This window comes from Brienomyrus brachyistius, chromosome 9, assembly GCF_023856365.1.
Source record: "Brienomyrus brachyistius isolate T26 chromosome 9, BBRACH_0.4, whole genome shotgun sequence".
Lineage (NCBI taxonomy): Eukaryota > Metazoa > Chordata > Actinopteri > Osteoglossiformes > Mormyridae > Brienomyrus > Brienomyrus brachyistius.
Window position 1 is genome coordinate 2465558 of NC_064541.1, and position 124443 is coordinate 2590000.

The 124443-nt window shown below is 44.2% G+C and overlaps 3 protein-coding genes across 8 annotated transcripts in view; 1 reads left to right on the plus strand and 2 right to left on the minus strand.

Annotated features, from left to right (window-relative positions):
- The first annotated feature begins 3149 nt into the window (after nt 1-3149).
- On the plus strand, nt 3150-108191 carry LOC125748965 (salivary glue protein Sgs-3-like). Its single transcript, XM_049025750.1, has 19 exons — nt 3150-3195; nt 5764-5841; nt 5983-6009; nt 12124-12168; nt 12336-12425; nt 13204-13293; nt 66726-66770; nt 89703-89792; nt 93049-93093; nt 93227-93316; nt 93911-93952; nt 94082-94171; nt 97071-97160; nt 97265-97283; nt 97414-97445; nt 104312-104355; nt 106595-106661; nt 106989-107020; nt 107145-108191. Exons 1-19 carry the CDS (start codon nt 3153-3155, stop codon nt 107235-107237), a joined length of 1152 nt encoding a protein of 383 aa, XP_048881707.1. The 5' UTR covers nt 3150-3152; the 3' UTR covers nt 107238-108191.
- A 3278-nt stretch (nt 108192-111469) lies between these two features.
- On the minus strand, nt 111470-119217 carry ccdc106a (coiled-coil domain containing 106a). 3 transcript variants are annotated; one of them, XM_049025779.1, is made up of 8 exons: nt 119035-119217; nt 118499-118565; nt 118195-118293; nt 117203-117397; nt 114365-114415; nt 114095-114280; nt 113809-113991; nt 111470-113434 (listed from the first exon to the last, which is right to left on the minus strand). In XM_049025779.1, the coding sequence occupies exons 1-8, from the start codon at nt 119068-119070 to the stop codon at nt 113118-113120; spliced, it is 1134 nt and encodes a 377-aa protein (XP_048881736.1). In that variant the 5' UTR covers nt 119071-119217; the 3' UTR covers nt 111470-113117. The 3 variants fall into 3 exon arrangements, with proteins under 3 accessions (XP_048881736.1, XP_048881737.1, XP_048881735.1); XM_049025780.1 differs by having other exon boundaries at nt 113809-113994; nt 118828-119216; XM_049025778.1 differs by having other exon boundaries at nt 113809-113994; nt 119035-119214.
- A 2180-nt stretch (nt 119218-121397) lies between these two features.
- The window catches only part of si:dkey-17m8.1 (C-Jun-amino-terminal kinase-interacting protein 4), a 14575-nt gene continuing 11529 nt past the window's right edge, over nt 121398-124443 (minus strand). For 3 of the 4 annotated variants that reach the window (XM_049025668.1, XM_049025670.1, XM_049025667.1), the window contains exons 23-28: nt 124370-124443; nt 124089-124260; nt 123888-124001; nt 123703-123798; nt 122988-123080; nt 121398-122835 (exon numbers count right to left, since the gene is read on the minus strand). The exon at nt 124370-124443 is cut by the window's right edge and continues 75 nt beyond it. In XM_049025668.1, the coding sequence (XP_048881625.1) occupies nt 122726-122835; nt 122988-123080; nt 123703-123798; nt 123888-124001; nt 124089-124260; nt 124370-124443 (659 nt within the window). In that variant the 3' untranslated portion in view covers nt 121398-122725. Of the gene's footprint in view, nt 122836-122987; nt 123537-123702; nt 123799-123887; nt 124002-124088; nt 124261-124369 lie in introns of all 4 variants that reach the window. The other variant, XR_007399715.1, reaches the window with a different exon arrangement.

Genomic DNA, 124443 nt, shown 5'->3' on the forward strand with positions numbered 1-124443 from the left:
CACTCACCGCCTTTCAAGGGCTGATGGACATCATCTAGTAACCTCACTGGGCTTATATAGTCCCTGGTTTACAAATTTCTGCCGTCAAGTGCTCCTGTCGAACGTCTCTTTAGCCACGGAGTACTTGTTATAATTTTCTGGAAACACCCTGCTGTCAGGGTCAGTCGTGGCTATGATATTTAATGTGTGTGCAGCACATCGATGGTGTTGGGGGCAAAAAGAGGTTTAACTCCTCGTGCTCTTGCTCCTCAACTACTGTAGTGACATCAGCAAACTGTACGCCATCTGTGTCTCCCAGATCATCTTCTGTTTCCAAATCTCCATATTCATTGAAAGCATTTACAAAATTGCTCCCACTGTCTGTGACTATAGCACTAACCTTGCCTTAGATTTGGAATTCAGCATGAACCTGACTGGCAGCGATAACATCATAGGTGTGACGGCCCCTTATCCTCTCACATGCCAGTGCAGTAGACTTGCAATCCAATGTGTCATCGATCCAGTGACACCTGATGCCAATGAAACTTCTGTGATGTGCTGTCCATATATCTGCTGTTGTACACGCATTTTAAGTATGTTGAAAATTCCTTCATTTTTGGAAAGGTTTTCTCAATGTGCGTCATCAATGTTTTTCTGCACTCAAGAGTCCTGCCCCCACTTAGTCCTTCAACCATCTTACGGGATGAGGTTTTCTCAACAGTAGAAAAGGGCTGCACTTCGTTGACTATGAAGTCAAATATCAAGGAATTTACTCTCCTTTGGGTGATGGCTGGAATGCTAAGGATGGCTTGTTTGAGAGGAGGAGGGGTTGTGTCTTTGCCACTTTGTTCATCACCATGATCCGATGTGTTTGCTTTGGGTAAACTGTGCATGACCCTGGGATGCGTCCTCTGAATAAAAGAAAGACAGACAAAGAAAACAGAAATAGTTTTCTATATGAGATCACTGCCAGAAGTGCAGCCTTACCTAATGTCCACCCTACTGTTACTCATTTTATATTAAGATTTAAAAATCTAGTTGGTATTACTTTCAAAACTACACATGATTATTTGCAGCTAGCTGGTTGTTAATGCTATCCATCAAGTCTAACAGTCTGCAGTCTATGAACTAACCTCAGCTAACGCCAGTTAACAATGTTAGGCTACCAAGTAGCCTTCAGTAAAAGTAATAAAGCATACAGCAATAGTACATCGAAGATACTGAAGTGGCACATAACCCATGTAACTACCACAAGGTAGTTGCAGTAGGCTAACGTTTTTAAAAAAGAACTTATTTCCAGATGTTTCTTTAGTTTGAAGGTGGAGTCTTTTGACGCTGAGAGCAGCTTGGTTGCTAGCAAACAGAGTTTGCATTGCACGGTCATATTTCGCCGATCCCTTTCTTCTTTAAATGTGAAGTGATACTGGAATTTCCAAGTAAGAAATGCATTTCTGCCCAGGCACTGTTGGCTGATGCCACCAACATTAACAGTTCACAGTTCCTTCAGTTGATGAGGAAAAGATGCCCACGTGAGGCGAAGGATGGTTGTAAGTCAGCTCTCTTTATTTGTTGTACAGATCAATCCGGGAGCCTCGCTCAGATGCACAAACAGTACATACCGAAGGAAGCTCAGCTCTCTGTTGTATGTGTCTAGCTTTTATACCCCGTTTAGGGCGTCTACTGTTCTTGTTGGTATCTTTCCACTCTCGTGACATACAACTCTTGTTTTGACAGTGCTGTGCGTTAGTACCCACCCCCTTTTCCTTGTATCTTATCCTGTTATGTTGCAAAGTGGCAGCGTCAGTGACCCTCAGCGAATCCCCTCCATTATTAGGCCCCACAGCCAAGCCAGTCAAGCGTACGCATAATGTCACCATGACTCTGATAATGCACCTTCTGCTTTTCTAATTTTACTTACATTATGAGAAGGGCCGAAGCCCCCCTTTTCTTCCTGTCTGTGTTCCAGTTTGTTCCCATTGTTAAGGATCTGGGAGGGTTTGGAGCTGGAATGAGATATAATGCCGGTCAGAACAGAAATGGACGACCCACTGGCAGCTTACGGGACGAGTGGGGATTTATTAAAGAAAACAGAAAACACTAAGAACACTACAAGAAAAGGGTCAAAAACAGAAGGGGATAAACAAAGACTAAGTTTAGAAAAGGGTCAAGGCAGGCAGGCTACAAACAGAATGTTCAAAACTTTACTGACAATACAACTATCACAAATCCATCACAAACAATAACAAGCAGGAGTAAAACAGACAATTAACCAATAGTGGAAGGTGCAGGACAACAATGAGCAATCAGGAAAACAAACAAGGGAAGGCACAAGAATGGGCAAAAGAATGGGCAACAGGTGAAACTAATTAACTCGGGGAACTGAACAGGGAAACTAAGAACTAACCAAGGAAACAGGGAAACAGAAACTAACACTGGGGAATAACAGACAGGCAGAAACACAAGCATGGGCACAAAGGATTTAAGCAAAACCAAATACAAATCAGAAGACACAGGAACTAGAAAAACTCTGTAGGGAATCCACTTGCAGAGTCTTCGCAGTTTCAGCAAAATGGTGGTTTATTGAACAGTAAAAATAATATAATGTAATACAGTGTAGAGACACACTGGGTACTGAAAGGCAGTTCAGATACAAATTGAAGACAGTTCTTCACCCCCCTTTATACCCCAAAAAGCCCTCCCCACCAAGGTGTTGTGTGTAGGTGTTGTGAGTGAATTTACGTATAAAGAGTGACCCCCTGGAGTGTGAGGATCCTGAGACAGGGACGGGACAGGACAGGGTGGAGACATTTATGATCATTGTAATTAAATTCTTATCACCTTATCTTATCCTTATCACCCTAGTGCTGCCAAATGGAAGCCCCATTCTCTCCCTAGCTTCCCCCATGATCATAGATTCCTAACATTGTCTGCATTCAAATGATCAACCAAGAACCTTGGGGCATTTTTACCACTTTTCCTCACAAACTCATACAATGAAACACTAGGGAATAAAATCTATAAAAACAGAGGAGGTGGGATTCAATCGTAAGACAGAGGGAATTACAAGCAGCTGCATGTTCAATGCTTTGAGCTATACAGCTGACAGAGGAGAGGAAAAGACACAAAGACTGACAACACAAGGGACAGGATGACCAGCAACACCTACTGGCCAAATGGGGAAGGGACACACAGTGGAACAGGAGCTGACCCTGACAGGTACATATTTGCTTATTCCTTTTCAACCATTTGTCCTAAGTTTGAGATCTTGTTTACTTGATTTGTTGGGTCTCTCTGATTCGAATGCATCCTTTGGTTTTAATGTCCACCATACTGGACTTTGTACAATTTTAATTTTTCAAAAAGCCTACTTTTACACATTCGTTTGAGGGTGTTGATTGTATCACCACCAAATTTCGTATGTATCACCTACAGATGGTTTGGACCAAAAGTTGTTCAAATCATTATGCTAAGGAAAATTAATTTTAATTTGTTCAGTAACTTTGATGACAATGCCACCAAACAGGAAGTGAGTTTGCAACTCGGCAATGCTTTGATATATCAAAACCAAATGTGGAAGATTCTAAAGGACTTGGGACTCAGAAACATCATTCCACCAGTAGGGGGCACTGCAATAAGCAAAAATGTGTTTTGGCTAATAACTGTTGACCGGTTTGCCTTAGAAAAATACATTTTATGTCTCCATGGGAATTTTCATGTCCACCTAATTAATATGGCTGCCATATTGGATTTTATTGAAAAAATCTTCTCCAAATATGTCAAAGATGCCTCATAAAAGGTATCAGAGGGACTTTTGATTCTCATAGCTGTTTGCCTATCATCGCCAAACAAATTTGGCAGCAATGCCACACTGCCTTTGTTATGGATGAAATCAGCGTCCTAAAACTATACGCTGGCAATGTTAAAGTGCAAAAAATTCATTCCAATGCTCTGTCTATCAAAAACATTGTGACATATCATTTTACATTATTGGTTTTCTGGTTAATCCTACTAAATATGTCTGCAACTTTATGACTTCTGACTCCTGGTTTGGCTCTAAGGGAATCTCCATGACATATACAGTACAAACTCCCTCTGATGACTTTCAGGCCGTACATGGTCATGCTCCCCAGGACCCCACAGAGCTCCTCCTCCCTTGTGCACCCGGCCATTCCCTCAGGTCTGCAGCTACTGCTCTCCTAATGCTGTCTCGGCTTTGCTTGTCTTCGGTTTGGGGGAGGGTCTTTAATGTTTTAGCTCCAAAACGTAGCAACTCGCCACCATAAAGTATCCTTCATCTCCCATTTAAGGCAGAATTTAAAAACATATCTTTTTACTCAGCGATGTGCTTCCTGTACTTGTAGTGTTGCAGTTTTTCTTGAATGCATCATTCAGTGTGTTAGCTTATGTTCCTGTGTTCACGTATTTCCGCTTTCTCACTGTTTTGGGACTGTTACAGTGGTGCAGTGGTTAGCACTGTCACTTCACACCTCTTCACCCTGGGTTTGAGTCCCTACCATGGCTCCCTATCTGTGGAGTTTGCATGGGAACACCAAAAAGGACAAGCTCCACCCTGTCAGGTGGGCCAATGCAGGGGAGCCTACTATCCATTATGAAAAAGCCCGTCTACAATGCCCTTCTGGGTCTATGCTAATACATCTTAAACCAAGACCTCAGGGGCGAGGAACATCTTGTAGAAGCTCATCCCTATTGAGCATGAGGTCTTGTCTAAGAAATGGATCATCAGAGAGTTGAGGTACTACCTCCCCTGCTGGTTTGTTACTCTGGTCATAGACCACACTCCCCTGAAATGGATCACCCAGGTTATGAATACCAACATCTAAGTGACCCACCGGTTCCTCACCATCACAGCCTCCCATTTCGATGTCCATCACTGCACTGGGGTCTCCCATAGAACTACAGATGGCCTGCCCCACTAGCACAGCCGCTAGCCTGCCCCCAAAGTGTTCTCTGCCTCTGAAATGGTCCTTTAAGAATCTCTTTGCTGCACTCTCACATTTCCAGAGTTTTTGGTTCAGGTATATTCATCTAGTATGGAAGCATAGGCGCATGACAAAGCATCTCCTCTCCTAAACATCTAAGGTCATCTAGCTGATGCAACCTCTCATCAGTTGACTCCCTCTACACCAGCCTACATCACGAGGATGGCTAAAATCATTTCAAGACCGAGAAAAGTTATCGGCCTCCAACCTCCACACCTCAAGCATTAAGAGTGTTTTTCCTTCTATGGCCACCGTTTTTTAACCCATTTCTTTTTTACATTTCCGCTCATGAACACTACTGCAAAAATAAACACTCAGCATTGCAATTTGAATAATTGGTGACCTCTTTGGTGACCTCATTGATGTTTGTTTTGTTTATATACTTGCATCAGGTCCACCTTTAGTCACCATTGCTCAGCACCCAGAGACTCTTTGGCAACCTTTCACAACCCATCTCTGTTGGACATCCACCTTAAAAGTGACACGGCCAAAACTGTGCACCAATTCACACTATATGAAGTAATCAATCTGTTGAGAGACATTTAATCTACTTCAGAATAACCTTTACATTTTGCAAAATGAGTTTTGAGGAAAGCATGTAGTTGCATTTTACATAATGAGACAAAGTAAAAGGCTTAGAGCTGCACCCTGCCGAGTACCATGACGTCTTGTGCTCTGTATGTCTGTGGTGAGCCCAGCTCCACCCACCCGCACTTCCTAATTCACACCCTACATGCTGCGTAACCAGAATCACACACATGCAGCTCCCTCTTTGTTCGCTCAGACTTCATTGTATCCGATTCAGAAATGAAGTTGTGCTTCTCCTCCAGTGCGTCTCTCTTTCTTGTCATCATCATCAGTAGTGAGTTATCCTTTCATTAGTTGTGTTTGTCTTGTTTGGCTTTGTCATTTTTCATTACTTTACCTTTGTGTTTAAAATGTGCCATTTCTTGTTACATTTCTTTCCTTTTTTCAGTAATTTTAATTCTCTTTTTGTTTTTAGATTTCATTCAGTTCAGTGAAGCACAAGGTTAGTATATAAGCAAACTAGAACGTGTTCTTATATTATACAAAGATAATTGTCTGTGTCTGCTGTGTATTTGACCTTTAGTGGGGGCTCAGGTGTAACACAGGGCAGGATAATTACTCGTTACTAGACACAGTACAGTAACACAAAGGCAGAGGTGGAGAGTTCAGTTCAAAGAATATAAATACAGACCAAAATTTTGTTTAAACCAAACCATATAAAGAGTCACAGACTAAGTCAAAGACTACTCAACTGGTTGGTTGAAACAAAATCTTGGTCTGGATTTATACTCTCTGGACCTGAAATCTCCACCTCTGCACAAGAGGCAAACACAATAGCTACGTGATAGGCTAACACTTCAAATCCCTCTTTTTCAATGGGTTCCCCAGCATAACAGAGCCACTTTTCAGATGTTTTTCATATATCTGTGTACAGTATTGTTTTACTCTGACTCTTACAGTTTGTGGATGTTATTGCTTGATTCAGCTCCACATTAAAACTAAACTAAGGTGTTATTTATTAAACATGTGAAATTTAGATTTTTATTATCCAAGTGATCTAGGTCAGTAGTTCTCAAATTTCTTTGCACCACAACCCAATTCTTAAAATGCCAGCTCAGTCACGACCCGTTATGAAGTACAGGTCTAAATGAACAATATGATCACGCATGTAATGTACTGTGCAATTTATGCCATTCAACACCTATCGCACAAATTGTGATTGGTTGTGCCCATGAATTTTAAATTAGGCGTCTGTGATTTGGCATCTTGGATTGGATGAGTGTTCACAATTTTTATGCTAAGCATTTACAACCCCAAGACCTGTTTATATAGGTTAATTCCAGGATTGGGGCTCTTAAATCTGATCGTGGATCAGTATAGGAGCTTGCTGGTTTTAAAATGCTTACATTTCCATCTCTTCCTCAAACCAAATTTTAGTTGTGACCCATGGGTTGAGATTTGCTGATATTGGATGGTATGGAGAGCAAAGTTTTCCTGTATGGAACTGCTGTGCTCTTATGAAAACTGGAGATGGTCTTGTATGATGTTCTTAATGCATCACCAACAGACACAAAGCAGTACCAATAAATCGCTTTCATTAGCTCAGTGTAAATATTTCTATACAGTGGAAGACGAATGTCCTTGTGTAGCCAGTAATTGTTTGCATTTCTCCATTTCACTAATTGCTGTTTAAAAGCGCACTACATGGTCTATGTGTTGCACCGTAAGGACGAGAATGATTATGATTGTCTATTACAGTGCCTGCAGATTTCATGTAAAAGAAGTGGCAGTAAACTGTTAGACTAATTTTTTTCAAACTTTATTTAGTATATGTTGAAAAGGGACCGTTATTAAAATTGCAAAGCTTGCTAAATTCAGTTTTCTTTGACAGAGTAAAAAGGTTATAGGGCAAGTATGGTCTCAGCACAGCAGAATACCGCAGTCCTTGTGATGTGACAATTGCATGTGTATAAAATACAACATGCCGACACGCCTTCCAATATGTAAGGGCAGTTCAGTCCCTGTATGACCGGTGCCAGAGCCTGGTCCGCATGGGCGGCAATAAGTCGGACTCGTTTCTGGTGAGGGTTGGACTCCGTCAGGGCTGCGCTTTGTCACCGATTCTGTTCATGGTTTTTATAGACAGAATTTCTAGGTGCAGCCAGGGCGTTGAGGGTGTCCGGTTTGGTGACCTCAGGATTAGGTCTCTGCTTTTTGCAGATGATGTGGTTCTGTTGGCTTCTTCGGACCATGACCTTCGGCTCTCACTGGGACAGTTCGCAGCCGAGTGTGAAACGGCTGGGAAGAGAATCAGCACCTCCAATGGTCCTTAGCCGGAAAAGGGTAGAATGCTCTCTCCGTGGAGGAGTTTAAGTATCTCAGGGTCTTGTTCAAGAGTAAGGGAAGGATGGAGCAGGAGATCGACAGGCGGATCGGTGCGGCGTCAGCAGTGATGCGGGCGCTGCATCGGTCTGTCATGGTGAAGAAGGAGCTGAGCCAAAAGGCAAAGCTCTCGATTTACCAGTCGATCTACGTTCCTACCCTCACCTATGGTCATGAGCTATGGGTAGTGACCGAAAGAACAAGATCGCGGGTGCAAGTGGCCGAAATGAGTTTCCTCTGCAGGGTGGCTGGGCTCCCCCTTAGAGATAGAGTGAGTAGCTCAGTCATTCGGGAGGGACTCAGAGTAGAGCCGCTGCACCTCCGCATTGAGAGGAGCCAGATGAGGTGGCTTGAGCATCTAATTAGGATGCCTCCAGGACGCCTCCCTGGTGAGGTGTTCTGGGCATGTCCCACTGGGAGGAGGCCCTGGGGAAGACCCAGGACACACTGGAGGGACTGTGTCTCTCAGCTGGCCTGGAAACGCCTCGGGATCCCCTCTAAGGAGCTGGAAGAAGTAGCTGGGGAGAGGAAAGTCTGGGCCTCCCTGCTGAGACTGCTGTCCCCGCGACCCGACCTCGGATTAAGCGGGAGATGATGGATGGAAGGATGGATGGATGGATTATGCCAGCTGGGGGCAGAACGGTGACACACTGGGAATCGACGTGGCTGTGCACGACTGGTTCGTGTGTGTGGAGTTTGTATGTCCCCCCAGTGTGTGCATAGCTTTTCAGCAGATCCTCTGGTTTCCTTCTACTGTCCAAAAGCATGCAGCAAAAACATGCACCCTGCAATGTGTACTTCATTCCTGCCTCGCACCATTTGCGATGATTATAATATAATATAATATAATAATATAATACGGAGCGGCATGGTGGTGCAGTGGTTAGCACTGTTGCCTCACACCTCTGGGACCCGGGTTCGAGTCTCCGCCTGGGTTACATGTGTGTGGAGTTTGCATGTTCTCCCCATGTCGTCGTGGGGTTTCCTCTGGGTACTCCAGTTTCCCCCCACAGTCCAAAGACATGCTGAGGCTAATTCCACTTGCTACATTGCCCGTAGGAATGCATGTGTGTGTGAATGGTGTGTGAGTGTGCCCTGCAATGGGCTGGCCCCCCATTCTGGGTTGTTCCCTGCCTCATGCCCATTGCTTCTGGGATAGGCTCCGGACCTCCTGCGACCCAGTAGGATAAGCGGTTTGGAAAATTGATGGATTGGAGTTATTATAGGCTGCAGTCACAGGTTTTCTTTCTTTAACTCCTCATGAATTAACGTGGCCAATGACGTACGAGATTTTATGTCCATTTTGCAATTTGCAAGTTAATGGCGTGAGCGAGCTGTATTTATGCTTGTGTTTGGTTATTTTTAGGAAAATGCCTGTTTTTATTGATTCATTTTATGATTTATCTGCTTTATTTTATCTAGTTCTCATGGCATTCTCGATTGATATGCAAATAAATCGCCGCGGTGGCCTCGTAGGAAAGTTATGTATTATTATTACTACTATTACTTAATAAGCTTTGCTAAGCAGGTAAATTCATGTGGGCTTGTTCTTTTCATATTAAGACTCATTAATACCAACCAGCTTTAAGAATAGTGGAATGTTACACTTTTTTTCTTCCTCCGTTGGTGGCGCCCCCTGGATGTATGTCGCCCTTAGCATTTGCCTATATTGCCTATGCCACAGGCTGGCCCTGCTCCTGATTCCTATATCCTGCATTAATGTGCCTGGGGTCTGGGCTGGACTGGCCATCTGGCATCATTCCAGGCATTTTCCTGATGGGCTGATGGGTATGGGGGCCGGCAAAAGTCAATAGAGGCCTCCTGGTGGCCAGCTCACCCATGTAACCCTGCAGGGATCAGTGCAAAAGGCCTATGTTCAGTGATCCTGTGACCCATTACCCATACGGGGAATCTCATTTTAGCAAAGGACACTGGCTTTGGGAGAGTGGAAGGTGTCCTCTGTCGTGGAAGAGAAGCCTGAGGTCGTGCAGGAAAGTGAAAAATTGAGATATAGTTAAGCGGTAAAAAGAAATTTCTGAAGGACTCCCTAACCAGTGCTGGAAACTTCAGGAGAATCATAAACTATGCTGACGGTAAAAGTTGTAAAAATTTGCATTAAAGTGCCTAATTTAGGGTTGGATAAATCTTGCCTCCACTCCAGTTTGTGATTCTTACGGAAAGGATGTGAACACACAGCCATGGCCATAAAGGTGTCCTGTAGGGGACGCTAGAGCTGACATCCCTCTTATTTGCAGCTGATGGTTTTAAATACAGGGCCTCTGCAGGGTTGTGATTTATGCCCAATCATCTTCTCTGTTTACACACCCAATTTTACTGGTGAGAGAGAAGGAGTGACTCTTAAAATATGCAGATGACACAGTGCTGGTGGCTCATCTGACCGATAGAAGCTCAGTGAGAGAATCATGGGTGTGTGAAGGACCTGGCCAGATGGCTGCCTGTGGCTTAACATCTCCAAGACTAAGGAGCTGTGTTGGGGGGGCAGGAGGGGGACTAATTCCCCCACTTTCTCTGTGCTCCCCGCAGTCTGGACAGCCAGCTGGTAGAGCAGGTTGAGCCATTTAAGTACCTTGGCACAGCAAAAGACACCTCAATGTCCTTCTAACATCATCTGGGCTTTATGTTTACCTTCTAAGAAAGCTCAAGATTTTAATGTTAGTAAAAGTGTTTGAGTCTATAGATCACTTATTGCTGTAAGCTGTTCTCACCTTTAATATCATATCTTGGTGTAACTCTTTTACTGTTAAACTGAAACCAAAACTTTCTCAGGTTGATAATCAGGCAGTAAGATAACAGGGTCAGCTCGGCTTTCACTGTCTGAGTTGTACTCTTGGTCAGGCTGTAGGACATCCACTCTTATAACAGAGGACCCGGTGGTACTTAAATCATCATAATAAAGATCTCTGAGAGGATAGTGCTTCAGAGTCTCTGACCACAGGTGAAGCAGTTTCTCAGTCCCCTTCAGTTTGCATATCAGACTCACATCCAAGTGGATAATGTCATGGTTCATTTGCTGCACAGAGCTCACTCACTTCAGGACGACACAAGAAGAAGAGTGAGAATGCTGTTTGTTGACTTTTCAAGTGCATTCTACACTCTAGCCACACCTACTTGCTGGGAAACTCAGTGGGATGTTAGTGGACAGATCCCTGATCACCTGGTTGACTGACTGTCTCACCTGCAGACAGCAGTTTGTCCACCTCAGCACCTGCTCTTCTGACGTTTTGTGGAGTAGAACAGGAGCCCCCAGGGTACAGGACTGTCAGCATTTATATTCACACTCTGCACCACAGACTTCCAGCATAATTCCAGCTCATGCAATCTTCAGATGACTCTGCGATGGCTGGATGCATCAGTGAGGGGAAGGAAGAGGATTACAGGAGTCAGGTGGAGAGATTCACTGCATAGTGCAAGCAGAACCACCTACAGCTAAATGTTGGCCAAACAAAGGACCTGGTGGTGGACATCAGGCGAACCAAGTGGCCAATGAACCCTGTGACCTTTCAGGGTGAAAGTGTGGAAATGGTGCAGAACAAGCTGGACTGGAAGGACAATACAGTACGAATAGACTCTAAAAGAAAGGGCAGAGGAGAATGTTCTTTCTTATAAGACTGAAGTCCTTCGGTCTCTGTAGCAAACTACTGCACATGTTCTACCAGTTTGTGGTGGCCAGCATCCTGACATGTGCTGTCTTGCTGGGGGGGCGACAGGAAAAAGGAGGAGGAAGCTCAGCTGAACAGAACCTTTAAGGGGCAGCGCCATCACTGTCTGAGGTCATGTTATGTATGAGCCATGTTCTGTTACTTTGTAATAGACAATAAAGTTGTCTTAAATCTAAAATCTTTTTCTTTTGACCTCTCCTGTCAAAATGTAAGACTGTGGTGCTCTCTCAGAATAGAGAGGATTTCATGTGAGGGGGAGAATCTGCCTTTAGTGAAGGGGTTTAACCTCTGGATGTTGCCCATGAGTGATGGTGAGAGGGAACCTGAGACTGACACTGGGATTGGTTTGGCGGCTGCAGTTTATGTGAAAAAGTTAAGCATTCAAAGATGTATATTTTTATTTTAGTTTTAGTGTTTTACTTCATTTCTCATTGTATTTGAGTTTCTTGTTTGCTTGGAACAAAAATAGTAATAAACATTGACAAGCAACAAATGTAAAAGAATTGGATTTTATTTTTGTTGCAAATATTTTAAATATAAACCTTTATTTACAGACAATGTACTGAAACTTCCTAGTGCTACAAGAAGTCCAACAAATGGTAAGTTTCAGTCATTACAGTATATAGCATCTTTCTAACCCAAAATCCTTTCATAAATTGGGAAAATGACAGTAAATACTTAATATCATTCTTTTCTAATCATTCTTTTCTAATTCTTTTTAATATCTAGTCATTTTCTAAAACAAACAAATATTTTTCTCTATTAGCTTCAAAGCAACTAAAACCAACCTGGAACAGCGAGGGAATCACCCACAGGACAAGAACCGCACCAACTACTATGAAGCCAGAAACCACAGGTAAAGAAAAAATAATCATCGGTTGTCCATAAATACATTGTTTCTCTATTTTTATTATAAATTATTACTTACTACAGAAAATACAAGTAAGACATGAAAACAATCATGGCCTCATCAAAGTCTGAAAGTCTGAAAGTACTTCCTAATAGACAATAAAGTCTTCTTAAATATTTTTCTGTTGGCCGCCCTTGTCAAAATGTAAGACCATAGTGCTCTTTCAGAAAGGAGTGGATTTTATGTAAGGGGGAGAACATGCCAGGGGCGACCTGGTGGTGCAGTGGTTAGCACTGTTACCTCACATATCTGCGACCAGGATTCAGGATTCCACCATGGCTCTGTCAGTTTGTCTGTCCTCCCTGTATCATCATGGGGTTTCATAAAAATTTTTCAGTCACCACCACAGTCTAAAAACATACTGAGGTGAATTGGAGTTACCAAATTGCCATTGGTGTGCTATGTGATGTGTTGGTGCTCCATCCTGGGTTGTTCCCTGCCTTGCACCTGTAGCCCCTTGGATAGGCTCCAGACCTCCTGCAGCTCTGAATAGGACAAGCAGTTAGAGATGGACAGGAGGATATGCCTTTAGTGAAAGGGATTAAGTACCTCAGGATGTTTTCTGTGAGTTTTTAATGTATTTTGATGTATTTGAAGTTTCAGTCATTATAAATCATCATTCTAATCTAAAGTCCTTTAATAGGGAAAATGATAATAAATATTTAATTCCATTCTTTTTGTTTAGTCAATTTCTAAAAAAAACAAATATTTTTCGATGTCTTAGCTTCAAACCAACCAAAACCAACCAGGAACAGCGAGGGATTCACCCCCAGGACAACAACCACACCAACTACTATGATGCCAGAGACCACAGGTAAAGAAAAAGATAATCATTTGTTGTCCATAAATACATTGTTTCTCTATTTTTATTATAAATTATTACTTACTACAGGGAATACAAGTACGACATGTAAAAAAAATCATGGTTCATCTAAGTCTGAAAGTGCAGATTGACTTCCTTTTTTCATGTTTATACAGATGTTTTTAGATGTTTGCCGGAATTGGAGTATAACAGAGTAATGCAATGGCCGTCAGTTACTTTACGTATTACTCATTTAAATCTATTTGTATGCAAACTGATTTAAGAGTCAGTATGTCCAAGGAGGGTTATATGTGTGATTTTAGAATATTTCAGATTTTTTCTTTTAGATATTAGAATATTTTTCTACCCATGTCTATGGGTCTATGGGTATGAGATTAAATTCTGAACAGATACTCCAATTAAATTCCGAAATGTTCCGAAACTCGGGAACCCAGAAATGCTCTATGCTGGACTTTTTTATAATGCACAAGCAGACAGAATTGGAATCCCGAGACTTGAGCGTAGGGGTGGTCACAGTGCAGGGAAGGTCAGAAGTCAGTCAAAGAAGGAGCACATGGGACAGGGGACAGACACATGCGGAGGGTCTGAGGAGAATGGGTTCAGAAGGGGATTGGAGCAACGGAGGCAGGCAAGGTGGGTGAGGGCTAGACAGAGGACAGAAGTCAGAGGACACACATTCTGTAGCCCTCCCAATCATCCAAGTACTGTAGTTGTTCCCACTGACGTCTGGAGTTCAGCAGGGCCTGAACAAGGGAAAGCTTCACCATTCTCCAGGGGGAGAGGCGCAGTGGTCCTGCAGTGTCCATAGAAGGACGCACTGGGCTGTAGTGAATGGCTTTGAGTAAGTGCACAAGGAAGGAAGGTGAGATATGGTATACTTGGGGCAGTTGCAGGTAATAGGTCACTGGGCAAATCTGTTTCACAGTGCAAAATAGGCTGATGCATTTTGGAGACAGGCAGGGAGGCAGAGATTGTGGGTAGAGAGCCAGACCAGTTGACCATGTAATATCCTGGACAGACTCAATAATCAAGCACAGGCAGGTGAACACACGCAGCACTCTTTACTGGTGGCTGAGTATGGTAATATGACTTCATTACGCCAACTGTAAAGTAATGTAGCCACAACAATTTCACATTACAGCCACAAGATGGCATTTCAACCAATCATTACACTCCTCCCCCTTTAGCTTTATACCAGCCTTGTTCAAACTGGTCTTTACAACCTCAAATTTAGCTGCTACACCAGACTGAAATTCTTGAACAGGAAGCAATCTTAATTTGTAGTGCGACTAATATGCCTCTTAACAGTATGACTCACACCAGGAGTGTCCAACTCCGGTACTGGAGAGCTACCGTCCAGTAGGTTTTCTATCCTTCCTGGCTTATGATGAGCCACACCTGTTCTCAGCTAAACACTAGGAGCAGGTATGGCTCATCAGAAGTTAAGTGGGACAGAAAACCTACTGGATAGTAGCTCTCCAGGACTGGAGTTGGAGACCCCTGACTTACACAGTATATTATTACTATACTGCGTTTTATTTAAAGATTCAGTCTTTGTGGTTTCACTCTAGCCCTTTGTGGGTACCTGTGTTTCACAGGTGAGCATACGGTTGGTGTGGGTGTAGCAGGTGCTAGTGGCACTGCCACAGTCTGTTCTGCTTGTTCCTTTGGATTAGCAGGTGATGTCAGGTTCACTTTTACTGGGTGGAAGAGTCTGACCAGCCCTGCCCACTGGTACTGATGGCATGGTTTCTGTAGCTGGCTGGCACAGTCTAACTGGAGGTCTAGCCCCAAATTCTCACCATAGTAACATGTGGTAGACGTGTCCAGTACGCTGTCTCTGGACATCCTGTAACAGATAAGTGACCATTCCCAGTCTTTTCAGAGCCATTGCCTGAAGTCATTTCTCCTCCCCTCCCCTGAAATTACAGACACGGATGGGCTCTCCTTCCAGAAAAACACAAACAGCCGAGCCCCCATGATTATGATGGCGCTCCCGTGTGGCTTGCTTCTCCTCAGCAAACTGAAGCAGATTGTGATGTGCCATTCCAGAAAGAGCTCCACCGGTGTCTGACCAGTCACGGTGTGACCTGTACTGCGGTACCTGGGAAGGAAATTAGCAAGTCAATGGCTGACTGACAAGGGGGCCTTACCACCTGCTTCCAGCACAACTTTCATCAAAGTTTCAGGACTTGCACTGATCTCTCTGCTGCCCCATTTGATGCAGGGTGGTATGCAGGCACAGCAGTGTGTTTGATTTCGTTTCCTCGGAGGGAACTGTGAAAACTCCTTAACAGAATTTGCAGACCTGATACCAGCCCCTCTGGCAGTCTATATGAAGCAAACAGGCCCCGCAGCACCACAATAGTGTTGTAAGAGGTGATGGACCACATTGGAAAAACTAACCATTTTGAATGGCTATCAATGACCACTAAAAAGTACTGACTGTTTTTTTCAGCAAAGTCAATGTGAATTCTTAGCCACGCTCATTCTGGCCAGGTCCAAGGGTGCAGGGGAGCCACCTTTTTGCAGAAAATGGAACAATTCTTGAATTTCTTGAAGTTCTTGAATTTTCCGATCACAGCCCCTCAATCAGTGATAACTGTGGGCAAGAGCCCCCATGCGGCAAATCCCTGGCTGCTTGTGATGAAGGTCCTCCAGTAACATCCATCAATAAGATGAGGGTTTAAATCTCGCAGGCCCCAGACACCGCAGCCAAAAAAAAATCAATTAGACAGCTGCAGCTCATCCAGAATGTAGCTGCCAGAGTCCTCACTAACACCAAGAAAGTCGAGCATATCACACCAGTCTTTAAATCACTGCATTGGCTTCCTCTGCATTATAGGATTGATTTTAAAATGTTACTTGTGTAAAAAACACTACCTGGTCTCGTACCTAAATACATTTCTGATTTATTTGAGCACTATGAAGCATCCAAACCCCTGAGGTAATTTGGGAAAGGTTTACTCAGTGTTCCCAGAATCAAAACCAAGCAGGGTGAAGCAGCTTTTAGTTTCCGTACTCCTTATCCGTGCGACAGGCCTCCTGAAGACCTGAGGTCTGCTAAACTGTCAGCTCGTTTAAATCAGGGCTAAAAACATTACTGTTTGCTGCACATTGTCAATAAATTAAATCAGTTAAGTCATACACTACCACTACAAGACAACTTCTCAGTTTATTGTTTTTATGCTTTTTAAATGTAATTTTATTTATTTATCTATTATTTTGATGTCATATTATAATGTGTTATTCTGCCTTTGTAAAGCACTTCGAGTTGCCTTGTGTCTGAAATGTGCTATATAAATAGACTTGCTTTGCCTTGGCTTCATTCGTTTAGCTGACCTTAGGTACTCCAGATTCTGGTGGTCTGTCGACACTTGAAAGAGTGCGCTTCTCCCTGTGGCCAGTGACTCCGCTCTTCCAAGGCCAGCTTGATATAGCTGTGCAGCTCTCAGTTTGTTGTCATTCCATTCTGCAGGGATGAGCTGCTTCTGGTGCACATGCTTTACTTGGTGTTCAGGGTTAATGGAGTAGATTAGGATTTCAGCAGTGTAGCCAACGTCAAAGTGGCTCAGCATATCGGCCAACACCTCATTCATGAAAGGACTGTTGGCAAGAGTATACAGCATATCTAAATTTTTGTAGCGACAAGTTGAAGTTATGACAATGTCTTCCACTCATTCCCAGCTTTGATGCAGATGAGATTGTAGGCGCTACGAATGTCAAGTTTCACCAATATTCGGGCTTTCCAAAGCTGTTCCAATACCAAGGAGATGAGGGACGGTCGATCACAGTGTTTCTTGGTGACAACATTCAGGAACTGACAGTCGATGAAGGGGAGAAGTCCACCATCCATCTTTGTCACAAAGAATGGGTAGTGTAGCTCTTTCCTCCAGCTTGATTGCACAGTTGTAATTCCGATGTAGGGGTAGCCCAAAAGCCTTTGTCTTACTGAACACATCCTGAAAGTCCCGGTACTCCTCAGGTATCTGGATGTTCTCTTTGGGCTGTGCACTCTCCACAGAGGACACTCTGCAAGGCAGTGTTAGGCGGTTCACAAAATTTCCACCTGACCAGGACCTAATCTCACCAGAAACCCAATCTATATGAGTACTGTGTAGTTGCCACCAGGGATGCACTGTGCAAATTTGGAATCAATAAGACTTCTTGTAGCCCCGCAGTCCAGCAGGTCTTCCTCTTCCATCTGTCCCTCTTCCAAAAACCAAGTTGTCTTAAAATTGGAGGAGAGAGGGATATAGGGCTCTCGAAGGAACAAACAGGCACGCTTAGGTTCACTCAAAAACGCTTTAATACAAGTAATACAAGATAACCTCGCATTAAAATCAATATCAATATATCAATTGTATCAATGCAAATAACCTTGTACCACAACAGATATGGAATAGCATGAATCATACGTATAGATATATATAGAAGCAACAATAAAAATAAGTAAGGCAAATTATTATCACAAGCGGTGATAATTAATCCCCCTTAATCAATCGAACGCAAAAGCAGCTGCTAAACTATTTACACTCGGGCGTGCCATCATCACCCACCTTCACACACGGACTGGGGAGCCCTTTTCAGTCCTGGCAGGAGACCAACACGTGAGTCCCGAGAAATGCCGGGCGATGCGCGCTCTATCCCACGGCTGAGCTCCGGTCAGTACTGAGTTTTCCCCGTCCTTTATACTAAATTGGGTGCTGCCTGTGGGCAGGGGGTGATCTGGCCAGACTCACCCCTTCCCCCCAGGGCAAGGTGTTATCCAATTCTCCCTTTTGTCCGAGTGTTGCTGCTTGTGATAATAAAATACAATAGGCGTCTTGGTGCCGGGTGTTTGCGCAACGCCTCCCCGTCCCCCCTACCGACAACATAGGGTGCTAGATAACGACCCCCCTCTGTCTCCCAAAACCAAGATAAGCATTCTGCATGCCGATCTAATGGCTCAGATAAGCATCCTGGTTTCTTTCATGAGCCGAAGTTCTTTATGGCAGGACAGGGTTTGCAGGGGATCAGCAAAGAATTACATGTTCAATGACATTCTGGGTGAATCATGGACGATTGATCTTCAGGACGATCAGTCTCCACACGATCAGAATTACTCCACAATTACGACCTCCCAGAATATTACAGTAAAAGGATTAATTCCATATACGTGGGTGACGTAATCGTCCGTGAATTCATTCTAATACACAAGTTACTGTCACCACGACTTGCTGCTGAGTAACAGTACTTTGGGAGAGTGCTTCTACCTGAGAGGGAGCCGCAAGCTCCAGGTATAATCGAACAGAGCAGCAATGAATATTGTGGCTGTACTCGCTGTAATTAAGGTGGAGCTGAAGCTGAATTTGACACTGACACCTGACATCTGACGATGTTGTCCAGCATGCTGGAAAGCTGAACATAGTCTCCGAATATGCAAGCTTCACCAGGACAGGTGATTTCAGCTTGAAGTTCTGCAATAAGTGCCAGCCAGGTACAGACAGTCCTCAACTTATCAACTTACCCTTCCAAATGGCCGTTCATAACTTGAAATGTTCGTAAGTCATTATTCAACATCAGTTTAAAGGTATATGCAAGTAGAAAGAACTAGGATGCTGTGAGTACGCACGCTACGCTGCTGTACGGTGTGAGTAGCGGCCAGAAGTCGAACTAGATGGAATTGGCACGCAGAAAAAAAAATTGATGTCGCGAACAGGAAACGGGAGCCCAATGAACACAATTTGGACTTACAGTCCTCTTCGTTCGTATGTCTGAAAGTTGAAAGTTCGTAAGTAGAGAAGTGTCTGTATACCGTTGTGAACAGAAACTGGGAAACACAGGACTGCTGTACATGGGGCTTCATTATAAATTTCAGGCAGACAGACCTGGAATCATGAGACTTGATCATAGTTGGAGTCACAGTGCAGGGAAGGTCAGAAGTCAGAAAAAGTCAGTCTTATAAGGAGCACATGGGACAGGGCACAGACACATGAAGAGGATCCGAGGGGAGCAGGTTCAGGAAAGGATCGGAGTAATGGAGACAGACAGGGCTAGACAGTGGACAGAAGGCGGAACGCTCAGTCACATATGGAGTCGGCTACCACACACCGAGTTTGAGGTCGACCGGGGTTAAACAGTGAGTGGAGCAGGTGTTTCCACTTAGGTAAGGCTGATGAGGTGGCATTCTCACAGGAAGGAGGTGACAGTAATTATGCAGGTTGTACACATATTCACACTTAAGCAGTATCTAAGGAAATAATTTTGCAACATCAATCAATTTCTTTTTTTCTTCATGTTTGAATAGTGCTTGGGGAATTAAGTTACTTCCAGTTTTACTATCTATTTCAAAAAACAATTCTTTTTTATACTTTAGCTTCCAAACAACCAGGCACATCTCAGAAAAATAAGAGATTGTCTATTCCTACAACATCTACATCAACTACTGAAGGTCGAGAGACTAGAGGTAAAGAAAAATACACAATTACATTATTTCTGTACATTTCTTCCTAATTAATACTCACTAAAGGAAATACAAGTAACACATATGAACAGTCCTGAGAGGTCTGACAGTTTTGTGGTATAACAAGAAGCACAATTTTAAATGCAATTATATGGGCTGCACAAATACTCACACCTCTGCAATATCAGTCAATGTGATGTGTTTTTCTAAACATGTAAACAGTTATGAGAGGTCTGAAAGTTTTATGCGTATGACAGTAAGCACATTTTCACATGTAATTATGCACTTTTATAGACATTGTATGTTATCCATGCAGACAAAACTGCTTATATGGGTTCTATTATTTATGCACATTAAATTAATTGTAAGTTAATTGTAATAAAACTGGCTGACATTTCTTATTTTATGTACCGACATAAAATTTCTTTGCATGATCAGGTAACAAACATAAAATGACTCCTTAAATTTCTAGTATTGTTAGTGTTAATTTTAATACGAATGTAATGGACTAAGTTTTCTTGTAGGATCTGTATGTTTCAAAATGATTTTCCTTTATAAATATATATAGGTCAGTCCATAATCCCAGTAGTGTTACGGATAGGAATCACAGTTGCTGTGCTGTTGTTGGGGGCCCCGGCTTTCATCCTGTTCTGGAAACACAGTGAGTTGTCTGCAGCTATAATTCATTTGGTGTCACTTAAAGGTTCAGCTCATGCATTGTCTCTGTATGGACTATGGACACCACCCTTAAAGGCTTTTGTTAGCCACACATTATACTTCTATTATCTTTACCATTAACGCTGCTACTACTCGGAAAATAATAACAATAGTCCTACATATGCATACTGTGCATGTGTACTGCTATGGATTGGCACCCTGTCCTGCCTGTTTAATATATCAGATCTCTGTGTGTTTTCCTAAGCGAATGCAGCTTCCCAGCAGAGAGGGACTCAGCCCAAACAGCTCCACGCTCCGAGCGCCCAGAGCGGCTTTGAGCTCACAGCCCGGGTGATAGAAGGTGACGACTGAAGCCAGTGTCTCACTGCTCCGGATTTGTTCTGCTTTCCTCATTCTTCATGCATTTCCTTTATCAGCAGCTAATGTGTTAAAATATAAAATTGCATAAATATAAAAATGTCCTATAAAACTACTACTGAAACTGCTACAAGCCGTCATATGTTGTCCTGTTTTAGTTTTTGTGCAAAACTTGACGTGGCTCTGAGCCCAAGAATGTCATTACTGGTTATGATGATGGTTATGCCCTCTTACTGGTCTGTAGTGCTGGTGGGGTGCCTGTCCCAGCATGCCCTGTGTCCAATTGTAAATAGCCCTTGTTGTACTGTTGTTGTTGGTAATGGTTGCATTTCCCTATTGTCCCGCGTGTGTTTGCCCTTGTCTAGTGTACCCTGTCCGATCCACACGTGTTCTTAGCCTGTATATCTCTCCCACTGTGTTTGCACCTTACAGTTCGGCGTCTGACACCCTTGTGTTTCGGCTCTGTGTATTTGGTTCGGTGCTCTTTGGGTGCCTGTTATAGTCCGGTTAAGGGCTGCTATTAATGAGCGTGTTTTCCCCAGCAAGCAAGTCTCCTTTTCCTTCTCTGCTCTCGCGATACCTCGGTCCTCCCGGCAAGATAGTATATGGCAATAAAGCTTGAAACTTGAACCTTACTTTTGCAGTTCTCAGCTTTATTTCAAGTTATTTATAGGTATTACATTAGCTCAATAGGTTGCACTTTTACCTCACACCTCCGGAGACCAGAATTTGAGTCTTTGCCCCGTCTCTGCATGTGAGAAGTTCATCCAGGTTGTCATAGAGTTTTCTATGGCTTCTCCAGTCCCCCCCCCCCCCCCCCAACCATTACACTCGTCATAATTCAGCTCTGAAGCTGTAACAAATCACTGGGCTACCAAGGAGACATGGCAGAAACTGGAATAAAGTATTTAAATCTATAAAGAACAGAACACAAACTGTAAAATAAAATAATTAAACACAACAAATAAAGAGAGTGAGAAGGCTCATCTGTCCAGCACCAAGTGCTTCTCATCTCCAGCAGGTATAGAGCTTAACTAGGCTCCACCACATACTTGCAGAGCCTGGGCCCAGGGGTGTCAGAGGGGCATGGATACCCTGGCTGATTCAGGGGGCCCAGCACTTGACGGGGGCCATTGAATACGTAACACTATAGGTAAAATTGAAAATACAGAGAATCAAAGATTGGATGTCTGTAGCAGAACATTTGCCGAAGCTGTCCGAGTTCTTCATCACAAACGATGAAACACCTGACGAGGATCCAGCAACTTCACAAACAAGGACAACGAAGTTTAGACCGAGTCCACAAAGTGACTTTTTCAGTGCAGCCGCAGAACCAACAAACGCGCCCCTGCTCAGCGGCACCCATGTTCTGCTGTCTTTCAGGCTGCGCTTTCTTATCCTCAATATATTTACTTATCAAAATGCCCCAGGGTTCGCGGTCCAGCAGAGACCAAAGGGGATCCCAGAGGGGCATGTTAGAAAGGGAGATCGAGAAGATGTGGCAGCTAGGGGTGTCCCTAACAGCTGCTAGATGGTACAGCCCTCAGCTGGGCTGCCAAGGAGAAGACGGCCTTCAGCACACCCCGTGTCCGCTAGCAGTAGCATGTCCTGCCCTTTGGGGTTAACAGAGCACTCACCGCCTTTCAAGGGCTGATGGACATCGTCTAGTAACCTCACTGGGCATATAAAGTCCCTGGTTTATGAATTTCCTGCTTATAGACAACATGTATTTATGAACGGACTACCATAAAGCCTGTTATATTAAAAATGTGAGTTAAATACACTGGTTCATAATAACAAATGTATGGACAGTGTTGAGAAGGTTACTATTAAAATGTAATCCACTACAGATTACAGAATACATGCCCCAAAATGTAGTTTGCATTCCAGTAAGTTACTCAATGCGAATAACGTATTCTGAATACTTTGGATTACTTAATATATTGTCATGCTTTTTACAACTACATGAATGTAGCAATCACATCCTGCAAATTCTTGTTTGTTTTCCTCTACCAATTGGCTGTTAAGCCCAAATCTCCCTGAATAGACAATATACTTACTGTAGAGGAGCAAAGACCAGGGATGTTAAGATAAGATGTTTTGTCTGCTTAAAGATAATAAAAATTCCTGTCTTTCCTTAACCATTTCTTTATTTACTTACGAGTGGCGGCCTTTTACAGTAGCTCCAGCTCCTTGTTGAGCTTTTTCTTTTCTCAATTCTTAATTGTATTGTATATATTGTATTTTATATTTCTTATTTTCTATTGTTTGACACTACTGTTATTGCTTAAGGACTTTCTGCATTCTGCTTATTTCTGCTGCACTGTCCACTTTGCTGCTGTATATTTATACTTTGCACATTTCCCACCCGTGGGACTAATAAAGGCTCTTATCTTATCTTATCTTATATGCAAAGCTGCAAAAGTGGAAGAGTATTAGACAAACATAAAATATGCCATTGAAAAGTATTTACTGTTATGGTCACCAACATATTCCATCACTTAGTTAAAATAAAAAGTAGCCTTGCACAAAGGAAAAAAATCTGCATTTTCAATGACCCTTTTCCTGATTAGGACAAAAAAAGCAATATATTAAAACAATTCTCAAAAATGAAAAATATATTATTTTGGAATTTACTGTCAATATTAATCTTCCACCAATAATTTCAAATTACTAAAGATCCTTCAATACAATTCAGATATTCAAACTTGATGTGACAATGACAAAATGCACTTTAAACCTCACCACCAGATCTAATTTTAAACACAAGACAATATAGGTTTTAAGACATTGGCCTCATTAAAGGCATATCCAGTGATCAGAGCCCGCTTCTTAAGATACAATACGACTCTGCCATCAAGTGCTCCTGTCGAACGTCTCTTTAGCCACAGAGGACTTGTTATAATTTTCTGGAAACTGCCTGCTGTGAAGCAGCTTTATCAAGGTCAGTTGTGGCTATGATATTTAACGTGTGCGCAGCACATCGATGGTGATGGTGGAAAAAAGAAGTTTAGCTCCTCTTGCTCCTCCTCAAGTACTGTAGTGACATGAGCAAACTGTACACCGTCTGTATCTTCCAGATCATCTTCTGTTTCCGAATCTCCATATTCATGGAAAGCTTTTACAAAATTGCTCCCATTGTCTGTGACTATAGCACTAACCTTGCCTTGGATTTGGAATTCAGCATGAACCTGACTGGCAGCAATAACATCATAGGTGTGACAGCCCCTTATTCTCTCACATGCCAGTGCATCAGACTTGCGAAACAATATGTGTCTGACTCCATCCAGTGACATGTGATGCCAATGAAACTTCTGTGATGTAGGGGTTTGCTGGTCATGATGCTGTCCATATATCTGCTCTTGTACACTCATTTTAAGTATGTTGAAGAATTTCAGTTCCTTCTTCCTTCATTTTTTGAAAGGTTTTCTCAGTGTGCATCATCAATGCTTTTTGCAAGAGTCCTGCCCCCACTTAGTCCTTCAACCATCTTACGGGATGAGGTTTTCTCGACAGTAGAAAAGGGCTGCACTTCGTTGACTATGAAGTCAAATATCATGGAATTTACTCTCCTTTGGGTGATGGCTGGAGTACTAAGGATGGTTTGTTTGAGAGGAGGAGGGGTTGTGTCTTTGCCACTTTGTTCATCACCATGATCCGATGTGTTTGCTTTGGGTAAACTGTGCATGACCCTGGGATGCATCCTCTGAAAAAAAGAAAGACAGACAAAGAAAACAGAAATAGTTTTCTATATGAGATCACTGCAAAAAGTGCAGCCTTACCTAATGTCCACCCTACTGTTACTCATTTTATATTAAGATTTAAAAATCTAGTTGGTATTACTTTCAAAACTACACATGATTATTTGCAGCTAGCTGGTTGTTAATGCTATACATCAAGTCTAACAGTCTGCAGTCTATGAACTAACCTCAGCTAACGCCAGCTAACAATGTTAGGCTACCAAGTACCCTTCAGTAAAAGTAATAAATCATACAGCAATAGTACATCAAAGATACTGAAGTGGCACATAATCCATGTAGCTACCACAACTAAAACAAGGTAGTTGCAGTAGTCTAATGTTTTTAAAAAAGAACTTACTTCCAGATGTTTCTTTAGGTTGTAGGTGGAGTCTTTTGATAGCCTAATATATGAAACAGGAAAAGACTACCATGTAATACATTTATTTCAACAAAGTAACTATATTCTAATTATTACCTATTTAAACGGTAACTGTAGCGGAATACAGTTACTCATATTTTCTACTCTAAATACATAATGCCGGTACATGTATTCTGTTACTCCCCAACACTATGTATGGAGGACTTTGTGATGCTCATGAAAACATTGCGAGGCCTCAAGCCTTCCTGTTTAGAGCAATAGAGCTGAGAGAGAAACTGCTCTGCAAATCTGGAGAGGAAGACGAGGGGGAACAGTTCAGCTCAAATCTGGACCAACGTAAATTCCTGCGGTCACTCGAGACTGGTTTGTTAAATGAAGCAGTGAAGTTCCAGTTGAGCAACTTAAATGTACCGGATGAGGTGTTAATTGAAAAAATAAACAAGGCTGCTAGCCTTGAAATAGAGCGACAAAACAAACTTAAGAGACATGTATCAGCCAAACCACCCAGAGTAAACGAGATACAAGCAGAGGTGCAGTTCATTCACAATCATCAACCACAAGACATCGACAACGACACACTGGATGAAAGACGAAGTAAAGAAGGTGACAAAAGCAGTAAGAAGAAACCAGTGCAACATAGAGGACCAGATTCAGAGACTATAAGGTTGATTGAGGGCCTAAGAGCAGATGTGCAAGAGATTAAGAAACTGTATACGGAGTCTGGGGCTGTGACACCAAAGCGCACATCCACTAGGGCAAAAGGATGCCAAACATGCAGAGAAGCGGGGACGGGCAACACCTGTCGACACTGCTTCAGGTGTGGACAAGAAGGTCATCTCTCCCGTGGCTGCAGACAGAGGAACTTGAAGGGAAACGGAAAGGGGTTGCTGGAGGGGGACCAGCAGTAGCTCAGTCACGTTTCAGGTCCCACATTGACATTGCATCCCTACAGGCCAACTCTGGAGGCTCATTAAAGCCGTCAGGCGAGCCCGAAGAGAGAAAGACTCCCCCACATTCTGACGGTTACATGCCCTCTCAGCGCCAAACCAAGCTCATCAGCCTCATCGGAAGAAGATGTGTTGTCCAGTGCCGACTTGATAAAGTACCAGTGGACACTCTATGGGACACCGGGGCCCAGGCAAGCTTAATAAACAATGACTGGAGGAAGAAACACCTCCCTCGCAGCACACTAAGGTCCCTTTCAGAACTCCTATCCGAACCACTGGTAGCCTTAGCAGCAAATGGTACTGAAATACCCTACCTGGGCTGGATAGAGGTGGAATTTCACTTGGATTGTGACACTTCCCCCACTAGGGCATTACTCGTTCCCATTTTAGTCTCTGGTGATCCTAATGTTGCAGAACAGACTATTATAGGGTTCAATGTAATAGAAGAAATAGTGGGCAAGTGGGACAAAGGACACGGGGAAAGAAAGCGCATATAGAAGATCAGTCAGACATTCTCAGTGTCTGTCAGAACAGCCAAGTCCATGCTGAAGATTATGCAGACTCGCAAAGACAATCAAAATGTTGGGACAGTCCACACAGGAAAGAAGGAGATTCTCCTGCCTACAGCCCAAATAAGCACCACATACATCCGTGCACACGTGGGGGCCCAGTATGCAGGCCGAAGTCTACTGTTCATCCCAGATGAGCTGTCACGGCTACCTGGGGGCCTGGTGATCCAAGAAGGACTGGTTTCTGTCCTGCAGGAAAGGCCAGTATATTTTCCGATCTCCATTGTAAATACGGACAAGCAAGACTTCACATTGTCCTATAGAGGAGATAAAAGCGGTGTCTCCAGTCACAACCCAAACCCCTGGGAACACAGTCAAGAGACGGGATAACAACTGTGGTGTCCGGGTCCAGGTAACTGAGGTCACCAGCAACTCCCAACCCCACAGTAAGCCGCCTCAGTGGTATCCCCCAGTTGAACTGGACCATCTCAGTCCTGACCATCGTGAAATCGTGAAGCAGCTGCTACGAGAGGAGTGTCACGCGTTTGCGTATGACGACAAAGATGTAGGCTGTATCCCCTCTTTAAATATGCACATCACACTCCATGACACCACTCCTGTGAAAAAGACATATATTTCAACCCCAAAGCCCATGCACCAGGAAGTTAAAGACTACCTCCAAGACTTGTTAAATAGGGGTTGGATTTCCGAGTCAAGGTCATCCTACTCATCTCTGATCGTTTGTGTCAGGAAAAAGTCAGGTGAACTGAGGCTGTGCTGCGATTACAGAGAACTCAACAGGAAATCGGTACCAGACAGGTACCCTATCCCGAGAATTCAGGACATGTTGGACTCTCTGCATGGCAGCTCCTGGTTCTCAGTGCTTGATCAGGACAAAGCATACCATCAGGGCTTCTTGGATCCGGGGAGCCGCCCCCTGACAGCTTTCATTACTCCATGGGGTCTATACCAATGGAATCGCATACCTTTTGGTCTCAGTTCAGCCCCAGCAGAGTTCCAACGGAGTATGGAGGACTGTTTGAAGGGATTGCGTGATGTTGTCTGTCAGCCCTACCTGGACGACAACTTAGTGCATTCACCATCATTCGAAACTCCATCCATCCATCCATCATCTTCCGCTTATCCAGGGTCAGGTCGCGGGGGCAGCAGTCTCAGCAGGGAAGCCCAGACTTCCCTCTCCCCGGCCACTTCATCTAGCTCCTCTGGGGGGATCCCGAGACGTTCCCAGGCCAGCCGGGAGACATAGTCTCTCCAGCGTTTCCTGGGTCTTCTCCAGGGTCTCCTCCCAGTGGTACATGCCTGGAACACCTCCCCAGGGAGGCATCCCGGAGGCATCCTAATCAGATGCCCGAGCCACCTCATCTGGCTCCTCTCGATGCGGAGGAGCAGCGGCTCTACTCTGAGTCCCTCCCGAATGACTGAACTCCTCACCCTATCTCTAAGGGAGAGCCCAGCCACCCTGCAGAGGAAACTCATTTCGGCCGCTTGCACCCGCGATCTCGTTCTTTCGGTCACTACCCATAGCTCATGACCATAGGTGAGGGTAGGAACGTAGATCGACCGTTAAATCGAGAGCTTCGCCTTTTGGCTCAGCTCTCTCTTCACCATGACAGACCGATGCAGCGCCCGCATGACTGCTGACGCTGCACCGATCCACCTGTCGACCTCCCGTTCCATCATTCCCCCACTCGTGAACAAGATCCCGAGATACTTAAACTCCTCCACTTGGGGGAGGCCCCCATCCCCAACACAGAGAGAGCATTCTACCCTTTTCCGGCTGAGAACCATGGTCTCGGATTTGGAGGTGCTGATTCTCATCCCAGCCGCTTCACACTCGGCTGTGAACTGCTTCAGTGAGAGCTGAAGGTCATGGTCCGATGAAGCCAACAGAACCACATCATCTGCAAAAAGCAGAGACCTAATCCTGAGGTCACCGAACCGGACACCCTCAATGCCCTGGCTGTGCCTAGAAATTCTGTCCATCAAAGCTATGAACAGAATCGGTGACAAAGGGCAGCCCTGATGGAGTCCAACCCTCACCGGAAACAAGTCCGACATATTGCCGCCCATGCAGACCAGGCTCTGGCACCAGTCATACATGGACCGAACCGCCCTTAACCGCTTCGAAACTCATGTCCAACATATCCGTGATGTGCTACAGAGGTACCAAACACATGGCTCACTCCTCATAAATGTAGTGTTTTTAAGAGGCAGGTCCGGTTCCTGGGATGGATGGTGTCAGGGCAGGGGTACACGATGGATCCAGCGGATATAGCCCCTTTTCAGGCACTGAAAGACAAGCCCCCAGCCACTGTAGGTGAGCTGAGACGAGTCCTGGGTTTCCTGTCATACTACCGGTCATATATCCCAAACTTTTCCAAGCTGGCCAAACCACTGTACCAGCTCCTGACGCTGCCCGCAGACAAGCCGCCACCACTGAAGACAAAAAAAAGAGGGGTCAATAAAAAATACAGAGGACGGCCACCTCCTAGCACACCCGTAACATGGACAGGATGTCACCAAGAGACTCTGAACAAGCTCACAGACTGTTTAACAGAGCCACCCATTTTAGGGTATCCTGATTTCACGCAGTCCTTCATACTGCACTGTGACGCCTCCCAAGAGGGTCTAGGGGTAGTACTGTATCAGCATCAAGCAGGCAAACTGAGGGTAATAGCCTATGGTTCGCGCACAGTGACACCCCCAGAAAAGAACTATCATATGCATTCTGGGAAGTTCGAATTCTTAGCCTTAAAGTGGGCGATATGTGAGCGTTTTCGCGACTACCTCTTCTACGTTCCACATTTTGTTGTGTATACAGACAATAACCCCTTAACATACATTCTCACTACGGCAAAACTGAGTGCAACTGGTCACCGCTGGATAGGGGAATTGGCCGATTTCAACTTTACAATCCGATATAGGCCTGGAAAAAGAAACGCTGATGCAGATGGCCTGTCCAGGTTACCTCTGGATATAAATCAGTACATGGCACAATGTACAGCTGAAGTGGAACAGGATGACATCAAAGCAGCCACTGATAGTGTTTACTTGCAGAAAAGGAGCACAGGCCCAGAGAACTACATCATCAGTGAAAACGCCATCGGGTTAGTCCAAGATGCGGCGGCACCACGAGACAAGACCCTCTCAACAGCTGAAATCAGGGCCAGTCAAGAACAGTACTCTGTTATCGGGCCTGTCCTGCACTACAAAAACAGTGAATACCTGCCCAAAGGCCAAGCCCTTAAGAAAGAGTCACCTGATGTTAGACTTCTCCTGAGACAGTGGAACAAACTGTATGTGAATGAGGATGGCGTCCTCTACATGCGAGTTAAGGGTAGAGGCCAGCTCCTACTTCCAAAAGTACACCATAGTCTTGTCTTTAGAGAATTGCACAAGGAGATGGGACACCTGGGGGCGGAAAGAACTTTGGGACTGATAAGGGAAAGATTTTACTGGCCAAGAATGCAAAAAGATGTAGAGCATTTTGTGATGCATGCCTGTGAGTGCATAAAAAGAAAACGACCCCATAGAACTCACAGAGCTCCACTAACCTCTATTACCACAATGTACCCCTTTGAACTGGTGTCAATCGATTTTTTGCATTTAGAGACATGCAAACACGGGTACGAATACATCCTGGTGGTAATGGACCATTTCACGCGCTTCGCTGAAGCATATGCAACAAAGAACAAGTCGGCTAAGACAGTGGTGGACAAAATCTTTAACCATTTCTCTTTGAAGTATGGTTTTCCTGCGAGAATTCACCACGACATGAGCCGAGAATTTGAAAACCAACTGTTTGCCCAGCTCCAGAAAGTCTGTGGTCTTCGTGGCTCCCACACAACGCCGTCTCATCCACAGGGGAACGGGTAGGTGGAACGGTTTAATCGGACCCTGCTCTCCATGCTGAGAACCCTCACAGACAGTGAAAAAGCGGACTGGAAGGAATCGCTGGCAAAGGTAGTGTACGCCTATAATTGCACTAAGAGTGAAGCCACTGGGTTCTTGCCATATTATCTGCTTTTCGGCCGCACTCCCAGACTCCCAGTGGACATCCTGTTCAACTTGTCCAACCGAGAACAACAAGTCAGCTATGAGGAGTATGTGGAAAAATGGCAATCACAAATGAAAGCGGCCTACCAGATTGCGTCAAAAACAGCACAGAAAGAAGCTGCGAGGGGAAAACACTACTATGACCAAAAAACACATAGTGTTCAGCTGTACCCAGGGAATCAAGTCCTCCTTCGCAACCTCAAAGAGAGGGGGGGGGCCTGGTAAGCTCCATTCATATTGGGAAGATATGGTGTATGTAATAGTTGCCCAAAAGAGCCCGGACATGCCTGTTTATGATATAAAGTCGGAACAAGGGGGTAAAAGCCGTACAGTACACCGAAACCTGCTCCTTCCATGTGACAGCTTACCGGTGGAAAGACAGGACATCAAACAGCAAAACCAACAGCAGAAGAAGACACAAACAAAAGTATGGAGACAAAGAGAGACATTACAAGAGACTATAGACACGGACAGTGATGAGGAAGGTGCTCTTGTCTGGAGGTCTCCTCGTCGACAAATTCATAAGGACAGCAGAACTCAGAGGCACATATCTCAGCCAGAGCTGGAGCAGCAGCTGGAGCAAACTCAAGCAGAGAACACTCATCACCTTGATGGCCGGACCCCGGAGGCAGAAGAGGATGGCCTGCCGACAGCAGAGGACGGAGCAGATCCGGAGCAGCCCAGCGACCATCCTTCAGATGAGGATGCGCCCCAGCAGAGAGGCAGAGAAGCACCTTCATCCCACATCCACCCACAGAGGGAGCGGCGGCAGCCCCAGGTCTTCTCCTATGATCAGCTCGGACACCCTACCAGGAGACCAGTGGGTATGGACTGCATCGAGGTGAGTGTCCCACCCCCATGCTCACAGAACCTCTGGAGACTGTGGACATCAAACACCATGCGAGCAGCGTATGGAAGACTGAATTGATATGAACTCTGCTGAACATCTTCTATCACCATCACCATCTTCTATTTCGGCAATTGTGATTTCCACCATCTTCATCAGGGCGCGGCAGGTTTGTCCGTTGAACCCTTCACCTGCCAGTTCACTGCACTTGAGATGCTGGCACACTTTGACGAGCTCTGGTTTCCCCAAAGTCCACAACGTCGCAATGGTCTCATCCAGTACTTGCTCCATGCTTGTTCTTGTGTGACGTCTAGGTTCGGCTCACGGGTAGGTTGTTTCAGGATGATAATTTTTTTTTGTTAACCCTCCTGGCTGGCTCGCCAAAATTATGTTACACATGTTACGACAAAAGCATTGGGCTGGCGTGTAGCAGGTTGGCTTTTATTCTGTAATAACAGAAAATAATAATCAAACATAAAGGCTGCGCCGTGCTGACTGCTGAACGTAGCTCGCGCTCGAACTGAGCTGCTTCTACGGTTCGCAGTCAGTCTCTCTGTCTCCCATGCGCCATTACTGCCCCCTCTGGCACAAAAGGGTATAGCACCAGAGGTTACTGTTAATGCAAGGCAGTGTGAGGGAGTGCCACACAGCAAAAACAATGAAAACACAAAACACAACAAAATAATTAACTGAACCGTTGTTGCGGGGGCTGCCTTTCTATAAACAAATACTCCTGGGTGCCACACTAAGGAAAATAAATTTAAATTTGTTCAGTAACTTTGATGACAACGCCACCAAACAGGAAGTGAGGTTGCAACTCGGCAATGATTTGATATATCAAAACCAAATGTGGAAGATTCCAAAGGACTTGGGGCTCAAAAACATCATTCCACCAGTAGGGGGCACTGCAATAAGCAAAAATGTCTTTTGGCTAATAACTGTTGACCAGTTTGCCTTCGAAAAATACATTTTATGTCTCCATGGGAATTTTCATGTCCACCTAATTAATGTGGCTGCTATATTGGATTTTATTGAAAATTCTTCTCCAAATATGTCAGAGATGGTCTTCGTACCAAGCCTCTTAAGAGGTATCAGAGGGACTTTTGATTCTCAAAGCTGTTTGCCCACCATCGGCAAACAAATTTGGCAGCAATGCCACACTGCCTTTGTTATGGATGAAATTAGCGTCCTAAAACTATATGCTGGCAATGTTAAAGTGCTAAAAATTCACTCCAATGCCCTGTCTATCACAAATTGTGACATATCATTTTACGTTATTGGTATTCTGGTTAATCCTACTAAATATGTCTGCAACTTTTTGACTTCTGACTCCTGGTTTGGCTCTAAGGGAATATTCATAGTCTCCCATGTCAAAGTCTAATAACAGTGAAAAATTCTAACGATTGTAATAAGTGCCTCGTACCTATGGTGCTTAGCCCCTAAATTTAGTTCAGTAATTATAATACAGTAGCAATAAAAGCAACTACATACGGCTGTCGCGTAACAGAAGGACGATGCAAATGTAGGCTTTCTGTAAGTAAACCCCTCGCAGGGGTGTTTATTACAGAAAACTGGCAGGGTAGCACATGCAGAAAGAGAACAATGACGGAACAGGGATCACAGGACTAAGAAACACTAATATGCAAGACTAACAAAGGGCCAAACACAAGGCAGCTGTGGCTGGTTAACAAGAGGGCAAGCACAAGGGGTAAGACTAACAAGCTTCAGGCGTGGCTGATTAGAAGCCACACTTCAGGAAAATGCTCAGAACAGACAAGAAGGGCAGGGCTGGACGTGACAATGGTACTGTACTGTATCTCCAGCTGGCTAACTTCTGAAGCCTCGCAATGTTTTCATGAGCATCACAAAGTCCTCCATACATAGTGTTGGGGAGTAACAGAATACATGTACCGGCATTATGTATTTAGAGTAGAAAATATGAGTAACTGTATTCCGCTACAGTTACCGTTTAAATAGGTAATAATTAGAATATAGTTACTTTGTTGAAATAAATGTATTACATGGCAGTCTTTTCCTGTTTCATATATTAGGCTATCAAAAGACTCCACCTTCAACCTAAAGAAACATCTGGAAGTAAGTTCTTTTTTAAAAACATTAGACTACTGCAACTACCTTGTTTTAGTTGTGGTAGCTACATGGATTATGTGCCACTTCAGTATCTTCGATGTACTATTGCTGTATGATTTATTACTTTTACTGAAGGGTACTTGGTAGCCTAACATTGTTAGCTGGCGTTAGCTGAGGTTAGTTCATAGACTGCAGACTGTTAGACTTGATGTATAGCATTAACAACCAGCTAGCTGCAAATAATCATGTGTAGTTTTGAAAGTAATACCAACTAGATTTTTAAATCTTAATATAAAATGAGTAACAGTAGGGTGGACATTAGGTAAGGCTGCACTTTTTGCAGTGATCTCATATAGAAAACTATTTCTGTTTTCTTTGTCTGTGTTAGGTTGAAGAAGTTATTAATCATTTATTATCATTTCTGTATAATCAGCAATGAGTGTAAATATGTATATACATTATTTTGTTTTCCTTTACCTTCATAATTTAGATTATATTAGTTTACATGTATCCCGAGCACGTGTTTAAATAGTTGTCCACCTGAGGAAAACCAGAACTTCTTCTTACTCTCACAGTCCTTTCTTTGTTCTCATTCCAAGACCCCTGCCCCCACTGACTATAAATAAAGGTGCCAAGGGGAACCACCCTTTGTAACACATTCCTTTGTAGCGCAGCATGCAGAGAGTGTGGTTACCCTTGTGCAAGTAAAACTTTAGAGTGTGTTGTCTCGTAATTAATGGTGTGTGCAGAGTTGGAGTGGAAAGCCTGACTGTCACGGGTCGTGGGCAACAATCGCGAGCCGAGCGGCGATCGTGCGGAAGGAGCAGGCAAGCAAGTGGGATACGGGGAAAACGGGGGTTTATTTCCAGGAACAGGACGGGTAACAGGCATTGACTCACAAACATCAATGACAGACAAAGCAAACTGGGGAGACCAGGACTTAAATACACGGAACAAGGCAGCAGGAAACAAGACACGACTGGGCAGGATCAGGAAATCACACGTGGGTAATTAGGGGGCGTGGCACACAGGAGGAGCGGACGAGCCGGGCATGACAGAACCCCCCCCCAAAGGCGCGCTACACCGGGCGCGCCAAGGAAGGGGGCGACGGACGGGACGAGGCAGAACAGGACCTGGAAAACAAGAACAGAATTAACGCAGGACAGGGAACAGGACCGAGGTACAAAACAGAGCGAGGGACAAGACAAAAGACAAAACCTGACAGAGGGTCGGGAAGGCAGACAGGCAAACCAGGAAGGGAGACACAGAAGGAACGGGCGGAACAAAGGGGCCAGGAGTGCAAGGCGGGTACACCGGGGCACAAGGAACAGAGACGGGAGGAACAAAGGAACGAGGAACGGAGAAAGGAGGAAAGACAGGAGGAGGAGCAAACAAAGGAGGGACCAGGGCAGGAGAGAAGGGAGAGAAGGCGGGGGAACAAAGGGGAGCCCGTGGGAGCCCCAGCGGGCGACGGGCGGCAGCCGGAGGGGCCGCAGGCGGCCGGGAGGCCGGAGCTGGAGGGGACCGAGAAGGGGCAGAGGAGACAGGGCGAGGGACCCGCGGAGGGGCCAGGGAGGGAGCAGGAGGGAGCACCAGGGAAGGGGACGAGGGAGCTGGAAGGGGCCAGGGCGAAGGCACGGAGGAGGGGGGAGCCGCAGCAGGCGGCGATGTCCGGGGGAGGGCCGGAGGTAGGGGCCCCGCAGGCGACCGAGGAGCCGCCGTCGGAGAACCCCCAGGCGACCGACCAGGACCCGGAGAGGGGAGCGAGGCAGGGCGACGAGGCACCGGAGAGGGACCCGCAGGCGACAGCCGACCCGGAGGGCCAGGACCCGCAGGCGCCAACCGAGCCCCAGCGCAGGCGAGGCAGGGCGAGCCAGGGGGCAGGGCGGGCGGGACCCCAGCCCTGCGTCTGTGTCCCCTCCCTTTACGGGACACAGACATGACCCCAGGTTGGGGTCGAGTTCGCCGGGGCGAGGGAGAAACTGTCACAGGGGGCGCCTCGGGAGCTGCTGCAGCGCGGTCAGGAACTGGAGCGCTGACAGGAGCTGCAGGTGACTGCAGTGGGGGCGCCTGCCCGGGAGCTGCAGCAGGTGGCTGCAGTGGGGGCGCCTGCCCGGGAGCTGCAGCAGGTGGCTGCAGTAGGGGCGCCTGCCCGGGAGCTGCAGCAGGCGGCTGCAGAGGGGGCGCCTCTGCAGGAACTGGAGCGCGGTCAGGAACAGGAGCGCTGACGGGAGCTGCAGCAGGCGGCTGCAATGGGGGCGCCTGCCCGGGAGCTGCAGCAGGCGGCTGCAGAGGGGGCGCCTGCCCGGGAGCTGCAGCAGGCGGCTGCAGAGGGGGCGCCTGCCCGGGAGCTGCAGCAGGCGGCTGCAGAGGGGGCGCCTGCCCGGGAACTGCAGCAGGCAGCGAAGGCGGCTGCGCAGGCGGCGGCTGCGCAGGCGGCGGCAGCGGCGAAGGCGGCAATGGCGGCTGCACGGGAGCGGGGTCCGCCGGCAATGGCGGCTGCACGGGCGCGGGGTCCGCCGGCAATGGCGGCTGCACGGGAGCGGAGTCTGCAGCCCTCTGGAGCAGTAGGAGCTGCCGCACGTCCTCTGTCATACTCTCCAGCTGCTCGGGGTCGGAAGCGGGAGTAAACGCTGCAAAGCTCCTCTGGAGTCGCTCCGTTAGCTCCACTACCTCCGGACTTACTGGAGGGACCAGTTCCCCCCAGATCCTCCAGAACAACCCCTGAAGGGCAAAGAACTGGGAGGCGCAGTTCACCGGCTTCCCTGGGTGAGGCGCGGGTAGCGCCTCCGGGGTGGTTACTGCAGGGGGAGAGAGCTGTGTGTCCGTGGGCGTTAACGGAGGAAGCCCCTCTGACCAGGCGGCCGCAGCGAGCAGCGGAGGCGGCTGCTCAAGCTGTTCCGCAGGGAGGAGCTCTGGGTCCGGGAAGACGAAGGGCTCGTCCTCGTCGTCCTCGCTCGGAGCCCAGAGCCTCGCCAGGGAGCAGGGTCCCAGACCGTACGGCCCCAGGTCGGGACCCAGGACGAGCTCCTCCTCCTGTGGGAGCCAGGGGCTGAAGAGCGAGCAGGCGCCCAGACGGATCGGCTCTTCAGGGAGCTTCTTCCGCCTTCTCCGCTTCTTCTTGTGGTCTGTCATTCTGTCACGGGTCGTGGGCAACAATCGCGAGCCGAGCGGCGATCGTGCGGAAGGAGCAGGCAAGCAAGTGGGATACGGGGAAAACGGGGGTTTATTTCCAGGAACAGGACGGGTAACAGGCATTGACTCACAAACATCAATGACAGACAAAGCAAACTGGGGAGACCAGGACTTAAATACACGGAACAAGGCAGCAGGAAACAAGACACGACTGGGCAGGATCAGGAAATCACACGTGGGTAATTAGGGGGCGTGGCACACAGGAGGAGCGGACGAGCCGGGCATGACACTGACACTTTCTCCAACATATAATTTGGTCCTTCGAGCCGGATCCGAGGACACCTGACGACATCGCCAGCACGCCGAGAGGAGCGACACCGAAGTCTGTCGACAGCCACTCGGAGACGGGTGCAAGAAAGACCTGAGACGTGAATTCGTCATCAGGCCGGTGGTTAGAACTGCACTCGACGTCTGGTGATGTCTGACGGACCTCGGTGACGGAAAACACGCACATGGGACAGGTGAGACAGCAAGGTTATTCAGCGAAATAACCGGGTCAATTGACGTGGGTTAGGCTTAGCCGTAATTAAGCGAAGTATGAACATGCATGTATTGTGTGAATGACTGGACTAAGAATATTATAGAGGCTTAGAGTTGCTTCTGTCAGTCCATTTTTTTATTTTGCCTGATGGGAAACAAGTACTGGTGATTGAGGGATCAAGGACGGGTTTCATCCCTGAAAACCAATACCGCTGCACGAACAGAGTGCAGTAGAAGGCCGTATTGGTGTCCTCCCACATATCTCGTACCAGTGAAATTCCACCCAGGACCTGTGTAATGCGCAGAAGGTAATAAAAAAAAAAAAAGGGGTAAAAATGGGAAAGAATCAAAGTAAGCAGATTGAACTAGAGGGAGGTGAGAAGTTAATGGAAGGATATAAACTAGGTTCAGGACAAATAAGTAATCGGAGGTGGAGAAAAAAACATGGGTTTGAAGGGAAACTTCACACTCCTGATATCTTAAAATTACAAGGAAATTTAAAACTAGAAATGTTACGAACCTCAAAGAAAGGGAAGGTGGAGAAAAGGAAAAAAGAATATGAGTATTCAGATAATTGGTTGGAACAAAGTAAGTTAAGAGATGTACGTAGAAAGCAGAAAAAGGATGATAGAAAGGATAAATTGACTGCAGCCGCTCTAGTTACTTTAGATGATGAGACGGTAGCCAAAACAAAAAGTAGAGAAAATAGTCCACAAACACCGCACCCATTGCCTGCCCCCGTGCAACCCGTAGATAGAAGGGAAATTAAACAACCATCAGCTATGGGCACAATACCAAAGAAGCCATCAGCTCCTCCTTCTTCCCCCATTATAACTAGGAGTAGAGATCCTACGTTATACCCTGTGCGAGATCTAGCTACTGCTAAGATTCGATGGCATCCGCGAAATGAAGGTATTGATATTGATAGCGAAGAGGAAGAAATAGAATTACAATGCCCCCTAGTGGAGGTGGCTAACCCTAATAGAGAGCCAGATGGAGGACCTGAAACTATGTTAGTCTATAGACCATGGACAGCTGAAGATAGGACGGCAGCATTAAAGGGAATACCTCCTGTTGATGAGGGGGTACCAGAATTTTGGACAGCAATATTGGAACTACAGAGCAGTTTCCACCTGAATGGTAGAGAAATGTTCCAATGTTTAAGACAGCTGTTCAACCATAAGTGGGGAAGAGTAGCAGGAGACTTTACTGGTCATGGACCAGACAATCAACCACTTGTACATAATTCACAAGCTCTGCAGCAGAGTATACAGCAATTACATGGAAGGATAGAGACAGTGTTTATGAGACGAGCAGATTATGGCAGAATTGCGCAATGTAAGGAAAAAGATGGAGAAGAGCCAGATGATTTTATGGATAGGATGAGAGTGGTGTTTAGAGGGAATTCAGGAATTCCTCATAACGAGGAAAATGGAGGAGTTTATCAACAACAGTTAAAACGTGCGTTCATCACAGGGCTAAAACCTGAACTGAAGAGATACATAGATAAACATTGGGTACATCAGAATACTGGTTCAGTACAGCAAGCCCTAGAATATGCCCAACACGCCCATAAAACACAAAAACAGAAATCAGACGCAGTGTTCGCTGCTAATGACACTGTTGCAATAGTACATATGAATCCTCCGGGGAGGGGAGGGGTCAGAGGAAGGTCATGAGGCCGAGGAAGGGGGAGAGGTGCTTTTAGGAGCAATCAGCGAAATTTATTACAGCAAGATAACACTTGCTGGACATGTGGAAAACTTGGGCACTTAGCTAGACAATGTAGAACCAAGGCTATAAACAACCCAAATTCCACAGAGAATCAATGACAATTAGCCTGTGAACTATCAAAGGAGCCAGATAAGCTGCAAAAACAGGAGACAGAAGAGATAGATTTGCAAGCAGTTTGCCAACTGCTAGCACTAAAACAATTTGAAGAACTACCAAAACGAAGGCTTATTATAAATGGGAAAATATATGAATGCCTATGTGATACCGGAGCCTGTAGAACAGTGTTAACCACTAGCCCTCCAAGGGTTACCTTTTCTTCGTCCTCCATAAATATACGAACTGCAGGAGGCCAAGCCGAAAGTCATCAATTGACAAATCCAGTTAGCATAAACGATGAGGAAACAGAGTTAGAATGTCACGCCCAAGTGCTAATAAGCCCTTCATGTCCAGTCAATCTGTTAGGAAGAGATCTGATGATACAAATGGGTATTAGTGTGATTGTAACACCCACTGGCATGAAGGCAATAGTAGAAAAACAAACTCTCGTGATAAATGGCAAGTCAGCTCCGCAATATTATTGGTCCCTAGATTTGGGAGGGACAGCACAGACACGTGAATTATTGCGGAAGACTAGAGAAAAGCAAGGCAGAGACAAAATTAATTACATGCCAGAGGGAGCCCTCCATGTCACTATGTGGTATAAATCCACCCCTGGCCCAGATTATCAATATGATCAACAGTTCCATGCGTTAGGACCCTTTTGCATAACATTGCAACATTTATATGTGAGTTCTGAGACAGGCTATTCAGCAACTTCTGTGTTGTTAGGTCCCAAGCAAAAGGAATTGTTCCGAGAGAGAGAGCACCCCATGTGTCACTCTCAAAACCTGCACAAGGCAAATGGCAGGATTTAGGGACCTTTATTGAAAATGCATCTTATGGTTCTAGAGTAAACCATTATAAATCAGTGCCAGGGTCAGAGTGGAAATATGATGAAGAAGCAGGGATTTGGAGATTCCCACTAGGGTGGAGAGTTCAAGTCACTCCCACCACACACTTAGAGGATCAGACATGACAAGATCTCTTAGTGACACAAGAGGTAGATGAGCCAGATTTAAGTGATCTCCCAGAAGGATTATGGTCTACCTCCCCAACTGACGTAGGATTAGTAAAGGGATTCCCACCTTACAAGGTAATCCTGAAATCAGAACACCGTCCAGTGGTGAGACAATACCCATTAAAACCAGAAGCAGAAAAAGGCATAGCCCCAGTCGTGCAGGACATGTTAGCATCAGGGATATTGCGAAAGGCCCCTGAGGCCACTTGCAATACCCCTATCTTTCCTGTGCAGAAGGGAAACACTGGAAAATGGAGAATGGTGCAGGACTTAAGGCCAGTAAATGACATAGTACAACATGCTGCACCAGATGTGCCTAATCCACACCTTTTGTTAAATTCCTTGTCCCCAGACAAGAAGTTTTTTTCAGTAGTGGATCTGAGTAATGCCTTTTTCTCAGTACCACTACATCCTGGTTCACAACATTTATTTGGTTTTACTTACAAAGGACATAAACTCTCCCAACAAGGTCGATCGTTATTAGAAACTAGAAAACAGGCAATACAAGAGGCACCAAAGCCAAAAACTAAGCAGCAAATGATGTCCTTCTTAGGACTTTGCAATTATTGCAGGGAATGGTTACCTGATTATGCCGCACTCATACAACCTCTACAAACCCTGATTTATGGGAAGGATATGTCACTGAAAGAAAATTCAGTGGACAAAGGAAGGAGAATTGGCATTCACAAACTTAAAAATGATGTTACAAACTAATGTGACACTTGCTCTGCCAGATTATCAATAACCATTTACCCTATGTGTTGATGCAAATCAAGGGTATATGAAGGCAGTATTAACACAGCCATTCAGAGCAAAAGAGAGACCATTAGCGTTCTATTCTAAACGATTAGATGCAGTGGCAGCTGGTTTTCCGCAGTGTTTACAGGCATGTGCAGCTGCTGCAGAAGCAGTGAAATTATCAGCAGAACTAGTGTTGTGTCACCCACTCACCTTGAAGGTGCCACATTCAGTTTCATTAGTTTTACTGCAGACGCCGCTGCCATTCCTCACACATGCTAGACATCTGACCTTAGTCTCACTTCTGCTTTCACAGTCGAACATTACTATACAGCGCTGTGGTCCTCTCAACCCTAGCACCCTTCTTCCGACAACGGAAGATGGAGAACCACATTCGTGCAAAGCAGTTGTGGAAGAACAAACCAAACCAAGAGCACATATTTTACAGACCCCAATACCAGACTCAACGGTTGTTTTTGTAGACGGATCAGCATCAAAAAATGACATGGGGAAGAACAAGGTCGGATATGCTGTAGTTACATCTACTGAAGTGTTAGAGGCCAATACACTTCTCCCTGCTTGTTCAGCACAAGCGGCTGAACTCTATGCTGTAATTAGGGCATGCGAGCTCTTCAAAAACAAGCCACTTACTATATATACTGATAGTCAATATGTGTTTGGAGCTGTTCATCACCATGCAAGAGTGTGGAAAAATAGAGGATTCAAGACATCGCAAGGAACATCTTTAACTCATACGAACTTATTACTCAGGTTGTTAGATGTTGTGCAATTACCAAATTGCCTTGCGATATGCAAATGTAAGGCACACCAAACTGATGCTTCCGCAATAGCTAAAGGAAATAGTTTCGTGGACGTGACGGCAAAAAGTGCTGCACAAAAACAACCTGCCTTAAATGTTACAGATGTCTTGTTGATAGATAGTGATGTACTATGTGATGCACAGACTCATGCACCTAAAACAGAAATACAGAGCTGGATTAAGAAAGGAGCAATACAACAAGGGAAAGTTTATTATATGAATGACAAGCCCATCCTACCAAAAAATTTATACAAGACAGCTGCCTTAGTGAGCCATGGAAACACCCATGTCTCAACAGGAGGGATGGTACATATTATTCAACAATACTTTTATACTATAAATTTTTCTGATTATGCAAAACAATTTTGTCGAGCGTGCTTAATTTGCTGTAAACATAATGCACAAGGCAACATAAGGCCAAAACGTGGCCAGTTTCCCGCAGCTGAGTATCCATTTCAAATTGTACATATGGATTTCATTGAATTATCTTGGTCACAAGGAAAGAAGTATTGTATAGTTATTATAGACACCTTTTCTAAGTGGGTAGAAATATACCCTGTAAAACACTGTGATGCAATGACCGTTGCAAAATGTTTAGTAGGCCATTATTTCCCTACCTATGGCATACCTCATATTATAAGGTCGGACAATGGGACTCATTTTGTGAATCAAACCATGTCCCTCTGCTCACAAGCACTCGGGTTTACGATAAAAAATCATTGCGCTTATCACCCTCAGAGCGCAGGCTTGGTAGAAAGAACTAATGGCACCATTAAAACAAGGCTCAGAAAGACGATGGAAGAGACAAAAAGGCCGTGGCCAGAATGTTTGTCTTTAGTAAAATTATGGATGAGAATAACTCCCACTCCTGCAGGATTGACACCATTTGAAGTAGTGTATGGTAGACCGTTTCCCTTAGCAACCAAAATGAGTGATATAGGAAAAGCAGACAGAGAAAATATGTTAGCCGATTGGATGCGTAAGCTATTATCATCACAACAAAAACATAACCCCAGTAGTCTGCCAGTAAGTTCTGTTTCTGTTCAACAGGATAACTTGCAGCCAGGGGATTGGATCCTGGTCAAGATCCTGTTGCGAAAGGATTGGAGCACGCCTCGGTGGGACGGACCTTATCAAGTCCTCCTCACAACACCAACAGCGGTGAAAATAGCAGAGCGACCTTCCTGGATACATAAGAGTCACTGTAAGCCCATCAAGCCCGTATCAGAGACCTCTGTACCTTCGGAGTAGCAGTGGAAGTCCACTACAAAGGCGCAGCAATCAATAGGATACTGACGTCTCAACCCGGTGAAGAAAACAGCTGATCTGCACTCCATTTAGAATGACTCTGATTGGGTGGGGATGTGGTAAGGTGACTCTCGGTGTAATTCTCTTTATGGGAATTGTTGGTCTGCTTCTGCACTCAGCAGAGCAGAATCAGAATCAGAATGGACTTTATTGCCAAATGTTGAGCAGGTTTACAACATCAGGAAATTGCTGCGGTGTTCAGTGCGATATTATGCAATACTTAAATAGAGGGAGACAGTCAGTTAGATAAATAAATAAACTCAAGTGCAATATTATGGGCAGTACTTAAATAAACATAGAGTAAAAAAGTTCCTTTGCTGAGCAGATTGATATATTTACAAGAGTGCAGGTGAAGTGGAACCGGAGCGACGAACACGAAACAGGGTCATGTGTTTGGCTTAGAGAGAGTGGTGGCAACAGACTTGTGCATATTGTTCATGAGACCAACAGCAGAGGGGAAGAAACTGTTCCTATGGCGAGAGGTTCTGGTCCGAATGGACCGGAGCCTCCTGCCTGAGGGGAGCAGGTCAAACAGCTTGTGTCCAGGGTGAGAAGGGTCGGCTGTGATGCGAGCTGCACGCCCCAGTGTCCTGGAGGTGTACAGGTCCTGCAGAGATGTGAGTTTGCAGCCAATCACCTTCTCAGCAGAGCGCACAACACGCTGCAGTCTCTGTTTGTCCTTGGTGGTGGCCCCAGCGTACCACACAGTGATGGAGGAGGTGAGGATGGACTCAATGATTGCAGTGTAGAACTGCACCATCGTCCGTGTTGGCAGGTTGAATTTCTTCAGCTGCCTCAGGAAGTACATCCTCTGCTGGGCCTTCTTCATGACGGAGGTGATGGTGGGCTCCCACTTGAGGTCCTGGGTGATGGTGGTCCCCAGGAAGCGGAATGAGTCCACAGTGGTGATGGGGGTGTCAGACAGGATGATGGGGGGGGGAGAGGGGCTGTGTGCTTCCTAAAGTCCGCAATAATCTCCACTGTCATCTGGGCGTTCAGCACCAGGTTGTTGCGGCTGCACCAGGACACCAGACGTTCAACCTCCGTCCTGTAGGCAGACTCATCACCGTCCGAGATGAGACCGATTACAGTGGTGTCGTCTGCAAACTTAATTAGCTTGACAGACTGGTGGTTGGAGGTGCAGCAGTTCGTGTACAGGGAGAAGAGCAGAGGAGAAAGAACATAGCCCTGAGGGGTGCCAGTGCTGAAGGCCCTGGAAGGATGGTATTGAAGGCAGAGCTGAAGTCCACAAACAGGATCCTGGCGTAGGTTCCCGGGGAGTCCAGGTGCTGCAGGATGAGGTGTAGGGCCATGTTGATTGCATCATCTACAGACCTGTTGGCTCTGTAAGCAAACTGCAGGGGGTCCAGGAGGGGGGCCGGGATTTGAGGTAGGAGAGGACAAGACGCTCAAAAGACTTCATGACCACAGATGTCAGAGCCATAGGTCTGTAGTCATTTAGTCCAGTGATCCTTGGCTTCTTGGGGACAGGGACTATGGTGGAGGACTTGAAGCAGGCAGGCACGTGACATGCCTGCAGTGAGGAGTTGAAAATGTCAGAAAACACTGGGGCCAGCTCGTTTGCACAGTGTCTGAGAGTGGCAGGAGACACACCGTCTGGGCCAGGAGCTTTCTGAGCATTCAGTCTCTTAAACTGCCTCCTCACATCTGCTTCATGAATATGAAGGGTTGTGGTGGGAGAAGGTGGTGTGAGGTCCTCACAGGTGTGGGGTGAGGAGGGAGGTGCTGTGGGTGATGTCTTTGATGGAGGTGATAGCTCTGTGGTGGGGGGAGCGGGGAAGGTGGGGTGATGGGTGACCATAGTGTCTCTATTGTTGGGGCTGGTGGAGGTGTGAAGGCTGCTTGATGGCTCATCAAAACGACAGTAGAAGTCGTTGAGTGTGTTGGCCAAGAGCAAGTCGTCAGTGGAGTGGGGGGTTCTAGGTTTGTTTAAAATTTTTCTAAACCCTTTCCACACAGAGGCCGAGTCGTTCTCTGATATCTGCTGCTGCATCTTCTCAGAGTGCTGATGTTTAGCTAGGTCCACTTCTTTTTTAAACCTGTACTTGGCCTCTCTGTATAAGTCCCTGTCTTCGCTACTGAACACCTTTCTCTTTTGTAGCCACAGCTGTTTGAGTTTAGGAGTGAACCAGGGTTTGTCATTGTTGTAACTCACCCTGGTGCGTGATGGCACAATGCTGTCCTCACAGAAGTGGATGTACGAGGTGACAGTGTCCGTAAACTCATCCAAGCTGTTAGAAGCAGCCCTCAATGTGTCCCAGTTTGTGGAATCCAAACACGCCCGAAGCTCCTCCACAGCCTCGTTGCTCCACAGTTTTTTGGTTCTCGCCACAGGTTTAGAGAGCTTCAGCCTCTGCCTGTACGCGGGGATCAGATGGAGCATGACGTGATCGGAAAGTCCGAGTGCAGCGCGGGGTATCGCGCGATAGGCCCCGCTAATCGTGCTGTAACAATGGTCCAATGTTCTCTCCTCTCTGGTCGGGCATTTGACATATTGTTTGTATTTGGGAAGTTCCTGACTCAGGTTGGCTTTATTAAAGTCCCCAAGAGCAATGATGAGAGTGTCCGGGTATGTCCGCTCCATGTGCAGTATCTGCTCCGCGAGAGCGCACTGAGCTGCGTTCACGTCTGCGTCCGGCGGGATGTAAACAGCGGCCAAGATGTAGGAGGCAAACTCCCGTGGAGAATAAAACGGTTTGCAGTGGATGAAAAAGTATTCCAGAGAGGGAGAACAGTGCTGAGCGATCACTGTCACGTCTGTGCACCAGCCACTGTTGATATAGAAACAGACACCTCCGCCTGTGTTCTTTCCGGAGAGAGCGGCTTACCGGTCCGCGCGGAGCAGCTGAAAACCTTCCAGCTGGAGTGCGCAGTCCGGGATGTCCTCACAGAGCCACGACTCCGTAAAACATAAGACGCAGGAAGATGCAAGGTCTCTGTTCATACTTCTCATCAGGGCCAGCTCGTCCATTTTGTTCCGGAGTGATCGCACGTTGGAGAGAAAAATCCCAGGAAGAGCAGTCCGTAGTCCGCGTCTTCTCAGACGCACGAGTGCGCCGGCTCGTTTTCCCCTTCTCCGGCGTCTCACTTTCTTGACCAGATTGTGTAGTAAATCTGCTGCCGATGCAGAAAAAACTGGAAATAAATCCACCGGTGCTGTAGTCCTGAGCTTTAGAAGCACTTCTCTGGTGTAAGAATACCCAGAAGAGTGCCCAGACACACAAATTATGCACAAAAAAAGGATGAAAGTCACGCACTGAAGTACCAGGGCAGCCATCCGCGGCGCCATCTTGAACATCTTGAGCAGGTGTTTCATCCACCTAGATGGACACATGATGGTTCCTACCTGAGACCTATCTCCACAAATGAGACCCATCCTTTCCTACAAAATTACTGGTATCGTTATGTTTATGATTCAGCAAAGAAAGACAATTTAACTAACTGTTATGTCTGTACACATATGTCCCTGGATCCCCATGCCGGTCCCTCATGGTTGGACTGGTTTCTCACTGGGTCCTGCTGGCAGTTACTGCTAAAGTTCTCACTCCCCATTCTTGTTACATTATTATTTGTATGTTGTTTCATTTGTATTTTACCCTGCCTCCGTTCCATGATACAACATACTTTTAGTTCTGTTTTTCTGCTATACACTGCAGAAGAACGAATGGATTTACTAACCTTGTCTAGCCATCTTAATAATGATGATGATGTGATCTGAATGACAGTTGTGCTGAAAGTGTTTTTGCAATTTGTACAATACTGATGCTTCTGATTATACTGTCATGATAAACAGGAGGGACTGTTAGGTTGAAGAAACTGTTATTAATCATTTGTTATCATTTCTGTATAATCAGCAATGAGTGTAAATATGTATATACATTATTTTGTTTTCCTTTATCTTCATACTTTAGATTATATTAGTGTAATCATAGTTATTGTGCACATGATTTTGGATTATTTCAATTAAGTGTATGTCACTGATTTATATTATATATCATTATTATGCTTTACAGTAATTTTATTTAATGTTAATATTTATTTACAATGTTGTGTTGAATGATTAGATTTAATTATTATCTTCTTATTTATTCTCAGTTACAGTACTGTATTATTTCATGTATTACATTATCGTTCAGTATGTTCCCTTAGTTAATTGTAATATTAGTTCCTACTTGCCCTGGTACACGGGGGACAGTTTAGAGTGTAGCGCGGAGTGGAGACGGAGAGTGGAGCGCGGCTGGAAGGTTGTCAGTACTGTATAGCCGAGTGGTGCTTATTAAAGAGAATTGTAATCAGGAACTGTAGCCTACTCATTACCCCCAGCCCACAGAAGAGACTGGCACACGCTACCCAGTGTCGAGAAATAAGGGTTACATTAGTTTACACGTATCCTGAGCACGTGTTTAAATAGTTGTCCACCTGAGGAAAACCAGAACTTCTTACTCTCACAGTCCTTTCTTTGTTCTCACTCCAAGACCCCTGCCCCCCACTGACTATAAATAAAGGTGCCAAGGGGAACCGCCCTTTGTAACACATTCCTTTGTAGCGCAGAATGCAGAGAGTGTGGTTACCCTTGTGCAAGTAAAACTTTAGAGTGAGTTGTCTCGTAATTAATGGTGTGTACAGAGTTGGAGTGGAAAGCCTGTCGCTTTCTCCAACATATACTGTACTGTAGTTTGGTCCTGTGTGCAGAGTTGGAGTGGAAAGCCTGACACTTTGTCCAACATATACTGTACTGTAGTTTGGTCCTGTGTGCAGAGTTGGAGTGGAAAGCCTGACACTTTCTCCAACAGTCTGTCTTTTTTTCAGAGGATGCACCCCAGGGTCATGCACAGTTTACCCAAAGCAAACACATCGGATCATGGTGATGAACAAAGTGGCAAAAACACAACCCCTCCTCCTCTCAAACAAACCATCCTTAGTACTCCAGCCATCACCCAAAGGAGAGTAAATTCCTTGGTATTTGACTTCATAGTCAACGAAGTGCAGCCCTTTTCTACTGTCGAGAAAGTCCTTCAACCATCTTACGGGATGAGGTTAAGTGGGGGCAGGACTCTTGCAAAAAGCACACTGAGAAAACCTTTCAAAAAATGAAGGAAGCAGGAACTGAAATTCTTCAACATACTTAAAATGTGTGTACAAGAGCAGATATATGGACCACACCTATGATGTTATTGCTGCTAGTCAGTGTGGCGTTACTGAGGGAGGAAGTAGCGAGGGAATACGGAAATGGACAACCCGACTACGCCACTCTGGGAATTGCACCCAGAGAATTAGAATACCGGAGTTCAAAACCCACTCCAATATAGAAGGACACAGATTCGTGATCACCATAGGGGAGACGCAAAGACCATAAACACTCCCTTTATTAGGCTACTGTTAATTAACACTCCAAATAAAACACAAAGAAACCAAACAGCAAATTACTAAACCAAAATCACAGCACAAATAATACAAATCAAATCATGTTTAAAACACTCCAATCACACGACAAAAGAGGAAACCCAAACCAGGCAGCTGTTATTGGGAGGGGAATGGGAGGCGTACAGTCAGACAACACTCTAAGGGGTCCCGCAGTACATGACGCCGGTACATCCACCCAAGGGGTGGGCTAAAAGAACGCCAAGCGACCACGCAGCGCGGTATCGCACGACACGGATCCTCACCGCCCAGCACCAAGCCTTCCCAACGACACCCCCCAATTTACATCCAATCAATAAAACACATTAATACTTAAAACCAATTAAAACATGAAACATAAAACATCCGGGCAAAACAGCAGCAATTGTAGTGACTTAGTATCCTGTTGATGGTCTGGCTCACGTCGGTCCGGGACACTCCAAGTCGCGATCCACTACAAATACAAACACAGTATTAGGTATGCCCCTACTACCCAAACGTTGGTAAAAGGAGACGAGACATACCTGGCAGATTACACGCGGTAAAAAAGTTGGAAAACCTTAAAAGCGGAAGCAACCGCAAGCTGCTAGATTTACCAAGCCCTTGCAACTGTAAGGAAGATACCAAAGCACATTACAACCACCCATACAGCAAGCAAACGACCCCGTCCACTGATGCCCTACCTGCAGCGTTGGATATAGCCACAACTTCCGGAAAAGGAGATACTGGCACACGGAGAGTCACGTCACCACTTACAAATGAGTCACACACGCAACCAAAACCGGGTCCTATATATGTGTGTTGGCTGCAACAATTAAGCAATCAGGTTAATGAAATTACCGTGCCCCAACCAGATTGCACCCTCCAGCTCCACCTCATTACAATCTACCCCAGGATTTTGCATCGTCGTCCCGACGATGGACAGCTAAAACCAAACCCAGAGTTACTGCCAAGGTCTAAACATAGCCCTTACCGCACAAGACACAGGTCCGGAAGAACTCACAGCCCCTAAGGCCACGCCCCCTACCGACCTAGGAAGATGATAAAGATTAGTATGTCGGCCTGCAGTGGTCCTGGCGGTTCTTCGTATCCCTACCCCACTGGTACTTGGCTGTTCCATCACTTGAGTGGTGACTACAGAGGGTCTTGAAGGAGTACCCGTATGCCAAGAGGCATATTCCTCCCCGCCTACCCCAGAGTGAATTGGCATGTCTGGAGGCAACGCTGCAGCTAACGACTGGGGGCACTGGGAAAGACCTGTACAGGCAGCCCCAGGGGCAGATGACGCTGTATTCCCCTCCACTGCAGGGATCCGAACCCAGAGCTCCTGCTCAAACGAGTCCTCGGAGGTAGCCACCTCTTCAGCTGGAAAAGGCTGAGGATCAGCTTCGACTTCACAACCAACACAGGGCTTAAGCATGGTCCGATGAACATGCTTGACCTTCTCTAGAGCATCAACTGGTGCGACAGTATAAACCACACCCCCCAACCTAGGGGTTTTCAATACCTTATGCACCACTGAACTCCAGAGGTCTTGGATTTTATGTCGGCCCCGGACTCCAAGATCACGTACATACACTAACTGGTTCTCCTGTAACGGTGCAGCCTTCACCCGGTAATCATGGCGCTCCTTACGCCGCCCTGCGGCCATAGCAAGACGCTCCCTGGCACCCTCAAAAGCTAACTGAAGTCGGGTTTGATGCTCCACTATCCAGTCGTTCACTGTACCAGGCACTGGTTCTTGAACCCTGCCCAACAAAAAATCCACAGGCAGTTTGGGATCTTGTCCAAACATAAGAAAGTATGGTGTCTCACCAGTAGATTGATGCGGTGTAGTATTGTAACTAAATGTCACCTGGGGTAAATATGCTGACCAATCCCTCTTCTGGGACGCAGGGAGTGTCCGCAAAAGATTGTGCAAAGTACGATTGAAACGCTCACACTGACCGTTACCCGCTGGATGATAAGGGGTAGTACGTGACTTACTAACACCATACAAAATGCAGAGTTGATGCATCAACGCACTCTCAAAATTACGGCCCTGGTCGGAATGAATACGACACGGGACTCCCAATTTGTAAAACCACTCGGTCACCAAAACATGCGCCACTGTTGAGGCGCGTTGGTCCCGTGTTGGTATAGCCAAAGTATACTTACTGAAGACATCAGTCATCACCAACACATTCTCCACCCCATTACGTGCTGGCTCCAAAATGGTGAAATCCAAGGCCACGATTTCATTGGGTCGTGAGGCCAATAAGTGTCCCATGTAGCTGTGGGGAACAGGCTGAGAGTCTTTACTGACCTGGCAACGTTCACACTCCTGGCACCAGCGTGTAATATCAGATGCCATTCCTGGCCAATAACACCGCTGCCGCACTAGCTGACTCGTTCTCTCGATACCTTGATGACCATGATCTTGATGAAGCTGTTTCAACACCACCACCTGCAAAGACCTGGGCAAGACCAGCTGGAACACCTCTTCACCCCCATCAGGACGGAGAATCCTCCGATACAGCACCCCATCCTTTTCCACCAGACGGTCCCACTGACGTAACAACAAGGCTGAAGATGATAGCTGACCCCGTTCCACAGCAGTAGGACGCTCCCTCCTATTCCAAAAGGTCAGGATGCTACAAATATCAGGGTCAGCTTCTTGCTGAACTCGCAAGTCGACCGAAGAACACTGCGGAAAGACCGAAACAACCGCCTGTGACGCAAAGATGCAATTACTGGGTACCGGGGTCTGCTGCACGACAACTGGGACAGCCGTCCCAGGACGATCTGAGGCAGAACTAGGCGGTAGATGTTGCCGAGACAAAGCATCGGCATTTCTATTACTAGTACCCGACCGATACTTCAGTTCATAATCAAACACCGCAAGTTGAGCCGCCCACCGCTGTTCGGTAGCACCCAGCTTGGCGGTAGAAAGATGGGCGAGGGGGTTATTATCAGTAAACACAATGCACTTAGCGCCCAACAGGTACTCACGAAATTTCTCCGTCATGGCCCACTTCAGCGCAAGAAACTCGAGTTTCATGGAGCTGTAGTTCGACATGTTCCGCTCCGCGGGCCTCAAGCCCCGACTAGCATATGCAATAGGCCGAATTAGGCCACCCTGTTCTTGAGAAAGAACAGCACCCAGGCCCCCATGGCTTGCATCTATTTCCAATCGAAAAGGCAAAGAAAAAGCGGCATAGGCCAACACTGGTGACCCCACCAATCTACTCTTTAAGCCCTCAAAGCTAAGCTCACACTGTGCAGTCCATGCAGAAGCCAGAGAACGACCTGAAGCGCCTCGCGACTTTGTCCCGACTAGCTCTGCCACTAACTTATGCAAAGGGGCTGCCAGCTGTGCAAATCCCTCCACAAAACGGCGATAGTAGCTAGTGAACCCCAAAAAGGAGCGGAGCTCAGAAACATTAGAAGGCCTCTTCCACATAGCCACAGCCTCAACCTTTTTAGGGTCTGTCGAGACACCCTGGCTTGAAATCACATGACCCAAGTAACCAACTTCCTTCTGAAAGAAAGCACATTTCTCCAACTTAGCTTTAAGGCCCTCCCGCTGTAGCCGTCCAAGAACCAACTCCAATCGTTCCAGATGCTGTACAACAGAGGAGGAAAAGACCACCACATCATCCAAGTAGAGCAACAATGCTGATCCCCAAAGATTCGCTGCATCAACCGTTGAAAGGTACTAGGCGCGTTACAAAGCCCAAATGGCATTCGGTTCCACTCAAAAAGCCCAAAAGGCGTGCAAAAGGCAGTCTTGGTCCTATCCGATTCCGCAACGGGCACTTGATTATAACCACTGGCTAGATCGAGGGTAGAAAACCAGCATGCACCTGAAAGGGCATCCAAAGATTCCTCGATGCGAGGCAATGGAAAAGCATCCTTATGGGTCTTACTATTTAGCTGCCGATAATCCACACACAACCGAGGGCTACCATCCTTTTTCCTAACCAGAACGATGGGGGATGCATAGGGACTGCAACTCTCCCGAATGACCTGTGCCTCAAGCAGCTGTTGGATATGGGCCTTCACTACCTCATACTCGGAGGGAGGTAATCGCCGATAACGCTGACGAACCGGAATGTCATCCAATAATGGAATCTCGTGTGAGATGAGGTTACTGCAACCCAAATCCCCATCATGTGCAGCAAACACCGAGCTAAACTTCAGCAAGACGGCCCTTACCTGATCCTGCTCTGAACTAGGCAATGCTGACAAATCAAGTTCCTGGATCCGGGTTTCGACGGAAGCATGGGCAACTTGATCTGTAACCGAACCAGCCACCGCCCTTACTTCAGCAACTCCAGGAGGTAAACTGGTTATAAGAACATCACTCAGCCTCCCCAGAATGGTACGGGGATACAACACCACTGCCTCCGTACACACATTAACCACTGGAATATAAGCAGTTCCCCGGTCCACTTGAACCAAAGCTGAAGGGGCCAAAAGCCCTCCGGGCAACCCAGCCGCATGCGGCTCAAACAAGACAGAGCCGTGCGCAACGTGACCAGAACAGGTAGTAGGAACAAATGCAAGGACACCCCCAGGGACACGAGACGCCCTGCCTCCCCATACACGCACAGTCCTACAGGACTCAGTAGGGATCGCATCAACCTGATGACACTGCTGCAAAGCCTGCCGGACTGACCTCGGGGCCTGCACCACAGGCGGATGTTCAACCCAAAGCGGCCCATGCTGACCAAACAGGTCACGATAACACTTACTAATGATGTTCATCCCTAAAACACCAGGTGCTTGGGGAACTACACCCCCGGGTGGATCCTTGACCACTAATACACCACAACCTAGTATCTCCCTACCACAAAGGGTCACATCCATTTCCAGATACCCAACATACGGAATGGCCAGGCCATTGGCAGCACGAAGCTGCAGCCACTGACACAGCTTCAATCGATCAGGCCCCCATGGTTCAAAATGGCTCCTAAAACAGCTTTCCGTAATCGTGGACACCATCGATCCAGTATCCACCAAGCAGGATACCTCCACCCCACCCATATTAACGCTAATGTGAGGACAAGATGACATTAACTGAGACACCATCCCCACATTCTCCACTACAGAGCCAGTAGAAACCCCCTCCGCGCTGTGGCTCAACAACGCGGCGGGTACTCGTTTCCCGGCTGCTGACCAGACTGGGCAAGGCTTGACACTGAGCCGGAAGAGGGTGGGTCCCTAGGACCAGAAACCCTTGGTCCCTCACAATTTCGTGCAGTGACCAGGTTGCTGACACCGGCGACAAATGACAGGGCCGTGAGGGTGGCGAACTTGCTTAGAGGCCTGCAAAAGTGATACAGACCGAGTGAGCAAATTAATCTGCTCTTGTTGCTGTGTCAGAAGGTCCTTTAATTCTAGAAACTCCCTATTTGAGGCTACCACCCTAGGGGCAGAGTATGACTGACCTTGCAACCCATAGGAGATACCATAGGCAGCGGGAACGGACAAGCTGCGACCGCGCCCACCAAAGGGGGTACCCTCACGGTCCCATCTAAGAGCCTCCCTCCGTACATCTAACAACCTCATGGAGGGTTGACACCGAACCAGTCGTTTCAACTCTACGGAGTGCACAATCAGCAACATGCTCCATAAATTGGTCTCTTAACATTACCTCGGCATTAGGTACCGCATGTGGCGCAGCCTGTTGAATCTTACCCATCAAACTCATTAGGGCCAATGAAAACTCAAGCAGACCCTCCCCATCCTGTTGCTTCCTAGAAAAGAAAGCTTCCTGCAACAATACATGAGAATAAGAACACCCATACAGCTCACGCAATATTGCCAGTATCCTTTCCGGGTCACCCCGTTCAACCGCCGAGCGATGTTTAATCTCCTCCTTGGCTCCTGCCTCTAAGTGGTCAAACAGAAAAAATGCTTGATCAGCAGATGACAAATGCCGAGCCCGCATACACGCTTGCACCTCGTCCTCCCATTCCTCGAAGCTCACCCCAGACCTGCCCCCAAACATGGGACACTTCCGGTCCCTAGAAATAAAAGCAAACCGGTCGGTAAAAACACGATGCTCGGCTGAAACAGGTGGCGGTGCAGGGGCGGTTTGGGTGACAGAGGGATCTGGAGCCTCTGCTCGCTCCTGGCGCAAACGATCAATATCAGCCTGGAGCTGCCCCACCAAATCCCGAAGCTGTTGCACTTCGTCATCCATGATAATAAAAAGTAGGTGGACTACGAGACTCAGCAAATTTACGTAAAATACCGGCTCAACGGACACAAATGCTGCCGTTTTGCCTCTCGGTTACATACACATTCAAAACCAAATCATAAAACAAAAAAATAAAAATTCTCACCTATCCTTCCAAGGGAGTGATCAGGAAATCACGGCTCCACCATATGCTGGTGAAGATCCTGCCGACTACGCCAAATCTGTGGCGTTACTGAGGGAGGAAGTAGCGAGGGAATACAGAAATGGACAACCCGACTACGCCACTCTGGGAATTGCACCCAGAGAATTAGAATACCGGAGTTCAAAACCCACTCCAATATAGAAGGACACAGATTCGTGATCACCATAGGGGAGACGCAAAGACCATAAACACTCCCTTTATTAGGCTGCTGTTAATTAACACTCCAAATAAAACACAAAGAAACCAAACAGCAAATTACTAAACCAAAATCACAGCACAAATAATACAAATCAAATCATGTTTAAAACACTCCAATCACACGACAAAAGAGGAAACCCAAACCAGGCAGCTGTTATTGGGAGGGGAATGGGAGGCGTACAGTCAGACAACACTCCCGCAGTACATGACGCCGGTACATCCACCCAAGGGGTGGGCTAAAAGAACGCCAAGCGACCACGCAGCGCGGTATCGCACGACACGGATCCTCACCGCCCAGCACCAAGCCTTCCCAACGACACCCCCCAATTTACATCCAATCAATAAAACACATTAATACTTAAAACCAATTAAAACATGAAACATAAAACATCCGGGCAAAACAGCAGCAATTGTAGTGACTTAGTATCCCGTTGATGGTCTGGCTCACGTCGGTCCGGGACACTCCAAGTCGCGATCCACTACAAATACAAACACAGTATTAGGTATGCCCCTACTACCCAAACGTTGGTAAAAGGAGACGAGACATACCTGGCAGATTACACGCGGTAAAAAAGTTGGAAAACCTTAAAAGCGGAAGCAACCGCAAGCTGCTAGATTTACCAAGCCCTTGCAACTGTAAGGAAGATACCAAAGCACATTACAACCACCCATACAGCAAGCAAACGACCCCGTCCACTGATGCCCTACCTGCAGCGTTGGATATAGCCACAACTTCCGGAAAAGGAGATACTGGCACACGGAGAGTCACGTCACCGCTTACAAATCAGTCACACACGCAACCAAAACCGGGTCCTATATACGTGTGCTGGCTGCAACAATTAAGCAATCAGGTTAATGAAATTACCGTGCCCCAACCAGATCGCACCCTCCAGCTCCACCTCATTACATCAGGTTCATGCTGAATTCCAAATCCAAGGCAAGGTTAGTGCTATAGTCACAGACAATAGCAGCAATTTTGTAAAATCTTTCCATGAATATGGAGATTCGGAAACAGAAGATGATCTGGAAGATACAGATGGTGTACAGTTTACTCATGTCACTACAGTACTTGAGGAGCAAGAGGAGCTAAACTTCTTTTTTCCACCATCACCATCAATGTGCTGCACAAATCACACATTAAATATCATAGCCACAACTGACCTTGATAAAGCTGCTTCACAGCAGGCAGTTTCCAGAAAATTATAACAAGTCCTCTGTGGCTAAAGAGACGTTCGACAGGAGCACTTGATGGCAGAGTCGTATTGTATCTTAAGAAGCGGGCTCTGATCACTGGATATGCCTTTAATGAGGCCAATGTCTTAAAACCTATAATTGTCTTGTTTAAAATTGTTTAAAATTAGATCTGGTGGTGAGGTTTAAAGTGCATTTTGTCATTGTCACATCAAGTTTGAATATCTGAATTGTATTGAAGGATCTTTAGTAATTTGAAATTATTGGTGGAAGATTAATATTGACAGTAAATTCCAAAATAATATATTTTTCATTTTTGAGAATTGTTTTAATATATTGCTTTTTTTGTCCTAATCAGGAAAAGGGTCATTGAAAATGCAGATTTTTTTCCTTTGTGCAAGGTGTCACGGTAGCTCGCGATCGCTCGGTGAGCGTGCAGGCGGGCGAGCGAGCAGGAACAGGCAAGCAGGCTGAAGACGGGGTAAACGGGGTTTTAATAAAGAAATCCGGGGCAGGGAACACAGGACGGCAACAGACGACAATGACAGACAAGGGGTTAATGCAAAACAGGGACTTAAATACACGGAACAAGGCAGCAGAAAACCAGACTCGACTGGGCACGATCAGGAAATCACACGTGGGTAATTAGGGGGCGTGGCACACACGAGGAGCGGACGGGCCGGGCGTCACACAAGGCTACTTTTTATTTTAACTAAGTGATGGAATATGTTGGTGACCATAACAGTAAATACTTTTCAATGGCATATTTTATGTTTGTCTAATACTCTTCCACTTTTGCAGCTTTGCACATAAGATAAGATAACATAAGATAAGATAAGATAAGATAAGATAAGAGCCTTTATTAGTCCCACGGGTGGGAAATGTGCAAAGTATAAATAAACAGCAGCAAAGTGGACAGTGCAGCAGAAATAAGCAGAATGCAGAAAGTCCTTAAGCAGTAACAGTAGTGTCAAACAATAGAAAATAAGAAATATAAAATACAATATATACAATACAATTAAGAACTGAGAAAAGAAAAAGCTCAACAAGGAGCTGGAGCTACTGTAAAAGGCCGCCACTCGTAAGTAAATAAAGAAATGGTTAAGGAAAGACAGGACTTTTTATTATCTTTAAGCAGATAAAACATCTTATCTTAACATCCCTGGTCTTTGCTCCTCTACAGTAAGTATATTGTCTATTCAGGGAGATTTGGGCTTAACAGCCAATTGGTAGAGGAAAACAAACAAGAATTTGCAGGATGTGATTGCTACATTCATGTAGTTGTAAAAAGCATGACAATATATTAAGTAATCCAAAGTATTCAGAATACGTTATTCGCATTGAGTAACTTAATGGAATACAAACTACATTTGGGGCATGTATTCTGTAATCTGTAGTGGAATACATTTTTAAAGTAACCTTCCCAACACTGTCCATACATTTGTTATTATGAACCAGTGTATTTAACTCACATTTTTTATATAACAGGCTTTATGGTAGTCCATTCATAAATACATGTTGTCTATAAGCAGGAAATTCGTAAACCAGAGACTATATAAGCCCAGTGAGGTTACTAGACGATGTCCATCAGCCCTTGAAAGGCGGTGAGTGCTCTGTCAGAGATGGTCTTCGTACCAAGCCTCATAAGAGGTATCAGAGGGACTTTTGATTCTCAAAGCTTTTTGCCCACCATCCGCAAACAAATTTGGCAGCAATGCCACACTGCCTTTGTTATGGATGAAATTAGCGTCCTAAAACTATATGCTGGCAATGTTAAAGTGCTAAAAATTCACTCCAATGCCCTGTCTATCACAAATTGTGACATATCATTTTACGTTATTGGTATTCTGGTTAGGGGGCGGCATGGTGGTGCAGTGGTTAGCACTGTCACTTCACACCTCTGCAACCTGGGTTTGAGTCCCTACCATGGCTCCCTGTGTGTGGAGGTTGCATGGGAACACCAAAAAGGACAAGCTCCACCCTGTCAGGTGGGCCAATGCAGGGGAGCCTACTATCCATTATGAAACGGCCAGTCTACAATGTCCTTCTGGGTCTAATGCTAATACATCTTAAACCAGGACCTCAGGGGCGAGGAACATCTTGTAGATGCTCATCCCTATTGAGCATGAGGTCTTGTCTATGAAATGGATCATCAGAGAGTTGAGGTACTACCTCCCTTGCTGGTTTGTTACTCTGGTTATAGACCACACTCCCCTGAAATGGATCACCCAGGTTATGAATACCAACATCTATGTGACCCACCGGTTCCTCACTATCACAGCCTCCCATTTCGATGTCCATCACTGCACTGGGGGCTCCCATGGAGCTGCAGATGGCCTGCCCCACTAGCACAGTCTGTAGGCCCCCCCAAAGTGTTCTCTGCCTCTGCGATGGTCCTTTAAGAATCTCTTTGCTGCACTCTAACATTTCCAGACTTTTTAGTTCAGGTATATTCATCTACCATGGAAGCATAGGCGCATGACAAAGCATCTCCTCTCCAAAACATATAAGGTCATCTAACTGATGCAACCTCTACACCACCCTATATCACAAGGATGGCTAAAATCATCTCCAGACTGACAAAAGGTATCGGCCTCTAACCTCCAAACCTCAAGCATTAAGAAGAGTGTTTTTCCTTCTATGGCCACAGTTTTTTAATCCCAGTTTTTTTTTTCAACATTTCTACCCATAAACACTACTGCAAAAATAAACACTCAGCATTGCAATTTTAACATTGGTGACCTTTTTGGTGACCTCATTTATGTTTGTTTTGTTTATATACTTACATCAGGTCCAGCTTTAGCCACCATTGCTCAACACTTAAAGACTCTTTGGCAACCTTAGACAGTCCATCTCCGGTGTACTTTCACCTTAAAAGTGACGGCCAAAACTGCACAGCAATTCATACTATATGAAATAAGCAACCTGTTAAATGACATTTAATCTGTCAGAATAACATTTGTGTCACGCTCGGCGTCTGCGGGTGAGGCGCACGGACAGGATGAGCGGGCAGGAAGCAGGCGAAAGCAGGGTGAACGGGGATTTACTAGGATAACGCGGACTGGGGAACATGGCACGCCGAACTAACATCAATGACGGATGAAGGACTCAGGTAAGACACGGACTGAAATACACAGGACTGATTGAAAATAATCAGACACAGCTGGGTACAATCGGGAAAGAACACGTGGGTAATCCGGGGACGTGGCACACACGAGGAGCCGACGAGCAGGGCATGACAATTTGCATTTTGCAAAAATGAGTTTTGAGGAAAGCATTTAGTTGAGTTTCACATAACAAGACAAAGTAAAAGGCTTAGAGCTGCACCCTGCTGAGTACCGTGACGTCTTGTGCTCTGTATGTCTGTGGTGAGCCCAGCTACACCCACCCGCACTTCCTAATTCACATCCTACATGCTGCGTAACCAGAATCACACACATGCAGCTCCCTCTTTGTTCGCTCAGACTTCATTGTATCCGATTCAGAAATGAAGTTGTCCTTCTCCTCCAGTGCTTCTCTCTTCCTTGTCATCCTCATCAGTGGTGAGTTATCCTTTCATTAGTTGTGTTTGTCTTGTTTGGCTTTGTCATTTTTCATTACTTTACCTTTGTGTTTAAAATGTGCCATTTCATGTTACATTTCTTTCCTTTCTTCAGTAATTTTACTTCTCTTTTTGTTTTTAGATTTCATTCAGTTCAGTGAAGCACAAGGTTAGTATCTATGCAAACTAGGCCATGTTCTTATATTATACAAAGATAATTGCCTGCGTCTGCTGTTTATTTGAACTTTACTGTGGGCTTCCTTATGGGTAGAGGTGCCTGAGTGTCTAAATATGTCATGGTGTTAAACAGAACATGTTAGTTATTGGAATGATTGAGTTTCCTCCTGCACTGACAGGCATGTAGCCCAGACTACATGCTACACTCTGGTTAAGCACATGTAAGAATTAAACAGTTTCCAATTCACTTAAATCTTTTTTAAATTTGGAATCACATTTATTTTGATAGTAGCATTAAGGTTTTTTCAGGAGTATGACTCAGATACTGCAACCATCATGTATTTTCTTACATGTAAAGTGTTTCCTTTCCACACAGTGCAGCCAGAAAAACCTCAAATTATGGTCAATAAGGCTGCTGGAGATGGGACAGTCTATATCACCTGCACGTTTAGCCAGGAAACAAATAAAAATATCAGCTGTTATCTCTACACTGGAGACACACCTGAGCCCTTCACTTCAACATGGACTACAGGGGGAAAGGCCTGTAATTTTTACATACGTAATACTGACCTACAGAAGAATTTAGTGTCTGCGTCCAGCAGGGAGCTGAGCTGTGATTACACTGTAAACACAGAGCCACAGACTCGCTCTCCACGAAGTGAAAAATGTCAAGTAGTAGGTGAGTGAGTTTAATTCCATATTCATTTTATATGGAGGCCTGTGCATGAGCAGCTTGTTAAGGTTCCCCACATTTCATTATTTTCATATGAACTTAGTGCCAGTGTTCGGTGGTTAAACCTCTAAACCTACAGGCAGGTTTCTGTCTATGTCACAAGTGGCCTGGAGCAGGTGAGAGGACAGAAGGATGCAAATGAGAGTATAGGAAGTTTATTAAGTGATAGAGCAGGTAGACAACTGAAGAAACATGGAGGACACAGACACTGTCACCAGCAATGACAGCATTAGCGACCAATGACAGCACCTACAGCTACAAACAAACAACTCGCCAGCCAGGTCCTCAGCCCTTACATATAAAGGGGACACACAGGTGCAACACAGGAGGGCAATCATCCATCCATTTTCCAAACCGCTTATCCTACTGGGTCGCGGGGGGTTCGGAGCCTACCCCGGAAGCAATGGGCACAAGGCAGGGAACAACCCAGGATGGGGGGGCAGCCCATCGCAGGGCACACTCACACACCATGCACTCACACATGCACACCTATGGGCAATTTGGCAATCAGGGAAGGATAATTGCTCATTACTACACACAGAACAATAACACAAAGGCATAGATGGAGATTTCAGTCCAAAGAATATAAATCCAGACCAAAATTTTGTTTCGACCAAACCGTATAGACTACTCAACTGGTTGGTTGAAACAAAATCTTGGTCTGGATTTGTACTCTCTGGACCTGAAATCTCCACCTCTGCACAAGGGGCAAACACAATAGCTAAGTGACAGGCTAACACCTCAAATCCCTCTTTTTCAATGGGTTGTCCAGCATAACAGAACCACTTTTCAGATGTTTTTCATATATCTGTGTACAGTATTGTTTTACTCTCACCCTTACAGTTTATAGATGTTATTACTTGATTCAGCTCCACATTAAAACTAAACTAAGGTGAAATTTATTAAACATGTGAAATTTAGATTTTTATTATCCAAGTGATCTAGGATAGTGGTTCTTAATATTTTTTTGCACCACAACCCAATTCTTAAAATGCCAGCTCAGTCACAACCCTATAGGAAGTACTGGTCTAAATTAACATTATGATCATGCATGTAGTGCACCCTACAATTTATGCCATTCACCATCTACCGCACAAATCTGATTGGTTGTGTGAATTTTAAATTAGGCATCTTTGATTTGGCATCTTGGATTGGATGAGTGTTCACAACTTTTATGCTAAGCATTTACAACCCCAAGACCTGTTTATACTGTATAGGTTAATTCCAGGATTGGGGCTCATAAATCTGATCGTGGATCAGTATAGGAGCTTGCTGGTTTTAAAATGCTTACATTTCCATCTCTGCCTTAACGCAAATTTTTGTTGTAACCCATGGGTTGAGATTTGCTGATCTTGGATGGTATGGAGAGCAAAGTTTTCCTGTATGGAACTGCTGTGCTCTTATGAAAACTGAAGATGGTCTTGGATGATGTTCTTAATGTGTCACCAACAGACACAAAGCAGTGCCAATGAATCGCTTTCATTCGCTCAGTGTAAATATTTCCATACAGTGGAAAACGAATGTCCTTGTGTAACCAGAAATTGTTCGCATTTCTCCATTTCACTAATTGTTGTTTAATTTCTCACAAACGCACTACATGGTCTATGTGTTGCACAGTAAGGACGAGAATGATTATGATTGTCTATTATAGTGCCTGCAGATTTCATGTACAACAAGTGGCAGTAAAGTGGTAGACTAATTTTTTTCAAACTTCTACTAAATTATGTTGAAATGGAATCATCATTAAAATTGCAAAGCTTGCTAAATTCAGTTTTCTTTGACTGAGTAAAAAGGTTATAGGGCAACTATGGTCTCAGCACAGCAGAATACTGCAGTCCTTGTGATGTGACAATTGCATGTGTACAAAATGCAATGGCATTATTAACATCACGCATTGTGCCAGTTGAGGGCAGAATGGTGACACACTGGGAATCGACGTGGCTGTACATGACTGGTTCGTGTGTGTGGAGTATGTATGTCCCCCCTGTGTGTACGTAGCTTTTCAGCAGATCCTCTGGTTCCCTTCCACTGTCCAAAAGCATGCAGCAAAAACATGCACCCTGCAATGTGTGGTTCATTCCTGCCTCGTACCATTTGCAATGATTATAATATAATATACTGTAAACAATTACTTTACGAATCATCACATTAATTGGTACATTGCTTGAGTGACAGGCATATTATGGCATACAGTTGTATGTGCAAACTAGGAAGGAAACCCTAATGTGTCGTCACCCCCCAGCAGGTGTCCCAATATTTTTGGCAATATAGGGTATGTTGGCATTTGTAATTTATGATTAAAAAGTGTCTTGATTGCTTAAGAAATTCACATATCTGAGATCGAAATTTTGCAGAGGCACCAGTCAGCAGTATCTACAGCAACAGTGGTTTTTGTGGTAACTGCTGTTCCTGCCTGCCTGTTCAGACCTTTTTCTGCCCCTGTTCTTAGAGACTCACTCAAGCCTCCCACACTGGAACTTAGTACCTGCCACTAATGATTTATCTTTATCTCATTCTACAGCAGCACCAGTGTGGTTTTGGCCTTGTGTACTGTGTCATTTCCTCACGTGTCGCTCTGTCTCTGGTGCAGTATGATGAGCAGTCAGTCGGCGCTGACTCAGTGACTAGTTTGGTTTTTCTTCGTGCTGATTTTCTCCTACATGCACACAACTTTCTCTTAGGGACCAAATGAAAACAGGCCAGAGCTCGGGGTCCCACCCTGAATGTGTGAGTAAATAAGGACCGGGGGGGGGGGGGGGGGGGAGTAGTTCTGATACCTCTTTTTCCAGGGGTGGAGTTCCACCTTGAATATCTTTGGTTATGACCAGGCATTAGTATTTTACTGTTACGTTAATCCGATGGTAAAAACATCACTATACTGAATTCTTCTGTATACCACAATGAAAACTATAACATTTTTAAAATGCAAAAACCGATTTCTCTTTTCTACAAACTTCACACTTTCCCAGTGATTTATCCAAAGCAAATTAAATAAGTAATTAATTCTCCTGATCGGTAACGGTCCGAGCCGATGAGGCTCCCTAATTAAATAATTTTATGATTTATGTGCTTTATTTTATCTAGTTCTCGATTGATATGCGAATAGATGCCTGTGATCAGAGATCAACTTCTGTTCATGTTCGTTGTAACTTTAGGGGAGTTACAAGGGGGGGGCGGCGTGGACGGGGGTGGGGGGGGGGGGTGCCGAAGTGTCCTCATAGGAAAGTTGCGTATTATTACTACTACTACTTAATAGGCTTTGCTAAGCAGGTAAATTCATGTGGGCTTGTTCTTTTCATATTAAGACACATTAATACCAACTAGCTTTAAGAATAGTGGAATGTTACACTTTTTTTCTTCCTCTGTTGGTGGTGCCCCCCGCATGGTGTCTCCCTTAGCATTTGCCTATATTGCCTATGCCACAGGCTGGCCCTGCTCCTGATTCCTATATCCTGCATTAATGTGCCTGGGGTCCAGGCTGGACTGGCCATCCGGCATCATTCCAGGCATTTTCCTGATGGGCTGATGGGTATGGGGGCCGGCAAAAGTCAATAGAGGCCTCCTGGTGGCCAGCTCACCCATGTAACCCTGCAGGGATCAGTGCAAAAGGCCTATGTTCAGTGATCCTGTGACCCATTACCCATACGGGTAATCTCATTTTAGCAAAGGACACTGGCTTTGGGAGAGTGGAAGGTGTCCTCTGTCGTGGAAGAGAAGCCTGAGGTCGTGCAGGAAAGTGAAAAATGGAGATATAGTTAAGCGGTAAAAAGAAATTTCTGAAGGACTCCCTAACCAGTGCTGGAAACTTCAGGAGAATCAGAGACTATGGTGATGGTAAAAGTTGTAAAAACTTGCATTAAAGTGCCTAATTTAAGGTTGGGTAAATCTTGCCTCCACTCCAGTTTGTGATTCTTACTGTATGGGAAGGATGTGAACACACAGCCATGGCCGGAAAGGTGTCCTGTAGGGGACGCTAGAGCTGACATCCCTCTTATTTGCAGCTGATGGTTTTAAATACAGGGCCTCTGCAGGGTTGTGATTTATCCCCAATCATCTTCTCTGTTTACACACCCAATTTTACTGGTGAGAGAGAAGGAGTGACTCTTAAAATATGCAGATGACACAGTACTGGTGGCTCATCTGACCGATAGAAGCTCAGTGAAAGAATCATGGGTGTGTGAAGGACCTGGCCAGATGGCTGCCTGTGGCTTAACATCTCCAAGACTAAGGAGCTGTGTTGGGGGGGCAGGAGGGGGACTAATTCCCCCACTTTCTCTGTGCTCCCCGCAGTCTGGACAGCCAGCTGGTAGAGCAGGTTGAGCCATTTAAGTACCTTGGCACAGCAAAAGACACCTCAATGTCCTTCTAACATCATCTGGGCTTTATGTTTACCTTCTAAGAAAACTCAAGATTTTAATGTTAGTAAAAGTGTTTGAGTCTATAGATCACTTATTGCTGTAAGCTGTTCTCACCTTTAATATCATATCTTGTTGTAACTCTTTTACTGTTAAACTGAAACCAAAACTTTCTCAGGTTGATAATCAGGCAGTAAGATAACAGGGTCAGCTCGGCTTTCACTGTCTGAGTTGTACTCTTGGTCAGGCTGTAGGACATCCACTCTTATAACAGAGGACCCGGTGGTACTTAAATCATCATAATAAAGATCTCTGAGAGGATAGTGCTACGGAGTCTGCGATCACACGTGAAGCAGTTTCTCAGTCCCCTTCAGTTTGCATATCAGACTCACATCCAAGTGGATAATGTCATGGTTCATTTGCTGCACAGAGCTCACTCACTTCTGGATGACACAAGAAGCAGAGTGAGAATGCTATTTGTTGACTTTTCAAGTACATTCAACACTATAGCCACACCTAGGATGTTAGTGGACAGATCCCTGATCACCTGGCTGACTGACTATCTCACCTGCAGACAGCAGTTTGTCCACCTCAGCACCTGCTCTTCTGACGTTTTGTGGAGTAGAACAGGAGCCCCAAGGGTACAGGACAGTCAGCATTTATATTCACACTCTGCACCACAGACTTCCAGCATAATTCCAGCTCATGCCATCTCCAGATGTTCTCTGATGACTCTGCGATGGCTGGATGCATCAGTGAAGGGAAGGAAGAGGATTACAGGTGTCTTAAAATGGATGAGAGAGGGATATAGGGCTCTCGAAGGAACAAACAGGCACGCTTAGGTTCACTCAAAAACACTTTAATACAAGTGATACAAGATAACGTCGCATTAAAATCAATATCAATTAAAAACAATGCAAGACAACCTTATACCACCAGAGATATAGAATAGTATAAATCATACGAATATATATATATATATATATATATATATAGGAAGCAACAATAAAAATATAGGTAAGGCGAACTATTATCAGAAGCGGTGATAATTAATCCCCTTAATCAATCGAACGCAAAAGCAGCTGCTAAACTATTTACACTCGGGCGTGCCATCATCACCCACCTTCACACACGGACTGGGGAGCCCTTTTCAGTCCTGGCAGGAGACCAACACGTGAGTCCCGAGAAATTCCGGGCGATGCGCGCTCTATCCCACGGCTGAGCTCCGGTCAGTAATCATGGACGATTGATCTTCAGGACGATCAGTCTTCGCACGATCAGAATCAATCCACAATTACGATCTCCCAGAATATTACCGTAAGAGGATTAATTCCATATTCGTGGGTGACGTAATCGTCCGTGAATTCATTCTAATACAACAGGAGTCAGGTGGAGAGATTCACTGCATGGTGCCAGCAGACCCACCTACAGCTAAATGTTGGCCAAACAAAGGACCTGGTGGTGGACATCAGGCGAACCAAGTGGCCAATGAACCCTGTGACCTTTCAGGGTGAAAGTGTGGAAATGGTGCACAACAAGCTGGACTGGAAGGACAATACGAATAGACTCTAAAAGAAAGGGCAGAGGAGAATATTGACCTTCCCTGTCAAAATGTAAGACTGTGGTGCTCTCTCAGAATAGAGAGGATTTCATGTGAGGGGGAGAATGTGCCTTTAGTGAAGGGGTTTAACCTCTGGATGTTGCCCATGAGTGATGGTGAGAGGGAACCTGAGACTGACGCTGGGATTTGTTTGGCGGCTGCAGTTTATGTGAAAAAGTTAAGCATTCAAAGATGTATATTTTTATTTTAGTTTTAGTGTTTTACTTCATTTCTCATTGTATTTGAGTTTCTTGTTTGCTTGGAACAAAAATAGTAATAAACATTGACAAGCAACAAATGTAAAAGTCTTGGATTTTATTTTTGTTGCAAATATTTTAAATATAAACCTTTATTTACAGACAATGTACTGAAACTTCCTAGTGCTACAAGAAGTCCAACAAATGGTAAGTTTCAGTCATTACAGTATATAGCATCTTTCTAACCCAAAATCCTTTCATAAATTGAGAAAATAACAGTAAATACTTAATATCATTCTTTTCTAATCATTGTTTTCTAATTCTTTTTAATATCTAGTCATTTTCTAAAGCAAACAAATATTTTTCTCTATTAGCTTCAAAGCAACCAAAACCAACCAGGAACAGCGAGGGAATCACCCCCAGGACAAGAACCGCACCAGCTACTATGATGCCAGAAACCACAGGTAAAGAAAAAATAATCATCTGTTGTCCATAAATACATTGTTTCTCTATTTTTATTACAAATTATTACTTACTGCAAAAAATACAAGTAAGACATGAAAACAATCATGGCCTCATCAAAGTCTGAAAGTGCAGATAAACTTCCTAATAGACAATAAAGTCTTCTTAAATATTTTTCTGTTGGCCGCCCTTGTCAAAATGTAAGACCATAGTACTCTTTCAGAAAGGAGTGGATTTTATGTGAGGGGGAGAACATGCCAGGGGCGACCTGGTGGTGCAGTGGTTAGCACTGTTACCTCACACACCTGCGACCAGGGTTCAGGATTCCACCATGGCTCTGTCAGTTTGTCTGTCCTCCCTGTATATTCATGGGGTCTCATCTAAATATTTCAGTCCCCACCCACAGTCTAAAAACATACTGAGGTGAATTGGAGTTACCAAATTGCCATTGGTGTGCTATGTGATGTGTTGGTGCCCCATCCTGGGTTGTTCCCTGCCTTGTACCTGTAGCCCCTTGGATAGGCTCCAGACCTCCTGCAGCTCTGAATAGTACAAGCAGTTAGAGATGATGGACAGGAGGATATGACTTTAGTGAAAGGGATTAAGTACCTCAGGATGTTTTCTGTGAGTTTTTATGTATTTTTGATGTATTTGAAGTTTCAGTCATTATATAGCATCATTCTAATATAAAATCCTTTAATAGGGAAAATGATAGTAAATATTTAATTCCATTCTTTTTGTTTAGTCAATTTCTAAAACAAACAAATACTTTTCAATGTCTTAGCTTCAAACCAACCAAAACCAACCTGGAACAGCGAGGGATTCACCCCCAGGACAACAACCACACCAACTACTATGATGCCAGAGACCACAGGTAAAAAAAAAATAATTATCTGTTGTCCATAAATACATTTTTTCTCAATTTTTATTATAAATTATTACTTACTACAGGGAATACAAGTACGACATGTAAAAAAATCATGGTTCATCTAAGTCTGAAAGTGCAGATTGACTTCCTTTTTTCATGTTTATACAGATGTTTTTAGATGTTTGCCGGAATTGGAGTATAACAGAGTAATGCAATGGTCGTCAGTTACTTTACTTATTACTCATTTAAATCTATTTGTATGCAAACTGATTCAAGAGTCAGTATGTCCAAGGAGGGTTATATGTGTGATTTTAGAATATTTCAGATTTTTTCTTTTAGATATTAGAATATTTTTCTACCCATGTCTATGGGTCTATGGGTATGAGATTAAATTCTGAACAGATACTCCAATTAAATTCCGAATTGTTCCGAACAGATACTCGGGAACCCAGAAATGCTCTATGCTGGACTTTATTATAATGCACAAGCAGACAGAATTGGAATCCAAGACTTGAGCGTAGGGGTGGTCACAGTGCAGGGAAGGTCAGAAGTCAGTCAAAGAAGGAGCACATGGGACAGGGGACAGACACATGCGGAGGGTCTGAGGAGAATGGGTTCAGGAAGGTATTGGAGCAACGGAGGCAGGCAAGGTGGGTGAGGGCTAGACAGAGGACAGAAGTCAGAGGACAAACATTCTGTAGCCCTCCCAATCAACCAAGTACTGTAGTTGTTCCCACTGACGTCTGGAGTTCAGCAGGGCCTGAACAAGGGAAAGCTTCACCAATCTCCAGGGGGAGAGGCGCAGTGGTCCTCCAGTGTCCATAAAAGGACGCACTGGGCTGTAGTGGATGGCTTTGAGCAAGTGCACAAGGAAGGAAGGTGAGATATGGTATACTTGGGGCAGTTGCAGGTGATAGGTCACTGGGCAAATCTGTTTCACAGTGCAAAATAGGCTGATGCATTTGGGAGACAAGCAGGGAGGCAGAGATTGTGGGTAGAGAGCCAGACCCGTTGACCATGTAATATCCTGGACAGAATCAATAATCAAACACAGGCAGGTGAACACACGCAGCACTCTTTACTGGTGGCTGAGTATGGTAATATGACTTCATTACGCCAACTGTAAAGTAATGTAGCCACAACAATTTCACATTACAGCCACAAGATGGCATTTCAACCAATCATTATACTCTTCCCCCTTTAGCTTTAGGCCAACCTTGTTCAAACTGGTCTTTACAACCTCAAATTTAGCTACTACACCAGACTGAAATTCTTGAACAGGAAGCAATCTTAATTTGTAGTGCGACTAATATGCCTCTTAACAGTATGACTCACACCAGGAGTGTCTAACTCCGGTCCTGGAGAGCTACCGTCCAGTAGGTTTTCTATCCTTCCTGGCTTATGATGAGCCACACCTGTTCTCAGCTAAACACTAGGAGCAGGTATGGCTCATCAGAAGTTAAGTGGGACAGAAAACCTACTGGATAGTAGCTCTCCAGGACTGGAGTTGGAGACCCCTGACTTACACAGTATATTTTTACTATACTGCGTTTTATTTAAAGATTCAGTCTTTGTGGTTTCACTCTAACCCTTTGTTGGTACCTGTGTTTCACAGGTGAGCATACGGTTGGTGTGGGTGTAGCAGGTGCCAGTGGCACTGCCACAGTCTGTTCTGCTTGTTCCTTTGGATTAGCAGGTGATGTCAGGTTCACTTTTACTGGGTGGAAGAGTCTGACCAGCCCTGCCCACTGGTACTGATGGCATGGTTTCTGTAGCTGGCTGGCACAGTCTAACTGGAGGTCTAGCCCCAAATTCTCACCATAGTAACATGTGGTAGGCATGTCCAGTACGCTGTCTCTGGACATCCTGTAACAGATAAGTGACCATTCCCAGTCTTTTCAGAGCCATTGCCTGAAGTCATTTCTCCACCCCTCCCCTGAAATTACGGACATGGATGGGCTCTCCTTCCAGAAAAACACAAACAGCCGAGCCCCCACGATTATCGAATCAATAAGGCTTCTTGTAGCCCCTCAGTCCAGCAGGACTTCCTCTTCCATCTGTCCCTCTTCCAAAAACCAAGTTACTGTCACCACGACTTGCTGCTGAGTAACAGTACTTGGGGAGAGTGCTTCTACCTGAGAGGGAGCTGGAAGCTCCAGGTATAATCGAACAGAGCAGCAATGAACATTGTGGCTGTACTCGCTGTAATTAAGGTGGAGCTGAAGCTGAATTTGACACTGACACCTGACATCTGACGATGTTGTCCAGCATGCTGGAAAGCTGAACATAGTCTCAGAATATGCAAGCTTCACCAGGACAGGTGATTTCAGCTTGAAGTTCTGCATTAAGTGCCAGCCAGGTACAGACAGCCCTCAACTTATGAACGAGTTACCCTTCCAAATGGCCGTTCATAACTTGAAATGTTCGTAAGTCATTATTCAACATAATTTTAAGGGTATATGCAAGTAGAAAGAACTAGGATGCTGTGAGTACGCACGCTACGCTGCTGTACGGTGGGAGTAGCGGCCAGAAGTCGAACTAGACGGAATTGGCGCGCAGAAAAAAAAATTGATGTTGCGAACAGGAAACGGGAGCCCAATGAACACAATTTGGACTTACAGTCCTCTTCGTTCGTATGTCTGAAAGTTTGAAAGTTGAAAGTTCGTAAGTAGAGAAGTGTCTGTATACCGTTGTGAACAGAAACTGGGAAACACAGGACTGCTGAACATGGGGCTTCATTATAAATTTCAGGCAGACAGACCTGGAATCATGAGACTTGATCATAGTTGGAGTCACAGTGCAGGGAAGGTCAGAAGTCAGAAAAAGTCAGTCTTATAAGGAGCACATGGGACAGGGCACAGACACATGAAGAGGATCCGAGGGGAGCAGGTTCAGGAAAGGATCGGAGTAATGGAGACAGACAGGGCTAGACAGTGGACAGAAGGTGGAACGCTCAGTCACATATGGAGTCGGCTACCACACACCGAGTTTGAGGTCGACCGGGGTTAAACAGGGAGTGGAGCAGGTGTTTCCACTTAGGTAAGGCTGATGAGGTGGCATTCTCACAGGAGGGAGGTGACAGTAATTATGCAGGTTGTACAAATATTCACACTTAAGCAGTATCTAAGGAAATAATTTTGCAACATCAGTCAGTTTCTTTTTTTCTTCATGTTTGAATAGTGCTTGGGGAATTAAGTTACTTCCAGTTTTACTATCTATTTCAAAAAACAATTCTTTTTTATACTTTAGCTTCCAAACAACCAGGCACATCTCAGAAAAATAAGAGATTGTCTGTTCCTACAACATCTACATCAACTACTGAAGGTCGAGAGACTAGAGGTAAAGAAAAATACACAATTACATTATTTCTGTACATTTCTTCCTAATTAATACTCACTAAAGGAAATACAAGTAACACATATGAACAGTCCTGAGAGGTCTGACAGTTTTGTGGTATAACAGGAAGCACAATTTTAAATGCAATTATATGGGCTGCACAAATACTCACACCTCTGCAATATCAGTCAATGTGATGTGTTTTTCTAAACATGTAAACAGTTATGAGAGGTCTGAAAGTTTTATGCGTATGACAGTAAGCACATTTTCACATGTAATTATGCACTTTTATAGACATTGTATGTTATCCATGCAGACAAAACTCCTTATATCAAATGGTTTCTATTATTTATGCACATTAAATTAATTGCGAGTAAATTGTAAGAAAACTGGCTGACATTTCTTATTTTACTATATGTACTAACATGGATACCCTGGCAGATTCAGGGGGCCCAGCACTTGACGGGGGCCGTTGAATACGTAACATTATAGGTAAAATTGAAAATAAAGAAAATCAAAGACTGGATGTCTGTAGCAGAACATTTGCGGAAGCTGTCCGAGTTCTTCATCACAAACGATGAAACACCTGACGAGGATCCAGCAACTTCACAAACAAGGACAACGAAGTTTAGGCCGAGTCCACAAAGTGACTTTTTCAGTGCAGCCGCAGAACCAACAAACGCGCCCCTGCTCAGCGGCACCCATGTTCTGCTGTCTTTCAGGCTGCGCTTTCTTATCCTCAATATATTTACTTATCAAAATGCCCCAGGGTTCGCGGTCCAGCAGAGACCATAGGGGATCCCAGAGGTACACTGGGGCATGTTAGAAGGGGAGATCGAGAAGATGTGGCAGCTAGGGGTGTCCCTAACAGCTGCTGGATGGTACCCCTCAGCTGGGCTGCCACGGAGAAGACGGCCTTCAGCACACCCCGTGACCGCTACCAGTACCATGTCCTGCCCTTTGGGGTTAACAGAGCAGTCGCTGCCTTTCAAGGGCTGATGGACATCGTCTAGTAACCTCACTGGGCATATAAAGTCCCTGGTTTACGAATTTCCTGCTTATAGACAACATGTATTTATGAACAGACTACCATAAAGCCTGTTATATTAAAAATGTGAGTTAAATACACTGGTTCATAATAACAAATGTATGGACAGTGTTGAGAAGGTTACTTTTAAAATGTAATCCACTACAGATTACAGAATACATGCCCCAAAATGTAGTTTGCAACATATTCCATTAAGTTACTTAATGCGAATAACGTATTCTGAATACTTTGGATTACTTAATATATTGTCATGCTTTTTACAACTACATGAATGTAGCAATCACATCCTGCAAATTCTTGTTTGTTTTCCTCTACCAATTGGCTGTTAAGCCCAAATCTCCCTGAATAGACAATATATTTACTGTAAAGGAGCAAAGACCAGGGATGTTAACATAAGATGTTTTGTCTGCTTAAAGATAATAAAAAAAGTCCTGTCTTTCCTTAACCATTTCTTTATTTACTTCCAGTGCTGCACGAGTGCCTGCCTTTTACAGTAGCTCCACCTCATTGTTGAGCTATTTGTTTTCTCAGTTCTTAAATGTATTGTATATATTGTATTTTATATTTCTTATTTTCTATTGTTTGATACTACTGTTATTGCTTAAGGACTTTCTGCATTCTGCTTATTTCTGCTGCACTGTCCACTTTGCTGCTGTATATTTATACTTTGCAGAGGTGGGTAGTAACGCGTTACATTTACTTAAGTAACTTTTTGGAAAAATTGTACTTGTAAGAGTCGTTTTAATGCATGATACTTTTACTCTTACTTGAGTAAGAAATTTCAAGAAGAAACGGTACTTTTACTCCGTTATTCTAAGACATATGTTGCTCGCTACTCGCTACTTTCATTTTAATAATCTGTTATTCGCTACACAGGTGATTTTTTGTCATACTAGTCCAAGGGTTCTGTCACATGATTCTTTTTCGCCAATCAAATGTAGCTAATAACAACGCGTCACTCAGTTTCACCAATCAAATGGAGCCATACAGTCACATGACCACACAAAATTTATGCGGCGCTGCACAGAGCAGTGACTGAAAGGAGAAAACAATGGCGCAAACAACGGCGTGTGAAGCAGAACACCCCTGACCTCACATTCGATCAATGTTTTCGTTACAGACTATAAAACATAACATGTTTTATAACATAGTAATAAATGTCATGCGCTGTCTTACGTGTCTGCCTAAGCGTGTCGACATTTCAACCTACAAGAACTCGACTTCGAACTTGAGGAAGCACGTTGCGGTATGTTGTAGTATATGTGTTTTGGCTGTGGATTTTATAACGTAATAACGTCATAAATAACTGTCAAATGTACATTGCTTTTGAGTAATTTATCACACTGCAGCCTCACAAACAGACACACATACACACACACACATACTAGTGAATAGCAAAGCACAGTCACCGTGGTGGAGAGAAACTAAAGTGGAGTTCAGTGAATAAAACAATTTATAATAAAGAAAATCTTTTTTCTGTTAGGCACTGAGCATGTTTTTTTCAAATATCTCATTGAATTTCCCACCGTCATGGTGTGGTGTGGTGATGAGTCTGTCTGAATGGATACATTCCCTGTAGCCCAGATATTTTTTCTGTCAACAGAGGGTTCACCCCAACAAACTGAAGAGGTACACAGACTTAAGAGTCCCACAGAAAGCGAAAATCCTCCTCTTCTGACGAACCTCCTAAAAAGAATGTGAAGATCATAAATTCCTTCGCTGTCCCTCCACAGCAGGTAACACAAGCAAAGCTTGACAAGCTTGTGCTAAGTTTTGTACGTGAAGCCAACCAACCATTTCCTGTGGTTGAGACACCATCCTTCAAGTCAATGTTAGAAACCTTGCAACCTCAGTGTACAGTAATGACAAGGAAAACGTTATGCTGTAGAATACAGGAATCTGCAAAGGACATGAAGAACATAATCATCAAAAATTTGAGCACTGTTAACCATGTTGCTACTACAACGGACTGCTGGACTGCCAGACAACGTAGTTACTTAGGTGTCACCTGTCACTGGATAGACCACAACTCTCTAGAGAGGCACTCCGCTGCACTGGCTTGTAGACGTGTCAAAGGCTCACACACGTTTGATGTCCTTGCAGCAGCATTAGAAGAAATCCATTCTGAATACCACATCAGGGAGAAAGTAACCAGGACAACAACAGACAGTGGCTCAAACTTCCTGAAGGCCTTTCGAATATATAGTGTGGAGGAGAAAGAGGACAAGGTTACTGATGGACAGGAGGAGCGAGACTCCACGGTTGATGATGTGTCAGAAGATGAAAGTGAGTTAGAGGTGGAGTATCAGGATGTGTCCGCTATTTTGGATGATGACACTGGCCTGGAGTACCAACTTCCAAAGCACCAAAAGTGTGCATGCCATCTCCTCAATCTCATATCAACAGTTGACACCACTACTGCAGGAGCTGCAAGCGAAACATACAAGAGGCTGTCTCGGTCAGAACACGAATTTTCAGCAACACACACACACACACACACACAATGCACAGCCTGTTCCTCCGTATATTCTCTGCCTGCTGAGCCTATTGTTATTGTTACGATGTTATTAGCATTTCCTGTGGTTGAAGTAAGGAATAATTGACGACGGGCCGTTGAATTATTAGAAAATAATGCACACCCGAGGTGGTGATGTGGCCACGACGCATTATTATTATTTTCTAATAATTCAACGGTCCGGAGTCAATTATTCCGCTTATACTACAGTTGCCACACCTCAAGACATCGATCAGATGATATATTTCAAGGGATTCGTCCGGTTTTTCTACTTAAATCGCTATTGTGAGTGGGATTATTTCTTCCGCATCTCATCCAACGACTCTTTTGCTAGTTCCAAAACGTCATTTTAAAGCTGGCAATGGAGGCTTGAGCCGTTGATAGCAGACTAATACAGTTAATAATGAAGTTATTAGAAAGAGAGCGAGACAGAGAAACAGAGAGAGCTTGTATGAATTACAAGCTGTGTGTCCCTCAACAGTGTTCTGAAGCACCGTCTCTAAACTGTAAGTCTGCTTTAAGATGCAGCGCTGTTATTACCTCGCTAGTGAGAAATGTCATGTGTAGCCTTTAAGTTGGTACACTAGGCTAACTAATACTGCTGCAGCCCAGTTGTTGAAAGTTTCATATTCACCGTAAATATTAAAATTTACTTTCGGAAAATCGTCTGTCATGTTGTTGTTTTTGTTAGTCCTGTGTGCTGTATAGGTACTGTATGCTAATTTCCGTTATTACAGTTAAATATGCGAAGTGATATGGAACTGTAATGCGGTCAAGAGAGCTACCTGGAACTACGTTCGCCGTGCGTTTATCTGAAAATAATTGCACACCTCAGAACGTTCGTCAGCCAATCAGATTCAAGCATTCAACGGTCCCGTAGTATAATTTGCCTTAATTTATGTTCGTTAATATTTTGTCATTTTGTGAAAATGTTATTTATTATTGTTTTAGTTAAAGAATTTGCATTGCTATTTTGTTTTTTGTCTATTTGGCTACATTCATACTCTGAAACAATAAATCAAAAGTTACTCAATAAGTTACTCAATACTTGAGTAGTTTTTTCACTAAGGACTTTCTTATTCTTACTCAAGTAATTATTTGGATGAGTACTTTTACTTGAGTCAAATTATTCTAAAGTAACTATACTCTTACTTGAGTACAATTTTTGGCTACTCTACCCACCTCTGATACTTTGCACATTTCCCACCCGTGGGACTAATAAAGGCTCTTATCTTTTATCTTATCTTTTATGTGCAAAGCTGCAAAAGTGGAAGAATATTAGACAAACATAAAATATGCCATTGAAAAGTATTTCATCACTTAGTTAAAATAAAAAGTAGCCTTGCAAAAGGGAAAAAAATCTGCATTTTCAATTACCCTTTTCCTGATTAGGACAAAAAAAGCAATATATTAAACAGTTCTCAAAAATGAAAAATATATATTTTTGGAATTTACCGTCAATATTATTCTTCCACAAATAATTTCAAATTACTAAAGATCCTTCAATGCAATTCAGATATTCAAACTTGATGTGACAATGACAAAATGCACTTTAAACCTTGCCACCAGATGTAATTTTAAACACAAGACAATAGATGTTTTAAGAAATTGGCCTCATTAAAGGCATATCCAGTGATCAGAGCCCTCTTCTTAAGATACAATACGACTCTGCCGTCAAGTGCTCCTGTCGAACGTCTCTTTAGCCACGGAGGACTTGTTATATTTTTCTGGAAACACCCTGCTGTCAGGGTCAGTCGTGGCTATGATATTTAATGTGTGTGCAGCACATCGATGGTGTTGGGGGCAAAAAGAGGTTTAGCTCCTCGTGCTCTTGCTCCTCAACTACTGTAGTGACATCAGCAAACTGTACACCATCTGTGTCTCCCAGATCATCTTCTGTTTCCAAATCTCCATATTCATTGAAAGCATTTACTAAATTGCTCCCACTGTCTGTGACTGTAGCACTAACCTTGCCTTGGATTTGGAATTCAGCATGAACCTGACTGGCAGCGATAACATCATAGGTGTGACGGCCCCTTATCCTCTCACATGCCAGTGCAGCAGACGATACAATGTGTCTGACTCCATCCAGTGACACGTGATGCAAATGAAACTTCTGTGATGCGCTGTCCATATATCTGCTGTTGTACACGCATTTTAAGTATGTTCGAAATTCCTTCATTTTTGGAAAGGTTTTCTCAATGTGCGTCATCAATGTTTTTCTGCATACAAGAGTCCTGCCCCCACTTAGTCCTTCAACCATCTTACGGAATGAGATTTTCTCAACAGTAGAAAAGGGCTGCACTTCGTTGACTATGAAGTCAAATATCAAGGAATTTACTCTCCTTTGGGTGATGGCTGGAGTACTAAGGATGGCTTGTTTGAGAGGAGGAGGGGTTGTGTCTTTGCCACTTTGTTCATCACCATGATCCGATGTGTTTGCTTTGGGTAAACTGTGCATGACCCTGGACAGAAAAAGAAAGACAGACAAAGAAAACAGAAAAAGTTTTCTATATGAGATCACTGGCAGAAGTGCAGCCTTACCTAATGTCCACCCTACTGTTACTCATTTTATATTAAGATTTAAAAATCTAGTTGGTATTGCTTTCAGAACTGCACATGATTATTTGCAGCTAGCTGGTTGTTAATGCTATCCATCAAGTCTAACCGTTTGCAGACTATGAACTAACCTCAGCTAACGCCAGCAAACAATGTTAGGCTACCAAGTACCCTTCAGTAAAAGTAATAAATCATACAGCAATAGTACATCGAAGATACTGAAGTGGCATATAACCCATGTAACTATGACAAGGTAGTTGCAGTAGGCTAACGTTTTTAAAAAATAACTTACTTCCAGATGTTTCTTTAGTTTGAAGGTGGAGTCTTTTGACACTGAGAGCAGCTTGGTTGCTGGCAAACAGAGTTTGCATTGCACTGTCAGATTTCACCGATCCCTTTCTTCTTTAAATGTGAAGTGATACTGGAATTTCCAAGTAAGAAATGCATTCCTGCCCAGGCACTGTTGGCTGATATAATGCCGAACAGAAATGGACGACCCACTGACAGCTTACGGGACGAGTGGGGATTTATCAAACAAAACAGAAAACACTAAGAACACTACAAGAAAAGGGTCAAAAACAGAAGGGGATAAACAAAGACTAAGTTTAGAAAAGGGTCAAGGCAGGCAGGCTACAAACAGAATGTTCAAAACTTTACTGACAATACAACTATCACAAATCCATCACAAACAATGACAAGCAGGAGTAAAACAGACAATTAACTAATAGTGGAAGGTGCAGGACAACAATGAGCAATCAGGAAAACAAACAAGGGAAGGCACAAGAATGGGCAAAAGAATGGGCAACAGGTGAAACTAATTAACTCAGGGAACTGAACAGGGAAGCTAAGAACTAACCAAGGAAACAGGGAAACAGAAACTAACACTGGGGAATAACAGACAGGCAGAAACACAAGCATGGGCGCAAAGGATTTAAGCAAAACCAAATACAAATCAGAAGACACAGGAACTAGAAAAACTCATACAATGAAACACTAGGGAATAAAATCTATAAAGAGTGAGGAGGTGGGATTCAAACGTAAGACAGAGGGAATTACAAGCAGTTGCATGTTCAATGCGTTGAGCTATACAGCTGACAGAGGAGAAGAAAAGACACAAAGACTGACAACACAAGGGACAGGATGACCAGCAACACCTACTGGCCAAATGGGGAAGGGACACACAGTGGAACAGGAGCTGACCCTGACAGGTACATATTTGCTTATTCCTTTTCAACCATTTGTCCTAAGTTTGAGATCTTGTTTACTTGATTTGTTGGGTCTCTCTGATTCGAATGCATCCTTTGGTTTTAATGTCCACCATACTGGACTTTCTACAATTTAAATTTTTCAAAAAGCCTACTTTTACACATTCGTTTGAGGGTGTTGATTGTATCACCACCAAATTTCGTATGTATCACCTACAGACGGTTTGGACCAAAATTTGTTCAAATCATTATGCTAAGGAAAATAAATTTTAATTTGTTCAGTAACTTTGATGACAATGCCACCAAACAGGAAGTGAGTTTGCAACTCGGCAATGCTTTGATATATCAAAACCAAATGTGGAAGATTCTAAAGGACTTGGGACTCAGCAACATCATTCCACCAGTAGGGGGCACTGCAATAAGCAAAAATGTGTTTTGGCTAATAACTGTTGACCGGTTTGCCTTAGAAAAATACATTTTATGTCTCCATGGGAATTTTCATGTCCACCTAATTAATGTGGCTGCCATATTGGATTTTATTGAAAAAATCTTCTCCAAATATGTCAGAGATGGTCTTCATACCAAGCCTCATAAAAGGTATCAGAGGGACTTTTGATTCTCAAAGCTGTTTGCCTATCATCACCAAACAAATTTGGCAGCAATGCCACACTGCCTTTGTTATGGATGAAATTAGCGTCCTAAAACTATATGCTGGCAGTGTTAAAGTGCTAAAAATTCACTCCAATGCTCTGTCTATCACAAATTGTGACATATCATTTTACATTATTGGTGTTCTGGTTAATCCTACTAAATATGTCTGCAACTTTATGACTTCTGACTCCTGGTTTGGCTCTAAGGGAATCTCCATGACATATACAGTACAAACTCCCTCTGATGACTTTCAGGCCGTACATGGTCATGCTCCCCAGGACCCCACAGAGCTCCTCCTCCCTTGTGCACCCGGCCATTCCCTCAGGTCTGCAGCTACTGCTCTCCTAATGCTGTCTCGGCTTTGCTTGTCTTCGGTTTGGGGGAGGGTCTTTAATGTTTTAGCTCCAAAACGTAGCAACTTGCCACCATAAAGTATCCTTCATCTCCCATTTACGGCAGAATTTAAAAACATATCTTTTTACTCAGCGATGTGCTTCCCATATAGTGTTGCAGTTTTTCTTGAATGCATCATTCAGTGTGTTAGCTTATGTTCCTGTGTTCATGTATTTCCACTTTCTGACTGTTCTCGGAGTGTCACAGTGGTGCAGTGGTTAGCACTGTCACTTCACACCTCTGCACCCTGGGTTTGAGTCCCTACCATGGCTCCATGTGTGCGGAAGTTGCATGGGAACACCAAAAAGGAGAAGCTCCACCCTGTCAGGTGGGCCAATGCAAGGGAGCCCACTATCCATTATGAAAAAGCCAGTCTACAATGTCCTTCTGGGTCTATGATAATACATCTTAAACCAGGACCTCAGGGGCGAGGAACATCTTGTAGATGCTCATCCCTATTGAGCGTGAGGTCTTGTCTATGAAATGGATCATCAGAAAGTTGAGGTACTACCTCCCCTGCTGGTTTGTTACTCTAGTTATAGATCATACTCCCCTGAAATGGATCGCGTAGGTTATGAATACCAACATCTAAGTGACCCACCGGTTCCTCACCCTCAAAGCCTCCCATTTCGATGTCCATCACTGCACTCCCATAGAACTACAGATGGCCTGCCCCACTAGCACAGCCTCTAGCCTGCCCCCAAAGTGTTCTCTGCCTCTGTAAAAGGTTCTTTAAGAATCTCTTTTCCGCACTCTCACATTTCCGGAGTTTTTAGTTCAGGTATATTCATCTACTATGGAAGCATAGGCGCATGACAAAGCATCTCCTCTTCAAAACATCTAAGATCATCTAACTGATGCAACCTCTCACCAGTTGACTCCCTCTACACCAGCCTACATCACGAGGATGGCTAAAATCATCTCAAGACCAAGAAAAGATATCGGTTTCTAACCTCCACACCTCAAGCATGAAGAGTGTTTTTCCTTCTATGGCTACGGTTTTTTAACCCAGTTTTTTTTTTAACATTTCCACCCATGCACACTACTGCAAAAATAAACACTCAGCATTGCAATTTTAACATTGGTGACCTCTTTGGTGACCTTGTTTATGTTTATTTTGTTTATATACTTGCATCAGGTCCCACTTTAGCCACCATTGCTCAACACTGAAAGACTCTTTGGCAAACTTCAGTCCATCTCTGGTGCACTTTCACCTTGTGAAACCAGCCACGCACCAATATGCACTATATGAAATAAGCAACCTTTTAAATGACATTTAATCTATGTTAGAATAACATTTGCATTTTGCAAAATGAGTTTTGAGGAAAGCATTTAGTTGAGTTTCACATAACACGACAAAGTAAAAGGCTTAGAGCTGCACCCTGCCGAGTACCGTGACGTCTCGTGCTCTGTATGTCTGTGGTGAGCCCAGCTACACCCACCCGCACTTCCTAATTCACATCCTACATGCTGCGTAACCAGAATCACACACATGCAGCTCCCTCTTTGTTCGCTCAGACTTCATTGTATCTGATTCAGAAATGAAGTTGTGCTTCTCCTCCAGTGCGTCTCTCTTTCTTGTCATCATCATCAGTGGTGAGTTATCCTTTCATTAGTTGTGTTTGTCTTGTTTGGCTTTGTCATTTTTCATTACTTTACCTTTGTGTTTAAAATGTGCCATTCCGTGTTACATTTCTTTCCTTTCTTCAGTAATTTTACTTCTCTTTGTTTTTAGATTTCATTCAGTTCAGTGAAGCACAAGGTTAGTATCTATGCAAACTAGACCATGTTCTCATATTATACAAAGATAATTGTCTGTGTCTGCTGTACATTTGACCTTTACTGTGGGCTTTCTTATGGGTAGAGGTGCCTGAGTGTCTAAATAAGTCATGGTGTTAAACAGAACATGTTAGTTATTGGAATGATTGAGTTTCCTCCTGCACTGACAGGCATGTAGCCCAGACTCTGTGAGTGTGTGAGGGACGTCTGTATCCCTACATGCTACACTCTGGTTAAGCACATGTTAGAATTTAACAGTTTCTAATTCACTTAAATCTTTTTTAAATCTGGAATCACATATATTTTGATAGTAGCATTAAGGTTTTTTCAGGAGTATGACTCAGATACTGCAATGATCATGTATTTTCTTACATGTAAAGTGTTTCCTTTCCACACAGGGCAGCCAGGGAAACCTCACATTAGCGTCAATCCTGCTGCTGGAGATGGGACAGTCGATATCGCCTGCACGTTTAGCCAGGAAACTAACAAAAATATCAACTGTTATCTGTACACTGGAGACACACCTGAGCCCTTCACTTCAACATGGACTACAGGGGGAAAGGTCTGTAATTTTCAGATACGTAATACTGACCTACAGAAGCATTTAGTGTCTGCGTCCAGCAGGGAGCTGAGCTGTGATTACACTGTGAATACAGAGCCACAGACTCGCTCTCCACGAAGTGAAACACGTCAAGTAGGAGGTGAGTGAGTTTAATTCCATATTCATTTTATATGGAGGCCTGTGCATGAGCAGCTTGTTAAGGTTCCCCACATTTCATTATTTTCATATGTGCGTAGTACCTGTGTTGGGTGTGTGACCTTGAGCGAGTACCCCCCTAATCAAGCGGTATCCAAAACGAGCACACAGGAGGGATTAGGGCTGGATCGTAAAAGTATTTATTGGTTTTATTAACAATCACAACAAAGAGGGGCGGGTTCAATAACTCCCGATGACCTGGTTGATGTTTCCACTGGTGAAGTATATCCGTCAGTAGGTAGTTCAAAACCCCGGCCCGCGCCACTGGGCGGCCAGAGATATCCTTACAGCAGGCTGGGACCCTATTGTTCGATTAGCACCCCTGGTTTAAACAAATCAAAATACCATATACTCAAAACAACAAAATAGTCCTCACTACAAAACAAAATAAAAACCAAAAAACATACCAACAGCGCACAGCAAATCCACTCCAATACGCACACTGGGGTCGTCAGAGCACTGGTCCCAGGCCCCACCTGGTAAGCCTAGGGACAGCCTGCTAGAGGGTATGGACAGTCACCCGAGCACAGTATCAGCGGAGTCATACATGTGTAACGTTCGCAGATAATTTTACAAAGGCAGTATATACATTGCGCCCTAAAAGAGGGGAAGAGAAACAGTGGCTACAACTTTCCCCAAAAGTTGCGGTTTCCTTGTCTTTGCAAACAATCTTATTCTGGATACACGACTTCGCCCCCTTGTGCCTTTGGGCAAATGCGTTCGTCCCTCACCATCAATGCCCCAAAACTTCACAAAGAGCGGTCCACCTTATCCAGAGGAATACTACTTGCCGCACTCTCTCTTCCCAAGAAACCTTCGAGACCAAACAGTACTTCGATTCGAATCGCGAGATTACGCAGGTATAAATCTGCTGGAATACCGCGCCCCCATATCAGCATAAAAGTCCCCTCTTGGTATCAAAATAAAGGTCCCCTTTTCAGCTATAGGGTCGCTACTCGTACCGGTTACAGGTGGTTAAACCTCTATACCTACAGGTAGGTTTCTGTCTATGTCACATGTGGCCCGGAGCAGGTGAAGAGAAAGAAGGATGCAAATGGGAGTATAGAAGCTTCATTAAGTGATAGAGCAGGTAGACAACTGAGTAGACATGGAGGACACAGACACTGTCACCAGCAATGACAGCACTAGCGACCAATGACAGCACCTACAGCAACAAACGCTCAACTCGCCAGCCAGGCCCTGAGCCCATACATATAAAGGGAACACACAGGTGCAACACAGGAGGGCAATCAGGACAGGATAAATGCTCATTACTACACACAGTACAGTAACACAAAGGCAGAGGTGGAGATTTCAGTCCAAAGAATATAAATCCAGATCAAAATTTTGTTTCAACCAAACCACATAAAGACTCACAGTCAAAGACTACTCAACTGGTTGGTTGAAACAAAATCTTGGTCTGGATTTATACTCTCTGGACCTGAAATCTCCACCTCTGCACAAGGGGCAAACACAATGGCTAAGTGATAGGCTGACACTTCAAATCCCTCTTTTTCAATGGGTCCTCCAGCATAACAGAACCGCTTTTCAGATGTTTTTCATATATATGTGTACAGTATTGTTTTACTCTCACTCTTACAGTTAATAGATGTTATTGCTTGATTCAGCTCCACATTAAAACTAAACTAAGGTGTTATTTATTAAACATGTGAAATTTAGATTTTTATTATCCAAGTGATCTAGGACAGTGGTTCTCAATAATTTTTTTGCACCCCAACCCAATTGTTAAAATGCCAGCTCAGTCACGACCCAGTATGAAGTACAGGTCTAAATTAACATTATGATCATGCATGTAGTGCACTATGCAATTTATGCCATTCAACACCTATCGCACAAATCTGATTGGTTGTGCCCGTGAATTTTAAATTAGGCATCTGTGATTTGGCATCTTGGATTGGATTGAGCGTTCACAACTTTTATGCTAAGCATTTACAACCCCAAGACCTGTTTATATAAGTTAATTCCAGGATTGGGGTTCATAAATCTGATCGTGGATCAGCATAAGAACTTGCTGGTTTTAAAATGCTTACATTTCCATCTCTGCTTTAACGCAAATTTTTGTCGTGACCCATGGGTAGAGAATTGCTGATCTTGGATGGTATGGAGAGCAAAGTTTTCCTGTATGGAACTGCTGTGCTCTTATGAAAACTGGAGATGGTCTTGGATGATGTTCTTAATGTATCACCGACAGACACAAAGCAGTGCCGATAAATCGCTTTCATTCGCTCAATGTAAATATTTCCATACAGTGGAAGACGAATGTTCTTGTGTAACCAGTAATTGTTTGCATTTCTCCATTTCATTAATTGCTGTTTAATTTCTCACAAACACACTACATGGTCTATGTGTTGCGCAGTAAGGAGGAGAATGATTATGATTGTCTGTTATAGTGCCTGCAGATTTCATGTAGAACAAGTGGCAGTAAAGTGGTAGACTAATTTTTTTCAAACTTTTAGTAAATTATGTTGAAATGGAACCATCAAAATTGCAAAGCTTGCTAAATTCAGTTTTCTTTGAGTAAAAATGTTATAGGGCAACTATGGTCTCAGCACATCAGAATACTGCAGTCCTTGTGATGTGACAATTGCATATGTACAAAATGCAATGGCATTATTAACATCGCGCATTGTGCCAGTTGAGGGCAGAACGGTGACACACTGGGAATCGATGTGGCTGTACATGACTGGTTCGTGTGTGTGGAGTTTGTATGTCCCCCCTGTGTGTACGTAGCTTTTCAGCAGATCCTCTGGTTTCTTTCCACTGTCCAAAAGCATGCAGCAAAAACATGCACCCTGCAGTGTGTGCTTCATTCCTGCCTCGTACCATTTGCGATGATTATAATATAATATAATATAATGTAGGGGGGGGCATGGTGGTGCAGTGGTTAGCACTGTTGCCTCACACCTCTGGGACCTGGGTTCGAGTCTCCGCCTGGGTTACATGTGTGTGGAGTTTGCATGTTCTCCCCATGTCGTCGTGGGGTTTCCTCCGGGTACTCCGGTTTCCCCCCACAGTCCAAAAACATGCCGAGGCTAATTGGACTTGCTAAATTGCCCGTAGGTGTGAATGTGTGCGTGAATGGTGTGTGAGTGTGCCCTGCGATGGGCTGGCCCCCCATCCTGCGTTGTTCCCTGCCTCATGCCCATTGATTCCGGGATAGGCTCCGGACCCCCCGCGACCCAGTAGGATAAGCGGTTTGGAAAATGGATGGATGGATGGATAATATAATGCAAACAATTACTTCACAAATCATCGCATTAATTGATACATTACTTGAGTGACAGGCCTATTATGGCATACAGTTGCAAACTAGGAAGGAAACCCTAATGTGTCGTCACCCCCCAGCAGGTGTCCCAATACTTTTGGCAATATAGGGTATGTTGGCATTTGTCATTTATGATTATGTCTTGATTGCTTAAGAAATTCACATATCTGAGATCGAAATTTTTCAGAGGCACCAGTCAGCAGTATCTACAGCAACAGTGGTTTTTGTGGTAACTGCTGTTCCTGCCTGCCTCTTCAGACCTTTTTCTGCCCCTATTCTTAGAGACTCACTCAAGCCTCCCACACTGGAACTTAGTACCTGCCAGTAATGATTTATCTTTATCTCATTCTACAGCAGCACCAGTGTGGTTTTGGTCTTGTGCACTGTGTCATTTCCTCACGTGTCACTCTGTCTCTGGTGCAGTATGATGAGCAGTCAGTGGGTGCTGATTCTGAGTGACTAGTTTGGTTTTTCTTTGTGCTGATTTTCTCCTACATGCACACAACTTTCTCTCAGGGACCAAATGAAAACAGTCCAGAGCTCGGGGTCCCACCATGAATGTGTGAGTAAATAAGGACCGGGGGTAGTTCTGATACCTCTTTTTCCAGGGGTGGAGTTCCACCTTGAATATCTTTGGTTATGACCAGGCATTAGTATTTTACTGTTATGTTAATCTGACGGTAAAAACATTTTCATCATTTTACCAAATTCTTCTGTGCACCACAATGAAAACTGTAATATTTTTAAAATGCATGAAGTTCTACAAACTTCACATGTTCCCAGTGATTTATCCAAAGCAAATTAAATAAGTAATTCTTTCTCCTGATCAGTAACGGTCCGAGCCGATGAGGCGCCCTAGGCGAGCATCAGCGCTGGCACCCTCCGTCCCAGGCAAAGGGAAATTGGCTGGCAAGTCAGTGTCCCCTAAGACGTTGGGGCCCTAGGCAGCCACCTATGTCTCTTGTAAGATTGACCGGCCCTGAGTTTATTTAATTAATTTAAATATAAGAATAATTTAAACATAATTATAACAAAAGGCATATGTCTGTAAGGATCTTTCTAGTATTTCTATAGTGGAACTAATCTTGCATTTGGGTTCCTGTCTGGTAAGGTTTATTGGTAACATCGTTTTGCTTCTTCTTCTCAGTTAAGTGCAGCACTTGTTATGCGGCTGAGAAAGTGTTTTAAGTTATAATGTCAATATTCATGGACATTGCAGTTATTATAAGCTGCAGTCATAAGTTTTCTTTCTTTTACTCCTCATGAACTAACGTGGCCAATGAGGTACGAGATTTTATGTCCATTTTGAAATTTGCAAGTTAATGGCATGAGCGAGCTGTATTTATGTTTGGGTTTGGTTATTTTTAGGAAAATGCCTGTTTTTATTGATTCATTTTATGATTTATGTGCTTTATTTTATCTAGTTCTCATGGCATTCTCGATTGATATGCGAATAAATCGCCACGGTGGCCTCATAGGAAAGTTATGTATTATTATTAATACTACTACTTAATAGGCTTTGCTAAGCAGGTAAATTCATGTGGGCTTGTTCTTTTCATATTAAGACACATTAATACCAACTAGCTTTAAGAATAGTGGAATGTTACACTTTTTTTCTTCCTCCGTTGGTGGCGCCCCCTGGATGTATGTCGCCCTTAGCATTTGCCTATATTGCCTATGCCACAGGCTGGCCCTGCTCCTGATTCCTATATCCTGCATTAATGTGCCTGGGGTCTGGGCTGGACTGGCCATCTGGCATCATTCCAGGCATTTTCCTGATGGGCTGATGGGTATGGGGGCCGGCAAAAGTCAATAGAGGCCTCCTGGTGGCCGGCTCACCCGTGTAACCCAGCAGGGATCAGTGCAAAAAGCCTATGTTCAGTGATCCTGTGACCCATTACCCATACGGGGAATCTCATTTTAGCAAAGGACACTGGCTTTGGGAGAGTGGAAGGTGTCCTCTGTGGTGGAAGAGAAGTCTGAGGTCGTGCAGGAAAGTGAAAAATGGAAATATAGTTAAGCGGTAAAAAGAAATTTCTGAAGGACTCCCTAACCATTGCTGGAAACTTCAGGAGAATCAGAGACTATGGTGATGGTAAAAGTTGTAAAAACTTGCATTAAAGTGCCTAATTTAAGGTTGGGTAAATCTTGCCTCCACTCCAGTTTGTGATTCTTACTGTATGGGAAGGATGTGAACACACAGCCATGGCTGTAAAGGTGTCCTGTAGGGGACGCTAGAGCTGACATCCCTCTTATTTGCAGCTGATGGTTTTAAATACAGGGCCTCTGCAGGGTTGTGATTTATCCCCAATCATCTTGCGTGTGAAGGTCCTGGCCAGATGGCTGCCTGTGGCTTAACATCTCCAAGACTAAGGAGCTGTGTTGGGGGGGACAGGAGGGGGACTAATTCCCCCACTTTCTCTGTGCTCCCCGCAGTCTGGACAGCTAGCTGGTAGAGCCATTTATGTACCTTGGCACAACAAAAGACACCTCCATGTCCTTCTCCCTGAATCTGGGCTTTATGTTTACCTTCTAAGAAAGCTCAAGATTTTAATGTTAGTAAAAGTGTTTGAGTCTATAGATCACTTATTGCTGTAAGCTGTTCTCACCTTTAATATCATATCTTGGTGTAACTCTGTTAAACTGAAACCAAAACTTTCTCAGGTTGACAATCAGGCAGTAAGATAACAGGGTCAGCTCGGCTTTCATTGTCTTAGTTGTACTCTTGGTCAGGCTGTAGGACATCCACTCTTATAACAGAGGACCCGGTGGTACTTGAATTATCATAATAAAGACGTCTGAGAGGATAGTGCTACAGGGTCTCCGACCACAGGTGAAGGAATTTCTCAATCTTCTTCAGTTTGCATATCAGACGCACATCCAAGTGGATGATGTCATGGTTCATTTGCTGCACAGAGCTCACTCACTTCTGGACGACACAAGAAGCAGAGTGAGAATGCTGTTTGTTGACTTTTCAAGTGAATTCAACACTCTAGCCACACCAACTTGCTAGGAAACTCAGTAGGATGTTAGTGGACAGATCCCTGATCACCTGGCTGACTGACTATCTCACCTGCAGACGTCAGTTTGTCCACCTCAGCACCTGCTCTTCTGACGTTTTGTGGAGTAGAACAGGAGCCCCCAGGGTACAGGACTGTCAGCATTTATATTCACACTCTGCACAGCAGACTTCCAGCATAATTCCAGCTCATGCAATCTTCAGATGACTCTGCAATGGCTGGATGCATCAGTGAAGGGAAGGAAGAGGATTACAGGAGTCAGGTGGAGAGATTCACTGCATTTTGCCAGCAGACCCAACTACAGCTAAATGTTGGCCAAACAAAGGACCTGGTGGTGGACATCAGGCGAACCAAGTGGCCAATAAACCCTGTGACCTGTCAGGGTGAAAGTGTGGAAATGGTGCACAACAAGCTGGACTAGAAGGACAATACGAGTAGTCTCTAAAAGAAAGGGCAGCGGAGAATGTTCTTTCTTAGAAGACTGAAGTCCTTTGGTGTCTGTAGCAAACTGTTGCACATGCTCTATCAGTTTGTGGTGGCCAGTATGCTGACATGTGCTGTCTTACTGTGGGGCAACATGAGGAAGGAGGAGGAAGCTCAGCTGAACAGGATCTTTAAGGGGGAGCGCCGTCACTGTCTGAGGTCATGTTATGTATGAGCCATGTTCTGTTACTTTGTAATAGAGAATAAAGTTGTCTTAAATCTAAAATCTTTTTCTTTTGACCTCCCCTGTCAAAATGTAAGACTGTGGTGCTCTCTCAGAATAGAGAGGATTTCATGTGAGGGGGAGAATCTGCCTTTAGTGAAGGGGTTTAACCTCTGGATGTTGCCCATGAGTGATGGTGAGAGGGAACCTGAGACTGACACTGGGATTGGTTTGGCGGCTGCAGCTTATGTGAAAAAGTCAAGCATTCAAAGATGTTTATTTTAATTTTAGTTTTAGTGTTTTACTTCATTTCTGATTGTATTTGAGCTTCTTGTTTGTTTGGAACAAAAATAGTAATAATCAATGACAAGCAACAGATGCAAAAGTCTTGGATTTTATTTTTGTTGCAAATATTTTTAATATAAACCTTTATTTACAGACGATATACTGAACCTGTCTACTGCTACAAGAAGTCCAACAAAAGGTAAGTTTCAGTCATTATATAGCATCTTTCTAACCCAAAATCCTTTCAAAAATAGGGAAAATGACAGTAAATACTTAATATCATTCTGTTTAGTCATTTTCTAAAGCAAACAAATATTTTTCTCTATTAGCTTCAAAGCAACCAAAAACAACCAGGAACAGTGAGGGGTACACCGACAGGACAACAACCACACCAACTACTAAGAAACCAGAGACCAGAGGTAAAGAAAAAAATAATCATCTGTTGTCCATAAATACATTGTTTCTCTATTTTTTATAAAAAATTCTTACTTACTACAGAAAATAGAAGTAAGACATGAAAACAGTCATGGCCTCATCAAAGTCTGAAAGTGCAGATAAACTTCCTAATAGACAATAAAGTCTTCTTAAATCTTTTTCTTTTGACCTCCTGTCATGCCCTGCTCGTCGGCTCCTCATGTGTGCCACGCCCCCGTGCTTGCCAACGTGCGTTTCCCTGATTGTTTCCACCTATGTCCGATTACTGTGATCAGTCCTGTGTATTTAAGTCCGAGTCTTGCCTGTGATCGTTGTCCGTCATTACGTGATCTGTGCACATGGTGTTGGTCGTCCCTAGCCTCCCGTGTTTCCCTACCCCGAATAAACTCCGATTACCCCGATCCTGCTCTTCAGCCTGGTTTTCTGAACCACCGCCCGCACGATCGCCTGTCCACCCGAACCTTCCCGTGACAGAATGACGGACCACAAAAAGAAGAGGAAGCAGGGGAAGCAGAAGACCCCCGAGGAATCCATCTGTCTGGGGTCCTGCTCGCTCTCTGTCTCCAGTCTCCCTTTCGAGAGCGAGAAGGAGGAGCTCGTCCCTAGCCCGGTGTCAGAACCGCTTCATTTTGGAGCCTGTTTCCTGGCCCGACTCTGGGATAACGAGGACGAGAAGCAGAGGCAAGTTCCGTTCCCGGACCTCGAGCCCTTGTCCCCCTGCCAGCCACCACCTCTCGAGCGGTATACTTTCCGGCCCGAGAGGCTGCAGAATTAGGGAGGACGGCGAGCGATTAGAGACCCAATCCCGCGTATGCCCCGCTTTTCGCAGAGGGCAGGGATCGTCTCTCCCTCTCTGGACTTACCAGTCCCGCCGGTGGAGGCCAACGCCCCCAAGACGCTCCCCTCACCTCTGTCGGAAGGCAGAGAGCGGCTGGCACACAAGTTCTTCGCCCTCCAGGGCTTATATTGGAGGGTGTTGGACAGTTTCCCAACTCCTAGGGACTCAGAGGTGGAACAACTCCTGCGTCAGCTTCACAGAGACTTCGAGGCTTTTAACCCCGCCTCTGAACCGGCGGCCCTCGAAGCCCTCGCGGAGGGTTTACAGAGGCTTCTCCAGCTCCGGAAGCCGGAGGATCCCGCACCGGAGCATCCGCCTCTGGAGCCGGAACCTGAACCGGAGCAGCCCCCTCTGCCCGCAGATCCTGCTTTGGAGCAAATGCCGTTACCGGCGGACTCCGCGCCAGGACCACCGCCTAAGCCGGCGGACCCCGCTTCCGGGCGACCGCCGCCGCCTGCACTCTGCGCTGCCGGGGCAGTCTCCACAACTGCCCGTGAGAACAGCGCAGCTTCCTCTGCGAGTGACACCCGCATCGGTGCAGCCGCCTTCGCTGCCTGCGCCGCAGCCGCCTTCGCTGCCTGCGCAGCAGCCGCCTTCGCTGCCTGCGCAGCCCCCACTGCCTGCTGCTATTCCTCCTGCAGATCCTGGGCAGGCGCCCCCACTGCAGCAGCCACCGCCTGCAGCAGCTCCCGGGCAGGCGCCTGAGGCGTGCTCGCCTCCAAGGACTGGGCCCCCCGGGGTCCATGTTTCTGGACTCGTTTCTGATCCTCCTCCTATCCCGTCAGCCTTCGTCCCCGAGGTGGTCCCGGAGGACCCCACCGTTGCTCCTCCCTCTTCGGAGGTAGAGGAGCTAGAATGGGACCCCTCGGGGACCTGTCTTGTGACTCCAGTGCCCTTACCCCGACGAGCTCGACCCCGAATAGGGGCCATCATGTCTGTGTCCCGTAAAGGGAGGGGACACAGACGACGGACGGGGGTCCCGCCCGCCCTGCCCCCTGGCTCGCCCTCCCGCACCTGCGCTAGGGCTTGGTCAGCGCCTGCGGGTCCTGGCCCTCCGGGTCGGCGGTCCCCTGCGGGCCCCACTCCGAAGCCTCGTCCCCCTGCCTTGCTCCCTCCACCGACTCCTCGTCGACGCCTGCGGGTCCGCCCGCTCCGGCGCAGCGGAAGACGTCGCTGCCTGCGGCGGCTCCCCCCCTCTCCTTGCCCTCGCCAGCGTCCCCTTCGACTCCCTCCTCGTCCCCGCTGTCTGTCCCTCGCCCTGTCTCCTCGGCCGCTCCGCGGTCCCCTCCGGCTCCGGCCTCCCGGCCGCCTGCGGCCCCTCCGGCTGCCTCCCGTCGCCCGCTGGGGCTCCCCTTGGTTCCCCCTCCTTCTCTCCCTTCTTTCCTGCCCCTATCCCGCCTGTGTTTGTTCCTCCTTCTGCCTCTGTCCCGCTGTCCTCTGTTCCTGGTCCCTTTGTTCGGCCCCGCTCCGCTCCTGGTTTCCCGTCGTTCCCTCCCGTCACTCCCACTCCTTTTGTTCCGCCTGTTCCCTCTGTTCCGCCCTTTCTAGTCTGTCTCTCTGTGTTCCCTGCCCTTTGTCATGTCCTGTCTTACGTCTTGTCCCTTGCCGTGTTCTGCGTCTCTGTTTTGTTTCCTGTGCTTCGTTGATTGTTCCGTTTTGTTCCAGGTCCGGGTTCCCGTGTTCCGTCTGTCGCCTCCTCCCTGGCGCGCCCGGTGAAGCGCGCCTTTGGGGGGGGGGTTCTGTCATGCCCTGCTCGTCAGCTCCTCATATGTGCCACGCCCCCCTGCTTGCCAACGTGTGTTTCCCTGATTGTTTCCACCTATGTCCGATTACTGTGATCAGTCCTGTGTATTTAAGTCCGAGTCTTGCCTGTGATCGTTGTCCGTCATTACGTGATCTGTGCACATGGTGTTGGTCGTCCCTAGCCTCCCGTGTTTCCCTACCCCGAATAAACTCCGATTACCCCGATCCTGCTCTTCAGCCTGGTTTTCTGAACCACCGCCCGCACGATCGCCTGTCCACCCGAACCTTCCCGTGACACCTCCCCTGTCAAAATGTAAGACTGTGGTGCTCTCTCAGAATGGAGTGGATTTCATGTGAGGGGGAGAATGTGCCTTTAGTGAAGGGGTTTAACCTCTGGATGTTGCCCATGAGTGATGGTGAGAGGGAACCTGAGACTGACGCTGGGATTTGTTTGGCAGCTGCAGTTTATGTGAAAAAGTCAAGCATTCAAAGATGTTTATTTTAATTTTAGTTTTAGTGTTTTACTTCATTTCTCATTGTATTTGAGTTTCTTGTTTGCTTGGAACAAAAATAGTAATAATCAATGACAAGCAACAGATGCAAAAGTCTTGGATTTTATTTTTGTTGCAAATATTTTTAATATAAACCTTTATTTACAGACGATATACTGAACCTGTCTACTGCTACAAGAAGTCCAACAAAAGGTAAGTTTCAGTCATTATATAGCATCTTTCTAACCCAAAATCCTTTCAAAAATAGGGAAAATGACAGTAAGTATTAATATCATTGTTTTTGTTTAGTCATTTTCTAAAACAAACAAATATTTTTCTATATTAGCTTCAGAGCAACCAAAACCAACCAGGAACAGCAAGGGATTCACCCACAGGACAAGAACCACACCAACTACTAAGAAACCAGAGCCCAGAGGTACAGAAAAAAATAAGCATCTGTTGTCCATAAATACATTGTTACTCTATTTTTATTACAAATTATTACTTACTATAGAAAATACAAGTAAGACATGTAAACAATCATGGCTTCATCAAAGTCTGAAAGTGCAGATAAACTTCCTAATAGACAATAAAGTCTTCTTAAATCTTTTTATTTTGGCCGCCCCTGTCAAAATGTAAGACCATAGTGCTCTTTCAGAAAGGAGTGGATTTCATGTGAGGGGGAGAACATGCCAGGGGCGACCTGGTGGTGCAGTGGTTAGCACTGTTACCTCACATATCTGCGACCAGGGTTCAGGTTTCCACCATGGCTCTGTCAGTTTGTCTGTTCTCCCTGTATCATCATGGGGTCTCATCTAAATATTTCAGTCCCCACCCACAGTCTAAAACATACTGAGGTGAATTGGAGTTACCAAATTGCCATTGATGTGCTATGTGATGTGTTGGTGCCCCATCCTGGGTTGTTCCCTGCCTTGTACCTGTAGTCCCTTGGCTACATGACAAGCAGCTAATGTAAAGGTCTTGATGTATTTTTGTTGAAAATATTTTTAATATAAACCTTCATTTACAGACAATAAATTGAACCTGTCTACTTCTACAAGTACAACAAAATGTAAGTTTCAGTCATTATATAGCATCATTATAATCTAAAATCCTTTAATAGGGAAAATGATAGTAAATATTTAATTCCATTCTTTTTTTGTTTAGTCAATTTCTAAAACAAACTATTTTTCTATATTAGCTTCAAAACAACCAAAACCAACCAGGAACAGCAAGGGATTCACCCACAGGATAAGAACTGCACCAGCTACTAAGAAACCAGAGACCAGAGGTAAAGAAAAAAATAATCATCTGTTGTCCATAAATACATTGTTTCTCTATTTTTTATTAAAAATTCTTACTTACTACAGGAAACACAAGTAAGACGTAAACAATCATGGCTGAAAGTGCAGACAGACTTCCTTTGTTAGATTTCATGTCTTTATATAGTCATTTTTAGAGGTTTGCTGGACTTGGGACTCTCAGTCATTGTATACTTGGCTTCAGCCAGCTTCTCCGTTCCGAGAAGGAGGGAGGTAGCCTTTGCAGATGAACGTTTGTCCTTGCATGATGGTCTTTTGCTTGCCTCGAAGCCTTTTTGATTTGTTGGCCTCACTGCATCTTCATGAACCTGCATCTCAATCTCCAGCCAATCTGCAAGATCAACTAGTGTTGGTATTGGCACTTTCAGGGGGTGTACACTTCTTCTAAAGTTGCTTCGCAGGTCGTGTGGGAATTTGCTGAGCAGTCTCGAGATATGTAATCCGCATTGCAGCTCTATGTTCCCCTTTCTACCCGACTGCTCCAGCATGCTGACTAGTGAGCACACCCGAAGTGCAAACATCCAAAAGGTCCTTACATCTCCACTCTCTATATTCTGTCCATCCATGAGCTCTGCTATTCTTGCTAAAGCCAATTGATGAGGCTGTTCAAACCGATTGTCTAAAGCTTCCATTACATCCATAAAAGGACGAGGAGAGTGCGCAAATATGCGCAGGGGAGACATCTGTTAACTGAGTGGACCTGATTGGGGTTTGGTCATCGTCTGGCCATGTGATGGAAATAGCCTGAGGATCGTTACTTCTCCCCGATACATTCCTGTTGATCCTGTCCAAGTCTCCCCCCCCCCATAAAACTGGGTAAGGGCGGTTGTCTATCAGCTATAATTGGTGATGGGACTGAGCTCTGGGGTCTTAGCAACTCTTCAACTTCTGCTGAACGGTCTTGGACCGATTGTTGCATGGGTGACATACTAGTTGAGCTCAAGCGTCTGGTTCTAGGCGTAGGTTTGGGTACAGCAGACACCTGAGCCCTTACACTAGTCCTGGGGTACCCCTGGGTGCTGGCACTGGAATATGAGCAGGGTGTGGATCTCGTCCCCCTGACCTTGGAGCTGGCAACCAGTCTGTGGGCATACTGGCCATAAGCTGTTCCATCATCCGCTCCATCTCTCTAAGGGCTCTAACTAAATCTGGGAGCTGCTCAGCATTATGGCAGATTTCGTCGATCTGGCTCATCAGCTGATGGTGACTACAGTGCAAGTCGTCCCGCCCTTCAGTAAGGTGCTCACTAGTGCCTTGGTGAGGATAATTTGAAGCTTGAAATGCAGTATTATCTCCCGTAGCATCCTCATGAGGGTCATAGTCCTGAAGATAATTTGGCATAAGAATATGCCTTCTTGGACGAACTACTGGCTCTTCAGTTAGACATTCTTCCCTATCTGAAGAATACATGAGCACGGTAGTAATTCCCAATCCGGCTCAAAGGACCAAATTTGTAGATGAGGAACTATATCTGATGCTCTGAGCTAGGTTGCCGGTGTCGATTAGGATGGAACCACTGCCGACATCCGGTTAAGGATGCACGTAATCAAAGATCCTATTAAACACCACACCGGCCACGATTGCTTATGTCCATTCACTTTATCTGATTGAGAGAAGTGCCCTGAAATGAAGTGGTTTTCCTAGAGCAAAACATAGTACAAGTATATAAGAGAGAACAGCAAAGTATGCTACCAAGTCATTAACATACCACATAACATACAATCTTTATAACTTATGCAATGCTAAACGTGCAATCTCTCCTAAGCATAACAACAAATATGAATATTAATACATGTGATACACAAGGAAACAACGGTTACGGCATGGCTATACACAGACTCCAAGGCTAATGAGAATCCACATCCGAACAAACGGCGAGTACCAACTGAAAATAACAAGATTACACCATTAGGATTTACTTACGGTCGATCACGCACTCCTAGGGTTAATCAGAGACACTAATTTAACTAATCTAAACTGCAATTATAAAGGAAGAGTAAATAACTATAAGCTTCACTCGGCTCAGCTCCACTCCGCTGCCGCTTCTGCATGTTACTTAGTGAGCGAGCGGGTTCTCCACTCTCAGCAAGGTGGGCGGGGCTTATGACTGACAACCATTCCGTCCGACAGGGGAGAGATAACCCGGGAAAGTCAGCACGTCAAATGCAAAATAACTAATAAGAAGGGGAACATTTATAAACAATCCAGACTGGACAGGAGTTACTCTAAATATTTAAGACCCTTTTCTACAAATGGATTGATGGTTCCTACAACAACTACATCATCTACTCAAGGTAACAAAAAATACACAATTACATTGTATCTGTACATTTCTTCCAAATTAATACTTACTACCGGAAATACAAGTAACACATATAAACAGTCCTGAGAGGTATGACAGTTTTGTGGTATAACAGGAAGCACAATTTTAAATGCAATTATGTGGGCTGCACAAATATTCACACCATTATATTCACAAATATTCAAACTTCCATTTAAGTCTCTAAAGCTCAGATTCAGTTCAGGCCACCAGCTCATTCACTGCCTCATCGTCAGTTACTGTGGTGTGTTTTTGGTCCCGTTTCATTCGTCTAATTATAATAATATTATTATAATTTCTGTATGTGATACAACCATCACAGTTATGACTGATTCTGAACAAAAGAACATAAAAAAGACAAACTTCTTTTATCTATATTTTTCTTCTACTTAACTACTAATGGTAAGTCACACTAAAATGTAACATTTGTTTCAGTTGAATTAATTTTCTATATTTTAATTTATCCATAACAGATACTATTTATTTTACCATGACTTTTGCAATGTTGCGTAAGAGAACATCAGTGTTGCCTCTGTTGTGTCTCCCAGCTCCGATTGTGTATATATGGGCCCTGGTACTCTCCCTAGCGGCTGTAATCCTGCTGGGAGTGACAGCTGTCTGTCTCTACAGGAGACGTAGTAAGTATCACAGCACCCGTACAACTCTGTGATCAAAGTGTGCAGTCACTCATTTTAATCACTGAGATATCCATTTTAACACTCATGTTTATTCTGTCATTTAGAAAATCGTAGATCTGCAGGGTAAGATCTTTTATTTTTTGGCTTATTTCATTGCTTCAATTGTAGTTTTCTCACTTTTTTTAGCTGGTTTCTTTCAGCTCTTTAGTGTTTGTATCATTCTGGTACATATAACCTCTGTATGATCCAACAGAATCCAGCAAGAGCCAGCAAACAATACTGAATGTAAGTTGTTACACATATATCTACACATAGCAACATATTGTATATTGAAATTCTGCCTTTAACGACAGTTAGCAGTGGGTTCAATATTCGCCAGACATTCACAGATCATTGTTGAATTCACTCTATTAAAACATTACAAAACAAAGTAAATTCCACATTCACAAATTTGTGTATGTTTGTGAAATCACATGCACACCTTGGTTATACAATTATTATATCCAGTAAATTGTGAAAAAGCGAAATAATGCAGCCCCTGTTGTGAATTAACGTGTTCGCTTGGGTTTTGACAAACCGCAACGTTTCAAAATAAATGTCCCAAATTTTAAAAAGGAGTAGCTCAACAAACGATTATTACAAAACACATAAAACACTTTCAAATGTGGCATATACTTACAAGAAATGACAAGCACATACATGACCTATTAACACTCGTGAAACTGTAAATAGTGGTATCCATTATTTTTCTATGCAGGTGGAACATTGACTATGCTAAATTTCAGCCTGTGGTTGAAGTACATGAGTATGTTTTCAGTGCAGGTGGGACATAGAGCATCACAGTTCTCTAAAGACAAAGAACCCAGCAACTGAATTTCAGCCTGTGGTTCAAGGACATGAGGAAAGCTACACATATCATTGCCTTTGACACTTGTGAAACCTGTAGATAATTTGTGAAATTAACTTAAATCCCTTATTTCCTTTGGTTTCTATGGAGGTGAAACATACAGCATCGTATTGCTCCAAAACAAAAGACTCCATCACCCCAATTTCAACTTGGGACATGTCAAGCTATACATATCATGCACTTTGACACTTGTGAAACCAATTGATAATTTATTAAACTTCAATAGCTCATGTTGATTATTTTTTGATTCACTGTTTTGCACCTCATTGGCCCTGTATAGTGGAACTCAACTGTGTGAGACTCCACTATTCATACATTGTCAATGTTAGCCCCTCTCCCCAAAATAGATTGTAATATATTGTAGTAGAAGACTACAGTCGAACCTCGTTACTACGTACAAGATGGGATATCAAAAACATGTACGTTATAAGCATAGAATGTTGTAACCACTTAGTGCAAGATGGATGAAAGAACTCACGAAATATCCATGTAAATGATAAAACTTTAATAGAACAGACCCTTAAATTGACTACAAAACAAACGAACACATTATTACTTGTAAAATAATTCGACAAAGCTCTTTGGATCCTTGAAATTTTCCTTAAATTACTCACGATTACTTAGTGCCGGCCGGCTTCATACGGCAACGAAAATACACAACGGCTGGTCAAAAAAATGGATTTTTAAAATAAACATTCGCATCCAAATTAGCATTTGGCCTGAAAATATTAATGAAATATTGGCCAAATTAAACCATAAAATCCTTTACTTCCATTATTATTCTGAATTCACAATTACCGGCATGACGGGTATTTCACAAGGTTTAATAAACAAAGAATACGCACAAAACACTTAACAAGCCATTACTACGCAATCCAGTAACGATCGGTCAAGGCAACTCATTTAACGCCAAGCAACGCAATAGACAAATGTGCATTGTCGGGCGAAGATCAGGTAGATACAGGTAGATGTAGAGACACAAGTTGTGGTGAGCGGGGAGAGCGTTGTACGTTGTAACGATGGTTAGTTTTCGTATTTTCTCTAGAAATTTGGATGTTGTATCGAAGTTCACGCTATAAGGGTGTACGCTGTAAACAATGGCTGCTATTGGAATAATACATAGGCTAAAAACGGGAATTAGAAACCTGTACGTTGAAAAGGTGAAAACGTTGTATCCGGGGTACGTAGTAACGAGGTTCGACTGTACTTACGGAAGAGAGACAACAGACACGAACTCTGCGAGTTCACTTGTTTCTTTTACTACTACTTCCACACATCCGGTCACACACAATACATAGAAACAAGGAGGCGTGGTTTATACATAAATGTCACTCAGGAATCTATTACACTCCTCCCCTTTTAAATTTGATCATCTTCATTACAACATAAACATCTTAGGAACAACTTTTTTATTTTTATTTTTTCTACAACAACACCTTAGCAAAAAAAACACCAGATACTATAACATATAAATCCAATCTTTTCGGAACAGTACGAATCCTCTTAGGGTATCTGCGAGCAGTTCCCACCGCAGGTATTGCACAACCTGGATCTTGTGCTGTCAAGTCCTCTGTGTTTTCAGGGCTCCTAGGCTCAAGGATTTGCGTGGAACCGTCCCCAACAATAGGAAAGTTCAACGGGTCACTGTTGTCATCAGTTACACTTGAATTCGGAGTTTCTAACACACCATGTGTGGGGGATCCTACTGCCGCATTTCTTGACAACATATGGTCCACGTGCACAGTGCGCCTTCTGTGACCCTCCTGCACAAGATAACCTACAGGACTCTTCCGCTCGATCACCGTTGCACTCAACCACTTCTCCTGCCCTCCTCTGAAATTTCGGACTCGTACTGGTTCTTTCTCTACAAAGGATCTCCGGACTTGTTTTCCTTGGTCATGTTGCCTCTTTTGTTCCTGCTGTTTTTTGTGAACTGACTTGGCTAGATCAGGCTTCAACAATGAAAAACGTGTACGAATTTGACGCTTTAAAAACAGCTCTGCTGGTGGTTTCCCTGTCACGGTATGAGGTGTACTACAATACATTATCAAGAAATTTTCCAATTTGTGCTTAAGTTACAACTTCTGCTTGCTCTGTTTTTCACAAACACTTTTCAGGAGTGACTGTTTAAGTATCTGAACAGATCTTTCTGCAGCACCGTTTGAGGCTGGATGGTAGGCAGGAACTCGTGTATGTCTTATTCTATTTCCTTTTAGGAAATCAGTAAACTCCGCGGACACTAGTTGTGGCCCATTATAGGAGACCACCTCTTCTGGTATCCCATAAGCTGCAAACAAGCCTCGGAGAGCATCAATTGTGAGTGAGGAGGTTATTGATTGCATTGGTACGACCTCTAACTATTTTGAATGGCTGTCGATCACTACTAGGAAAAACTTTGTCCTTTTCTGCCGGAATCAATGTGGATTCTCTGCGCCCCGACAGGTGACTTTTGAACCGCCAGACAGCAGCTACAGCTGCGCACTCTCTCTTCAACGCAGCCATCTAATCCTGGCCACCACAGAATTCCACGAGCAAGGGCCTTCATACGGCAGATTCCGGGGTGCTCATGGTGTAGCTCATCCAGTAGTCTTGATCGATATTTGAGAGGAATAATAACACGCATTCCCCACAAAACACAACCTTGATCCTCCGACAGTTCATGTCTACGTGTGAAGTATGGCTTCAGATTCTCCTCTGACACGTAGTTTGGCCAGCCGTTTACAGTATAATTCCACACTTTGCATAATGCTTGGGCTACTGTATGTCTCTTGTTGACACCGGAAGATCATCTACCTGGGAAAAGTAGAACACACTTCTTCCCCCGTACAGTCTTTAACCACTGTTGGCAGTCTAGACATTGCGTCAGCATTCATGTGGTCAATTGATTTCCGATACTCAATGTCGTAATTATAAGCCATCAGCACTAATGCCCATCGCTGCATTCGAAGAGCTGCCAAAGTTGGTATTCCTGCCTTTGGTCCGAGAATCGCCAATAATGGCTTATGGTCAGTTATTAGTGTAAATTTCCTTCCATAGATAAATTTATGGAACTTCCTTACCCCGTAGATGATTGACAAGGCTTCTCGCTCTATTTGAGCATATTTTTTCTCGGTTTCCGTCAACATGCGAAACGCGAACGCTATTGGGCACTCTTCTCCATTGTCCATAATGTGCGAGATCACCGCGCCCACGCCATAAGGTGAGGCATCACACGCTAATTTCAAAGGTCGGCTGCCATCATAATGCACTAACACTGTGCTACCTAGCAACAGCTGTTTTGCCTCCTCAAGCCATATCACAAGCAGCAGTCCAGCTCCAAGGTTGCTTTTCTTTAAGCAGATTATGTAAAGACTGAAGTCTACTGGAGAGATTTTTTAAGAAACGACCATAATAATTAAGAAGGCCCAAAAAGGATCGTAACTCAGTGATATTGTTTGGTTTCGGGGCTTTTACAATTTCTGCTACCTTATTGTCCGTAGGGTGTAGTCCCTCTTTGTCTACACGGTGCCCCAAGTACTCAACGCTGCTTTGCATGAACTGACACTTGGAAAGTTTTGCTCTGAGGCCATACCTCTCCAGCCTCGTCAGCACTTCGTCCAGTTTCCTGATATGCTCCTCTTTTGTGCTGGCAGTGACAAGGATGTCATCCAGGAAACAAGTAACCTGATCTAAACCTTGAAGGATTTGATCCATTACAGCCTGGAAAATAGAAGGAGCACTGGCCACTCCATAACTCAGACGATGGTACTTGTACAAACCCTGATGAGTATTAATGGTGAGGTACTTATCTGAGTTCTGGTCCAGTTTTAATTGCTGAAAAGCATGCGCCAAGTCTAGTTTGCTAAACAATGTTCCGCCTGCTAGTTTCGCGAACAAATCCTCTGTGTTGGGTAACGGATACGTTTCCTCCTCCAGGTTCTGGTTAATAGTGACTTTATAGTCACCACAAATGCGGATGGACTTGTCACTCTTAGGCACGACTACAATTGGCGCTGCCCAATCACTTCTGTCAATTTTGGATACTATGCCTGCCTTTTCCAGCCTATCCAGTTCCTTTTCCACTGCTTCTCGTAACGCATAAGGAACAGGCCTAGCTTTCTGAAAGATCGGTGTTGCATCAGGACGGACTCGGATAATTGCTTTAAAATCTTCAATTTCACTGGGTTTGTCAGAAAAAACCTCTGGGTGCCGCCTCAGCACGGCTTTTACTGCTGGGTCCGAGGCCACTTCAGCTTTCTCCACAATAAAAATGTTTGGCCAATCTAAGTGAATTTTCTCTAGCCAGTTCCGGCCCAGCAGGGCTGGTCTTTACCCTTTGACAATGACCAATGGCAGTGTCATATTCTGCCTTTCATACTGTACTGGCACATCAACGGATCCCAGCAATGGAATTCTCTCACCTAAATATGTAATTAGCTGCATGTTGGTTTTGCTTAACGGAAAGTGAGACAGAAACTCCTTGTATGACAATTCTGACATCAGTGACACAGCTGCTCCTGTGTCAAGCTGCATGTCCATGCACTTGCCATCCAATTTCACATTCACGACAATTCCTTTCTTTCCATCTGAGGTTGTATATATTGTATATACACCAAATAAGTCTGATTCATCATCTTTCCCTTCATTACAGATATCTGCTTCCACGTACTGTGTCTGTCTGGCTGCTCTTTTATTTCTATAGGCCCTAGCAATATGTCAGATTTTGTTACACACATGACATTTCTCATTCTTGAACCTGCAGTCGCTAGCAGAATGTTTCCCAGTACATCTGTAACATTTATTACTTTCTTCTTGTCTCTGTTTCTGGTATTTTCTGTTTCCAGAATCATCTCTCCCCTTAAACTTCCCTTGTCCTCTCCTATGAAAAAGTTTTGCTCCATCCACAACATTCACTGACTGTAAATCCTTTGTTTTACCCGCAATTTCCAGCGTGTTTCTGGATGCGAGCTCCATGGAAGATTCAATTTCGCAAGCCTGGTTAAACGTCAGATCCTTTTGACTCAGCAGTTTCCATTGCATCGACTCTGAATTGAGTCCCCTCACAAATCTGTGTCTGAGTGCATCACTCAAATACTGTCCAAATTCACAGCTCACTGATAGCTGCCTCAAAGCCACGATATAATCCGCCATATATCCGGTCACACACAATACGTAGAAACAAGGAGGCGTGGTTTAAACGTAAATGTCACTCAGGAATCTATTACATAGATAGATAGTCCACTCCTCCATCTCATCTCCCTGAAGTCCACTGGGCACTATAGATTAGCATTTACAGTAGGTCTTTTTTATTGTTCCTCACTGTTTTGACCCCTCATGGTCTTTTTGTTCATGTTTGTTTGTTTTTTTGGCATTCCAATGACCTCTTCTCCCCTCCTTCTTGTTAGACAAAGGCACTTTACATAATTCATTTATATAACATATTTATATTTATAATAATCAAAACTATATACATGTAGAATATACAGACATAAAAATGAAAACATAAAACATTTCTGAAATATCTGCTGAAGGGCTTTGTTAGTTCTGTTAGTTCTCTTAACAGGAACTGTTCTAATCTTACTGGTTTGGGTTGCAGTGAAGACACACCCAGTCATGTGTCTTCTGTGAGAAGTACTTCCAGTCTTCCTCAGACAGTGACAGGCATTTTCCATTAAATCAGTGATTGCACTGGCTATGATGAGAATATCATTCTGCATACAGTGTCTTTCTGTTCTGCAATACACTGAAAGTGAGAAATTATTTGCTACATTCTCTGGCTATGGAGCAATACGATGCTGTATGTTTCACCTCCATAGAAACCAAAGGAAATAAGGGATTTAAGTTAATTTCACAAATTATCTACAAGTTTCACAAGTGTCAAAGGCAATGATATGTGTAGCTTTCCTCATGTCCTTGAACCACAGGCTGAAATTCAGTTGTTGGGTTCTTTGCCTTTAGAGCACTGGGATGCTCTATGTCCCACCTGCACCGAAAACAATGGATATGAGGCATATCAGTTGATTTCACAAATTTCACAAACCTGCAGTTTGAAAACCATTGTCCTAACCTATCCGTGGAAAAACTTTTTAATAATTCAGTTGCTGAGGGGGTTTTAACTAGAGAATGTCACAAAACAAAATATCAGTGACCAGACAAGGGAACCAATAAGGCGTGGAAGTGATCTTTAGATAGTTTGTCTGTATTTTTTGCATAGAGTAGACCAGCCATGAAGCCAGACCTGAACATATTTTACTCTTTATTTCAGACAGCCTCTTAGGCTTGGCCGGTAATTTGAACGCCGATAACACAGTGAGTATTACGGGCAAGTAAAGTGAGGTCTTGATGCCCTTTAACCACAATGTTAAATACAACATTCTAGGTTGTTATCTGTATTTCAGATGTTACTCTGGTCCAAGATAACCATGCCTTCCGAATGTAACAGACGGTTTGCTCACTAATGCTTATCTGTAGCCTGTACCAAAAACTGAAAAGAGATCATTTCCTTGTGGTGTGTCTGTTTGACTCTTCTGCATTTGACTTCCGTATGTCGATCTGTATTCTCAGCCTGGTCAGACAGACGTATTAGAACAACAAACTACAAACACATTCACATTACAACTAGCTTCTAACAAGTGCTTGAAAAAACTGCATTATGATGACTGACATAAAAATATATACAGTGGTAGTTGCAGTATACTTGCTAGAAACTAGTTTTACATTCGATTTTTGGGAAATATGTGAGAATAAAAAAAGCACAAGTTACAATATGCATAACAAAGCATATGGAGTATAAAAGCAATGTTCAGGAAAACAAAAATATTTCTAATTTAGAGTTACAAGTTAGAAAAAAAATACTCAAAGAAACTCAAAGAAAGAAAAAGAGTTACAGGTCTGTACATCTGACTTGCTGTACAATACTACTAATAGGCAGGTATATCCAGTTTATAGGTGTTCAGATTCTGTGGCTAGTTCGGATCCTTAACCCCATCTCTCTAGGGTTGCTCTGTGACCCTGAGCTTTCTTCTCCTGTAAGTCAGTTTGGATAACAGCACCAGCTAAAAAATAAGAACATAAGAACTATACAAACGAGAGGAGGCCATTCGGCCCATCAAGCTCGCTTGGGGAGAACTAAACTAATAGCTCAGAGTCATTAAAATCTTATCTAGCTCTGATTTAAAGGAACCCAAGGATTCAGCTTGCACTACATTATCAGGAAGGCTATTCTATACTCTGACTACACGCTATGTAAAGAAGTGCTTCCTTAAATCCATCTTGAAATGTTCTCCCGCTAATTTCCACCTATGGCCACGAGTTCGTGTATTTAAACTAATGCTGAAGTAACTATTTGGTTGAACAGCATCCAAACCTGTTAGAATCTTATATACCTGGATCATGTCCCCCCTCAGTCTCCTTTGCTTGAGACTGAACAGATTTAGCTCAAGTAACCGTCAAGTAACCATAAATACAGTATGGTAGATACAAGGCTAAAAGGTTTTTCAGACAGCTGTGTGAATTTCTATTATGATTCTTTTGGGTGGTGTGGTGGTACAGTGGTGCAGTGGTTAGTACTGCTGCCTCACAGCAAGAAGGTCCGGGGTTCAGCTGCGGGTCCTTTCTATGTGGAGTTTGCACGCTTTGCCTGTGTGTGTGTGTGTGTGTGTGTGTGTGTGTGTGTGTGTGTGTGTGTGTGTGTGTGTGGGTTTTCACCGGGGGCTCTGGTTTCTTCCCACAGTCCAAAAGTGTGCTGGATTGGTTGATTGGTGTGTCTAAATTGCCCTGTAGTTGTGTGATTGTGTGTGTGCACCCTGACTGCCCAGGTTGGTTCTTGCCTGTGCCCATTGTTCCCAGGATAGGTTCCAATCCCCCCCCCCCAGTAACCCCAGTTGAGATTCAGTGGTTTCAGAAAATGGATGGATGGACGGACTCTTTTGGCTTTATTTATGTAGTCTAGCTTCACACTCCCTTATGGAATTACAGTGCTGACGTTTCAGGGACTCCCCATGCCTGCGTTCCTACTTGCCTCTCCCTCCTACTTATGCTGCCATAGCCTTACATACTGCACTCACCTGACTGTTTGCACTGCCTTTCATTTTCATTTTCTAATGCACTTTTTTATCCCCCCCTACCCCTTCTGGGGTGTGCTGCCTGGAGCCTGAAAAAATTCAAGATATCCTGCCTGCTCTGCTGCTTGTGAGGCCTCTGCTACCTGTGACGTCCTTCCGGCCTGCTCGCCCTTCTGCCTGTCACGGTTCTCCTGCCTGCCCTGTTGCTGTACCACTGTTCGTCCTGCCATCATGAGCAGCACCAGCACCTGCCTGTCAACAGCTGCCTGCCCTCTGCATTTAGACTTTTCCCCCTTTGAGTCTGGTTCCTCCCAAGGTTTCTTCCTAATAGGGAGTTTTTCTTGCCCCAGTTGCCTCTGGCCTGTTCACTGGGAACTTTGGGCAGGAATAATGTAAAGTGTTTTCAGATAATGTAATGTTGTGATAATGTGCTTTTAAACAAATAAAATTGAATTGGCTTGTGTCTTACCTCTTCTACATTCTAGGCTGGGAAAGAGCAAATCATCTACTCCATTGCAGACCATCCTTCAAGTGGTAAACCACCAACTTACGGTATCTAAAAAGTCACATCATTATCATTACTATCTCTTACAAAACTGAGTGTTAATTCTCAGAATGCCAGTACAGGAAAGGCAGTTGTAACACGTATGATCATTTTTGTTTATTTTGGTTTCTTATTGTGTCATATTAAAACTTAATAACTATATACTTTGTATTATATATAAACTTTAAAGTGAATATTTTAACTTTTTTTTTTACAATGTTTCACATCTGATAGATTTTCCAAACATATGGATCATACATGTTGGTAACCAAACTGTGCCAGTAAGTCAGCCGGCCTATGCTTTACATTGATCATTGTATTTTTTGATATTACAGAACTTGTAGGAAGTGGGGGCAATACAGCACAGGTAGGCATCGCCGATGGCTGATTTCAAGACCCAGAACTTACCGGAATGTTTACCGATTTCAATAATGTTTCAGTCTGAGTTTAAACACTATAAACTTGAGGTATTTTCTTTCCCCTCTGTCCAGCAGGAAGATCACCAGTATGCCAGCATCGGTGACCTGTCCTCTGCTGCCGTCACGGAACAGAACCCAGTCTACAGCCTTTTGCAGAACCACTGAGAAAACTGCTTTCTCACTGCAGTCTTAAAGCAAGCATGTTAGAATTTCTGTACCTTTTACCAGCTACATATTCACAGCAGATATTTACTGTGCTGAGAGCTTTGTGTGATTTAGTCTTCAACTTTCAAGCAATTTAAAAATATGCAGGCATACAGTGAAACAAAACAGCTTTATACCAAATACAAGTTAGGCACACATACTGTAACAATAATGAGTAAATGAATTTGCTGTACATGGTGCAACTTTCGACTAACGCTGTGCAGTGAGTTTGTACATTATCTTAGTCTATAGATCTACTGTAAACAGCTTGCAGTGAAGAATGAGTGGTGACAAGTGTAAGGCAGTCCTTCCATTGTTATGTGTAAATGATGTCAAAAGTGACCAGAGCAGATGGCTGAAATCTGTTATCACTCTAAGTGGTTCAGTGGAATTCCAGACCGGAGTGCCGAGGTACAAATGTAATGAAGAGTCTGATGACATGAGGACGTAAGCATGAGGAATGATAGCAGAATCTTAGGGGGTTGAAGAGGCCATGGGAGGAGTGAGGAGGACTGCGGAGAATATGAAGATTCCTTGGATGACTGGCAGAGGATCCCAATGATCTCCTTCACTGTCCTCACTGCGCAGTGCGGGGTACTGCGTTCTGGGGCTTTACAGCTCCCATGCAATAGGAAAGAATTCTTTATATGTGTATTACAGCTATGTATATATTTATATACATTCTGTTCTGGTTATAGCTTGTGATTCTCAGAATGAAAATTTGAAACCAAGGCAGGAAAAACATTCTGAGACTGAATATTTCAGAAGTTCCCTCTAAGCCAGGGGTAGGGAACCTGGTCCATGGAGAGCTGGTGTGGGTGCGGGTTTTTGGGATGACCTCTCTGTCAGCCAATAATAAAGCAGCGATTCTCAACTCCAGTCCTTGGAATCCACTGTTATTGGCTGATTGAGAGGCCATCCAAAAAACCCGCACCCACACCGGCCTTCTATGGATCAGGTTCCCTACCCCTGCTCTATGCTATCGCCACGCACCTTCCTGTAGAGGTCCATGTGATGGGAGAAGATGTACCTCGAAAAAAATAGCCCAGATTAAAAATAAGTTTATTGACTCATTCGTAGCAGGATGCCCTGCGCTTCGCTGTTTCACGGCCTTGCATGTCATTCCCAGTACAATGTGGAAATAAAGTGAATGAACCCCATATGGTATGGATGACAAAAAATCGGCATTACTGCATCACTAACATGACATTGGAAAGGGTGCAACGCAGGGCTACAAGAATGATTCCTGGTTTTAGAGGAATGTCTTATGAGGAGAGGTTAGCTGAGCTGAATCTGTTCAGCGTCGCACTAAGGAGATTAAGGGGGGACATGATCCACGTATAAAAGATTCTAACAGGTCTGGATGCTGTTCAGCAAAATGGCTACTTTTATATTAGTTTAAATACTAGAACTCATGGCAATAGGTGGAAATTAGCGGGAGAACCTTTTAAACTGAATTTGAAAAAACACTTCTTTACGCAGCGTGTAGTTAGAGTATGGAATAGTCTTCCTGTACACGGAACTGTATTGTATCGACACTGTAACTTTACTTTGCTTGCAAGATGAATCGTCTGTCTGTCAGTACCTACAATAATACTATCTTATATGATACAATAGCGCCATTTATGATCTGTAAGTATTTGGGTAAATTTTGATAAATTTTTACTTTTTATAATACGATTGTGTATAGCATATAGCATCTTCATATATTTTAGGCATTTGTGACATACCTTTTTCTTAATTTTTTTCAATATAAAATTATCGAACTCCATAAAAAAAAATCCAATAAAAAAAAAGTGTTGTTCAAGGGTCATAATTCATATTTTTAATTTTTTTTATGGATTGGTTGTATTACACTCTGGAGCAAACACCTTATCATGGTGGAGGGGTTTGCATGTTCCAATGATCTCAGGAGCTATGTTGTCTGGGGCTTTATGCCCCTGGTAGGGTCACCCAAGGCAAAGAGGTCCTGGGTGAGGAACCAGACGAAGTGCGGCTCAGAAGACCCCCAATGAAGAGAAAGATTTTGGATGCGGGTCACCGGGGCCCCCCCCTGGAGCCAGTCCTGGGGGTGGGGCTCGATGGCGAGTGCCTGGCGGCCAGGCCTACACCCATGGGGCCTGGTCGGGCACAGCCCGAACAAGGCACGTAGGTCCCCCCTCCAATGGGCTCACCACCTATAGGAGGGGCCATAGGGGTCGGGTGCGATGTGAGTTGAGCGCCGGCCAAAGGCAGGGACCTTGGCGATCTGATCCTCAGCTGCAGAAGCTAGCTCTAGGGACATGGAATGTCACCTCTCTGATGGGGAAGGAGCCTGAGCTGGTGCGCGAGGTTGTGAAGTTCCGGCTAGATATAGTTGTACTCACCTCGACGCACGGCTTGGGCTCTGGAACCAGTCTCCTTGAGGGGGGTTGGACCCTTTTCCACTCTGGAGCTGCCCACGGGGAGAGGCGCCGAGCGGGGTTTGGCATACTTATTGCCCCCTGGCTGGGTGCCTGTACATTGGGGTTTACTGCAATGGACGAGAGGGTAGCCTCCCTTCGCCTTCAGGTGGGGGCATGGGTCCTGACTGTTGTTTGCGCTTACGCGCCAAACGGCAGTTCAGAATACCCACCCTTTGTCCTTGGTAGGGGTGTTGGAGAGCACTCCTCCTGGGGACTCTCTTGTTCTGCTGGGGGACTTCAATGCTCACGTGGGCAATGACAGTGAGACCTGGAGGGGAATGATTGGGAGGAACGGCCCCCCCGATCTGAACGGTGCAGTGCTTTGTTATTGGACTTCTGTGCTCGTCACGGATTGTCCATAATGAACACCATGTTCAAACATAAGGGTGTCCATATGTGCATTTGGCACCAGGACACCCTAGGCCGCAGTTCGATGATTGACTTTGTAGTCGTGTTATCGGACTTGCGGCCGCATGTCTTGGACACTTGGGTGAAGAGAGGGGCGGAGCTGTCAACTGATCACTACCTGGTGGTGGGTTGGCTTCGCTGGTGGGGGAGGAAGCCAGCCAGGCCTGGCAAGCCCAAGCGTATAGTGAGGGTCTGCTGGGAATGTCTGGCCGAATCCCCTGTCAGGAGGAGTTTCAACTCCTACCTCCGGCAGAACTTCTCCCATATCCCGGAGGAGTCGGGGGACATTTAGTCCGAATGGGCCATGTTCCGCGCCTCCATTGTGGAGGCAGCTGATCGGAGCTGTTGCCGTAAGGTGGTCGGTGCCTGTCGCGGCGGCAATCCCCAAACCTGCTGGTGGACACTGGTGGTGAGGGATTCCGTCAAGCTGAAGAAGAGTCCTATCGGGCCTTTTTGGCCTGTGGGACTCCAGACGCAGCTGACGGCTACCGGCAGGCTAAGCGGGATGCGGCTTTGGCGGTTACTGAGGAAAAAACTCGGGTGTGGGAGGAGTTTGGTGAGGCCATGGAAAACGACTTCCGGACGGCTTCGAGGAGATTCTGGTCCACCATCCGGCGGCTCAGGGCGGAAAAGCGGGGCAACATCAACACTGTTTATAAGAACATAAGAACTATACAAACGAGAGGAGGCCATTCGGCCCATCAAGCTCGCTTGGGGAGAACTAAACTAATAGCTCAGAGTCGTTAAAATCTTATCTAGCTCTGATTTAAAGGAACCCAAGGATTCAGCTTGCACTACATTATCAGGAAGGCTATTCCATACTCTGACTACATGCTGTGTAAAGAAGTGCTTCCTTAAATCCAGATTGAAATGTTCTCCCGCTAATTTCCACCTATGGCCACGAGTTCGTGTATTTAAACTAATGCTGAAGTAACTATTTGATTGAACAGCATCCAAACCTGTTAGAATCTTATATACCTGGATCATGTCCCCCCTCAGTCTCCTTTGCTTGAGACTGAACTATGGTGGGGATGGTGCGCCGCTGACCTCAACTCGGAGCAGAGCAGAGCACTGACAGAGACTTAGCTGTTGTCAGACAGAAAGGTTGCCAAAGAAGCTAAGGGCCAGTTTTGTGCACTTGTGGGAGAGGAGGGCCCAGTCACAGCCCCTGGGTGAAGGGAGCTGAATTCCAAAGCAAATACCTCACAGATGGACAAGAGAGCCAGGCTTGTGCAGGACACGGGAGTGTTAAAGGCCAGAGGCTTTTAACTTTAGATGTAAAAGAGCTCATTACAAAACTCACATCAATCTCCCTCATGAACAAAACAAACCAACCTACAATTTTTATAAGAAACAAAATGCTTTATTTGCATTTCTAAATTATCGTAATTAGCATAATCAACAAAATGCATTTTTTTTAGTAGGACAAATACCTCTTGCTTTGTAGAATATATTAATATACTCTGATTTATATACTCAAATAAAGCATTCTGATTTAAAACAGCTGCGAACGAGATTAAGAGACCATCAGAGTCATCACATAGGTTGTATATCACATAACGATAGATTCCTGAGGCAGAACTGAAGACTCTCTCTGACCCGTATTGAGCACTACTGCACACAGCTTGAGTTTCAGAGGGTTTGGCGCACTAAACTAAAATCGAGAAGTGGTGACAGACGTGAACATTCACAGGAGTTAAATGTCGTAGGCATTCTCATTTTCACATAGTGCTTAAGCTATTACAGTGAGTTGGGGGGGGGGGGTTGTCAATTTCTGTATTTAATTGTACATAATACACACACTACTTAGATATACTAAAGCTAATAACACAGTTGATTACACCAGAATATTTTGTGAAATGAGACACTGAAATTGACAGCTGTCAACATTGGAACTTGCCTAACCTTGAATCGTCTTTAAAATTTCACAATTGCTATATTTCAAATCAGAAGAAAATGCAACTTCATCCAATACAAGCGGGAGCAGAGAACCACATTTTCTTTTCCCAATCAAAAAAAAACTTTCCAAATTCACAGACAATTGCAACTATTACCAGAGCACATTTTCCAAATTATTGCATTTTATATCATAAAGCATGCAATGACAGTAGTACAAGACTACAGCTTGAACACAAATCAGAAGCACAACCGCATAACTGTTCAATTTACCAAAGGATAGCAGAGTAAAATGATCAATAGATTAAATAATATACTACTTCAATATGTCAGCCTACAATGCAAAAATAACGGTGTATTACATTATACAATTTTTTTTATCAGATCATTGAAGTACAGGACAAATATAGCCTACAGTAAAAGGATGTAACACTGATTACAGCAAGCAGACATATTGTGCAAATAGCATTAACTGAGAAAAAGGAATGAGGGTCAGAGAAAGGAAGTGGCCATGAAGAGTGTTTGCGTGTGCATGTATGTGCATGAACCCAAGTCAATGGGTACAACAGCGCTTGTTTTTACAGTGAGTCTGTCTATGGATACTGCTGAATTGCATACATTACTCTGGTTAGTTTTAATCACACCAACTCTGAGATACCACAACAGTCACATTACAATACCATCCATTTCAATTCATCGTACCTATTAATGCCGTTTCCAAAGAGCCCCAAGCGCGAGTCAGACGAGCAGTAGTGACCTTTTACCAGCTCTGTCCAAAATAGACATTCTAACCAACTATCAGAAACCATATCTCGCCAGGTGTTTCCCAGCTACGCTCAGCGGAGCGATTACTGCCATTCAGCGTGCAAAAATAGCCCACCTATGCTCACCCACACTTTTGTAGCATTAAATTCTCAAACCTTTTTAAGATACGAAGATGGTATTAGAAAATTAAACAATCAACAATCCACCAAAACATTGAGCCCTAACTGCCCAGCATGGCCACATAAAGCCAGTACAGCTCATTTCTGGAGCCACATCTACCAGAAGGTCTTCCTTCTATGATCCCACATCCCACTGCCTTTCTGTCCACTTAGTGTCTGAACCTGTAGGAGATGGGCAGCAGCAGATGGTTCTTCTTTAACTCCTGGACCTTCATGCGCGTCTTCTCATCTAGGGAGACGTAGCAGCGTCGAGCATAATCCAAAAGCTTTTCCTTAGAGGGGTCAAACTCCCCAACCTCCGCCACTTTCTCAGGGGCCACCAACAGCAACTCTGCGATGGGTGTTGTCGAAGCAACCGTGTTGCGGTCCACTCCATGGATTTGGAACGCCTTAGACATGTTCTTTAACCGCTGGTATGTCATCAGGATCTTTTTGTACCGGAAGAGCACCCCGGCCGCATCTTTAACTGCAACATGGTGGAAGGCAAGTAGAAAACACCAGGATTCATTGGGTTCTCTGACAAACAAGCTTTCTAGCTAACACTGAGGAAATTGCTACTATAGCAAATTCACACTCTGGGGTTACTGCATGAGATTCTTTAGTTCTCAGACTTAAAAACAAGGATTTACTTTAGCAAATGCCCTACCTAGGTACATCCTGCAGATTACACTAAAATGGGTTTGACACCCAGTCAGCCTGTCACTCATACAACTTAAGAGTACCGCAGCTACCAACCCATAAACTCTGGTAGAGGAGACAGAGAAGGAGTGGCAAAGAATGAGAGTGAGAATTATTAAGGGTGCAGTCCAAGTCACTGACATCACACAGTCAAACTCTCACCTCTCTGCCTCTCCTTCGCTCGGGCAATTCTGCAGTTTCGCCGCCTCATCACGCCCGGAGGTCCACTGCTGGATCCCGATCCCAGGCTGTTCAAAGTCACAGCCCCTGTCATTACATCACTCCCAGCCATCGCACTCTCTTCCTCAAAGTAACCACCTTGGTCAAAGAGCTCTTCCTCTCCAACTACTGTCAGGGAACATAAAAGCACAAAAACAAACAGAATATACGCTCCATAACACAAACACCTTGACGCTCTAAAACACAGACTAGCTTCCCACCACCTCACCAGGTGTCCTGTCCATCTTTTCATTGTTGCTCCCCGGTTGTCCTTGAATCAGCACGTTTGGGGGTGCAGGAGAAAACACGCATCCCATTTGATTGCCGGTCTGGCTGGAATTAACGTGAGCACTGCCGGATGGGCCCAAAGATGCTGACTTTCGGGAATATAGACGACGGGGTGCAAAGTGGTGCTCTATGGGACAGACACAAGAACGTTCATTCTCAAAATGAAAACCGATTACAAATTAACAGTGACAGTCTGAAAATGTACACTTACCCCTTTCATTTGTTCTCCTCTTTCCCCATGAAAACATTCTCGATTCATAGCCTTAGTGGAAATAAAAAAAGGCCCTTTATTTAAAAAAATTTCATGCATCTCTTTTTTAAAAAGAGCACAAGCACACTTTAGGCAACACTGAGCAACCACCTTAAAAACACGCACATACACTTCCTGGCCAAAAAGTCGCATGGTGTAACATTTTGTTGGGTCGCCTTTAACTTTGATTGTAGTGCACATTCGTTAATGTACTGTTTCCATGTGCTTATGCAGCATCTCAACACTTTTTTTCATCCAGATTTGCACTAATTTCTCGTCGAGACCTTGTACTGATGACACGCGAGTTGGTGTGAAGTCTTCTTAACCCCATTGAAAGTCTGAGATGTGGTGAAGGTCAAAACTCTGTGCTGCCCGATTCACATGTGAAAATGATTCCTAAACCAATCTAACAGTTCAAGCCCTATAAATCTTGGCAAAATAAATAAATCACAGGGCCCTGATGGCATCTTACCTATAGTGTTAAAAGAGATGAGGGATATTATTTGCCGACCCTTAACTTTACTGTTTCAAAAATCCTTATCTGAAGGTGTGGTACCTTCTGATTGGAAGCACGCCTTCATAACGCCCATTTTCAAAAAAGTAATTTGTCTAACTATAGGCCAATCAGTCTACCTTGTATAACTGGTAAAGTTATGGAGGCTATAATCAAAGAGAAAATGGTAGATTACCTGGACTCCAATAACATTTTGCGGGATAGCCAGCATGGATTTAGGAGAGGTAGATCCTGTTTAACAAATCTGTTGGAGTTTTTTGAGGAAGCTACTCAGGAAGTTGATGATAAGAAGGCCTATGATGTCATCTACTTAGATTTCCAAAAGGCTTTTGATGCTGTCCCCCACAAAAGGCTCCTACTTAAACTCAAAGCGACAGGTATTTTAGGTACCGTAGCGACCTGGATTGATAACTGGTTAACAGATAGGAAACAGCGAGTAGTTATAAGAGGCACAATGTCACAGTGGGCCTGCGTTCATAGTGGGGTACCGCAGGGTTCGATTTTAGGACCACTATTGTTCCTAATTTACATTTAATTTACATTAACTAATTTAAATGATATGGATACCAATATATACAGTAAACTGGTGAAATTTGCAGATGACACCAAGGTGGGTGGTGTAGCAGATACTGAATTAGCGGCTCAGCAGCTACAGCGGGATCTTGATTTAATTAGTGACTGGGCCGATACCTGGCAGATGAAATTTAACGTCGATAAATGTAAGGTACTCCATCTAGGGAGCAGAAATATAAAGTACAGGTATTTCATGGGTGTCACTGAAATAAAGGTAGCTGATCATGAGAAAGACCTTGGTGTGTATGTTGATGCTTCCATGTCCCACTCTCGCCAGTGTGAGGAAGCAATAAAAAAGGCCAATAGGATGTTGAGGTATATCTCCAGGTGTGTGGAGTTTAAGTCAAGGGAGGTAATGCTAAGATTATACAATTCCTTGGTGAGACCTCACCTTGAATATTGTGTGCAGGTTTGGTCACCATATCTTAAAAAGGACATTGTGGCCTTAGAAAAGGTGCAGCGTAGGGCCACAAAAATGATTCCTAGTCTTAGAGGAATGTCATACGAGGAACAGTTACTTGAGCTAAATCTGTTCAGTCTCAAGCAAAGGAGACTGAGGGGGGACATGATCCAGGTATATAAGATTCTAACAGGTTTGGATGCTGTTCAACCAAATAGTTACTTCAGCATTAGTTTAAATACACGAACTCGTGGCCATAGGTGGAAATTAGCGGGAGAACATTTTAAGCTGGATTTAAGGAAGCACTTCTTTACACAGCGTGTAGTCAGAGTATGGAATAGCCTTCCTGATAATGTAGTGCAAGCTGAATCCTTGGGTTCCTTTAAATCAGAGCTAGATAAGATTTTAATGACTCTGAGCGATTAGTTTAGTTCTCCCCAAGCGAGCTTGATGGGCCGAATGGCCTCCTCTCGTTTGTATAGTTCTTATGTTCTTATATCATCCCAGAAGAGGTCCATGCCTTTAGGTGAAAAAAATGCATTGATGATATAAGCTGGCCATTCAGTAGATTCAGGTATTCAGCTGACTTACTGCTGCATAACGATGCTAAGCTTTAATAAAGATCCTATCATTGGCTTTTAAGTACCTGCTGATTTAAATTCAAGCGATGACTTTTTTTTGCACTGGCAGTATATAAAACTCTGTTGCAGAATAGTATACAAAAGTAATAACCTACACTGTAAGGTGCGAAATGTCAGGGACCTCCTAGTTAGTGGGTATTGTGGTTTCAATCACAGAAAAGCTCTTTACCACAGTTTAAAGAATTTAAAATTACATCCACATGTGTTTCCACAGGGGGTGGTGAGGTGACACAGTGGTTAGCACCGTTGCCTCCCACCTGTGGGATCTGGGTTTGAGTCTCCGCCATAGCTCTGTGTACGGAGTTTGTGTGTTCTCCCCATGTCGTCATTGTGGGGTTGCCCCCATCGCAGTCCAAAAACATGCTAAGGTGAGCTGAAGTTACCAAATTGCCCATAGGCGTGCATGTGTGAGTGAACGATGAGCGAGTATGCCTCTATGAATGCTATGATGGGTTGGCACCCCATCCTGGGTGATTCCCTGCCTGTTGCTCATAGCTGCCAAGATAGGTTCCTGACCCCCATGACCCTGAATTGGATTCTATATTCTACCAGTTAAAGATAGGCACACACAAACAGATATGATCAATACTAAACTGGGAAAAGAACAGGAATCCGTATGAGTTTTCATCATAAATGTAATTTCTTCTTGTGTCATGGGGCTCCCACGGTACCGTTTCTCTCCTGGCTCTTTGTGGAGAAGATGAAACGGTCCAGCTGGCAGCGGAGGAAGTCGCGCTCCTCTTCCAGGTCCTCGATGCGTTTCTGCAGCCATGAGTTCTTCTCCAGGGAGATCTGCAGCTGAGTGCGCAAGTTGGTGATCAGGAGGTAGGAGGATCCTGATGGGGGGAGCCCTGACGTCGACGACTCTGACAGAAAGGGGGCAGAAACACGCAGGGAAGGAACTTATAAACTCCAGCATTTTAGTTGTGTGTGGCACTTCACCGAAAATACCACTCAGTAAATGAGAAATAATTACGTAATAAAACACTTTTTTTTTTTAACACGAGTAGAAAATTGACAGAGCTTTTAATCAGCCCTGGAACAGATGTTTATAATAAAATAATGTGACATTTTAAAATACTACTGTGACTTTCTGCCATTTGTATTATCCATCCATCCATCTATCCATTTTCCAAACAGCTTATCCTACTGGGTCGCGGGGAGTCCGGAGCCAATCCCGGAAGCAATGGGCACGAGGCAGGGAATGACTCAGGATGGGGGGCCAGCCCATTGCAGAATTTGTATTATTTTTCCATTAATAGTTAAGCCTTTCATAATTCCTAGAAACAAATTTGTTCATAGATTATTACTGTTTGTGGACATTTTGCACTCATTTGCCCTCTGAATTAAAAATCCCTTCTTTATGTAGGCTAACCAATGTTGGCACAAGCAAAACTAGCCCTATTTTCGACCATGTGGCATTTTTTTGTTTAATGAATCGCTTCCGATACACGCTTCCTCAGTGTTAACTTGGATGTTATTAATCTAGCATTTCATTCTCATCACCTCTGAAATACAATTTGTGATAAACAGACGAATAGTCTCATTTGCACCTCATTTATTTTTTAGTGTAAGTTATGTTTATTCTTGACCGTTAAAAGAGGTTATAACAAATAATGTTCAGATTTTAAAGTTGTTTACCAAATTTCTGAAACAATCTTACCTTCAAAGTTTTGTTCATTCTGGCTAAAAAAACCAGACTGTTCAAAGGTGTTGACCTCGAAAGGAATGGAGATTTCATAACCGTCCTCATTCTTCAAAGCTGAAGAAACGGGGAGAAATGGAAAAGAAAAAAAGGTGACTAAGGGTGCACTGATGCATCGCGACAAACGTAAATGTGGTAAAACATCATATGCCAAATCGTCAGAATGATATGTGCGTGATGGTCACTCTACACTGACATACGGGCAACACGTCTGTATAGGGATTCATGACAATTTATCAAGACGAACTAAAGCATAACTTACCATGTATGTGGGGCGACCCCGTTTCCTCCCCCTTCACGCTTCCGGTTTCCTGCCTCTCGCGAGCTCCCTGTTTTCCCAAAATTTGACATATTAGCCGAAGGGTTTATGTAGGATACAGAGACCCAATATGTCTTTCTCTTAACATTTATAATAACAACAATAATAATATCTTAATTGTATTTCAAAGGAACGTGCAGTCTCCCTAATTTTCTATTTTTGTTTGCTACAACAACCATTAATAACTGGGCGTGTGCAATTAATTAGTGAACTGCAGATCTAAGTCTTTTCACAACAGTTCTCAAGTAGCTTGTTAGAGTCGTCAATACCACCTTGCTATGTTCTGCCGCAAACAGCGACATTTGTCATACAAGTGGAGAAGGCAACCCCCTAAAATGTAATTCCAAACATCACCCAGGTCACCTAACTCCTACCCAATTCTCCAGATAACTATCCAACTAGCTAGTCCCTCATCTCTTCGTTACATCCATACCTGTGTTTATTTCTAACACTATGACAATAAATTAACATAAACAAACCATTTCTTCCTGCATTATTTTTTCTTTCTCACGCATTAGCTAACACTATTCCTGTTTTTTGCCAGATACCCGTTTGTATTTTTCCCCTCACATTGTAGCTAACAGTTAATACGCTTTTATCACGATGCTGGGTTTTCCCGTGGCGGAGATTTACTTCCGGTCACGCATGTCGCGATAAGAGAGCGTTCATAATGGTCAAGAATTAATAAAAACGAACAGAACATTGTAAGGGATCGTCAAGAAATTACACAAACCAACCCGATACCCTATAACTAACGACTACGTTTCTGAAAAACTCAAAATTAATGTGCAAAATGTTGTATACTTGTCGATTTCTACACACCATAGACCCCAAATTTCTCCAGGACGACAAGCCTATTTCTGAAAGCTATGTCAATATAGTAACCATATAACGTTGATTTGGCGGCATACTTCATTTAATTTTCTAGTAAATATTGTTATTTACCGTGGTAATGTAAATAATGATTTACATCGGAATCTAACCTCTGGTGATTATTGCATTGTGATTTAAAAAGACTGAGCCAATCAATACGAAGACAGGTGAATGATCGGTGTCAGGTAACTCGCCTCATCTGAAAGAGACGAAGGTGGACCCGGAAGCAAGCCAGCGGATCTTGCGAAGTCTTTACTTTTTCCAATAAAAACCCAAATAACAATATAAAGAGCTACGGAAGAGTGTGGAGGAAATCACGCTTTGATAGGTGAGATTAAATTGTGCATAATATTCACTGTATACACCGGGTCTCTATAGATTGTGTAAAGTATGTAAAAATCAGCGACGGGTGTGTTTCGGTAAACGAAAAATGACTATTCAAGGGTGGAGTCTTTTGTAGAAACAAAATTCAGGGATCATTGGATCAGAAGTACAAACAAGTAAATTACGGCAGGAGTATGCATATATGGAAGGTTACATTGATCGTCAGGGGGGAATTCTACTTAAAAACTGAAAAAGGTGTTATTTCATGTGCACCTATGAATAAACACGTAAGAATAGCGTGTTTATTGCAAAAGACTGCCAGCGATATTCCATATCCGGCTTGGTATTAACGCCAGCGTTTTAATGTGTAAAAAGAGTAAATACATTTTATATTTAATTTGATGTGTTGTGCTTATCTTAGTTGCTGGTATTAGTAAACTACAGATCTCAATTATTCATAGTGTTGCAAGTACCAGACTAGCTATTTATCATCATAGTATATTGACTATAAGTATTGTCACTGACAAACCCACTTCATCCTTTAGGTGACCATGTTGCCCCGCTATGAAGGCCTGTCACACTGCAAATTAGCACTTGTGTTTGCTGTGCTGATGGACTTGCTAGGTGTCACAGCTCTGCTGGTGGGAGTATTTGCTCCTCTGGAAATTAAGGGCAGGGATTTTGGAGACTTCCTAGTATACTCAGGGGCACTGCTGGTTCTGATGTCCCTGGGGGGTTGGGTCATGTGGTACAGTGGCAACATTGAGGGCTTGACATCGCGTAAGGAACTAGGATACATCGGAACTGCAGTGGACCAGCTGGCGCGGACTCTCAGTCGGAAGATGACAAGACGGATTCACAGTGGCCCCTAGGACTCTTGGATCTTGGAGGGAGGTCAGTCAGTCTAAGGCAAGGGTGCCCAGCTACTTTTCCCACACAAATCCAAGCTCCACTGAGAACCGGTGCCTGAAAAAAACTGCCAATCCCTAAACAACAATGGAAAACAATTTAAGCAGTCAAAATACTTACATAGGCTTTTCATTCCGTTTGCTACGAAACTGTTTGCCTCTGATTTCATAATAATTCTTTGCAGTAAGATTTTAACAGACTATGTGAAACACTGATAAATTTGTATTTCTTATATTTTGGTTGTAATGCTTTTGAAAAGTACATTTTAATGGTGTTAGGTTTGTATAATTGACAATATTAATTACTGTGAAATCTTTCAAATGAGAATATAGCACACTGTGGTTCTCCTGCTGTACAGCTCACACAGTTGTGTTGTGCCGTTTTTCCCTCATCTCTTTCAGACTATTACAAAAAGTCTCACAGCTGCCACAACCAACTAACAAGCCTACAAGCCAACTGTCCTCATTGTTTGTGAATGTTATTTGTTTTATATGGGATGTAGATGTCACTAACAGTATTTACTTGTAATATTTAAGAAATACATTTTTTATATATAACTTTGCTAAAAGTTATATATAACTTTTTATATATAAGTTTTATATATCACTTGCACATCGTTTTATATTCTTTTAATGTATAGTTTGTTTTTGAAATGTAATGTTTAATAAATCAGAATTTCAATACTGATGCCTAGTTCCAGTAATATCCACACTTACCAAATTAAATACTGTACAAATTCTGAAAGAATACTGTATTTACAATAGCTGTTTTGTTTCATGACTGATAGGATATTACAATTAGACACAACAGCTCACTGCAGAAGAAAGGGTCCAGCTGTAACACTGAAGTCAAACCATTACTCATTTACATAAAACATCTTTGTTCCCACACCTGCTACCAAGAACTTAAATAATTAACTTAAAATAAAAGTAATAAAATACATCAGTAAACAAGACAGAACATTCATGAAGAGGCACTTCCTATAAAGCAACGATGTTAACAATGCAAACCACCAGAGTGCCAGGACACACCAAAACGAAAAAGCTTTGTTCAGCATGTACAAGGAGTCAAACGGTTCACAGTTGAAAACGGCAGGCCGAATAGACTTGGGCGGTATTACGGCATACCTTCGCGATTTAAATGCTGGGGTATTGTTTTTTTTATACAGGCGCTCCTCTTTCAAATGTGATACGGACCTGTGGTATCGAGGTGACATATTGTAGTGCACAGCACACGCCACCAGAGGTTAGACTACTGCTCAGAAAGACGGCGACTGCGAGGGGTAACACAGGATTAATATTTAAAAAAAAAAAAAAAATAGTGGTGGCCATTCCGTTGGTTTAATTTTCATTGTATGGAGAGTATTTGTGAACATTGTGCACGTGAAGTTACCTGAAACACAGAAGTTGCAACTTTTTTTACATATGAAAAATAGAAATCTACACTGAAATGGCTACGTTCCCTGCACAAGTTCAACAGCAATTATTTGGAAGTAGGAACGAAAATTTGCTTGTGCCGACAATTTTTACGCAGGACTAATATTGGATATAATTTGAAGCAAATCTTGCCCAAATTCTGGTTAACTCCGACAACAAAGTGGTGTTGTCTTCATGTTTCCCTAACGTTCAGCCCCCACACTGATGAGCCCAGCTAGGCTCTCGCTGATTCCAGAGTTTACAGATTATTATTTTTTTTAGTTATATACCATATACCAGGGTACAATGTCTAGAATGTATGATGGTATGAAAAAAAATATACACCGCCCAAGCCTATTGCTGATTCTCAGTAAAACCATTGATCTTTCTATGGTTACATTGTTCATGTAAAAGCAGGTAATTATGACAAGTGATCTGTGCTCTTGCCAAAAAAAAAAAAAACTTTCACCATGTGACATGAGGTAAAAATTGTATAAGAGCCAGAGACAAATGTCACTTGTAGATCATGTATTACTCTGCATGACAATAATCCAAAATGGACATTCATGAAGTATTGCACACCAGTGCTCAGACTTCAGGTAGGCACACCTACAGCAGAGCTATTGTGAGGGATTAACAACAGCAACCATTAGAGAGCGGGGCTTGGAAGCAAGGGGGAGGAGCTCTGCCAGATGATCATGTGACTGCGCTCAGAACGTTGAGGGACAGCTTCAGGCAAGCTATCGCTCCCATCATCCCCTGAAGGAAAAAACATTAAACAAACAGCCTCACACAGCCCAAACACTAAAAAAAAGTTACTACATGAAGGTAGTTTCCCCATCTTAAATTATCTGCTGAAACCAACAAGAATCACGTATATCTACTGTCCATGTTGACAAATGCCAGCTTACCTATGCGGAAATTGATGTACCCCTCGCCTCCACTGAGAATAAGCCGGGAGGTGGAAATGGAGGATCCGCCAGTGGAGGGCAGGTTTAAGCAGCCTGAGGGAGAAACACAGACCATAGGCCTCAAAGATTTGTGGTCAAAACAGGGAGGAGATGTGGAAAGCATGAGAGGCAGAATAATAATCTCACGGGAGAAGGAGTGGTAAAAACACCAAAGCGGAACCAACACACTAGGGGAAAAAAAATCACTATCCACTAAACCACTATCCTGCCACATACCAATTAAATGTTTAAAAGAACACAGAATTAAATAAAAACACAAATTAATCACTATGCTGCCATGAGTGATGAAAAATAGCACTTAATGTTCATGGTAACTTAGTAAGCCTAATTAATTATTAACTTATGGCCACCATGGTAGACTGAGTTCTTCCAGAATGTTCCATCTTCCATGACACTGATTTGGACTTGGAACAAAGTGATAAACCCAGTACCTTTAACCAACCATTCACCCTACTACAGGATCAGCTGGATTATGCAGAAATAATCAAACTGGAGGGAAAAAAAAAATTAAAAAATCAGAAGCACCATTAAATGTTGGATTTCATAACATAACATGGGAACCCCAGAAAAATCTACTCAAAAGGAATGACATCAAGGCAGCTGAATTAAGGTAGATCAGCTATAAAAATGAACACACTTGGAGAGATTGACAGACCTGGGGTAGAGATGATGAATTTAACAGCCTGACGGTGTCCATGGTAACACAGCTGAGCTCCAGCCAAAGTGCAATATGGGATAGAGGCCTCAGAACCTGAGAGGTGTAGCGTGACACAGAACGAGATCAACTGGGCAAGTCCTATCACGTTTAAAAAGAGAGACATTCCAGCATGGAATACTCACTGAGCAGCATTGGGATGGAGAAAATGGCACCACTGCCAGTTCCCACCCATAACCGGCCACAGATGACGGACAGAGATGAGATCTGTAAAGGGGAGAGTGAAAGGAAGGCTGGGCCTGGAAGGGAAGACAGTGAGAATGACATGGAGTTGAAAGACTGACGACGGCAGCATAATGCAGCAAGGACACAGTAAAAGCTTTAACCTAGTGTTTTTGTGACTAATTGGGCCAAGTCCACTTCTTGCAGGGGCCGACAGCTTGCCCAGTCAAAGAGCCGGAGGGTGGAGTCCAGCCGACAGGCGGCCCACACCCCGCACGCCGCTGAGCACAGGAAGCGCACCTGCTGCTCGTGGTGCTCCGACACGCTGAACGTGTGCTGGAAGGTGAAGGGCGGTGAGCAGTGAGGGACACGCCAGCGACCGGAAGTGCAGGTGACGTTGCCGTGAAAGCAGTCGGGGCTTCTGCCAGCGTACCACAGCACTTACCTCCACTTTACGGCCCTCTATAGCAACAACGTGGATCTGGTTCCAGTATCCCACCCATAACCGATCCCCTCGAC

Bases quoted from the DNA above. Each gene is read 5' to 3' on its own strand.
- LOC125748965 (XM_049025750.1), top strand. From the start codon at position 3,153: ATGGGGAAGGGACACACAGTGGAACAGGAGCTGACCCTGACAG. The intron at 12,426-13,203 runs GTAAAGAAAAAA...TCGATGTCTTAG, and splicing joins TATGAAGCCAGAAACCACAG to CTTCAAACCAACCAAAACCA. The intron at 107,021-107,144 runs GTAGGCATCGCC...CCCTCTGTCCAG, and splicing joins GTGGGGGCAATACAGCACAG to CAGGAAGATCACCAGTATGC.
- ccdc106a (XM_049025778.1), bottom strand. From the start codon at position 119,070: ATGCGTGAGAAAGAAAAAATAATGCAGGAAGAAATG. The intron at 118,294-118,498 runs GTAAGTTATGCT...CCGTTTCTTCAG, and splicing joins GGGGTCGCCCCACATACATG to CTTTGAAGAATGAGGACGGT. The intron at 113,435-113,808 runs GTGAGAGTTTGA...ACCATGTTGCAG, and splicing joins AGCGAAGGAGAGGCAGAGAG to TTAAAGATGCGGCCGGGGTG.